The 144,179-nt window shown below is 39.6% G+C and overlaps 5 protein-coding genes across 7 annotated transcripts in view; 4 read left to right on the top strand and 1 right to left on the bottom strand.

The window, feature by feature from the left end:
* Window positions 1–59,316: 59,316 nt before the first annotated feature.
* On the bottom strand, window positions 59,317–61,339 carry sub1b (SUB1 regulator of transcription b). Of its 2 annotated transcripts, none has more exons than XM_057358317.1 (5): window positions 61,267–61,339; window positions 60,254–60,323; window positions 60,013–60,132; window positions 59,818–59,926; window positions 59,317–59,676 (listed from the first exon to the last, which is right to left on the bottom strand). In XM_057358317.1, exons 2-5 carry the CDS (start codon window positions 60,320–60,322, stop codon window positions 59,597–59,599), a joined length of 378 nt encoding a protein of 125 aa, XP_057214300.1. In that variant the 5' UTR covers window position 60,323; window positions 61,267–61,339; the 3' UTR covers window positions 59,317–59,596. The 2 variants fall into 2 exon arrangements, with proteins under 2 accessions (XP_057214300.1, XP_057214309.1); XM_057358326.1 differs by having other exon boundaries at window positions 60,254–60,326; window positions 61,267–61,324.
* A 378-nt stretch (window positions 61,340–61,717) lies between these two features.
* On the top strand, window positions 61,718–76,818 carry zfr (zinc finger RNA binding protein). Of its 2 annotated transcripts, XM_057358277.1 has the most exons (20): window positions 61,718–61,834; window positions 62,046–62,127; window positions 64,107–64,389; window positions 64,515–64,662; window positions 64,905–65,126; window positions 65,281–65,525; window positions 65,651–65,866; window positions 68,429–68,723; window positions 68,845–69,038; window positions 69,138–69,257; window positions 69,334–69,479; window positions 69,559–69,724; window positions 69,903–70,120; window positions 70,212–70,362; window positions 70,601–70,742; window positions 73,032–73,129; window positions 73,961–74,056; window positions 74,189–74,300; window positions 75,133–75,230; window positions 75,301–76,818. In XM_057358277.1, exons 1-20 carry the CDS (start codon window positions 61,798–61,800, stop codon window positions 75,481–75,483), a joined length of 3,252 nt encoding a protein of 1,083 aa, XP_057214260.1. In that variant the 5' UTR covers window positions 61,718–61,797; the 3' UTR covers window positions 75,484–76,818. The 2 variants fall into 2 exon arrangements, 1 of the variants encoding a protein (XP_057214260.1); XR_008964770.1 differs by lacking the exons at window positions 73,032–73,129; window positions 75,133–75,230; window positions 75,301–76,818 and having other exon boundaries at window positions 74,189–74,207.
* A 505-nt stretch (window positions 76,819–77,323) lies between these two features.
* On the top strand, window positions 77,324–90,953 carry mtmr12 (myotubularin related protein 12). Its single transcript, XM_057358295.1, has 16 exons — window positions 77,324–77,533; window positions 79,972–80,029; window positions 80,415–80,554; window positions 81,466–81,538; window positions 81,808–81,944; window positions 82,045–82,132; window positions 82,831–82,954; window positions 83,341–83,410; window positions 83,536–83,633; window positions 83,960–84,084; window positions 84,184–84,262; window positions 84,455–84,525; window positions 84,884–85,053; window positions 85,488–85,664; window positions 87,839–87,991; window positions 88,137–90,953. Exons 1-16 carry the CDS (start codon window positions 77,465–77,467, stop codon window positions 88,722–88,724), a joined length of 2,220 nt encoding a protein of 739 aa, XP_057214278.1. The 5' UTR covers window positions 77,324–77,464; the 3' UTR covers window positions 88,725–90,953.
* A 261-nt stretch (window positions 90,954–91,214) lies between these two features.
* golph3a (golgi phosphoprotein 3a) lies at window positions 91,215–119,555 on the top strand. The gene is made up of 4 exons (XM_057358306.1): window positions 91,215–91,635; window positions 103,746–103,877; window positions 114,254–114,368; window positions 117,310–119,555. Exons 1-4 carry the CDS (start codon window positions 91,420–91,422, stop codon window positions 117,732–117,734), a joined length of 888 nt encoding a protein of 295 aa, XP_057214289.1. The 5' UTR covers window positions 91,215–91,419; the 3' UTR covers window positions 117,735–119,555.
* Window positions 119,556–134,664: 15,109 nt separating this feature from the next.
* Window positions 134,665–144,179, top strand: part of pdzd2 (PDZ domain containing 2) — a 93,358-nt gene continuing 83,843 nt past the window's right edge. Inside the window, 2 exon segments of the mRNA XM_057358263.1 lie at window positions 134,665–134,731; window positions 136,128–137,005. Of these exon segments, the coding sequence (XP_057214246.1) occupies window positions 136,509–137,005 (497 nt within the window). The 5' untranslated portion in view covers window positions 134,665–134,731; window positions 136,128–136,508.

Raw genomic sequence — 144,179 nt, 5'->3', positions numbered from 1 at the left:
AGTGTCACATTCTGTCAGAATATTTAAACCCTAAAATGTAGTGTTTTATCCCAATAGGAAAATATAAGATACACTGTTACATGGGTATTCTCGCTGTATAACAGTAACCAACATCAACACGAAACGTGAGAAAATATCAAATGAAACTCAGTAGTTAACCAAGTGGGCCCACTTGGAGGCGGATTTAAGACATTAAGCATCCAATCACATAACATACAGCAAACTTTATTCTACACACCATGTTTTCAACATGTGTATATCTACCAATCCTTATGTAGGATGACGTAATGAACATTGGGCGTAGAAACCTAACAGTATTAAATGAAATTAAACATTACCGCTGAATTAGAGACTAATACACCATGCTTATACAGATGATAAACAAACCGCAAAACAATAGAAAAATATTTTTTTACCTGATTTCTCATAGGACTATAGTTCTATGGGGTAACACTTCTAGATGATCTCATGCCCCCATGAGATTACTTTAAACAGGGACGGTTAACCTGGGCTCCAAAGAAACATTTAACTGAGCACACAGGGAACACTTAGCTAATGGGTGACACCGCATGGTGTTGAATGAATTTTCCCTTAGCTTTACCCGGTCCTCAACATTTATTACCCTCCCTCTATGAACTAAAGTTAAGGGGTGGGTAGAAGGCTGACCCAGTCTATTGTAACTGAGCTTTGTCACGGGCCTTACTTCTCTTCTGGGGCGTACAGGGACATGTTCTACCTCATCTCTTGGATGCTTCTATGTACTGGTCTCTCCCCCTTCTAGATCCAGATCTACTGCTTCTGCTGGATTTGGTTCTTCCAGGGCTTCTTCAGCAATCAGTGGTACAGTCTCATTCACAGGAGTGCTGGGTGAGTCAATTACATCATACACAGCTTCCTCCTCCACAGCAGGCATAGACTGGTCACTGCACTCTGGTTGTGGCTGTTTCTCCACCCGGTCTGGGTAAAAGTAGCACAACTCCTCTTCACTCTCAGAGTCACTTCCAAGATGGCCATCCATCACTGCACATTTGTCCCTCCAAACCCTCTTCTCTGCTTTCTGTTCACAGATCGGGCCCCCGTCTCCGGTGGCACCAGTGCTTCTTTTGAATATTCAGGAACAGTCAGTCTCACATCAGGTCGGATTGGTAAGATATGGTCCCGATGCAGCGTTCTCACACTTCCCTTACCCTGTTCAGGTTTTAGGCGGTACACAGGTAAGTTCTTCAACTTCTCCACCACCAGGTAAGGAACAGAATTCCACTTGTCACCAAGTTTGTTTTTTTCCAGTCACAGAAAGATTTCTTATCAACACACGGTCTCCTACAGCCAAAGTCTGGTGTTTTACTCGTCTGTCAAACAACCGTTTGTTCCTCAGCTGACTTTTCTGGGCAGTTTCAGTTGCTAGGTGAAAGGCTCTCTGCAATTCTGATTTCATCCTTTCTATATACTGTCGATGTTTACTGGCTCCATTTCCATCTGGCGACGTTCGGAAGCACACATTCACTGGCAAATGAGCCTCCCATCCAAATAGAAGATAGTACGGTGAGTTCCCAGTTGGTTTGTTCTTAGTACAGTTGTATGCGTGTACGAAGCGATTAATGTGTTGACTCCATCTGCTTTTTTATGCAGGATTCAGCGTTCCAAGCATGGAAAGAAGCGTTAGGTTGAACCTTTCGGGTAGTGGGTCCCTTTGTGGATGGTACGGTGAGGTTCTGGATTTTCAGATACCAAGTGTAGCGAAGGCGTTTATAAAACATTCAAAGCATATGATTTTAGCAGACTACGCCACCCTATTAATAGGGAAATAGTTCAACCCCAAAAAAGGGCACACAGATTCACTAGCGTAATAAAGGGCATAAGACGTGAATATCAAAAATACAAAAATTTATTCAATCCAATAATAATAATAAATATAATAATGTTAAAAGTAGCCATATGGCATCACAGAAGTAAATATATCAAGCAGTCTCACAATGGCAATCTTACACACACAAAGGAGAACAAGGTATACCAGAGGCAGGTAATTTGGCAACTAAACCAAAAGCTCCTATATTACAATCGTAACACCAGGTGCACAAGGCTCGCTAGTACACACGCAAGCACACAGTGGAATCAATCGTCAATGCACAGCACTCAGTGACCGGTAACCCACCACCGCACGGCAAGACTAGCCAGCTGCCTGCCCTGGACCGAGACTCCTGTAACATAGGAAGGAAAATTACCAAAGTAAAGAATCTAAACAAACAAACAAACAAACAAACCAAAAAATAACAGAACAAATACTAAAACTTCCACAAAAAGACAAAAGGTAAAGTAATAAATACCACAACCACCCACTCATACACAGAGGGTCAAAGTAACTACTCTCTGGATGCTTAGTATGAGCAGGATAGTTAAACAAAAATCAAAGAAATCAAAAAAATCAAAAGCACAATTGACACATACTGGGAGGTAAGTAAATGGTACTGCACTTCCGTATTCACACGTGTCCAACGAAAGAAATTTAAGAAAATTAACAACTGCACAATAAACTAAAATAATAAATCTAAATAACAACTTATAACCCCCCCAAAAATCGTAACGACACACACCTACACACTCTAAGGGCAAATGCACATTAATAGCACAAGCGCCAGCAAAACAGTGTAGACGTAAACCATCCAGGTTAGGCAACGCAGCATAAGCCGGAAAAGACGCAATGCGGTGAAGCAGTGCAGATGATACGGCATGGACAAAGCAGCAGCAGCGGAAGGGTTTGCCCGCAGTAAAACTAAAAATCACCCAAGCCTCTCAAGTATCATGTACTCCTAAAAAAAAAGAAATGTTACACAACGAACCATTTAAAAATGTGTCAGAACGTGGGCTTTACATACCTTTATATTTAGGCTTGGTTGTATTCATATGTTGGGATGATCCACAGTTTAACATAATTCAAAGCACAGTATGTTTACTATGTAACTACTCCTCTCTTAATTATCTATCCGATGAGCTATGTTGTAATACTATAGCATGCATCGTACTATGTCCAGAACTAAGTTTAGTTATTAAATGCAAATTAACCATACTGTCAGAGCTATGCAAATAAGGCGTCATGAGAAACAAAGGAGCCCGATTATCGCTTTCATGGCATTGGTCCGCAGGCCACCTGGGGGCAGGGTGGGTATACATTTGAAAACACCATCACCGATACACTTAGGCAGAATAGAAAGAAAAAGGAAGAGAACACGGAGGACAATCCAACAGACACTCGGGCTTGCGGCTCCCCTCTGGGGAGGCCGTTTAGGCCCTGAGACCTCGGACACCTAAACTCAGCGTTTCAACAGGACTACATTTTGAAACCATTCAAGATTTCAATCCACGTGCATACGGATATTGGTCCAACACAGAGCTCGCAAGTATCCGATTCTATACAGTGAGGGAAATAAGTATTTGATCCCCTGCTGATTTTGTAAGTTTGCCTACTTACAAACAAATGAAGGGTCTATAATTTTTATGGTGGGTTTATTTTAACTGATAGACACAGAATATTTAAAAAAATCAGGGGAAAAAATGTTATATAAAGGTTATAAAATGATTTGCATTTCAGTCAGTGAAATAAGTATTTGATCCCCTACCAACTAGCAAGAATTCTGGCTCCACAGATTGGTTATGTGCCTATATGGACCGCAGATTAGTCCTGTCACTTTAAGAAAGTACTCCTAAATCAGCTTGTTATGTATATAAAAGATGCCTGCCAACAGAATCTGTATCTTCCAGTTCAACCTCTCCAACACCATGGTCCAGACCAAATAGGTTTTAAAGGATGTCAGCGACAAGATTGGAGACCTGCACAAACCTTGAATAGGCTACAGACAGAAGCTTGGTGAGAAGGAGACAACTGTTGGTGTGATTATTTGGAAATAGAAGATATACAAAATAACTATCAAATGCCCTTGTTCTGGAGCTCCCTGCAATATTTCCCCAATGGGGTAAAGATGATCATGAGAAATGTTAAAGATCAGCCCAGAACTACACGGAAGAAGCCTGTTAATGATTTCAAGACAGTTGGGAACACAGTTAGCAAGCAAAACATTGGTAACACATTGGTAACACGCTATGCCACAGTAGACTGAAATCCTGAAGCACCCGCAAGGTCCTCCTGCCCAAGAAGGCCCGCCTGGCTCGTCTTAAGTTTGACAATGAACATAAAAATGATTCAGAAAAGGCTTTGGCGAAAGTGCTGGCACTGCTGTGAGACCAAAATGGACTCCTGTGTTTGGAGGGAGAGAAATGCTGACTATGAGCCCAAGAACATCATGTCTACAGAGAAGCACAGTGTTGGAAACATTCTGCTTTAGGGCTTTTTCTCTGCTACAGGTATACAGGATGACTTCACCGCATTGAGGGGCTGAGGGACGGGCCCATGTACCGTAAAATCTTGGACGAGAACCTCCTCCCCTTAACTAGGTCACTGAAGATGGGTCATGGATGAGCCTTTAACATGACAAAGACGCAAAACATATTGCCAAGACAACCAAATAGTGGCTTAAGGAGAAGCACATTAAATGTCCTAGCCAGTCTCTAGACCCTAGTCCTATAGAACCTCTGTGAAGGAGGCTAAAACTCCAATTTGCTGAGCGACAGCCAAGAAACCTTAAAGATTGACAGAGGAGTGGACTAAATGTATCCGGACACATGTGCAAACCTGGTGACCAACTATCAGAAATGTCTGACCTCTGTGCTTGCCAACAAGGGTTTCTCCACAAAGTACAAAGTTATGTTTTGCTTGGGGATCAAATACTTATTTCACTGACTGAAATGCAAATCAATTTATAACCTTTATATAACATTTTTTTCCCCTGATTTTTTTTAATATTCTGTGTCTATCATTTTTTCCCCTGATTTTTTTAAATATTCTGTGTCTATCAGTTAAAATAAACCCACCATAAAAATTATAGACCCTTCATTTGTTTGTAAGTAGGCAAACTTACAAAATCAGCAGGGGATCAAATACTTATTTCTCAACTCGTAGCATAATAGAATAGCTGCGTTAAGTCTGTGCCTCTTTGTTAAAGATGATTTTTATTGGTGTTCAGAAATCGCTGCCATGCCCCCTCTCTCTCTCTCTCTCTCTCTCTCTCTTTCTCTCTCTCTCGCTCTCTCTCTCTCTTTCTCTCTTTCTCTCTCTCTCTCTCTCTCTTTCAAGATCTCCTCTTTCAGAATGTACGTGGCTGAGACCGTGCTCTCTCTCTCGCTCTCTCTCTCGCTCTCTCTCTGTCCTGTGTAGTCACATTAATCAGAGCACTGAGCTGTCAATCACTGTTGTAGGCACGTATAACTCCCTCACACACATGCATACATACAGTAAACACCAACACATATACAGTATGTGACCCTGGATCACAAAACCTTAAGTAGCACGGGAACATTTTAGTAAAAGACAAAAATACATTGTGTGGGTCAAAATTATCGATTTTTCTTTTATGCCAAAAATCATTAGGATATTAAGTAAAGATCATGTTCCATGAAGATATTTTGTAAATTTCCTACCTTAAATATATAAAAACTTTATTTTTGTGAGTGGATGGTCTGCCACAGTGCCCCTGATTAACAACTTCAAAGGCAATTTTCTCAATATTTTGATTTTTTGCACTCTCAGATTCCTGAGTTTTAAACGGTTGTATCTCAGCCAGATATCGTCCTATTCTAACAACTCATATATCTATAGAAAGTTTATTTATTCAGCTTTCAGATTATGTAAAAATCTAAATTTCAAAAAATGGACCCATAGGACTGGTTTTGTTGTCCAGGGTCACATATTCACTTGTGATGGGTTTTCTGTGCTCAACTCATATATTTGGTCCCTTAAACTGTTTAATTTATGCTGCCTTTGCTCTAAATCCTGTTTGGTAAAGTCACGTTACTTATGGCCATGAAATAACGTAAAGTGTATAATATCATTGATGCATTCGCTAGACAAATACATACAAATATTGTTATACTTTACATTACTTATCAGAGACTGTAAAATATGTATATTTAATAACGATTATTATACGTATTTTCCTTTGAGCTAAACTAATTACTTGACTGAAATTGATGTTTTAAATTAAACATTTCATGGATGTGATCTTGATAGATCTGGTGGAGAATCATATTTGGTGAGCTAAGCTCATCATTATTTTAACATGCAGTAAAAACCGCTACAAGGTAGTCATGGAACTCCAGTTGATGGACCGGATATTGTTGTTCTGAAACACTCAGCTTCCTGCTTGCATATTCTACTGCTCTTAGCCCATTGGGGTGTTCTTGATATAGGACAGTGGCGAGTCCATTCAGGCTGGCATCCATGCATAAGACATACGGCTTAGCAGGGTCTGCCAAAGCGAGCACAGGTGCATGGGTGAGGCAGTGAATGATTTTATGAAAAGCTGTGACACAGGCATCATTCCAGCGGGCTCCAAATGGATCAGACTCCTTGAAGTACAGAGGACCATCTGCATATTACTTGGTACATCCAGATGTCGGTGGGTAACCTTTGGTGAGTTCCTTTAGAGGCCGCACTATGGTGGAGTAATCCTTTACAAACCACGGATAAAATCCACAAAATACAAGGAAAGACCTCAGGGACTTTAAATTGGTTTACTGCTTCAATTTTGTCAGGATCTGGTGACACTTCCACGGCTGACACAATATTACCCACGTACCGTACTTGTGGTTGACAGACCTGGCATTTGTCAATCGACACTTTGAGTCCACACTCTTTCAAACAGTCCAGTACTTTCAACAGACTTTCCTCATGTTCTTCAAGTGTATGCCCGAACACGATGATGTCAGAATCAGAATCAGAATCAGAAGAGCTTTATTGCCAAGTGTGCTTGCACACACAAGGAATTTTCTTTGGTGTTGGAAGCTTCTAGTACAGACATTCAACACAATGACAATACAATATAATACGATTTACAGTCTAAAACATTCTAAATTGTGCATATATAAAATAAAGACTATTTTACAGAAAATGGGGGATAATAACATATAAGAGACATTGTACAGGGTAGTATATAGTAGAATAAACATATTAACAGATTGTATGTACACTTGTGCAAATGGATAATTTAGTAAGTAGAGGTAGTGTTATATACATGTATACATAAGATGTAGATATAATAAGGCACTATAGTGCACACTATAGGAGTAGTGGAAGTGGAATATTGCTCTTAAGGAGCAGTTATCTGTTTAGGAGGGAGATTGCCTGGGGGAAGAAGCTGCTTCTGTGTCTGGAAGTCCTGGTGTTTGGTGCTCTAAAGCGCCGGCCAGAGGGCAGCAGATCAAAGAGTTTGTGTGCTGGGTGTGTGGAGTCAATGATGATTTTTCTTGCCCTGTTTTTCACTCTGGAATCGTACAGGTCCTGAAGTGTGGGCAGAGGAGCACCAATAATTTTCTCAGCACTACGAACTGTCCGTTGTAGTCTTCGTAGGTCTGATTTGGTGGCCGAGCCATACCAAACAGTAATTGAAGTGCACAGAACAGATTCGATGACCACTGAGTAGAACTGGGTCAGTAGCTCCTGTGGTAGGTTGAACTTCCTCAATTGACGGAGGAAGTATAACCTCTGCTGGGCCTTCTTTACAATGGAGTCTATGTGGGACTCCCACTTCAGGTCCTGAGAGATGGTGGAGCCCAGGAACCTGAATGACTCCACAGTATCCACAGTGCTGTCCAGGATGGTGAGGGGAGGAAGTGATGGAGGGTTCCTTCTGAAATCCACTATCATCTCCACTGTCTTGAATGCATTCAGCTCTAGGTTGTTTTGACTACACCAGGCAGCCAGCTGAGCAACCTCCTTTCTGTAGGCAGATTCATCACCATCTTGAATAAGGCCAATGACTGTGGTGTCATCTGCAAACTTCAGGAGTTTGACAGAAGGGTCTGTAGAGGTGCATTCGTTTGTGTAGAGTGAATATAGCAGTGGAGAAAGAACACATCCTTGAGGAGCTCCGGTGCTGATGGTACATGTGCTGGATTTAAATTTTCCCAACCTCACTAGCTGCTGCCTGTTCGACAGGAAGTTAATAATCCACTGACAGGTAGAGGTTGGCACAGAGAGCTGGGTAAGCTTGGGCAGGAGGAGGTCTGGGATTATGGTGTTGAAGGCCGAGCTGAAGTCTACAAACAGGATCCTGACGTAAGTCCCTGGTCTGTCTAGGTGTTGTAGGATGTAATGCAGTCCCATGTTTACTGCATCGTCCACAGACCTGTTTGCTCGGTAAGCAAACTGGAGGGGATCAAGAAGTGGTCTGGTGATGTCCTTCAGGTGGGCCAGTACAAGTCTCTCAAATGACTTCATGACCACAGATGTTAAAGCAACAGGCCTGTAGTCATTAAGTCCAGATATTTTGGGTTTCTTCTGTACAGGGATGATGGTGGAGCGTTTGAAGCATGAAGGGACTTCACACTGCTCCAAAGATCTGTTAAAAATATTAGTGAAGATGGGCGACAGCTGCTCCGCACAGACTTTCAGGCAGGAGGGTGAGACATTGTCTGGGCCTGGTGCTTTTCTGATCTTTTGTTTGCCGTCGAGGTAAACGATGACTTGAAGGAGGTGAATCACCAATCGCCTTCTCCATTAGCTGCTGGAACGTGGCTGGAGCTCCTGTAATGCCTTGAGGCATGCGTTCGAACTGGAAGAAACCAAGTGGGCAGATAAAGGCTGTCTTCTCTTTATCTTCCTCTACCTCTATTTGGTAATATCCACTGCGAGGATCCAATACAGAAAACATCCTACTGCCTGCTAAACAGTCTAGCGCATCCTCAATCCTGGGTGTGGTGTATTGATCTGGGATAGTACATGCATTAAGGGTCCTATAGTCGATGCACATTCTGATTGCCCCACTTTTCTTCCATGCAATTACTATCGGGGATGCATACGGGCTCTTTGATTCTCTTATTATTCCAGCTGCCAACAGATAATTTATGTGTCGTCGTACATCCTCGATGTCTGCAGGCGCAAGGCGTCCGGAGCGTTCTCTGAATGGCTTCGTATCGTGGAGCCGAATGTGATGTTCCACCCCTTGCGCTAATCCCACATCCCATTCGTGTCTGGAAAAGACATCTCCCCTGACTGACAGGTTTTGTCTCAACCTCTTCTCCCAGGCCTCAGGAATTTCTGCTTCACCAAACTTAAACAGTTGGGGGTCTATCACGGTTGAATTATGACTTCCAGAAGTAGCAAGGACCGTGTCAGTAGGATACATGTTGGAGATTACTGTGCCAGTTGGGATAGCGATATCTTTGGAGGTTTCATTCTGCATCAGGACTTTGATGTTTTTTTCTTCAGTAGCAGAAGAGGGCAGTATCACTGGAGTTATCAGAAGTCCAGCAGACAACTTCTCCTCAACAGGTCTGTCCAACACAAAGAACTCTCTCTTCAGCAGCTTGTCAGTCTGTAGTTGGCAAAGGGTACATTCTTCTCCAGGCCCCATCCACTTTATGTTTCCTTCGGGTTTGTCAGAGAGAGTTTCCATATCTGGTACTTGAGGAATGCAGATTTCAGAGTGACAAGTCTGTATTCTCAAAGCATGGGCAACACTGGATCCATCAAACTAATTATTATGACAGGCAACTGTGAGTCCCACGATGAACAATAACTCTTCCACACCAATGACCAAAGCAGGAAACGTGACATCCACTACAATAAATCCCTTATACGGGTAGCTGGAAGAACTGAGACCCCATATGGATAGGCCAGTCAATGGATGAATGGGCACATCAGGCAGCTTCTTGGAATAGCAGTCTTCAAACACAATGGTTACTTGCGATCCGCTGTCTAACAGAGCTTGACATACGCAGTCATTAAGCTTAACGTCCTTTTGGGAGACCACTTGACTCATAGACCTCAGTTTGGCTCCTTTTTGAAAAGCATACTTGATCTGAATAATTTTTATGGTCACCAGATTCATCATACTTCTCACTCTTTGCCTTTCGTAGGGAACGAATCAGCTTCTGGATCACCTGATCAGCGTTTGATCTTCGTGGCTATATGGCCGTCTTCGCCACAGCGAAGGCTTGATGGCTTAAATCTAGAGGAGGCAGAAACAGGTTGAGACTGGAAGGATCTAGGCCTTTGCTCTTGAACTTGGAGTGACTGCTGAGTTTGACTGACACCCATAACGGCCAACTGTTGCTGCGGCTGTTGAACCTGTTTTCTCTGTGCTTGCACTTCCGAATCATCAGTTTTCTCACTCAGCTTTGATGATTTTTCTTTAGCTTTAAGCACCATGGATGATGTAGTCACTGATCTGGAATCACCACCACTTAGATGTGTCCTCAATTCCTGAATCTCAGACTTAAGCTCCTCTTCATGAAACTGTATGGCTTTGGCTTTTGCAGTCATCCTGTGTCAGGCTGCTTCATTTTCCTCAGCTTCACGTATCTCATTTAGCAGACTCAGGGAAGAGGGAGGACGATTTTTTCATTCTCTAAGTCCTAACTGTAGCAGCAGCATATCAGAATGTACAACGCCTCTTATCAGCTGTTCCACATACACTTTATCTACCAAGCTGGAGGACAATCCATCTTGTTCTACAACTTTGTTGAGAGCCTTTTCAATCCTCCTTAGGAATTCAGACAGAGCTTCCCCTGCATTTTGACGCATCAAACGAAACCTGAAGTACAGGTCCTTGCCAGACTCTGATGATCGTAATGAACATTGGGCGTAGAAACGTAACAGTATTAAATGAAATTAAACATTATCTTTGAATTAGAGACTAATACACCATGTTTATACAGATGATGAACAAACAAAAAAAGAAATGTTTTACCTGATTACTCATAGAACTGTAGTGCTATGGGGCTACATTACGTTTGATCTAACACTGAATACTAACTATGAACAGAACACTGCTACAATACTTGTTGTGGTGTTAAAAGTAAGCAATGTTAATGTGTGAAAAGTAATTTCTATCTAATGGAACATAGTGGGAACCGTGTGTGACAGTAACATTCTCAGCCATCAGATAAATGTTCCCCTGCTATAACTAGCAAAATCTCCATAAACTTCAAAATCTCCATATTCATTGGCCTAAACAAAAGGTCCAGTGGTTACTGCATTGGGTTTGTGGGGTGCGGGTTGTTGGATTAAGGCCGGCTTTCTCATTCAATACAGTAAAACCTTAGCTGACAGCAACTTCCTTTGTTGTCAGGATAAGTTCTCCTGCTTTGATGGAAAGTTTAGTGAACTCTGAGAACCTCTTTGTTGTGGTGTTAAAAGTCAGCAGCGTTAGTGTGAGACAAGTATGAAGTTTCTATCTAATGAAACACAGGGGAAACGGTATCTGACAGTAACATTCTCAGCCATTAGATAACGTTCCCCCCTGCAATAACTAGCTTAATATAGCCTTCAATGCCTCCACATTCAAACTGGCCCCCAACAAAAGGACCAATGGTCCAGTGGTTAGTGCGTTGGCTTTCTTTTTTCCTCATTCACTACAGGGGAGTCCTGTTTGACAGCAATATTCTTAGTTGTCAGAATAAGATCTACTTTGATGGAAAGTTTAGATTTAGATTCAACTTTATTGTCATTGCACATGTACAAGTACATGAGTAGTGAACACACGCACAGCAAGTGTGCGTACCCCCGGAGCAGTGGGCAGCTATCACTGCGGCGCCCGGGGAGCAAGTAGGGATAAGGTGCCTTGCTCAAGGGCACCTCAGTTGTTACCCGCCGGCCCTGGGAATCGAACCGGCAACCTTCTGGTCACGAGTCCGACTAATTGTTGCAGCGTTAGTGTGAGATAAAGTATTAACTTTCTATCTAATTGAGCACAGGGGGAACAGTATCTGACAGTAACATTCTCAGCCATCAGATAACGATCCCCTGCTATACTGTAGATATGCTAAAATTTCAAGGCCACACATATTAACCATGACATGTTACACATGACAGGATAATAATTCAAGGGAATAATATTGGGGCAGCATCTGTTTTGCCCAACTGCCAGGATTCTACCCCCTTCAAAATAATGCATGGATGCACATATAGTCAAAACAATTAGTTTGTTGCATGCACACAAGCAACTCTGTGCGTCTCATGAAGCAGTTACTCATAATGGCATAAACAGTTTAATATTTCACATGACAGGACAATATTTGAAGGGGGTAATATTGGGGCAGGATCTGTTTTGCCACACTGCCAGGAACTACGCCCTTCAAACTTAAGCATTTATGCACATATTGTCAAAAACAAGTAGTTTAATGCATGCACTCAAGCAACACTGTATATCACATGGAGCATTTCTTCATATTTATATACTGTAACTGAGAAATGGAGCATTTTTTCATATTTACATACTGTAACTGACAAATTTTAGTGATATCAGGCTAAAACTTAGAACCTACAGAATGTGAATGTAGTTACACAATGAATTTAATGCACAACACACAATGTCTTTCTCCTCAAGGAATGATTAGAACTTAGACCAGCTGGAAACATACTGTGCCTGGTATCCTTCTGGTTGAGCTCATCCTCCTGAAGGTGTTAAGAACATCTCTTTGCACGCAGGTCATGGTCATCTTCCAGTCTATCGGATATGTGCAAGGCTGTGCCAGGCACAACTCAAATATGCTTATTTGTTCCACCTGCTGCTCCATCTCACACATACTTATGGCTTCACTTTGTTTCCAAGTCAATGAGCACAGAGATCTACCTTCTGTTGAAACAGATGTCATGCATGACAAGCTTGGAGGGAAACATGTTCTGGTGCAGTAATCAGCCCAACAAACAAGCTGTATTGTCTGAAACACTGGACTAAAGAACTTGTATATTATTGGGGTTACAGTGACTCTTTATTTTGGAGTATATCAACCGTAGGCCTACATTATGAATTAGTCCCGTTTTCTCCACAACACTAAAGGTTCAATTTAAATATGGTGCAAGAAACATAGAACTGGCCCTGAGGGGCTCTTTTTATTGAAAATTCCAATAGGGTGGAAGGTGTGTGACTACAGGCGATGTGAGGTTAGGATCACAGTTGCGAAGGACTACCTGTTCTGAGGGTAGGGAGACATCAGACATCATCATTAATGTGTGTGAGAGAGGTTTCTATTGAATGGCTATTCCATTGGCAGCTCAACTTATCAGGTAAGAATGTGAGACAAAAGTGTGAGTTCATCCTACTGAGCCACAGAAGATATTTTTTGATCTTGTGTAATAAGTCCTAATGAGCACACGCACATTTGTTGCAAAACTTGACATTTGATGGCGTTACATTGGACATTGTTAGGACGTAATGAATATCTCTTAAGAAATACCTGGACCGGACCATATTCATATTTAATTGATTATTTTAACTGATATATGGTCTTTTTAGATAAAAAGTGAGTTGAAAAGCTATTTGCAGTATAGGCAGCAATAATTGATCTGACTTTGAGGTTCAATTAAACACAATCTATGCCAAATTTAACCATCTATATTTTATTATTATAAAATTACGTGTTGGACAGACACCAAAATATGATTTTCTTGAATTTGCTCAAATTTTAACCACGTTCTATTTGGATTTTATCGTTGTACTGGAATTAAACCATTCAAGTCTAATGTACATGTTTATGGAGGTGCGCTAATTTGGACCATGTTGGCCAGTCGGTTTCCATTCTCAGTTCAGCTAGATGGCTTGGCTAAAACACAGAATTACAGAAAAACCATAACAGGTGTATTTGTAGAGGCAAATATGCCTATCATCCTATTTCCACTGGGATATATGGCGCAGATTTTTCCAGCCTTCATCACGGTCTGCACGCAAAAGTCAAATCCCCTTATATCTAAACGGATCTTGAGAGCAGTAAAATGAGGGGTCAGACAACCAGCCTGATATGTGAGAGTTTGCCCAGTGGCTCTCAAGATTAGCCGCCCAGTAACTGGCACGTGGTCCCTTTTAGGCCGAATATGTCAGTTCGGATTTTAGTTTTTCCCTTTGACTGTGCTTTAATCTTTGGTTTAAAGCATACTGCAGCATTTTTAAAAGGACTGGTAGGAAATACCCTGATTTGCACTTTTAATATAAAATACTCCATGAAACGTGCCAGAAGATTCTTTTGAATTCAGCAACTTGAAATTTACACACTACAAAACTCCCCAGACTCTCCAAAAAATGTAAGTTCTTGTTTACTGTACAGTAGTAGAATGTAACACCTGATGTTATTGTCTCTACATTATCACGAGCTTCAATTTCACATCAGACTGCTTTTAAATGCCAAAAATGACCTTTTAATAGAAAGGAATGCAAAACGTCTTTTGACTGACAGAAATAGGCTCCACTTTCTGCCCTGAAGTTAAACTATGCCAACCTCAAATTCCCTTTTGATTGCAGACAGATGCCAGGCTCTCCGGCCTGGGAGCCATCCTGCTTTAACACGATCCGAACCAAAGGATCAAAGATAAAAGATAAAAGAGCCTCTTGGAAGTCCTCTGCACCATTGTAACAAACAATCCCCCAGGTGCCCCTTAAAACCATCATGCCCTATGCAGTCAATTACAACTTTTCTACAACATCTCTTTGATTTGACCGCTGAAATGTGTTTAAAGCAGCACAATCTGGCATTCAGCTATGATAACTGACAAACTTTTAGTATATCTTGAAGGCCACATCTTAGATTAATTAAAGAGAACATGATTAATTATCACCATGGTGTTTACCCCCAGCTGGGTCATTTATTGTGTGTTTCAAATCAGGTTCGGTGTGAGGAGGACACCCAAGCGGGGTGTGAGGTTTAAGCGCACATTTGACTGTTAGCATTTGTTGACTGTGTGTTTGCAATGGGAAACATGCTATTACAGTATCAGATATCATTACCACAGATTAACGTTAAAGACCATCTGGAGACTGTTTATTTTCAGTCATACAGAACAATGCACAGTCAAATCTGCAGCTCTAATATGCTCATTTGTTCATTGTAAGCACTACAATAATTGAGAAATCTGGCTGAGGTTATAATATGTCGAAGTCTGCTAAAACACTGCCAGGTTTCTCACTTGATCTCATTTATAAACGTTTTCCTCTTGACGTGCTAAGCCAAGCATGGATAAAACCTGAATTAACAATATTTCATCCAGTTAATCATTTAAGGCAAGAGCAGGGAAATTAGTAGTATAGAGGGATTAATTGTATGGATTAACAAAATATAATTGCTGCACTTAGAGTTGATCCGATATTCCAGACAGGGAAAAGAAGTTTCTCCTGCCAGCCATCTGAAAGTGACCGCAAACTGCGTAAGTAGACTCGCATATCCTCCGTCTATACCACATTGACCTCACAGTATCGGTTAAATATTTACACAAATTCTTTACAAAGGAACACCCCGAGGGAGACAGTATCACATATACACACTCGGAACAACGTATTAATAACCATTTAGTCAGAACAGCATGGTTTTTCTATTTGTATTTCATTGATTTATGCAGTCAAAAAGCTGTAATGTAGTTCTTGCGTGTGGATGCTTTATAAAGAATGAATGTGCACTAATGAATGAATGTGTGTCACTAAGACTGTTACTACTAAAATCACTATTTCCCATCAACTTAAATCACAAAACATTTTTAGAACATCATGTTGTGTCTTGGTTGTGATAAGGTTACAGTTTTATTAATATTAAAAAAACTCCTTAAATATTTAATTTAAACCAAATGGCAAAATACAACTAAATATTTTAATATACAACTAAATATTAATTTAACTTACAAATTAATCTTTCATTTAATTATCTTTTATTTCATTTTTATTGAGAGATAAGAGGTTTTTGAACGCTACACAATAAATATGCTCTATATTATCTGCATAGTAGTTTGTTACATATGAACATCTCGGTTACGACTTTAAACTCTGTTCCCTGATGGAGGGAACGAGACGTTGTGTCGAGACAGAATGGGGTTTGAACTTGAGAACCTATCATCTCTGATTGTACTTTAAAAGGCCAAAGGCCAGTCTCCGCCTGTGCATACGGGTATAAAAGGAAGATGGCGTGCCCATTCATTCACCTTTTGTGCTGAGGAACCTCAAAGGCATCTGCTCCCAAATAAGATGGACGGTGCGGGGGTGGAGTTTCCACTCTCTGTGTAACGTGACCTGCAGAGAGAGCGCATCGGCTGTCTGGTTGAGGTCACCCAGGATTTGAGTGGCCCGCAGGGAATTCACCAGCTGCTGACTCCAGAGGAGGAGGCGTATGGCGAGTTGCGACATCTGGCGAGTTGCGAGCTGCTCTGCTTGGATAGTACGGCTGCCGTGATGTACATCAACCGCCAGGGTGGCATTCGCTCACGGCAGCCGTACTATCCGAGCGGAGCAGCACGTGCTTGCCCTGAATGAGGGGAAGGAACCTCTTCAGAGCAAGCCAAGCGGCCAACAACTCTAGGCAATTGATATGCCACTGCAGGCGGGGGCCCGTCCAACAACCCGACACTGCATGCCCGTTGCACACAGCACCCCAGCCAAGCAGGGAGGCTTACATCGTTACCACGCCCAACCTGCCCAAGCGGAACCCCAGCTCAGAGAAAGGAGACATCTGTCCAAGGGGCTAGTGTGCGACGGCAGTGGGGCGTGATGGAAATATGCCTCGTGCCGGTGTGCCACGCTCTCCAAGGAACCCGACTCTGAAGCCAGTGCTGAAGTGGTCTCATATTCATCAACCCAAGCGGAACAACCACTGCCGAGGATGCCATGTGCCCCAGAGGCCTCTGAAAGAGTTTCATTGGGACCGCTGGTTGCCACCTGAAGAGTCTCAGGCAGTTCAGCACTGACTGGGCACGCTCATTGGTAAGGTGCGCTGTCATGGTGAGAGAGTCTAATTCCAAACCGAGATAAGAGATGCTCTGTGCAGGGGAGAGCTGTCTCTTGTCCCAGTTGACCCAGAGCCCCAGTCGGTCGAGGTGCCGGAGCACGAGGTCCCTGTGCGTATACAACAGATCTCGCCAGTGCACCAAGATGAGCCAGTTGTCGAGATAGTTGAGAATACGCATGCTCTGCTCCCTAAGGGGAGCGAGAGTAGCCTCTGCGATCTTGGTAAAGACACTGGGAGACAGGGCCAGACCAAAGGGCAGGACTTTGTACTGGTACGTTCGGCCCTCGAAAGCAAACCAAAGGAACGGTTGGTGACAAGGGAGAATTGAGACATGGAAGTATGCGTCCTTGAGGTCGACAGCCACGGGCTGGGGAGATGTAACCACGCCCCAAGACGCCGCGACAGAGGGACTAGGGGAACGATCTGCTTCATCGTCCCCATGGGGGGAGTTGCTGTGGCTGGCAGAAGGTACCAGGAGTCAAGCCGCGAGCGTTGTGGGGAAGGCGGTGCGGGGCCTTGTCCCGGGCTCGACCGGCTGAAGCCGGGAGCTCCAGGGAGTCTTCAGAGTCCTATGCCAACAAATCGGAAACCTCATCACGCACTTGCTTGCGTGGATCCGCAATGGGATGGTCGACTGCCGCCCATTGGAGATGGGTTCGTTGAGCATGGTGGGGCATGGACGGTCCGTGGGGCTGGCACCGGCGGATTAACATCCATGGGATTCTCCATATCACCATATCACACCCATATCCTCGCTTTCTCTTTATCAGAAATCAGTCAAATTGGCCAAATCTAGATATCTATCTGAGCTTATTGATAAAAACAGCCATAGGCCAAGAGTACTGTTTAACACTGTAAATGCTGTTGTGAATGCTCCTGTCAGCAACCACCTTTCTGAAACAGTAGATATGTGTGAAAACCTTTGCCTCTTCTTTGTAGATAAGATAAGGAGTATTAGACAGGACATCAGACCTTCTATTTATGACTCTGCTACTCCTCCAGCTCCCAATGCTATTTTTGACCCGTTTGACTCTATTTCTCTTTCATTTCTATTTGTGATTATAAATCATCTAAAGCCTTCAGGGTCCCTCTGTGATGTCATTCCTCCTCACTTTTTTAAAGAAGTTCTTGATGTGACCGGCCCTGCTCTTCTAGTTTTCATAAATAAGTGCCTTGTTTCAGGCACTGTGCCTGACAGTTTAAAGCATGCAATTGTTAAACCCCTTTTTAAAAAACCTAACCTAGATCCAACAATTTTATCAAATTTTAGGCCTATTTCTTATCTTTCATTCTTTTCAAAAATTTTAGAGAAAGTAGTCATGCAACAGCTGCAGCGTTTCCTGGTTGAAAATAAGATTTTTGATTCTTTTCAATCAGGCTTCAGGGAATTACACTCTACAGAGACAGCGCTTGTAAAAGTTTTAAATGATATTCTATTGGCTACCGACTTAGGTGACACTGTTGTGATGGTGCTGTTGGATCTAAGTGCTGCCTTCGATACAATTGACCATCAAATTTTGTTATCTCGGCTTGAGCAAGTTGTGGGGCTCAGAGGAAATGTTTTACATTGGTTTCAATCTTATTGTAAAGATAGATGTTTTTCGGTTAATATAGGGAAGTGTCATTCAGGTGGGGTCCCCCAGGGATCTATTTTGGCTCCCTTATTGTTCTCCCTTTATATTCTTCCCTTGGGCTCTATTTTTAAAAAGCATGGCCTTCCCTATCACTGTTACGCAGACGACACCCAACTTTATTTGCCTCTAAACCACAAAAATGATGTAAACTCTCTCTCTGCTTGTCTTCTGGAAGTTAAAGCTTGGATGTCAATAAATTTTTTACACCTAAATGAGAGCAAAACGGAGATTATTGTGTTCGGGCCCTTTGCTATCCCAAACATTGCTAAGCTAACCCCGGGTGTTTTATCTTCATCTGCAAAGTCATGTGTAAGAAACCTGGGTGTCTTATTTGACAGTGCACTTAAATTTGACGGGCAAATAAATTCTGTTATAAGGTCTAGCTATTATCAATTAAGAGTACTGGCCAAAGTGAAATCTTTTCTTTCTTTTAAACACTTCGAAACTGCAATTCATGCTTTTATATCCTCCAGACTGGACTATTGTAATTCCCTGTATCTTGGTTTAAACAAATCTCTGTTATCCAGGCTTCAAATGGTCCAAAATGCAGCTGCAAGACTTTTAACCGGTGGTCGAAAACATGAACATATAACCCCTGTGTTAATTGATTTTAAAGTGCTGTTGCTAGTTTTTAAATGCTTGAATGGTCTTGCCCCCTTATCTTGCTGACCTGCTTTGTGAACATCATCCGGGACTTAGTCTTAGATCTGCAAATCAAAGACTACTAACTGTCCCAAAGTCAAAATTAAAATCTATGGGTGATCGGGCTTTTGCGCACCTAAACTCTGGAACAGTCTTCCCACTCATATCAGAACAGCACAAACAATTCATATTTTTAAATCAAAGTTAAAAACACATCTTTTTACTTTAATTTATGCTATGTGATGTTTTTTCTTATATGTTGTTTTTGTCTCTTGTTGTTTTACATATTGTCAAATTGTATTGTACAGCACATTGGTCAACCGGAGGTTGTTTTTAATTAGTGCTTTATAAATAAAAATCTGAATCTGAATCTGAATCTGAATCTATCCGCTGGGCAGCCGCCGCGGCACGGGAAGCAGACTAAGTCGTCTATTCGAAAGTGTTAAATATAGCCGCAAATACAAGTACAATGACTAGTTATAACTAGAGATGCACCGAAATGAAAATTCTTGGCCGAAGCCGAATATGATGTGAAACACTTGGCCGAAGGCCGAATAATACCGAACACCGAACATGGTTTTTTGCATTTCTTCTATTTATTAAGTTATTTTTTTCACTATTGCACAAACTGAATAGTCAAAATGTGCTTTTTATAATTTGTCTTGCTTTTCAATAAAATACAATACAATTTAATATAAAATTGAGCAAAACAAAGTAAATTCAAACAAAAATTTGAGCCCTCTCCCTTCATGAATAGCCTATATTAATTAGGCCTATAACTGACTGCTAAAAGAATGTAATGTAAGTTTCTCTGTACCCCTACAACAAAACAGTTCATTAAAAACTGTCATTCCACATTAGGCCTATAAACTAAAAATACGAATAAACTAAAACTGTTGGATTATTATAGGCTACATTGCAAAATGATTTGAGAAAAAAAAACATCCAATGGAAGCAATTCTGCCTGATGCTGACTGACAACCATTTCAGTTCACGTCTCTCCTCCAAACTCCGCCCACAAAAGCTGACTGTTCTCTCAGAAGGTGCACTCGTGGTCAGGATGCACAGAACAAACTTTGATAAGTTGTTTAGTACATGGAACTGTGTGCACGTGACCACTGAATGGCTACTGTCAGACAGCCCGCTTCCGTCTGAAGTAAAGTTACCGACCGGTAAAGACGCTTTCAAAAAGACCGAAATTTACTTCCGTGCGGCAAGTCCCGTGCTGTGTCTTTCTCTGACACTTTAAAATGCTCCACACACACACACACGCACACACACACACTGCCAAAATGTTTGCGGCAGTAATAAAGCGCACGCGTTTCTCTATCTCTCTCTCTCTCTCTCTCTCTCTCTCTCTCTCTGCGCTGGTTGCTGCTTGATCGTATCACGAGTCATGTTTGGTCAAATTTATTTGGCCATTTCACACATTCGGCCGAACACCGAACTTGCGTTTTTTGCTATTTTCGGCCGAACATTTTCGGTGGATCCCTAGTTATAACCTTAGTAAATCACTCCTACAAATGCATATGTAGTAAGGTCAATCACAGTCTCTCGCTATAAGGTCGTTAGAACGCGTTCTAGCTTTGGTTATCCTAGAAACCTTTATAAATAAACACTACACTAACTGACGAGGGACGGATGACGTGAGTTCCACTGTTTTAATCCCATTGGTAGTCTCTCCCAAAAGTCGCCAATCATTTGCATTAAGTTGGACAATTCCAAAGATATTAATATTAACAAGATGCTCCACTGCTGTTACAATGAATGGAAAAGAATGCAACGTTCAATATAACCTCTCTAGCAAAGGATGTCCAGCCTTCCAGTAAAACGATCCAATCATCAATCAGTAAAGACTGACGATTCTCTGGGGCGGGGCTCTTGTGAGGCGCTTGCCAGCCTGTGCGCAGGTGCAGAAGATGAGGCGACATCGAAAAAGGTGAATTTTAGCTCAATTTAAGCTTCAAAGCAAATCAAAGTTATGATACAGTTCATGACATGGTTTATTATTGATTTAATATGCTGTTTGATTGTGATTTTAAAAATATCTGAACTCAAGTTCAAGTTCACATTCAAGTACATGGGACTGTGGACTTGCTATGATGTAAGTAGCTGCCAAGAGGCGTTGTAAACATGGCCGCCAAGTGGCACAACGTCCGTAAACGGACTTTGACAATTCTCAACTTTCCCTGCTTTCCAACTGGGATATATCGCTCTCCAAAGGGCCCTTCGGAGTGACAACAATCATGGCCGCCATACTGAAGGGTCGTTCCAAACCGAAGTGCTCATAACTGGCCACTTCAAAAGGCCCTTCAGAATGAAGGATTTCGAAGGGTACAACTGATGGTCACTTCGGGCTCCCATGATTCTTTGCACAGATTCTTTGCATGGTGACGCCGCCTCTTTATGGGCGCGGGATGATGACGCAGAAGGGCACTTCAAGAAACAGTTGTTTGGTTTCCTACACCCTTTAACCCTTCAAAGCTCTCACTCCGGAGGGTAAACCATTCAAAGGGCTTAGGGCATAGGGATGAGCCCTTTGAAATGGAACGCATGGACAGTTGCATCGGTAGACACGGCCACTTCCTGTCACCAACGATCACTGTCGCTCCTGTTGCCAGAAATAGCCGAAATGAATGAGATCGCGTCACTCCACCGCTGCTAGTCGCTGGCGGTTTGAGCGGGACATGAATCGTTGAACTACGCTATCAACGACAGAATTTACGAACATAGATGGGCAACGATGCTTTTGGGAAAATCAGCATCTTTTGTGCATGTGTCATTATTATTTAGATTCATTTGTTAAAGCTTTCACTTTTCTGTAATAGCATTGAACTTCAGTTCTGTTTATTATGGCAGATATTCTACCATATAAAAATCTGACCACTAGCTGGGTCTTATCGCTGTGATCCACTCTAAATAGAACATTTAGTGCTGTCAGTTTGTGAACTGATTCTATTTATCACATCTAATTAACTCTTGAAATGCAGTTAAACATCCTTCATAATAGACCTTCAAGACATATTACAATCTGCTGTGTTCCGCCCGCTTTGTAACAAATCAAGATGACATATTGACTTCTGATGAGTTATTATGAAATTGTGAAGCTACAGAAGCATCAAATGAAAGAAGTGCAACAAAAGACAAATAGTCTTTGAGCTGAGACAAATGCAAATATTATATCAGATTTACATTACATTACATTTACATTTACTCATATGGTATGCTTTTATCTAGTTTGACTGTTTATCAATCAAAAGCAAATATTAACGTACATTATTAACTACAATAAGAATATACTGTAAATAATCAGTCTAATGAGGTATAGTATCCAAAATTCAGTTTTCACCATTTATTTTATAAACACAATAAACATATTTTCTAGCAGAAAAAATCCAGATCTGAAACGTTGTTGATGGCATTCCACAAAATACAGGCATTTTATTATGGACCTACACAGTGCCATTATTTTCTTCCATGACCTTCCCTGATCTCTCAAGCAAGGCTGTGATGGGAAGGCCTAAACAAAGGTAATTCCTTTACAAGCAGTTCCTGCTGCTCCAGTGTCTTTGTGACGGGAAACTCTGTATTTTTATGCTGAAATAGAAGAGTCTGTATACATTGAATCTCTTTGAAAAGAGTGGTCAGTGATGTGGTCAGACATATTTGCTTCCACATTTGTGACATTTGTACAGATGTGAAAACAAAAGCAAAGGGAAAAAATACAGTATTCCGGCATTTGTCATGACATAATAAATCCCAGAATTTACTCCACCACACCTTTAATGAAAGTTCCATACTGTATACATGAACCTAAAAACAGACAATGAAGAGTCCAAGATCACCTGCATGATTAAATAAATTTGTTCAGTAAATGAAAAAAGAGAATTTACAATGTAAATATAAATGCTTTAATCCAAATTGTTTCAACACCTAACCCTAAAATAATAACCAAGTTTCTTTGCACAGTGAGTTGTACAACCCAATCTCACAGGAATTCGTAAATATTGTACGAAGTGGCTAATTTGTGAAAATCCATATGATCTTTTGATTTTTGGCAAAAAAAAAGAAAATTTGAAAATTGACCCATACAATATATTTTTGGCTATTACCACAAATATACCCGTTCTACTTATGACTGGTTTTGTGACCCAGTGTCATGACACGGGGTGAGACATGGACAGAGGACCCAGGTGCAGACAGCAGGTAAGGGGTTAACAAGACTTTAATAAATAATTAACAAAACAAAAACCCACATGGGGTTAAAACAAGAACAAAGATATAAACATGACAGATAAACAGGAACACGGAGCAGACCAGACTAGACTAGACTAGACTAGACTGAGATAACCATTGACATTAAATACAAATAACTGCACTGCACTGCACTGCACTGCACTGCACTGCACTGCACTGCACTGCACTGCACTAAAAACACAAACTCACCACATGAACCGAATGACAGACACACCGAACCAGCATAGGACAAAGAACAAAGGGGCATTAAATAAGGGATCAAATCAAGAGGGGACAGGTGTGGGGCATGAACTAATAACGAGCACTAACGAGGAAACAAGAGGGCAGGAACAATGAGGAGACCAGAGAGAGTATGGCAAGCCAAAAGGGCCAAAATGCCTCTCTACACATGAAACGAGAGGTTCTGCCATGGCTCTGCCACAAGATCAAGAAAAGCAAGACAAGATGGGGCAGAACCATGACACCCAGGGTCATATTTGCTTGTAGTGTACAAGTTAAAATGCTAGTAAACAGTTTTGAAATTTTAAAGGTGTCATACTCATATCTTACATGTCTTAAATAGCACTGCAGTGAAACCAAGCATATGTATTTTTTGTATAATGTAATTTTAAACAAAGTCTGCCTGTTCAAGTTCAACAGCATGTGTCTCTTTGAATCATTGGAAATTCTGTGACTTTGTTGTAACTCGAAAAAAGAGCTGAACAGAGAAATTTCCCACATGATGTTCTCACATTCATAATGTCAACACATGCACAGGGCTGTTCATTTCCTTGCACTTAGGCGCAAAGTGCAGGGATGAGGAAACGGAAAAAATATCTCTATTCAGTGGTCTTATCTCAATTGCTTCCTCAAAACAGGTCAGAGGACCAATCAGTGTAGAGCTGGCCAGTCAGGTTGTTGCTATCTAAATAGGAAGTGCTGTAACATGCCAAGGCACTAAGGACTTGCTACCCTGAGACAGCAGACTTTCAGGCCCACATTTCCTCTATATTCCTGTTTAACAAGCCAACAATCCATCACTTGTATTTGGCTCTCTTCCTTTCGCAAGTTTATGACAGGTCTCTGTGTTTACACACTGCAGAGTCATTTATCAGGGAAATTTCAATCCGAGCAGAAGGTAAACATGAATTGTTTATGTGATGGTATCATATAAGTATGTGTTGGATCTGGTAAGAAAATATAATGTAGAAATACATAAACATTGTTATGTCGGATGGTTGTCTGATTAGTTCTATTAAAAAAGATATAAAAGTAAATTGATTTATCTGCCTAAATGTGAATTATGATATTAGGCCATGCAAAAAAAATCTAACACATTACTAGTCAATTGAGATGTGTGGTTTAGTAAAGAATGCAGCAGTCATTTAGCCACGCGACACTGTGAAGGACATAAGCAGGCTTCTTGTATGCCGCAGGTTGGACTAAGGCCAGATTAGCAGTGCTTATGTTTAATTTACAACCTCTACCAACTTTTAACACAGACAGCCAGACGGCAAGCACCTGAACTCACCTCCAGAATTAATGCGTCTCTGAGAGCTCTCCAACCTTTAGAGCCATAAGCACTTCCAGGAAAAGGTGCTGAAACCCTCTTTCACCTCTTTTACTTGCTTACAGAAAGTGTCACAGGCCTCTAAATCTTCCCATTTACATGTTATAAACCAAAAACATAGATAAAAAACTCAAATGGTGACAGATTTATGAAATATGGGTAGGCTACAGGTGTGAAATATTTCTTGACAGTTTCTAGAATCAAAATATCTGGGATGTTTCTGTTCCTGATTTATGGCACCATTAATGCACTCTTTAATTAAAAAGCATAAACAGGACTAAAGCTGTAAGTTTAAATGTTGAGAGAATGGAAGTATTAAAAAAACATGTAACTTTTGTTCATCTAGAGAAAAATAAATATATATGAATAGCAAAAGATTTTTTTTTGTAATTTCTAATCACCTTTTCTGAGCAGCAGTATTTGTTTAATACGAAAAGTTAAAACCAAAACGTGTCATATCTGCACTACACCAAAACGTGTCTTATAAGCAAGGTGCTTAGGCTGCTTCAAAGAAAACGTCCCATTGCTTTGGATTTAAGTGTTTACTAATTGGACCATAGCCAGATATGTGGGTGTATGATTATGAAAAACTCTTAAAGTGTTTCTAAAAGTGCTTGCATATATCATTTAATAGGTAAACTTTACCTTTATCCTCCTCTATCCATTAAAAAAAGCTTCACAAATAATTGCAGTGCATGGAAAGCATGGAAATAAACAATAAAGGCATCACCAAAGCTGTCATGCTTCTTTGTGCCACACACTGAGTCCACATACGATTATGCACATAACTGTTTATATACACACAGGCTATGTCGTCCTCCTCGCCACACTAATTTATATCTTTCTCATAAATATGGAGCTTTTAGCTGGTGCCCCAATATAATGAAAATCATCCAGAGAAAGAGAGAGCATGTGCAGGGCTGAAAATGCCATCTCCTTCATATCCATGAGAGGGGGATAAATCTTATGTTCTTTTAGCTCTAAGTGGCTTTTTTGCTGCATGAATAAATATGACACATTGAGTAGTAAAGCACATAATTTAACAACACTGTGTCAGCCCCTTGAAAAGCTGACAGATTACATCGCTGAAAAATCGACAATGGCAGCATTTGAGGCTCTTGAGCAGCAGAATTATGGTCTCAGCACTCAGCGACAAAGAAATGCAGCATCTTTGACATAAACACATTCAAGCAGCTGTAAAATGTTATGTGGTTGCGCATTAGTGGTGTCGAAACAATTACCAGGTCCAGTTCCATCTGCCTGAAGCCTGTAGCCTGTGTGAATTACTCAGATAGATGCCAAATGACTTCTGACAGTCTATTTGATTCTCTTCATTGTCTGGAGAGAGAGTAGTCGGTTATATTTGAAATAACAACAAATAATACAAAACAAATAATAAATAACAACATAATGCTGCAAACTTTCTGTTTTTACCCAGATGAAAAAACAACTAGTAGGATTTACTTTTTTGTAAAGTTTTTTCCACACCGTTTTTAAGTACAATTTACTTTAAAAAAAAAACGGTGTGCAAAAACTTGCACAAATAATTAAAAAAATTAAGTAAATCCTACTAGTTGTTTTTACAGCAGTGCTAGTGAACTGGTAGCCCGCGGGCCAAATGCGGCCTTCCAATCATCTTTACCTGGCCCGCCTTAACATTTCAAATAAGTGGAGAGACTTTAAGAATAGTGTGCTTTAAGAAACGCACGTCCTGAGACGCCACATCTTTGAAATGCAAAACGCTGCTACATTCACTTAATGAAACTTAATGTTATTTACAACGTTATATCGGTAATCCACAGGCACCTACGCGATAGGTCGCGTTCCAAAACGCATCTTGTGCCCTTGAAAGTAACTGCAGGAAGGATACACCACGTGAACTGTTGTCTCAGATACTACAAAAGTTTTGTCTACAAAACTATGTTGTTTTCATTACTGCATTCATTATGTATGATTAAACAGCTATATTTATGAAAAACAGCTGTTCATCTCTTTCCAGAACTTGCACTTCAAACGATCTGCCCTTCTAAGTGCGTGGGGCACATGAATGCAATTGATTTCCCCCGAAGATGTGATAATAGCGTTCAGTTTCTTGCACAGACCAGTTGATTAACTTTATAAAACTCCAGTTTAACGTCACAAGGGGCAGGGATTACATTTGTGCTGAATGTATTTGTCACAGAAACACCAGGCTCTCTCAACACTCCCACACCCCGCTCACGCTCTCCAGTGTTCTAATCACCCGCACCTGCAATCAATCATCACCCTCATCAGCCTCACTACTAAAGATCCACTATCTCTTTCACTCATTGTCTGGTCTCAAATTGAAATGGACTCAAATGCTTATACCGACCTGTGTGACTTACCTGCATTCCGGAGTGGATTCTCAAGCATTCCAAGTTTTCTGAGTTCTCTATAGAGTTCCAAGTTCTCCACGGCTTCCAAGTTCTCCACGCCTTCCAAGTATTCCAAGTTCTCCACGCCTTCCAAGTATTCCAAGTTCTCCACGCCTTCCAAGTATTCCAAGTTCTCCACGCCTTCCAAGTTCTCCACACCTTCCAAGTATTCCAAGTTCTCCACGTCTTCACCATAATGCACTTCCTCACCTGCACTCCACCGGATACACCAGCCCGCCGTCCACAATCTCTTGTAACACGCACTGTTAAACTTTGCTGTAATTTCGCAGCAGGTTTTCCTAGTAATTTACTGTAGATTTAATATACAATTTTGTTTTAAGCATAAATTTACCCGGTTTATATATTTTTCTTTCATATAACTAGACTAAATATCTTGGGTCACTTTTCTTGTTATGTAAATCTATCATAATTTAATAAGTTTTAAATATTTTTACAGAAAATGAGAGAATAATGCTTAGGAAGAATGCCATTTTTTGCTTTGTTGCTGTGCTATTGCCAGTCTCTTCTTGCTCATTTTGAATCTCAAAAGTCAAAGTGTTTTAATTTTGATGAAAGTAATTGAATCAGTACTAATTGGAAAGTACATTAAGTAGTAATTAAATCTAAGGTAAGTTACTGGCAAACCTGCTGCAAAAACAACAAAGTTTTACAGTGCAAGGACAGTATTATACAGTATCTCTTCATCCGAAGGGAACCTGTTGTTCTCATGTGTGTTTAACAAACATTGTTGACTTACCTCTCACCATCTTAGTGGTTCTGTTACAGTATTCACGTTTTTTACTTTTATTAATTTGACTTTTATTAATTCAACCAAATATCTTCATAAATATCATCTTGAAAAAAACAATGCCACCCAAATCTTGGAGGTACTGGGTGACTCGACTAAATTAACAGCAATTTCATTTTTGGGTAAACTATCGCATTAAGGAATATAAAGTACAGTTAAAAAGACCATATCCCTGTTAATTAAATATCATGAAAAAACACAAATACTGGATGCAATATTTGTGTGTGTGTTTTAATATATGACCTAAAAGTAACGGCAACAAAAACAGTATAAAAGGAAAAAAATGCAATAAATAATAGAAATACAAAACAGAAGAAATGATGATATGGTAAAAAAAACTGACCCGCATCCTATTTATACTTATGGAATCTGGCCCTCAAAGAAAAGTAGTTGAAGACCCCTGGTGTACAGTATTACATCTGTGAAATTTTGTAGTAATAAAAGGGCACACTTATTGAAAAATCTGTAATCATTTATTTATCCTCTTGTCATATCAAACCTGTATGACTCTCTTTCTTCTGCAAAACACAAAAGAAGATATTTTAAAGAGTGTTGGCACCCATTGACTTCTCAATGGTTTTGTGTCCACAATAGAGATCAATGGGTGGCAACATTTTTTGGTTACCAAGATTCTTCAAAATATCAACATATATAAAATAATATACTGTATGCGTTCTGCGGACAAAAAGACAGTCATACAGGTTTAAAATGACAAGAGGTTGAGTAGATGACAGAATTTTCATTTCTGGGTGACCTAACTCTTTTAAAATACAAAACAAAGTAACCATTCATAAATAAAATTGCATTATAAATTTGAAAGAATCATTTACATATTTTAAAATGATAACTGAACATAATATTTCAGTTTCTAAGTTCAGGGGTAGCGTTATTGAAAGCAAAGTTGGTAGTTTTCCTATCAAGGATACTGGGTAGTATGCTAAAATACTTAGCGCTCCCCTTTTTGACCGGTTACTTGGACGACAAGAATGTCAATTACCTGTGAACTAACATGAAGACCCCAGTAAGGGTTTAAAGCTGTAAACATTGTGTTCATTTGCACTTCTTACTTCCAGTAAAGTTGACCTATAAGAATGTGCTGCCATCACAAATCAAACAGCTCTCTTCCTGCCCCTGTTTAATTAGTCTTGTCTGAAACCTGCACTAAACTTGTTTCCAGGCAGCATTTCACTATAGTATGTCCCCTGTCACATAAAACCAGAAAGTGAATTGTGTTTTTGAAGTACAGGGTCTCAATAAGGGATATGCCACATTTCCTCTCAATGAAAAGCCATCTTTTCATTTGTGTTTTATTGGCCAAGTGAGAAAAGAAGTGCTCATAAAGTAGTTCTTGCTGAATATCTAGTCAATATTTAACTAAAACTCTCAAGAGGAGCATTTCTATACCATGTGTCTGTCTATCAGAATCATTTCCATTAATTTGGACATGCGTAATGCAGCTTTTGAAACATGTGCCTCTGTTTCGTAAACTTTCTTTCCATAAAACCAGTGACTCAGTGCTTGCCTATGGAACATCTATTGAACGTCATAAAGAGCTCTATTGTCTTGAATGAAGGAAAATGCCTTCGAAGGGGCGGAAGTGGGTGACAATGCTTGTTTGTATAAGGGCCGGTTTACAAACACAATCTATATAAGACAACCTGTGCCGTGCTGGACTACAGGTGGACCAGAGAAGAATCAGACTTGGATTATCTCAGGCGAGGACCAGTTCCAGATGTGCACGGTTTGCATTTATAAATGGCCTGCAGACGAAGGCTCTTTATTAAACCGATTAGCTCAACGTGTGATAAATTTGTTTCCGCAATGATTAGCTAGAAACGATCTGTGTTTACAGCAACATGGGTCGTGGTAGTGCAGACTATAATGTTTCTGTTGACAATACACTCCATTTGAGGGATGTGGTAGACAGTTGTGTTGAGTTAGTCGGGTTCCAGCGTAGAGCTGTGTAGTTACCGCATAGGCCCACATGTACTTGCTTGAATGTGATTCAGAACATCACATATTCCTATTAAACCGTTGATAGTGCCTGATGCAAAATCACATCATTGTTTCTCACTTTATTCTGAATATTCCCTAGGGAGCTAGGAAAGTACATATAAGCAGGATGCAAATAATTGCCCAATTTTCCTAATTTTTTTTAAATTAAATGATCAAATAGTCAGAATTTTTCATTCCTTATTAAGATTTTTTATAGATTGTGAAATATAAAAAACTAATCAAAACAATAGTGTGATGATGAGATTGTGACCAAATAAAACATAAAACAATTTATTTTAGTGTCTTTAAAGTAGATATTTGCCCTGAATTTAGTTTTGTAGCCATTTTCTTTAGTTCTCACAGTGAAATGCTTTTTTAACAGTATTGAAGTAGTGTTCATATATGCAGGTCTCTTGTTGGCTGTCTTTCCTCATTATTTAGTCTAAATCATCCATTTCAAAAACGTTTTATTAAATGAAATGATAGTTTTCTAATGAAAGAAGTTACATTTTCACCATAAAATTTTTGTATACAAACATTTCTGAATTATTGGTCTATGTTCAGATGTGTCTGGTAAATTGACCAGTCTAGCTGTTTAAATTGCAGAAAGGCTTAGTTTGGACATGTAACTGGATTTCTCACAGGTATTGTGTTTTCATTAGCATTTTCTCTGCATTGAGTGACAATACAGAGAACGTCTTGGTTACAGATGTAACGTCTCGGTTACGTTTGTAACCTCGGTTCCCTGATGGAGGGAACGAGACGTTGTGTCGAACCGACAGATGGGGTTAGTCCCTGAGAACCAATCACTTCCGACTACTTAGAAAAGGCCAATGAAAATTGGCGAATGAAATTTGCATGCCGGACTCCGCCCCCGGAAATCCGGGTATAAAAGGGAGCCTGAGACCTCTCACGACTGCTGCAGAGAACAGCACGTGTTGTGACAAGGAGGACACAACGTCTCGATCCCTCCATCAGGGAACTGAGGTTACAAACGTAACCGAGACGTTCCCTTTCTGTCGGTCTCTCGACGTTGTGTCAAACCGACAGATGGGGTTCCAATGGAAAACGCCATAACACTGTGCCCTGTCACAATCTCAACGAAGCGACGGTGACTGGCCTGGGCGTGTCAGCCGTGAGCGCTACCGCAAAATTGTAACCTACCTGTGGGTAGGTAGGGGGTCCCAGAGCTTTCTTGAAAGGTGGGAAGGCCCCTACCTTCGGCCTCACAGGCGGCGGCCTTGTTTCTCTAACAGCGAGAAGCCGCCCGGAACCGTAAGGCCACTGGGTAAGCGCTACTTCCTCAAGCGGGGGATGCGCTACAGAGACCACTTCCTATCGGAGGGAGGAGTTTAGTGGAGATACCAACATGGTCTCACCGATGGGGGACAACTCATGGGAAGAATGTGCGGACTTCCCCTGGGAAAGCAGGTCCTTCGTCAGGGGAATCGGCCAGGGGGGAGCTGTCGTCAAGAGCATTAGCTCCGAGAACCAAGTCCGGTTGGGCCAGTATGGCGCAACTAGTACACTTGATGCTCCTCTTCCCTGACCTTGCAGAGAGATGTCTCGAAGAGGACCAGGGCTGCTGGGAAGCAGACGGTGCACGGGATCTCGGCGGCCAGAGGGCGGTCGAGTCGCGGCTTGGGAGGATATACTTGATATCCTCTGTCTGCTCCTTTACTGTCGAGAACTGCAGCTCGACAGTATCACCAAACAGCCCCCCTTGCGAGATGTGTGCATTGAGAAAGGGGACTTTCTTGGCGTTATTCATCTGTGCAAGGTTCAGCCAGAGGTGTCTCTCCTGGACCACAAGTGTGGACATCGCCCAACCCAGGGCCCACGCGATCACCTTGGTCGCCTGTAGAGCGAGGTCTGTGACGGTGCGGAGTTCCTGCATAAGCGCTGGGTCGGTCTTACCCTCGTGGAGCTCTCTCTGTGCATTGCCCTGAGGGACCTGCAGGATGGCCATAGCGTGGAGAGAGGGGACAGCTTGGTCCGCAGCAGAGTAAGCTCTCGACACCTCAGATGCCGAAAAGCCTACGTGCTTTGGACGGCAGTCTAGGTCGAGCCCCTGGGCGTATCCTCTAGCATCGCCCCACCATCGAGGGAAGAAAGGGCGATGGAACTAGTTGACATGTACGCGCCGAAGGGGAGCGTTCCAGGTTGTACTAGGTTCCTCATGCACTTCCGGGGGAACACGGCACTGGGGGCAAGTGCGGCTTGGAGCTGCTCTCAAGCCCGAGGTACCGTGTATCCAGTCGCGAGCGTTGGGAGAGGCAGTGCGGTGCACTGCAACCCAATGCCGGCGGCCCGGGAAAGCATGGCTGACATTTCGACATCCGCTTCTTCCTGAGCTCGACCCCCCGAGGGAGGGAGCTTCAAGGAATCGTCGGAGTCTGATGCCAGTAAGTCACCCTCCGATGCTGCAACAGACGTCTCATCATCACGTACCGTGTCTGATATGTGGTTGAGGAACAAGACGGTGGGTCTGTCTCATGGGGAACGGTCAGACGAGCGAGACGAGGTGCGAACGGTCCGCGAGCCAGTGGCTGGCAGATTAGCGCTCACAGTAATCCTCAAATCACCCTCGCTGCTCGCCGTAGCGGGCGGCAGGGCCGTAGTCCTGCCGTCACGGAACGGGAAGCAGACGAGGTGGTGGCTGTGTCCTGTGGGAACACAGCCACCCGTGACGCAACGTCTGTATCGTCAACCGCCCGCAGTGCGGGCAGGACATATCCACAACATCTGCCCCAGCGTACTGGAAGCAGACATCGTGTCCGTCCCCCTCCTCGATGAGTGTGTTGCACCCACGAGAACAGCTGGATATGCCACGCTGGAGAAATTTGCTCTTTTAGAGAAAAAACTCGAACACTTCTGGAACCGCCGAGACGCCCAGGGGAAGTCGCCACAGGAAGGGACAGTCCGCTGCACCACGTCGTAGAACCGGCAGTCTTGTAGTTGCTACTTGTAGCGAAGTCTGTTGATCATGAGTGAAGGCTCCGAAGAACAAAAGGTGAATGAATGAGGCGTGCTGTCACCGCCAGCTAGGGAACGATGAGGCGAGCGAGACGGGGTGCGAGCGGTCCGCGAGCACTTGGATGATGGATTAGCGCTCGCAGAAACCCCCATATCACCCTCGCCACTCGCCTTGGCGAACGGAATGGCCTTAGCCATCCTCGTCACAGCCCGGGAAGCCTGCGAGGTGGTGGCTGGTTCTCAGGAGAAGACAGCCACCCGTGACCGCAACGTCTCTATGACCATCTGCCTGCAGTGCGGGCAAGATCAGTTCACGAAGGCTGCCTCAGCGTGTTGGACCCCCAAACACCTGACACAGACATTGTGCTTGTCCCCTTCCTCGATGAGGACACCGCACCCAGGAGAACAGCGGGACATCCCACGCTGGAGAAATTAGATCTTTTAGAACGCAGACGGTGAGTCACCGTCTGCAACTCGAACACCTCTGGAACCGCCGAGACGCCCAGGGGAAGTCACTGCAGGAAGGGACAGTCCGGTCGCTAGATCTGCGTACCCTGAACATGCACCTACTCAATCTGCCGTTCAGGATGCTTACGCAGAAGCGCATCCTGGCATCTGTCAGATGTCAAGATGGATTCATGGCAATCGACCTGAAGGACGCTTACTCTAATGTCTCTTCTCCCTCGTCATCGCCCGTTCCTACGGTTCGCTTCGAGGGTCAGGCATATTAGTACAGAGTCCTCCCCTTCGGTCTGTCCCTGTCCCCACGGTCTTTACGAAGATCGTGGAAGCCGCCCTCACTCCCCTCAGGGAGAGAGGTGTGCGGGTACTAAACTATCTCGATGACTGGCTCATTTGACACACTCGTGAGATCTGTTATGTACACACAGGGACCTAGTGCTCCGGCACCTAGATCGATTGGGACCACAGGTCAACTGAAAGGGAGCAAGCTCTCCTCTGTGCAGAGCATACTCTTTTTTGGTATGGAACTCAACTCTGTCTCCATTACAGCGCGATTGCGCTCAGTCAGTGTTGTACTGCCTGGAATTTTTCAAGCAGTCAGCGGGAGGAGGCTCCTGGGTACATGGCATCAGGTTGATGCACATGAGACCGCTCCAACACTGGCTACAGAGTTGAGTTCCCTGGAGAGCGTGGCACACCGGCAGCAGGCGGATGGTGATTACGATTTTCTGCCGATGCACCCTAACCCCTTGGTCTTCAATGACCTTTTATATGGACGGGGGTCCCTCTCGGGCAGGCGAGACGCGTCAGGGTCGACAGACGCCTCCCTGCAGGGTTGGGGTGCCGTGTGCAACGGGCACGCAGTGTCAGGGCGATGGACGGGCCCCCGCCTGCGCAGGCATTCAATTGCCTAGAGTTGTTGGATGTGCTACCCGCACTGAAGGGGTTACAACCTCTTGTGCAGAACGAGCACGTGCTGGTCCGGTCGGACTGCACAACTGCCGTAGCGTTTTTTACCGCCAGGGTGGCGTTCGCTTATGGCAGCTAACACGACTCGCCCGACGCCTCCTCCTGTGGAGTCCGCAGGGCCACACATATCCCAGGTGACCTGAACCAGACAGCCGATGTGCTCTCTCGTCAGTTAACGCCTCGCGGAGAGTGGCGACTCCACCCCCGCGTAGCCAGCTCATTGGGGACAGTCAGGGCGGGCTCAGGTAGACCCCTTCGCCTCCCTGGACACCACCCATTGCCGCTAAGGTACTCCCTGCCTCGGCACGGAGGCTCTAGCGCACAGCTGGCCGTGGGACAAGCGGAAGTACGTCTTCCCCCAGTGAGCCTCACTGCACAGACCCTGTGCAAGGTCAGGGAAGAGGAGCATCAAGTGTACTAGTTGCGCCATACTGGCCCAACCGGACTTGGTTCTCGGAGCTAATGCTCTTGACGACAGCTCCCCCCTGGCCGATTCCCCTGACGAAGGACCTGCTTTCCCAGGGGAAGGGCACGTTATGGCATCACGGGCTAGACCTCTGGAACCTCCATGTCTGGCCCCTGGACGGAGCGAGGAGATCCTGAGTGGCCTAACCCCTGCGGCGGTTTAGACCACTACTCAGGCTAGGGCCCTGGCCACTAGGTGACGATACGCCTAGTGGTGCCTCTTCTCATCCTGGTGCTCTTCTCGAGAGAAGACCCGCGGAGTTGCTTGATCAAGTGGTTGCGGTCCTTCCAGAGACTCGAGAATAATCTCTCCCCTTCCACACTGAACGTGTATGTAGCCGCTGTTGCCGCTCATCACGACCCAGTTGCTGGTAGTCTCTAGGACAGCACAACCTGATCATTTGGTTCCTAGGGGCGCGGGAAGGACATCACCCGCGTTCCGTACCCTCTTACGACCTTGATGCGGTCCTGGAGCCCCTCGGAGATGCCGCTCTTTCTCACTTCACGATGAAGACGGCTCTCGGGAGGACGCTCAAGAGGGTAGCGGACCTACAAGCATTCTCCGTGTCCACAGATTGCCTAGAACTCGGGCCCGGTTATTCTCACGCTATCCTGAGACCCCGGCCCGGCTACGTGCCCAAAGTTCCCACCACTCCCCCGAGACACCAGGTGGTGAACTTACAGGCGCTCCCCACCGGGGAGGAAGACCCAACCTCATCCGTGTTGTGTCCAGTACGCGCATTGCGCCTCTGCTTGGACCGCACGCAGAGCCACAGTAGCTCTGAGCAGCTCTTTGTCTGTTTTGGAGATCAGCAGGGAGGGCTGTCTCAAACAGAGATTGACGCACTGGATCATGGGCGTCGTCGATGGCGTACCTGTCCTAAGATCGCCTACGCCCACTGGGTGAGAGCTCTCTCCACACGGAGTACAGCCTCCTCGTGGGCACTGGCTCGAGGCGCCTCTCTGGCAGACATCTGCAGAGCTGCGGGTTGGGCTACACCCATCACCTTCGCGAGGTCCTACAGCCTCCGCGTAAAACCAGTCAGCTCGAGTCTTGCGGGCATCAGGCAAGACCGGCGACCGGTAGGGTGTACGCCTGTGACAGTACCTTCCCCCCCTTTCTCCTAAGGGGGTCAGCGTACTAACTAGCCTCCCTTCTTCCCCCACTGGGTGAAGAACAGGCACTCCATCCATCACTAGTAAGCACCTCCTGTGGGCGGGCTGGGCAGAGCAGCCCTGCCCCTTAGGCCGGGTATCACCTGAGTTATTCGCAACATAGCTCTAACCGGACCTAGTGCTACCAGACGTTGCAACCCCCCAGCAGGGCGGTTCCGTCTGATGTATCCTCATGCTGGTTCCCACCTTGGTAACCCATGACCTCCTTAGGTGGACCTCCACCTCGCGGTTAACTCCTTCAGTCCGCACTTTCTTCCCATGAGTTCTCCCCCATCGGTGAGACCATGTTGGTATCTCCACTAGTCTCCTCCCTGTGGTAGGAAGTGGTCTCTGTAGCGCATCCCCCGCTTGAGGAAGTAGCGCTTACCCAGTGGCCTTACGGTTCCGGGCGGCTTCTCGCTGTTAGAGAAACAAGGCCGCCGCCTGTGAGGCCGAAGGTAGGGGCCTTCCCACCTTTCAAGAAAGCTCTGGGACCCCCTACCTACCCACTGGTAGGTTACAATTTCGCGGTAGCGTCACGGCTGACACGCCCAGGCCAGTCACCGTCGCTTCGTTGAGATTGTGACAGGGCACAGTGTTATGGCGTTTTCCATTGGAACCCCATCTGTCGGTTCGACACAACGTCGAGAGACCGACAGAAAGGGAACGTCTCGGTTACGTTTGTAACCTCGGTTCCCTGATGGAGGGAACGAGACGTTGTGTCCTCTTGCCACAACACGTGCTGTCCTCTGCAGCAGTCGTGAGAGGTCTCAGGCTCCTCAGAACTAAGGTGAATGAATGAGGCACGCCGTCTCCCTTTTATACCCGGATATCCGGGGGCGGAGTCCGGCATGCAAATTTCATTCGCCAATTTTCATTGGCCTTTTCTAGAGAAGTCGGAAGCGTTCTCGGTCTAATGAGTGACTTTGTTCAGCTCAAGGGCCCACGGGTTTTTTTGTTCTTATACACTCTTAAAAAAAGGTACTTCATAAAAAAAAAGATGTTCCATAAACAACATCCGAAGAACCTTTCTTTTTACAAATGTTTTTTTGTGGTGATAAAGCTTCTTCAGGTTATAAGAAAGTATGAAAGAGATGGTTCTTAAAAGAACCTTTGACAGAAGGGTTCTTTGTGGAACCAAAAATGGTTCTTCTATGACATCGCTGTAAAGAACCTTTTAAGCACCATTATTATAAGAGTGTAGCCAGTTTTCTGTACAATTGTGTTGGGCTATTATTGGGGTTTAATAAATCACTAATGTATAAACAAAATTAAATGTGATTCATTTCTTCAGTCAAGTATATTTTCCTGTGTTAGCAGGTGGTTCTTTGCCTGTTTAAACCACAATTTCTTTGCCAAAAGTCTGGCTACATTCAATTGTTTGCATATGAACTCCATGTCAATGTAGTTTAAATATAGATTAAAACATGTTTGCCATTTATATTTGCATTTTTATTTTAAATGTTTAGGTTCAAAATATGTGACGGCCATCTATCCAGGTTGTATCTTGCCCGCAGGGTAACAAGAGTGTTGAGAATGGGTGGATTCGCATGAAAAAAAACATCTTTTTATTAAAACTGTTGTGGAACAGTATTTTTAACTTGCATAAACAATGTAACTGTAATATTTCAGTTTGGTTGACCACAACAAATTATGTTGATGTTCTCGCCAGAAACACATGAAATGCATAAAAGCTTATCTGCTTCAAAGTTGGATGGTCACTCAACAGAAGCCACAAATATTACAAAGCGTAATATTTTGATTACCTTAATCAAAACTCAGATAGGGGACACATACTTTCTTTCAACATACGGAAAGCATTCAATGTATTTAACAGCATATATAGAGGGTTGGGTAGTCAGTTACACCCCATAATCATTTGCCAACATGGCATTTGAATGAGATCAAGTAACAATCAGTGTTGCGTAAGTTACTCTGAAAAAGTAATTAATTACTAGTTACTAATTACACATTCAATAGTGTAATTAGATTACTGTACAAATTACTCTCTCCAAAAAGTATTTCATTACTAATTACATTCTATATCCTATCAACCTTGATTGGTTAAGTGATCCAAGGATAGACACGAAACGACTCTAAGTAATTCATATAAATAATATAAAACTACATAAAGTACTCTTATTAACTGACTAAAGTATTACAAATGTGAGAAAGATGCATTAATGCATGCATTTCAAAGTAAGACTTTGAATTTTAATGTCAATTCCACTATTGTATGCATTACACAGTATTTAGTTCAATTACATCCAAAGAGACTGTGATTAAATTGCAATCCCTTACTTTACTTTTTAAAGAGAAAAGTAATTAAATTAGAGTAACTAATTACTTAGTAACTAGATACACCCAACACTGGTAACAATACAGGTGCTGAATGGATTTGGCTGGTCAGAGCGCATCTAGCGAGCGCCAGCGGTTTGTGAGATCATCAGGGAAATAAAGCAAACAGAACAATGAAGGCCCATTTGATGGCAGTACCTGTTTTGAGGGGCACATCTGACTTTTATTAAAAGCACTTTGAGAGGAAATAATAACAATAATCATAATCAGAGCAAGATGTTCACTGCCCTGCGTTGCGTCACTCACACTAAAAGTTAAGTGAGACAATCTGCTCGCTGCGAGAGTCATGCTATTCGCAGCCTTTCCTCAATCACACTGATACTCAGATCTGATACAAAGATAGCTATGTTATTAAAGGCTAAGAACTGCTGTGAGTGTCTATATCAACCACAATGAATGATTATAGTTTTTTACTTTCCTTCTGAAATAAAAAAATATTTTATAACAAAGGTTAAGGGTTCTCATCGACATTGTTATGTAGCTTTGTTAAACTTAACAGGGAATCATTTAATACAGGCAGTGAAGCTGTTGCATCTGAAGCTTTGGCATGAGTTTAGAGACCAACTGTGCGCAAGTGATCACAAGGAAAACTTTATTGGATACAACATCCTCTTCAGAAAGAGGTCTATTAAACTGAAATACTACTACTAGGATTAAAAACACATTCGTATGAAATTTGATTCAACACATGATTTTGCCTAAATTTTCCAATTAAATATAAACATTTACCTACAATTGTTAAGCTTTTGTTAACAACCTTTTGTGATTTTATGTTGATTTCATATAATATAAATAATTGTATTTTTTATATCTTACCCATATATTATTTTGTTTAAAAACGTAATTTTAGATATGACTCAAGCTTCTCATTTGACCTTTTCCAATATTCAGGGTTAAAAGCAAAACCGCTCCATTCTTTGGGCTGTTTTAATAGTGGTACATGCTTTCAGTCACTCAACATGTTCAGACTCTTCTGTGGGGTCTGCTGGTACTCCACTGGGGCTTAGAGCCTTGAGTTTGACATAGAGAGCAAGAGAAAGAGCTTATCGGACACATTCCCAGCATCCCACTGCAGCAGACACTGTCCATGGCTTCAGTGTGTTTATTTCCTTGAGAAAGTTTGGTCATATTGCAAATCACGGAAGCCTGTAATGGCCATTTCTGTTTGTTTGTCACCTTTGTTTGAATCTGACTTTCCTAGAACAGAATCGTCTCATTTGTGTAGATGTTCTAGATGTGTAGATAGCGCCTACGGCAGGAATTTCATTTGAAAAGTCTGTTCATTAGTAATAATGATAACAACAGTTTGAGTAATATGAGTAATATCGGGCTGTAAAGTTGCATAATCTTACAAAACAACAAGTGTCACTCCAAAATGTATAAGCAGTGAAAAATAACAGGATGCCCCAATCCTGCCCCAATATCCCCCCCCAAAATTGGGGGTTTCTTGAGAGAATATTGTACTTTTGCAGTTAAGGATAAAAATAATGTTGCCAACAGTGTTGGGTGTAACTAGTTACTACACTCTAAAAAACGTTGGGTTATTTTTGTAACCCAATAGTAGGGTTAGAGATATTGGGTCGTTTTGTTGGGTCATTTCTGTAACAACCCAGCCAGCTGGGTTAAAATTGAGCTGCGTGAGCGGTTATTTTAAATTTCAACGGTCGGCCGGCGCCACTGCTGACAGACGAGAGGTAAGTTAATATTAATAATACTTTAATTAAATAAAAAGTGCGTGCATGTGTGTGCATATATATACATGTTTGTATGCCGTTTTTTTCATAGCAAAACAAACGTAACGTTACATCTCTGTAGACAGTTTTTATAATCTGCATGACTGTCGACGCCAACACTTGCTTTTATAACCATCCTATTTCAAACGTAGTAAAAATAATTGTTTGGGACGCCCCCTCGATTTGTTTTTCTTTGTACGAAACTTTTAGGTAAGTCATAAACGTTTGTGGAAATCATATTTTAGATATTTGGCGGCGCATTCGGGATTTAGGACGCAGCGGAAGCGTCAGGACTCCAACCGCTGCAGCGCCACTCAGTCAAAGGCACCGGAATTCAAATGACGAGTGTGTTCATTGTATTTCGTTACATTTATTACCGTTATCATATGTTCAAAGCAAATAGCATAAAATACATTATTTTGGCGTTCATTAAACACGAGGGGGTCTTGCCTCAGTGGCATTTTCGTTTACTAGACTTGCAGCAGTGGCCTTCATTGACAAGCTTTCAATATATTGATCTATCTTTTAGAGATTATATGCGAAGGAAATCTTCAGAAGTGGGAGCCTGAAGCCTTAACTGACAAATTTGCAGGTAAGAGATTATTGTCTGAAACTTACTGTTAGTACAGTCGTGTGAAAAAGGACCAACAATGTTTCATTTTTTATATTTAAACAAATACGTAATGAAACGTGTATATAATAATAAATTAATATAATCTATCATATGACTAGGGATGCACCGAAACGAAAATTCTTGGCCGAAGCCGAAGATGATGTGAAACACTTGGCGAAGGCCGAATAATACCGAACATGGTTTTTTGCATTTCTTCTATTTATTAAGCCATTTTTTTTCACTATTGCACAAACTGAATAGTCAAAATGTGCTTTTTATCATTTGTCTTGCTTTTCAATAAAATACAATTGTCACGAATCTCAGGGGGAAAGAACCCAAGCGCAGGCAGCAGTGGTGGTGAATGGGTTAACACAGATTTTATTTTAAAATAAACAAAACAAAAACCCACGAGGGGGTGTAGAACAAGAACAAGAAAATAATATGTAAACACAGAACGAAGACTAACTAAACACTACACTGCGTTCCAAATTATTATGCAAATTGGATTTAAGTGTCGTAAACATTTAATTTTATATTGTTCAATTAAACTTATGGATGGTATTGTGTCTCAGTGCTCTTTGGATCACTGAAATCAATCTCAGACACCTGTGATAAGTAGTTTGCCAGGTGAGCCCAATTAAAGGAAAACTACTTAAGAAGGACGTTCCACATTATTAAGCAGGCCACAGGTTTCAAGCAATATGGGAAAGAAAAAGGATCTGTCTGCTGCCGAAAAGCGTCAAATAGTGCAATGTCTTGGACAAGGTATGAAAACATTAGATATTTCACGAAAACTTAAGCAAGATCATCGTACTGTGAAGACATTTGTGGCTGATTCAGAGCACAGAAGGGTTCGTGCAGATAAAGGCAGAATGAGGAAGGTTTCTTCCAGACAAATTCATCGGATTAAGAGAGCAGCTGCAAAAATGCCATTGCAAAGCAGCAAACAGGTATTTGAAGCTGCTGGTGCCTCGGGAGTCCCGAAAACCTCAAGGTGTAGGATCCTCCAGATGCTTGCAGTTGTGCATAAACCTACTATTCGGCCACCCCTAACCAATGCTCACAAGCAGAAACGGTTGCAGTGGGCCCACACATACATGAAGACTAATTTTCAAACAGTCTTGTTTACTGATGAGTGCCGTGCAACCCTGGATGGTCCAGATGGATGGAGTAGTGGATGGTTGGTGGATGGCCACCATGTCCCAACAAGGCTGCGACGTCAGCAAGGAGGTGGCGGAGTCATGTTTTGGGCTGGAATCATGGGGAGACAGCTGGTGGGCCCCTTTAGGGTCCCTGAAGGTGTGAAAATGAACTCTGCAAGGTATGTAGAGTTTCTGACTGAGCACTTTCTTCCATGGTACAAAAAGAAGAACCATGCCTTCCGTAGCAAAATCATCTTCATGCATGACAATGCACCATCTCATGCTGCAAAGAATACCTCTGTGTCATTGGCTGCTATGGGCATAAAAGGAGAGAAACTCATGGTGTGGCCACCATCCTCCCCTGACCTCAACCCTATTGAGAACCTTTGGAGCATCCTCAAGCGAAAGATCTATGATGGTGGGAGGCAGTTAGCATCAAAACAGCAGCTCTGGGAGGCTATTCTGACATCCTGCAAAGAAATTCAATCAGAAACTATCCAAAAACTCACAAGTTCAATGGATGCAAGAATTGTGAAGGTGATATCAAAGAAGGGGTCCTATGTTAACATGTAACTTGCCCTGTTAGGATGTTTTTGATTGAAATAGCTTTTGATTTCAGTAAATATGACCTCCTAATGCTGCAAATTCAACAAATGACCATTTTCAGTTTTTTACAACCTATGAAATGTTTTCAAACTCTGTTGTGCATAATAATTTGGAACAGTGCATTTTGAGTTTTTCATTTTTTAAATAAATACTGTTGTCAGTGGGAGGTTTGTTCAATAAAATTCCAAATGTACCCTAACTGTTGATTACTTGAAAATTATACTGACTGTCATTTGCATCGACAAATTAGGAAAACCAGAGAAAGATATCATTTGCATAATAATTTGGAACGCAGTGTAGAGTGCCCTCCACTATTATTGGCACACATTGGTAAATATGAGCAAAGAAGGATGTAAAAATAAATCTGCATTGTTTCTCGATTTGATCTTTGATTTAAAAAAATCTACAAAATTCCAACATTTCATTCAAGTAAAACAATTTGAAGTGGGGGGAATACAATGACCGAAGCACAGGACAATGACACATGAGGGTATTATATAGGGAGACAGACAAAGGATAATTAGCAAGGGGCAGGTGTGGGTAATGAAACACTCAGGGAAAGTTAACGAGGAAACGAGATGGCGGGAACAGAGACGCGACCGGAGAGAGAGTATGAAGGCCGAAAGTGTCAACAATCTCTCTCTCCACATAAAACTAAGGCTTGCCATGACTCTGCCAAACAGAGAAATGAGACGAGGCGAGTCATGACAACAACAACTTAATATAATAAATTGAGCAAAACAAAGTAATTCATTAAAAAAAATGAGCCCTTCCTTCATGAATAGCCTATATTAATTAGGCTATAACTGACTGCTAAAAGAATGTAATGTAAGTTACTCTGTACCCCTACAACAAAACATTCTTTAAAAATGTCATTCCACATTAGGCCTATAAGATAAAAATACGAATAAACTAAAACTGTTGGATTATTATAGGCTACATTGAAAAATGATTTGAGAAAAAAAAACATCCAATGCAAGCAATTCTGACTGATGCTGACTGACAACCATTTCAGTTCACGTCTCTCCTCCAAACTCCGCCCACAAAAGCTGACTGTTCTCTCAGAAGGTGCACTCGTGGATGCACAGAACATACTTTGACAAGTTGTTTAGTACAGGGAACTGTGTGCACGCGACCACTGTATGATGTCAAAGGATGTCGCGAGAGGGGGGCTACTGTCAGACAGCCGCTTCGTCTGAAGTAAAGTTACCGACCGGTAAAGACGCTTTCATTCGGACATTTACTTCCGTGCGGCAAGTCCCGTGCTGTGTCTTTCTCTGACACTTTAAAATGCTCCACACACACGCACGCACGCACACACACACACACACACACACACACACACACACACACACACACACACACATACACGCACACACACACACACACACACACACACACACACACACACACACACACACACACACACACACACACACACACAAACACACACACACACGCATTGCCAAAATGTTTGCGGCAGTAATAAAGCGCACGCGTGTCTCTGTCTCTCTCTGTCTCTCTCTCTCTGCGCTGGTTGCTGCTTGATCGCATCACGAGTCATGTTCGGTAAAATTTATTCGGCCATTTCACATATTCGGCCGAACACCGAACTTGCGTTTTTTGCTATTTTCGGCCGAACATTTTCGGTGGCCGAACATTCGGTGCATCCCTACATATGACACATGACATGAACACTGTGTAATAATTTTTACAATTAAAGTCAATAGGAAAAGTGTGACCCCTACAGGTCATCAGGCTAAAATGTAAAGAATGTGTGGTATCAACATTTTAACACATATCAACAGCTTGTATTTTTTCCACATTACTGTACATAATTTTTGACAATACCGTTTTAATTATAAATAATTATTGTAATAATAAAAATAATAATAATGTGTATGTGTGTATATTTACAAAAGAGAATATCTGTTTATAGGTTGGAACAAACATCATTCATCAGTAGCAATGGAAGACTTTCCTGTTCTGTACAGGAAAGTACATTAATAAAACCAATCTTATTGTATTGGAAATAAAGAATTATAAAGGTATTTCTATGTTGTGCATTATTTGTTTACCCTGCAATAGAATAATAATAAATAGGATAAATTATATATAAAATTATAATTACAAAAATAATAAACAACAAATATAACAATAATAAGAAAACAATAAATAAGATGTTGGCAAAAATAACCCAACCAATTAGTTATTTCATAACCCAACTGATTGGGTAAAACTTGCAACCCAATATATTGGGTTAAAATAACCCAACAAGGGGTCGGTGCTATAGTAACCCATCTATGGGTTATATGTTGGGTTATTTTTAACCCAACTGTTTTAGTGAGTAATTAGTTACTGTAATCTAATTACTTTTCCCTTAAAAAAAGTAAAGGATTATTTTTCTCTAATTTAATTACAGTTACATCTGATGTAATTGAGCTAAATACTGTGTAATACTGTATATTCATTAGTGGAATTCAATAGTCTAACTTTAAAATGTATGCTTTAATGTATCCTTCTCACATTTGTATACTTTGGTCAGTTAATAAGAATAATTTATGTAGTTATTTATTTGAATGAATTAAATAAGCCGTTTCATGTCTATCCTCGAATCAATTCTAATCAAGGTTGATGTAGGATATAGAAAGTACATTTACATTTATTCATTTGGCAGACACTTTTATCCAAAGTGACTTACAAGTAGGAGAGCATATAAACATTTTGTCAACACGCTAAACAGTACTTTTAGTTTACAAGGCCATGCTACTAGGAGGATTAAAGCTGGAGTAAGCAAAGGAGAGAATGAACAACAAGGTTTTTTTTGACAGACAGACAGACATAGTTATTGGTTAGTCAAATATATGCGGAACAGGTATGTTTTGAGCTGTTTTTTGAAACTTGTGAAAGATGCTGCAGTTCGGATGGAGACTGGTAGTTCATTCCACCAAAGGGGAACCAAATGAGTAAAGGTTTTTGCAAGCGATTTGGTGCCTCGCTGTGATGGAACAACCTGGCATCGCTCATTTTCAGACCGAAGATGACAGGAAGAGATGTAGATCTGGAGCACTGAGTTAAGGTAGATGGGCGAATTTGCCGTTATCATTCTGAAGGCCAGTGTCAGAGATTTAAACTTGATGCGGGCGGCAACTGGCAGCCAGTGAAGTGAAATCAGGAGGGGTGTTACATGGGTTCTTTTAGGCTGATTGAAAACTAGACGTGCAGCTGCATTCTGGATCATTTGCAAGGGCTTGACTGCATTGGTTGGAAGGCCGGCCAGTAGAGAATTGCAGTAGTCTTGTCTTGATATGACCAGAGCTTGGACAAGTAGATGAAAGGCATGCTCCGACAGGAACTGCCTGATTTTCCTGATGTTGTAGAGCACATACCTGCAAGTTCGAGAGGTTGCTGTGATGTGGGAGGTGAATTTCAGCTGGTCGTTGAACATCACCCCCAGGTTCCTCGTAGACTTGGTGGATGTTATAGGTGAGGATCCGAGCTGAATAGGTGGTGTTCAATTGAGTAATAATTAATAAGTAATTAAATACTTTTGGGGAGAGTAATTTGTACACTAATCTAATTACACTATTGAATATGTAAGTAAATAGTAATAATTACTTTTTCAGAGTAACTTACCCAACTGTCACGGTTGCTGTCACGACCGGGGGGGTGGGGGGCGGGAAAAGAAACACGGCCGGGAAACAATACAGGAAACGAGAGGGGCGAGGCCAATGACAAGACACGAGAAGGCACATGGAATATCAAAAGATAAACACCCCATGGGTGTCACTATCCTGCCCCAAGACTAGAAAATCATGAACAAGAAGGCAGGACCATGACACCCAACACTGGTTGCCAAGACTTTTGACGTCAATAAATCACACTGTGTTCCATCTTCAGGTAATTATTAGTTCACTAGTTCAACAGTTCATTATTGAGAAATAGTTATGTTGTCTAGGTCAGGGGTCTTTAACTATTTTAGGCCAAGGACCCTTTGGTGGTTAGAGATGAAGCAGGGACCCATTGTTAAATATTGTATACAAAAGAGTGCTGCATACAATATGATTGCATTTACAAATTTTATTACAGAATGGCTGATTCTACAACCCCAGACCTGCTAAAAAGACTCCTGGTCCAAGTGAAAAGCAGTCAAATTTTCCCCCTTTAACAATAATTGCAGGTTTATTTTGAATATTGTACATTTTATTTTCTATTTATAAATTAACATATTTTATTTTTGTTTAGTTGTTGTAATTATTATTTTATCAGAAGAACTAAAGCAGGGAAAAACTTTTTGTGGTGTTTTTTTTACTGAGAGCTAGTCAACTATTCAACTCAAATAAAACTGCAAAATCAATATCTCAGACAAAATCTCAGAATATCTCCTTTTGCCACTCAGAGAAAGGAGCCTGCTACAGATCTGAAGATTTCTTTACACACCGTCTTTTCTGCAATAAAAGACACGTCTTTCTCTTTCTGCCTTTGCAGAGTACAAGGATGTAATAGTGCAAAGAAAGAAGCAAAGAGAGTGATAGTGGGGGTTTACATCGTTCACCTCTGAAGATCTAATTTAGTTTTGTCTCCTTTTCAGAGACTTTGTTGGACACACATTGGTGTGCACATACACAGACACTCACCGCAATGTAAAAGTCTGGGAAATGTCAACAAACACTGGTCTACTCAATAGTTACTGGAAAGGCCACCAGTACAGAGACATGTCCAAGCATTTGATTCAAGGCGCCATGTGTCATACTTTCAATACCCATCATTTAAAACACAGGAACTTTACACAATAACATGCAAACAGTCACATTTCTGATGTAGCTGTTAAAAGAGTTTGTTCTTGTTGAAATTCTTACATGGGCCCAGCTGTGCTATTTGTTAAAATAGGTTTGCAAGTTTTATTCATATTGAAGAGTGTTACGAGATGAAATAATGGCGAGCTGAATGCGCAGATGTGTTCTGTTTGAAGTGAACGATGAGAACTCAGAAGGTCATGACGGCAAACAGCACCATTTGCTCGCTCTCATTTAATAGCTCGAATACTTTGGCAATGTAAGATCAAATGACATTGCATGTGAAACAAGAATTTGATTTGTATTTGCTTGGTTAACTCCAATGACGATCTACTTAAAAATGTTTCAGCCAAAGCTGGTAGGATCATTTTCACATATGGGTCAAACAAACAATGGGTTGCCATGATATCTTGACATCTTCGCTTAAAGCCAAAGAGTTCTGATGACATTTAACATCATTTGGATGAGTCATCCATTTTCACACCCAGTCGCTGTGTCACGAAAAGGAAATTGGAAAACAAGAGTGTTCAATAATGTTCATGAAATAATTCATTTTCAAAATCACATTTACACATGTTTTCATATGTTTTGTCATGTACTAACTAAGCAGATGTTCTGTTATGGAACACGCTATATGGAGCCTGTTGTTTATGACACTCACACTCAAATTATTTATTTATGAGTATTAGATTGAACCATAACTCAGGGGTTCTCAACCTTTTGACATCAAGGCCCCCCATTGTATTCAACAGAATTCAAAGGGCCCCCTCCCACTCACAAAAAAATCATAATTTCTACCCAATAAAGCATTTTAGAGCTTAACATTAAATGGAAAATCATTATTCATCATAAAAATGGCTAAATCTTGAATTTTGTCTCATTTTAAATTATTAGTCATTCTGAGCCCCCCTGGAAGTCAGCCGGGGCTTCCTTGTGGGCCCTGGCCCCCCTGTTGAGAACCATTGCTTTAACTAGTTGCAGTTCAGGGTGACAAATAACAAATGAAGCATGTATTTTTATTTGTTTTAAGCCCCTTTTTCAGCCCTCATCATTTGAATTTATTCAGTGTAGACTGAGTTGTCTGGAGTTGCATTCTCTGGTTCATTTGCACTTTTGAAAAAGCATGGCAAATCAGAGATGACACATCTGTCACCCGTATTGTTCTAGAGCTGTTTACACTCTGACAAATCAGTGTTGCATTTAAAAACATTTTTACAACGTCTCTTTTCACTCAATTGAAATAGCTATTTACCTTATCATCTCTAATGTAATTTCTCATCTAATCGGACAGTATTGTTGGTCATACTTTTAGTTATAAAAATATTTATTTCCAAATAAACTGCATAGGCCTTCTCAGCAAAATAAAAGTTAATATGAACAATACATTTACAAGCATTGAAACAACATTTATTCATAACGAAATGGTTAATGTACATTTGTTAACTATACAAATTTATTTGTAACAAATAAAAGTATAGATAATGGAGACTAATGAATAACTTTATGTACCGTGAATCTTTAAAGAAAGGATGGTGAGCTCATTACACTCATTAAAAAGTTAAAAACTATATTTATCCAGGTGCTCATTATTGCTTTGAAACTATAGAGACTAAATGAATGTGACAGTCTCAAAAGAGTTTTCCATCTCAGTGAGACGTGCAAGGAAAGAACAGTCTCATTTTTTAAGGCTGTGATGAATAGAGTCAGAGGCACCTGTTCCGATTGGATTCGCTGCTACTTTTAGCCAGTGTTAGATCATCTAAATGTCTTATGCTCCATTATGTGGAAAAATTCACACCTTTATCTCAGATCAAGATCAAGTGCACGACACAGCTAAAAGATCCAGTATTAAAGAAACTGGGTACATTTTTCTACTTTAAACATCATGCTGGTTCCAAAGTGATTTTCAGAGTCACAGACAATTTTACACGACATCTTAGCCCTGTGTCAGCCACCATAGTGCTTTTAAAGGGATGGGTGGAGTGAGCTGTTGGTTACACTTCGCAAACTCACCACCAGATGCCGCTAAATTTCATACACTGGACCTTTAACTATTAACTATTAACTTAACTTTGGTTTTCATCCAAAGGAGCACATGTTATAGTATTTTCAATCCTCTCCAACTTAAAAATTTTCAGTTAGAGTTTAGAACATTCACAAACTCCTATTGAAGTGATCCATTTATGAAACCTCAGCTGAGTCCACTGAAAGATGTTACTAGTGACTAGAAATAAATGAATTAGGCTTGTTTAACAGTGAAATACACCTGATGTTATATATCCTGCCTAAGGGTCTGATGGTCATAGTGCATGACTTAACCATTAGGTCATTCTTAACCATTAGGTATGATGCTCCCTGCCAGACCAAAACTACATACTGTATGTAAGACCTTCTATAAACTTCCCCTTACTTTGAAAAACATGACATTTGAAATACCTTCCAAAGCACAATATTTTAAAGAACATTCTACACCTTTGAATAAATAGTTTAGGAAAAATGTTGTCATCATGTATTCCACCTCGTGTATTTTAAAACCAATATGACTTTCTTTCTCCAGTGGAACACAAAAGGAGGTAATTATAGCAGAATGTCTTAGCTATTCTTTCCATACAATGACAAGCAATTGTGTATGCATAAGTGCATGAGTCATACAGATTACTTTAATAATCTGTTTTTGGGGCTTTTTGGCGTAGAGTGGCTTTGATTGTATGGAAAATATCAGCATGAACATTCTTTTGTATTTTAGGAAGAATGAAAGTCACACTGGTTTGGAATGACATGAGTTTGAGTAAATCATGAGAGATTATTCTTTGATTTTTCTTCTTTGATTTAATCCAAATCAGTTTTTCAAACTAGGAGTTGGACTTGGTATTAATTTCTACAGTGGTTTATTATGAAAACACAAATAACAGTGGCTGAAATTTTTTGACACCAAAATTCCAGTTTCCAAGACGATTTGTAACATTTTTCATTTCTCGACAAAGTGAGTGAAGTTAAATGCCTTGCAAATCATCAAATATTATCAAGCAACACACCAGAGGTACAACTCCGTGTCATCAAAATATGCGAATACGTACTCGGCAACATTTCACCAACCCTCCCCGATGTGACTGGAATGCAAATATCCAAAGACAGGTACCGGGGGAGAGCATGAGCGATGTTTTAAAGAGTTGAGTTTCGTGTTTTGAAAATATTTAACACATACAGAGTGCATTCTTGGACGTGCCCCCTGACAGCGCTGGATGTTTGGCCTTGTTGTACAGCAGACACCCCCTGTTGTTTTGTACCTCTTCCTCTCAGAGCAATCTACAGTATGGGGTAACACATTTGGCAACATTCCTGTTTCCTTTTATAAGAGGCCATGGCAGTGAACACATATGCATGTAAAAACAAACTCTCAGGGACAGGTTAATAAGACCCACAGTCCTCAGGGTCTAGAAGAGGCACCGTGCCCTGGGAGTCAAGTGAACCCGTAGTCCGCAGGCCAATCTGTATTACAACATTCAATTACGGCTCATACCAGCAGGCAATGAGATTTTGGAATAAAACCGAAGATTATGAAACCTAGAAAGTGTAGGAGATAAGCAATGTTTTGAATTTAGATGGATTAGACTCCATAAAATTTCATTTATACGGGACGTACAAAACACATTGTGATTTTTACAAAGCATGTTGTTTCCCTTCAGCATTCGTAACTTTCACCGTAGGTTCAAGTCCGAATAGGGCCGAACCGGGAGCACAGAGAAATGCTTCAGAACTGTTCTACTAGTCCACTTGTGTGCAAATAAATAGAAGAATGTGACATCGTAAAAGTAATGAATTTCGGAACAAAATAATAATGACCCAAGTCCATTACTTCAAATTGCGTTGCAGACATTCCACTAAACTTCCTTTCACCTCCAAAGAGCAGACGCAGCTCCATTCCCATGAGAACACATTAAAAACACTCCAAGTGGTTAGGGGTTCATTTAAATCCAAAATATTCCATTTATTAAGCCTTTTAAAGGACGTGGAAATGTGAAGTGTAGAATAATGTTAGAAATGGGGCTTGTGACTTCGTCTAGTGATACTTGCCTCTGGCCAATGAATAACTTAACGGCCCAGCGTGAGAGGTTGACTGCCTACATTTCTTCTGACTGAATTGGTCAGCTATTACAATTAAAAAATTAGGCCATCTCACAGGACGCTCCGGCGCACTTTTTCTCACGTTCAACGTCTCACGTCCGCTGCTTCATTCATTTGTGTTCATTATACAAGCCGATTTTGATTCTGGAGCAATAATGCAATGGGAGAGGAAACCGGCCGCTGTTCCACATTTCTAATGATGCATTTGAGAATACACCCATCCAAAAGAAAGGATTCAGAGTTAAGATTCTCAAATATAATGAGGGAGTCGGATCCAAGCGAGCCTTGCTCTGGAATGCCTGCGGTCTGAGCAGCAGATACAGGGCTAAAGCATAGAGACAAGCAGATCTCTGTTTAAACATCCTCCAAATGGAACGCTACGATGTCCCACGGACGAAGAGAAACACTGCGTGTGCGGTAGACGTCTTTACGTCAGAGATTCTCCGGCTCTTTTTTTCGCCTTTTTCTGCAAATCTTTGTTTATTTGAACGGCGTATTACAGCTTTCCATTGTCTGGTTCTGTCTACATTCTGTCCCTTTGAGAAATTGTACAAAGATGGCAGCGTCGGCAGACAGGATGGTGTGAGGTCTCAGATTGTTACTGACATTAAATCTGCTGTTAGTTCAGCCAAAAATAAAAATTCTATCATTTACTCACATCATTCTTCACTGGGAACCAAACATAGGCAGTACCCATTCACTTCTATTGTATGGACACAAGACCAATGCAAGTCAGTGGGTATCACTGTTGTTCTTTAAAATGTGTTCTGCAGAATAAAGAAACTCATACAGGTTTGAAATGACAAGAGTGATGACAGAATTTTCATTTTTGGTTGGGTTATCCCTTTAACTGGTGCACATACATAATCAATAAGGATGTCTCATGTCTTAAGTAATTCTGAAGTAAGTCTTTTCTCAGTCAAATGTGTAATGAGACAATACAGCAGGGAGCACAAAATGTAATAAGGACGTTTTTTGTGTCCTTCATGCGTTTAGTCGGAAAAAGAGGGGGAACAGGATTCGAGCGGAAAACCCTCATCTCCGAAATGATTCAACATTCAACCTCAAACAGCACAAACTTTTTCCCATTAATCACTAGGAATTCTTACTTTAATGCTACGCGAATTGTATTTTCCACCATTAATGCAAACTAAGTGGGAGATGTGTGATATCATTCTCCAATGTCTTCACAGTTTGTTTATTAATAATTCAATCTGCACATTTATTCCAAGGATTTACCCTCGATAAGAAAATCTGCTGAGGATACACCCAGGCAAATAACAAGATGATTTGCAACAGAGACCGTGTTGTATACACTAGATAAATGAGACATGACTGCTGACATATTTTTCCCCCTTTGGCAAGACATTTCTCCGCCTGTAAGCGAGATAGGAGGAACGAGTTTGCACATTTGGACCGCTGCGTCAAAATTACAACCATGGCTATCTTAATTGTGTCTATGGGGAATCAAAGGAATTAAAGTATGGTTCAAGTTATTTGGAAGGCATAATGGAGTTTATTGCATAATGCTTCGCCACACAGCCATTTGTCGAAGCACACAAGGGGAGCACACCGGCACCCGCGCAGAATCCTCCCAGGTTGCCGGGATGTAACTGGCTGTCCTGCTGTGTGGCATGTTAGGCCAAAGGTAAGGGTAAGGATAATCTGTGTCAATAATGGAAAAATTCCAGTACCCTTAAGCGTACTTAAACACTCCCGACTGCCCAAGCATTTCGTCTGCGGGTGAAACAAAAAGGCAGGCAAACAAGTCTCCTCATGAACAATCGGTGTTGGTTCAGGCCAGGCAGATTTATGAGGCATCGTGGACAGTCGAGCAGGTCGAGGGCACCGCTGGCTAACCTCAGGGACGTTCTGCTCAGCGGGGTCTCGCAGCCAACGCGAGGGGATCAACAGGCCCCAGCTGAGAAGGGAGCACTCAATAAGCCCACTGCATTCCTTAGCGTTCTCCAACCAACATGAGCAGCTGTGGGCAGCGACGTCTGCATCTAAGCTCTGTACTAACAGTGAAACCCAATATAAAAGAGCAGCAAGGGTGATTAAGGCCTTCAGCATGTGTTCCACTCTGATCAGAGCCTGAACAGAATACTGCCAACAGCACTTATTGTGACCGTTCTTGCTAAAGCGCTGTTGGACGCTTTGATCAATGCTAGGACACAATAAAAACTCACTGACACTGAAACCCTGACACAGTCAGGTTTTTTGAATTTTACAGTCAACAATACCACACTAAAATCTTATCCTTCTAGAACAGACATTTTATGTTTTTCTGATGGATTTGCCATTCAAAACTGTGTGTAATAACCGATAGTAAGTACTTTCAGACCCTTTGATGCATGAGCAATTCATGCAGAGGAAACATTTATCTTTACTGTTCAAAGCAACATCAAGAATATTCATTCCTCCTTCAAATTGCATTTTTTTTGCTCTTATCTGGTTAATTCAAACTGGTTATATAAGAACTTTGTAAATAAAGAGACTTCATACCACTGAAAACCCCTAAAAATGTAGATTAATTTGATAGTATAATTATTTAAATGAGACTCTGATGTTAAGTGTTTGGGTATTATTGTGCATAATTCTGATCATTTTGTTGATTGTTGTATTTGCACATTGCACTTTGGGCTCTGTTGTACATCCCACTTAGGGCTCTGTTGTACACCCCACTTATAAGAAGTATTCATAGGAATGATATTTCCATAGATGTGTTAATAATCAGACCAATGATTGAGTGTTACAACTGAATATATGAAGATGATTTAATGATTTAATGATATAATCAGTATACTTAAGCATTGATTGAGTGTTGTTTGAACTATAAGTATATTTTTAATCATTTTAACCAAGTATAGAACAGATTTCAGCAATACAAAAATCAGTGATGTCTTTGAGATCTGTTTGAGGCCTGACCTAGATAAAGTTCAGAAGGTCGAACATGTTGTTCACTTTGTGGCCTGAAAACTGGTACCAACAGGAAACCTTATTTTTAAAAAACCAAGTGAAAGCCGACATTCCACCATTAGATACAAACCTTGTTGCCTAGAAAATAATAGTGGCAGACAAGAATGACTGGATAATAAAAAATAAAAGATAAAGGGAATTTACCTGATTGGTTTAGGAAAGCACCTCCTTTCCTAAGTTTCACTATAACTGTAGGCTGGAAAACACTTGGTTTTCAGATGACTTGGGACATCTCACTTTGTTTGGCCTGATCAAATAAAGTTAACTCCTTGACACCTGAACCTTCTTTGTCTGAGAGATTTTTTTGAACTTCAAGATCGACTTTTACCACATCAGTATTAGGTCAGCTTTAATGGTATGTAGTTCACCCAAAAATAAAAAAATTCTTTCATAATTGATTTGCCTTCATGTCATTCAAAACCTGTATATAAATCTTTCTTCTGGGGACCACAAAATATGATATTTTGAGTGTAGGCTATGTGACCGTGGACAACAAAACTAGTCTTATGGGTCAATTTTTCAAAATTGAGATTTATACATCATCTGACAGCTGATTAAATAAGCTTTCCATTTATGTATGATTTGTTAGGATCTGATTATATTTGTTTAAAAATAATATGATATATTTATTAAAAATTTAAAATAAAAATTGCCTTTAAAGTTAGTCCAAATTAGTCCTAAGCATAGCATATTACTCACAAAGTTTTTATATATTTACGGTAGAAAATGTACAAAATATCTTCATGGAACATGATCTTTACTTAATATCCTAATGATTTCTGGCATAAAAGAAAAATCGATAATTTTGACCCATACAATGTTTCACCCATACAAATCCTGTGCTACTTATGACTGGTTTTATGGTCCAAGGTCACACATGGTCTGTTTTTAAAGGTGTACTTGTGGCTATACAATGGAAGTTAATTGGGCCAGTGTTGTTTATTTATCAACATTCTTCAAAATATCTTCTACTGTGTTCTGTAAAATAAATAAAGTCATACAGGATAGAAATGGCTGAGTAAAAAAATAAAATTTTGGATGAATTATCCTTTTTAACAGCTCACACTTTTAAAACAGGTCTTTTAGAACTGACAGTTATTTATCAGGACTAAAGTTAGTAACTCAGTTTCATCATTCACATGCACAGGTATGAGGATCTTCTGGCTTATTTTAAGTCAGATATGAACAATTCAGACACTTGTTAAATGCAGACTTACTCTAAACAAATCCTTCAATCAGTGAGTTGTTGACTCGAGAGCCGTCATAGGATTATACAGTATGATTTTCTAAACTGAAATTCAATAAGCTCATTGAAAATAATCAGCTCTTTCATGAATGACTTTGCTATCATGTCTTGGAGCAGGCATTCTTCAGACTAAATATATGGGGATATAGTGAAAAATATAATGCAATGTTTTAAACAATATATTTCCATACTGTATATTGAAACCAAGTGCTTCTGTTTTTCATCATATGAAAAATGACAATTCCTTAATGCATTATTCAATGTATTGTAATATTGTAATACATTAACAATGTATTATTCCATATTGTATTAAATATATATGAATTGATGTAATATATTGGCAGTCAATATAGGAAAACATCTTTTCTTTTCATAAGGGTATTCCGTTTGTTTTATGAAATGTAGTGGAGTAAAAAAAAATCTAAATAAAAAATACTGTAATAAAGTACAGACGATGTACATAAACATTGTTACTATCCACCACTTGGGGGGAAAGAATTTAAAGTGGAGAAAATTTTTATTTAAACTATGTTCAAACAGAATCCTTATGTCCTGTCTCTGGATGTCTGTTTTTCATTGACGACACTGAGCAAACCAGTGTTTCATCCCCATACTTCATTGCTTTAAGCCACCTTTAAGTGCTTGTTTTGATCTATCGTCACTTACTGTATGTGGCAACTTCACCCAGATGACCTCACATGTAAGCAGCACGGATGCATGCCAAAGACAACGGCAGCCATTAACTGACACTCACTGGACATTCCACAAAACCAGTCAGGATACAAACTTCCCCGACACACTCCCTACTTTAAATTGTCTTAAGACAATACACAGAATGACGTCCACAGAATAACAGCACATTTTGGCTGAAATGTATCACACCAAGAACATTTCACCCCGGGTGAAGCGGATTTGGATAATTCAAGTCGTAGTCTAGTGGACTTGTTTTTCTTCTGACGTGTTTAAGATGAATGATTTTATGCTTGCCGACGGGTCAAGAGGGGGAATTCTGGCCTGTAAACCTCTTAATATCATTTGTCCATTGTAAAGATAATTCAAGTGTAGACGAATTGGCAATATACAGCCATAGTTCACAGCCAAATCAGGTCTCGGCCAATACCATCCCTGTCACGGACAGGAAACTCAAGGCGCCCTGTAATCAATATGCGTTTCACATCTCAATGGAAGAGCGAATTCCTTCCACGAAACAGTATCCGTTATATTAGCCACTACGGAGTAAAACAACAGAGGCAGAGACATTCATCAAAACCGGGCTGAAAGGTTTCCTCACGTCTTGTTCTCTCCTGTAAAATCCACGCCGGTTTGATATAAGCCCAGAGATGAGCGGCACACCCCTGCACGTTCCTTTGTCCAGATGAAAACACAACCTGAAACTGAAGTGCTGAAATATGCAAAGCAATACTCAAGGTTCCAATGACACAAGAACTAGTCCAAAAACCACAGACACTACAGCATGTTCAATCACCAGACGTACAGCAGACCCCTCAAATGGAAGCAGATGTTGGACTTTGAGGCATCAGTGACCTAAAGTGCTCCACTGGTCCTCTAGTTAACTACAGCAACACACCCAACTCTGCTTTCTTTACAGGATGTTCTTCATATCCTTCAATCCATCATAAAACCTTCAAAGTAACATGCATGAAGAAACGCCACACTTTTTTCCTCCTTTCTCTATTCCAGACTCAGGTTGCATGGGTAGGCCTACTTCCAGAACTCAATTCCCGATTCCTGTTAAGTGGGCAGATGGTTGAAATCTTGCATTATGTGTGCGTGTCTGAGAATGTCATTTTAATAAAACGATTGCAGATCAAAGCACAGCTAGTGTTGGAATTAATCAACTGAATGTTTCTTAATGTAGATCATTGGGTTAAATGCGTTCATATGACATACCTATCACAGAAAATGGACATTCTTCAGCATTAACTGTGTTTGATGCAATGCCAACAAATTCCTTTCCTATCAACAACTAACATGTGATGGAAAGAAATTCACATCAGTGAACCTCAAACACTGTGTGTTCAGAATTGCCGTGTTATTGTTGGGATTCTAAGCTGAAGAAAAGATTTAGAAATGGTGAATAAAGCAATAGACAGTCATTTTAACCTTTGTGTTATTGTCAAGACAGGTTGGTGGCTGTTTGTATAAAGCAATCTGCTAACAGTACGACTATCTGGAGAAAATACAAAAACGGCTTGTAAAGAGCACTGGTGCCACCTAGTGGTGCTGTCAGCTGTTTTTCTCTAACACAGTTCACCTTCAAAATGAAAATTCTCTCATTATTTACTAATTTCAAACCCGTATGCCTTTCTTTCTTCTGTAGAACAGATATTTCGAATAATGTTGGTAACAGAAAACTGTTGGTCCCCATTGACTTGCATTGGTTTTGTGTCCATTCAATAAAAGTCAATGGGGACCAACTGTTTTTTGTTACCAACGTTTTTCAAAATATCTTCTTTCGTGTTTTGCAAAAGAAAATCACACAGGATTAACACAACAACAGGGTGAGTAAATGATGACAGAATTTTCATTTTGAAGGTGAACTAATCTCAATATATTTTTCAGTTACTAATATGTATCGTCTCCTGGAAAGTAATGCACACAGTTAACGAACGTTGCTGTGTAAAGACTATCAAGATATCTAAACATGGACACCATGTCAACCTTTATAGTCAATGTAGTCTAGCCAGTGCCACCACTTAAAAGGTTTTTTTTATCAGCGGTCTTTAACATATCAGCAATGGTTTTTGATGCTAACGTTCATGCATATCAGATGCTCAGAAAATCTAGCTTTAGAGCTTTTACATGAGTGCACATGCAGTTGGTCACAAAAGGAAAGGCGGAGGTGATGTCAGAATCATGAAAATAATACCTCTCTGGAAATGAAACCCCGTGGTTACAAAAGATCTCCATAGTAACCACAAGTGCTACCAGTGAAACAGAGGAATGTAATATCCTTTCTAAGGCACAGCTTGATGTGAACCTTAGGAAGTAAATTATACAGATGAGACACTCATTGCGTACATGCTTTCATTGCATTGGCAACTAGTTGCATTTTCAAATACAAACAGGTGATTCTTGGATATAAAGGATAACTTAATTTGATTCTTTGCATTGACCATACGGAGCACTGCCCATTAAAACAAATGTGTTCGCACTGCAGTTACCTATTGCAGAAACTGTCTGAATAATGTTTGCTTTGCACGCAAAGACGTGCTGGCAATACAGTGACTACCATGTTTGAGACTGTGATTTAATTTTGGCAAATGCAATTAATGCAAGGTGGTTCTCCTGGACAGTCAACTAAAAGGACTGTTTTTTTTTACTCTGGAGTCTGGTCCATGTCGTTTGAGTACCGATCATGACAATTCCAGCTCCTACACAAAGGCAAGTAAATTATACACAAGCAATCAAGACCCAACAAAAAACAAGCATCATGAAGTGCAAAACGCATTTGTTTTAGATAATATATTTCCGTTTAGTGTCAGAATCGAATTTTAATGTATAAAGCTTCAGTACGGTTTATAGCTAGTAGTAGGTACATATGTATTTAAGTCATACACAAAGATACACACACTGAAGATTCTAAACCAAAAAAAGCCTTTTATTAACATAGGCAGAGTATGATGACAATGCAGCTATAGTATTAAAATATCACCCATTCAAGAGTTATTATGCACACACGTCTACAACAAACAATACACAGTTGGAAGTTGACAACAACAACAACAACATATGAACAAAAAATATTTAACATCAAACATTTTAAGTTGAAAAGGGGGTCACAGTTTGCTAAAGTCCCCGTGCACCAAAAAGTGTAATTCTGAAAAGAATTGACCAATTATTCAATGTACAGAGAGATTTTAGTATTTTCTAACTGCATCATCAATGTCTGACATTTGTTCCTTTAACTGGTTCCACTGCTCGGGATTTAATGAAATACCTGCAGGTAATAGAACGAAAACAGACCATGACAAAACAATGAAAAGACACATAAAAACATCTTATCTTAACATAATGTTTTTGTCTGACAAAAAAAAAAGTCGGAATAACAGAACAAACCTGAAAATCAGTTTAGAATTACCTTTTTTGCCAGGCTTCATTTCACCAGCTTGGTCCATCCAGTATTCGCGAATGTCAATCAAAACTTTTCCTTTGAAATCCCTGACACTGACGTATCTCATCTTCCCAATCTGTCACATATTAAAACCTGTATAAGCTCGCAACCATGTATACTAAAAAAAAATTATTAGAACAAAGCATTTATTGAAAACTCAACCTGGAACATGTTATCATCACTGTTTCTGTCACTCTTAGCAGAGGCGCTTGGCCTGGAAGTCTCTCCGCTTTTCTGTTTTTTTGCAGGCTTCTCAGGAGCACTTGCCTTCTTTCTTTTGGCCTTCGATAAAAAGATGACACGTTAGCCAGTGTGTGGCCACTGCACAGAATCCTGTTTAACTGTAAGCTGTAATCATTATATTGCATTAGAAGTATGTGATCTGAAATTAGTGTATTCATACCTTTGTTTCTGTGTCACTCTCTGAATCACTACCAGAAGTAGAAGACAGTACTTCTTTTGTTTTAGGCATGCTGCTGAAAACAAACAGGAATCATTTCATAAAAATATGATTTAACACCGCCCCCACACGGCCAGTAATAGAAGTTAATAATAGTTAATCTTGAGAGAAATCGACAGAAAACGAGACATTTATTACACACCTTAAAAGAATAAGCATGTACTTTGATTTAATGTGATTTCATAGTAAGTAATCTTTACAAAATGCCAACAACCTGTAGCATCCAAAATCTTTTCTGATGCTGACATTATACCTAATGATTAAGATTTTGAATCGGTTTTTACTTGACATTAGTAGTCAGGAAATATAATATCATATATTCTGGTCCACTAGCAGTCAACACTACTTTTTTAGTGAACATAGTCGTTGACAACTGAATTGTCTAAATCTAATTAACCTTTATTTCCACAAATTTAGTCTATAAAATGTACTCTATAATCTAGAATACTACTTGCTGCACACATGTCAGTTTTATCAGACTACCTGCACAATCACGACTTTAATCGTTGTTCAGTTACGTGAATTTTGCATTGATTCTAAAGGGTCGACACGAGAGCCACTGGCACATTCTGATCGCAGAACACGAGAGGATGTCAGTTGGGTCGAAATGATATCGATCACAAGTGAGAAACAGCCTTGTGGCTTCCTCGATCAATAATGACTTCGCTTTAGCGATTTACCCCCTCACCTGGGAATAAACGATATCAAATGGTCTTAATTGGCTTTGATCAAACAACACTAACTCTTGTCAACACCGGCTGTTCAGGAGGCCGTCCGTCCGTCCGTCCATACGTCCCACAACTAACGTGGAAAGCAAGGCCCCGTTACACAGTCCCGTTTACATAGTTATTGTATGGCTGATCTTTTATAAAACGTCGTGCCTGTTTGTTGATTTAACAACGCATTTAAAACTGAACGTTTGCTATTCGCTTTAAGGAGAAATGAATATGACTTACGTTAAATGTAGCGCAGACTGCTTTCGATCACACTCAGCGGCGGGAAGTGAAAAACTGAGAACCAACCATATGGCTAACAACGCTCACAAGGCATTGTGGGAAATGTAGTTCACTGGTGAATGAGAGTGTTTGTCGCGTCAAAGAAATAAAATATATAACTACAGATTGTAAATATATAAATGTAATTATTTACAAAACCTTAACGTGAAATTTATTAAAACGATAGAAACTGAAATGGATTTACCCATTACGCATTATTGTTTCGCAGTTTGTTTCTGAGTATACGTGTCGTCTTCTTTCACTTGAGAATTAAAGTCATACACTAAACGATGTGTTTGATTTGAGCATATGCCTGTTTTGTTGTTACTAGGCATTTGGTTTGACTTGGCCGTTTTACAAGAAAACTACACTTACCATCACTCCTAATATACAATACCCGTGCGCATGCGCATCAAAAGCTATATCCTGGTACGACCTTCTCACATAAAAGGCAGGGTTACGAGTTAGAGTTTGTATGCGAATAGGACCCCAATGATTCCCATATGTCCAGTAGTGTCCTTCACCTATGGTGAGTAAATTGTTATTTTAAAAGCATTTTGAAGCGTCAGACACGATTTGAAGCAGAAACGATATGATTGGGATGGATGTGCGGAGATATCGCTAGGGCTTTATTCACAGCAGTCTCCAGCGTGTTTTGTGTCTCCGCATGATACGGGACTTTTCATCATGGTTGCCATTGCTTACAACCGCTTACCCTCCGTGAATCTGTTCTTTTGTAGTGCCCAGCCGGCTAGGTGAAGATGCCAAAATGGCCACCGGCAACTATTTTGGATTTACCCACGGTGCTGCGGCGCAGTACAGGTAAAGGCCTTCATGTTTATGGGGATGGTGGTGGTTCAGTAATGGTGGGTTTTGGCCCTGCTGTCTTTGTTGCGGGATCAGGGTGGGGGTAGGGTAGGAAGCGGATAGGCTTTGCATTAAACCTTTGGTAAACGAGTTTGAGATAAAATAGTGTATTACATATTGTAGTGTAGAATACATATTCTATGTATTTATTTATATTTGATGTGTTACGTTAACGTTACAGTATTTATAAAAATATATTCCCTGATCATACTTTCCTGTGCTAGTGAGGTAAGGGCTCATCTTCGATGAAAAAAATGTAACTTGGTACTTTTGTTACGTTATCAAAAAATACGTTTATTATTCAAATAATTATAATTTTTATTATTAACATCCGACAGGGTTAACAAAAGCAGGTGCACCAGCTCGTTAGCATATTTCTGCCTCATCTAAGTTAGAGACACGAGTCCTGATTCATTTCGTTGTTTTCGCTTTACTCGGCGACTTATTCTTTGACATTAACGCTGTTGTGAATCTATTTTAGTGTTTGAATTGAGTGTAAAATTAGCCTAAGAAGCAGAAGTATGGTGAACAGCTCGAGCAGACTGCAGCTGTCATTTGCGCCATTGCAGCTCTGCGCATTTAGAGTAACGGCCGTATTTTCCGATGGAAGACTAAATGAATGAATTTACGCATTGTTTAGGGAAAGTCTATCAGTATCAACACGTTTTCGATGTCTTAAAATCACTAACTAGAATCACTGTCAGAGTAATTGTTATAATTGTGTGTAGGCCTATGTGTTTGAGTAGGCCGATGTCTTCACGGACGCATCAAGGTCTTCAGTGCTGATCCTCTATCTAAAATAAATTTATCGGGCTTAATCACTTTTGCAATATTGAGACGAATTTGCTTCCATTTTAAATAATACAGTTATGGTTTTCCTTCTGACAGGAAATGAATAGTAATATTTGTGAGCAATTTTTCATTGGCCATGTTTTCGCTGTTAGTGGCAGCTTATATTGCATCAACTGTAATGTAAGACATGATTGATCTTCCTATTTTCATAGAGGAAACTTATTTTTCGTTACTTTCAACTAGTGAAACGGGCTTTGCAGGCCATCGAAGTTGGATCAGGAACTTTCTGTAAATAAAAGATTGAATAAATAAATATATACCTTAAAGACGGGGTGGGATTTAGTGTTTTAGGGCAATCTTCTCAATAAAAGGTTTCATGAATGCATCTTCAATATAACCTGCCCTAGCGTGAGATTGATTTTAACTCAACTGTCTTAAAATGTTATTGCAAATCATTGGCCTTCAATGTAATCTCTATAGAATTTACTTTTTGCCGACTTGTTCTTTTTATGTCTGTGGTGTGACGGCCTCTAAAAGCTTTGACTGCATGTCGTCTGCACATATAATTCTAAAAAGAATATTGTGCTTTTAAAATAGTTTTGCATGCAACACCATGTCAAATTCCTAAATGTATTTTATGTCAGCTACGTGTTGGCAACGTTCCTGTTTTTGTTCAAATGCATTAAACGCAAGGTAAATTATGTCTCGGTTTTATGACATCAGTATTTGTGTTTACATGCATGCATGTTTACATGTGTGGTAGGCAGCCTGAGACAGACATTTGATAACTTAAACAGTGCTTGATAACGACTATTTGTCTAACAATCTTTGCATACTATATATTTAACCAATTGTGGGAAGACTGAATTTTTTTCTGCTTTGTCCAATAATTACATTATTACCTAGTTTGTCCTGTAATGATGAACGTCAAAATGTTTCTTTTCACACCCATACACACTCTCTACATTGTTAGATTTTTAGGTTTCTGCTCAAGAACTTTAAGTTAAACAGCCTTCTCTTAATTCTTTAATAGGCTTAGGGATTCGCCTCTTTCTGCTAAATCCCTGGAATAACCTGTTTTCTTAAGTGCATATAAACATGGCTGTTGTCATTGCCTTAGCCTTTCGTTCTATTCGTTGCAGTCAGCAGCCGGCCCCTGGGGTAGCATACACCCACCCCACTACAGTGGCCAGCTATACTGTGCACCAAGCACCAGTGGCGGCACACACGGTGGCAGCAGGCTATGCCCCTACTGCTGCCACGGTTGCCATCGCCAGGCCAGCACCAGTCTCCGTAGCAGCTGCAGCCAATGCTGCTGCTTACGGGGGATACCAACCGGCCCATGCCGCCACGGATTACGGGTATGCCCAGAGACAGCCAGAGGTACCCCCACCACCACCTCCTGTCACTTCACAAAACTACCAGGTAAGCCTATTTTAAGACATACTAAGACCTTTATTTGAATTTTGCCAGTTGTGATTGTATTGAGTTGAATAGTTCAAGCCAACTGTCATGCTCTCGCATTTCAAGCTTTCTGTTTACTGTTGCAGGACACGTATTCATACGTGCGGTCCACAGCTCCGGCTGTAGCGTATGACAGTAAACAATACTACCAGCAGTCTGCAGCTACACCGGCTGTGGCCGCTGCTGCAGCAGCCCAGCCGCAACCCACTGTTGCTGAATCCTACTATCAGACTGGTATGCTTGACACATCTTTTCTGCAATGAACCTAATATCAAAGAGCAAATGCATTAAATGGGTTATTGTTAATATATGTAATATAACACATATTTCATACAACATATTGTATCATTTGAAAAGCCACAGATTTTTGTAAAACCAGTTTCATTTCTCAAGTAATCAAATAGATGTGGGGAAAAAGTTTAAAGTTATCTAGTGTAAAATGTCTCAAAGCAGTAAAATCACACTCCTCTTTGTAGCACCTAAAACTGGATACAGTCAAGGCGCCACTCCATACGCCCAGACCCAGCAAACCCAGCGTCAGGTTACAGCCATAAAGCCAGCCACTCCCAGTCCAGCCACCTCAACCTTCTCCATTTACCCAGTGTCCTCTGCTGTACAGCCCGCCGCAGCTGCTGCCTCTGTAGTCCCATCTTACTCTCAGAGTCCAACATACAGCACCAATGCAGTCACATACTCTGGTAAGAATATCATAGTTCTGTGATTGAAAACTAAATGGCATTTATTATCATGGTTCTTCATTTTATACATTTTATCATTATGATGTAATTACTAATCACTCGCTGTTAATACTTTTGTGCACTTTAGCTAATAATGGCTCCACTTTGCATGCAGGAACATCATACTCTGGATATGAAGCTGCTGTGTATTCAGCCGCGTCCTCCTACTACCACCAGCAGCAGCAGCAACAGCAGCAGAAACAAGCAGCTGTTGCCGCAGCAGCCACTGCCGCGTGGACCGGCAGCACTTTTACCAAGAAAACCCCCTTCCAGAATAAAACTCTCAAACCTAAACAGCCCCCTAAACCACCTCAGATACACTACTGTGATGTCTGCAAGATCAGCTGTGCCGGACCCCAGGTATCTTTCTCTGCACAACGCTGCACCTTTTATCTCAATTGGTGGTTTGCTAAAAATTAAAACGACAGGTGAATATTATTTTGGGCATCTACATGGATTACATTTAGATGCGTGTGTTTTTTCAGACCTATAAGGAGCACTTGGAGGGCCAGAAGCACAAGAAGAAGGAAGCTGCTCTGAAGGTAGCCCAGACCAGTAGCAGTAGCAGCAGCAGCAGCAGCTCTGGAGGTGGAAACTGCGCCCGCGGCACCCAGAATCAGCTACGCTGTGAGCTCTGTGACGTCTCCTGTACCGGGGCCGATGCCTACGCTGCACACATCAGAGGAGCCAAACACCAGAAGGTATGTGACTCACTCTGATCTCCGCAAATAAGAATCTGCTTTCAGTCTGTTATTGGCAGCTCTATTTTTGAATGTGTATAGTTTGGAGGAGAGTGTTATAAATGTGAGCTCTTGCTGTTTTTTGTGTAGGATGTTTAAAGGAGTCATATGACACGGCTAAGACGAATATTATCGTTTGTTTTAGATGTAATGCAATGTGTATGCATGATTTAAGGTTCAGAACCCCTGTATTTTCCACATACCGTGCATGTTTGTATCTCCTCTTTGCCCCGCCTCTCTGATATGTGCAGATTTTTATCAAAGCTCATTGCTCTGAAAAGCGAGGTGTGCTATGATTGGCCAGTTAACGAGTGCATAGTGATTGGTCGAATACTGCAAGCGTGTGATGGAAATGTAACGCCTCTTACCATATTTGGAACATCAGGTTCCAAAGCAATTGTACTGACTTGTGTATACATTTGGGCGGTCTTAGTCAAATCATACCACGAACTGACGTAGATTTGTGGGGGTGTGGTTACACATGGCTTTTCAGGCAGGTCTGGGTGAGCATTCGCTTTTAGATGGAATGCATCTATTGTTCCGACACTTTAATTTTACATTTCTAATACATGCATGGGCAACTTATAACACACCAAAGACACAGAAAAACACGTGTTCGTGCCATATGACCCCTTTAAAGACATTGAGCAATTTTGCACATTGAGGCAACATTTCTTTTATTTATTTGAGTAAATGCTGTGATTTTGGTCATCCATTAACATTAAAGGCGAAGTTTTTGATTTACAGCGGCCACTAGCGTTGTATTATAGATATGCAACGAATCGCTCAGTCCAAACACGACGGTGGCCACCATAGTACACAAAGATGTCGTTCTCATGTTGACGCAGGGAAGAGATCATGCGGGCATTAGAAAGACTGTAGAAAGAGCGATGTCTTATTTATTACATAAAATAAAAGGTCTGTGGATTATAAGTATAAAAAGGATAAAAGTCAGGCAGGAGCTAGAACCTGCGCTAATATTATAAAGACTTTCCAGCAGAGATGTGTTGGGACCCGCGGTACTAAGGCTTTTAGCAGAGATACTCGTAGATATCTATGGAGATACTTTCCAGCAGAGAGACGTTGGAGAGAAAGATTTAAAGTCTTAAAATCACCCATGAGGACGATGCTTGATTCAGACAAGTATGTGAGTAACATACTAACATACAAAGATATGTTGTTGTTGTAATATTAGCTGTGTGACGGAGAAGTTTTGAGCATCATTGTTTATCTGGAACCGCACTTAATATTGTACTCGTCCAGATACTAGAGAGCGAGAGCGCGTTGGCGCAAAAATGTAGAGAGAGTAGGGCTGTGCAAAAATATCGATACATGTAACTATTGCAATAATTTTTTTTAAATCATGTCATATACATACGGCCGAAAGTGAGTGGAAGCGAGCATGGCGAAAAATATAAGATCGCTTGGAGCTCTCAGAGCTGATGTGTAGGTGTGCTTTGGTTTTCAAAATAAGTCATGGAGTAATGAGTTATATAAAATAATGCTGTTTGTAGGCTTCACAAGTCATGACACAAGTCACTTGGCTACTTCAGTGCATTAGACAGAAAGTTTATTAAGTAACAATGACATTTATTGTGCTTTCACGGATGTGACACCAGCACATTTACAGCACGGATGAAGCAGGGGTTTTATACTGCCCATGTTCATTGTTTTAACTGTAATGCACCACAACAGCCAAGTGACTTGCGTGAGCCACCTTATTCCCCTGTGCTACCCACTTGAGGGGTGCAATCCACAGTTTGAGAACCCAAACCTCTGATCTAAAGGTCCATGCATCACACATTATGGCCACTCTGCAGAGGTAAGGGATGTTTTTACACTTATCCTCACAGAAAACCCCCGGTGGTGCACAGCATGTTGTATTTCTAGCTCTACTTTTTACATTTTCTATTTAAAGTATTGCAATATATCGCAAATGTGTATCGTATCGAAATACTTAGCAATATATTGTATCGTGACCCATCTATCGTGATCTGTATCGTATCGGGAGGCACTTGCCAATACACAGCCCTAAGAGAGAGTGCGTTTTACTCTTACTCAATGATGAATGAACTTGCACTTAATCCGTGGGTCACATGCGGTCCGAACCGTAGAGTACGAGCCGCGATCCGTTTCACCACTGTACTGCAGGGGAGAGGGAGAGGGAGAGGGAGAGGAAATGCGTGTTGTAGAGTTGTTTGTCCGTTTAGGGCTGCTGTACAAAACATGGTGGCGAATTCAATGTATGTAGGGCCGCTCTGTATGTAGATATAAACGGCTTATTCTAAGGTATTAGAAACATAACAGTTCATTACGTGAGGTCTTTATACACCTCTGAAGAAATAGTTTTGTATATTATATTGCATTTCTTTCAATAGATCCTCCTAAAAATGCTGCATTGTTTCTTTAATGCAAAGTTATAGGTACACGTTTTCACTTTGCACAGGATGCTATAGAAATAGGTTGCTGAAACCTTAATTTATCTTAATACGCCCTAATTATGTTTACATTTTATTTCTACAGGTTGTGAAATTGCACACCAAACTAGGAAAGCCGATCCCATCCTCCGAGCCCAGTGTTGTCAGCCAAGGCTCTAGCTCCAGCACAGCAGCTCCCAGTAAGACTGCCAGCTCCCTCATCAACAGCTCCACAAGCAGCACAACATCTAACTTATCCACTTCCTCCTCAATTTCCAATGCGACTTACTTAAAATCCGTCGGCATGGTAACTTCAGCTTCGCAGGGCAAGAACCCAATATCCAGCAGCGTCACGGTTAACTCTGTCAAGAAGGTCAACACCCCCAAGATCAACTTTGTTGGTAGGTCTTCCTTCTCTGTTTCATGTTGCGCTGAACTGCAGTGCATTTGTGGTTTAACCTAATTGTTGAACACTAAAAGGGTTTACTGAACATTATGCTGTTTTGATACTGATCAAAACAGGTGGAAACAAGTTACAGACCACGGCTGCAAAAACTGACGAATCGAAGGTTGATGCAACTAAACCAGCACATTCCATTGTGCCTGCGCCAACACTGGACATGAAGAATGACACTTCTGAATGTCTGTCACCTCAGTCAGCACTTGCGGCCCTGCAGAGTGACGTTCAGCCTGTTGGACACGACTATGTTGAAGAGGTACCAAAAATCCCTTATAGACAACAGCAAAACAAAAGTCATTCTTAAACCATAGCTGTTGTTGCCAATATACATATAATACAAATGTATTTTTTACAGGTAAGGAATGATGAAGGAAAGGTTATCCGGTTCCACTGCAAACTGTGCGAATGCAGTTTCAACGATCCAAATGCAAAAGAAATGCATTTGAAGGGAAGGAGACATCGACTGCAATATAAGGTTAGTGGGTGATGTTCAATTTAACATTTTGTTTCAAGTTCCATCATGATGCTGATTGTAGTTTCGACCATTCTAGAAAAAGGTGAACCCAGATCTCCAGGTGGAAGTCAAACCCAGCATCAGAGCCCGGAAGATCCAAGAGGAAAAGATGAGGAAGCAAATGCAGAAGGAAGAATACTGGAGAAGACGTGAAGAAGAGGAGCGCTGGAGGATGGAGATGAGGTGTGATGGTTTTTATTTTGGCTCTAATACAGCAATATGTATGTATTTGCTTTTTGTGCTCTAAACATTGTCGTCTTAGGCACTACGAGGAAGATATGTACTGGAGGCGTGTGGAGGAGGAGCAGCATCATTGGGAGGACAGGCGCAGAATGCCTGACGGAGGTTATCCACAGGGTCCACCTGGACCTCCGGGTCTTCTGGGTATGAGGCCTGGGATGCCCATTCTTCAGCCACAAGGACCAATGGTGGGTTCTGAGGATTTTTCAGAGGATAATGTGGTTACTAAATGTCAAATCTTTTCTTGTGGAGGCTGATATGCTGTTATTATGAAAAGCGATAAATGTTTATTTCTCAAATGTGTTTATTGCCATTTACGTTTGTTAGAACTGTTTTTTTTTTTTAAACATCAAATTTTTATTTCAGCCTCCACGTCGCCCTGATTCCTCAGACGATCGTTATGTGATGACCAAACATGCAGCTATTTACCCCTCGGAGGATGAGCTTCAGGCCATCCAGAAGATCGTGTCAATCACGGAGCGAGCACTTAAGCTAGTCTCTGACATAATCACAGACCAAGATGCAGGTGCAAAGGACAAAGAGGAAGACAAAGACAAAGAGAAGAAAGAGCCTCCCAAAGACAGGTGGGAGACGCAAGTTTAAATTTATCTATCTCTACACACTTGAAGGCGGAGGAAAATGGCAAAGCTATATATTATCTGTTCTGCGTTTTAGGTTGCTGAAAGGTGTGATGAGAGTAGGCGTTCTTGCCAAGGGCTTGCTTCTGCGAGGAGACAAAAATGTCAACTTGGTCCTCCTTTGTTCGGAGAAGCCTACTACAAATCTGCTCACCCGCATTGTGGAACATCTCCCCAAACAGCTCACGGTACCAGCTTATGCCAATGATGTTATCTCCTTTTCTTTACAAACAGTAAACGTTTTGGACAATCTTACATATGTAGTCTTCTCACAACATTTTGTATTTTACATGCCATAATGGATTATAGCTATTGTTTTTTTTTATTCCATTACTGTACGTATTTAAATGAAAAGGCTTATCCACTTCCAAAAAGATGATCTTGAATTCATATGACGTGTTTTCTGCTAACACATGTGTTTGTCAGACGGTAACACCAGAGAAATATGAGGTAAAAGGTTCCATCCAAGAGGCTGCCATTATCCTCACCTCCTGTGCTGAACCCAAGATGCAGGTCACCATCACCCTCACCTCACCCGTCATCCGAGAGGAGAATGCCCGGGATGGAGGTTGGAAAAGACGTTGCTCACATTAACCGACTACCTATCAAATTAATATTACATGCTGATTTGACACCCTTAAGAGCCCATCTGTTGGCACTGTGGAGACGGCAGTAGATACAAATACAAGCGTAGTTATTTTTTGCACCTTTTGTACAACTTTCAGTCTCGTTTTCTCAAATCAAATGCTCCAAAGTAAGCCTGGTATGTGCTTGAGCTTGGTCATCCATAAGTGTAGTCAAGATTACACAAAATTATTGCAAAATGAGTTTGTGCGCATGAGTTTATTTAAAAGTATGACTGAATAGGATTTGAAGCCAAGTGGTTTCAAGTTAATATTGTGCGATTCGTAAAAGAGCCGAGTTCAACACTACCAGGTTTTTTTGCGACCCAACCAAGATGCCAGCAGTGGTGCTCGGGGTCTTCTCTTTGTAACACTTCTCCAGTGCTCTTGAAGTTCTCCCCAAAACAAGCATGATAAGTGTTTGCATTGTGTAAGTCTAGTTAGTTCTGGGTAAGATGGTTTTTGTTTCCTGTGTTCAAGGGGATTGTTTCATGCACAAAATAAATTCAATTGTATTCCTTCCTAGGGGGTCGAGGGGTCTGTCAGAAATTCCTGTATTACAAGTTCCAATAGAAATGGTTGACGTCTGAGCTGTTTAGGTGTAGTTGGAATACCCGTCATGTCCCCACAGGAAACAAATCTTATTTTTGTCTAGTGGTGAGAAAGTTCACCATTCTGAGGTCCCCATGCTAAAATGAAAGTGCTCCCCTGAGAGAAGCAGTCTGCTGCACTTTGCTCTAATTCTAAATTTTGCTAATTCATCAGTTTTGGTTTGATCTGAAGAAAAAAGCACAACCACCAACAGACCACATTTAGCCCCAAGTAATGGAATGATTGCATCAATAACCCTAGTTTTTTTTCTAATGACAAGTTTTAGTTGGTAAGAAGCCGCTGAAATGGTGAAATCTTACTACATGCTCTGTCTCACCATTCCCGCTTGGCTCCTTAGGGGAGTATCGGTAAGCTTTTGGTAGAAAGGCTTTGTTAGAGGAATCTTTGGTTGGACCTGGGTTACACCGTCTTCAGTATACATTAAGATACAGGGTTCTCTAAACCCAATCGTGACAGGTATGCATGCAGTGATGTCCTAATCCTCTCGCTGGGAGCTTCATATTTTCTTGCCAGCACGCATTGCTGCCTTCATGTATACAAAGCTTTTCAAGTCCAGCCCAAAGCCTCCTTGCATTGTTCAGCAATTTGTCTCCCATCTGAGGCTACGTCTACCAGCTTCGGAAGGATTTTTGACCAAGGTCCCCTCTCCTAAATACCTTCCAACACTTTGCCACACCTACCATTGCCATGCAACTGTAGTGGATCACTACAAAAACTCATCAGCTGAAAACATTGCACATCTCCCTCGATATACATCATTTTCATGAATACACAAGCAATACCATGGCAGTCCATCATTATCTTTCCAATGTTCTTGGATCAGTACTGTCACTTTATTCATTAAGGGTTTGATTTTTTTTGTTTGTTTTTAATTCCTAAACTTTGTAGTCGCTGGAATCCACAATTTGTTTTTGCCCATAGCTCAAGAGAACAACTGTTCTTAAATGCAAAGTCAGCTGGTAATGCAGGAATTTCATTTTAAGACTTAAGCACAAGGTGGTAGTGTCTCTTTTTTTTTTTCCTATTAAACATCAGAGGAGTTTAAGAAGACAGTCCGTAATTGACAAAATGGCGACTTTTGAATTCTCGAAAGGTTTTAAAATGTGCAATAATGAGGAATTACAAAAAGATGACCATTGTAAGTCTTTGTCATTCTGCCACATGCAGAAATTACGGATTGTGATGGTAGAAGTTGATCTTTTAAGCTGTTCTGCTGGCTTGTAGCATTTAATAATATATTCTGTTGTATTCCCAGCAATTTCAAATGGTGGATAGCAGCGCATTAGCGTATAAAAATGTCAGGCACACTTCCAGTTTTTTTTTTGTCCAATATCCTGAAAAGGTCCTTAAGATTCATCTGTCCCTGCCCTTTTCCTCGGCTCTCAACCACACCACAGAATACATTGAAGTGCACCAATGGCAAGCATAGCTGATCCATAATGTTGTTGAAAAGATCTGAACGATTCTGCACATGGGGTGAAATGAAAGTGTCTTAAGTTTATACATTTGAGAAATGAGCAAGGGACCAGTTTGGTATGTGTGGCAATGTGTTCTTGACAATCTCGCTGACCTGGTCAAACACCCATTCCTCTCCATCATTTGACAATTCGATCCATTTTTAGATGTAACCTCGAGTATGGTGAAAGACCCAGCGGACGTCTTGGACAGGCAAAAATGCCTTGACGCTCTGGCTGCCCTACGCCACGCTAAGTGGTTCCAGGTTCGGAACATCATTTTACTTTCTTCTCGTAGCCTTATGAGATGTATTCATTTTCATTTGTTCATTTAAGTTGTTTAGACTTTTCTTTTCAAATTGTAAACCTCAAGTTGATTTTTATGAGGGGAAAAAAGTGATACAAGGATGCCGTTAAAAAAATTGATGATTATGATATTGTTCTATTTTCTTTGTTGCACATTAGCAGATCTGATCCTACAATAGCATCCTTGCATACATGTTATTTATATTATAAATATGGGATTAAAGAGTAAGCATGTAAAATGATTCCATAAGGCTGCAGAATACCTTTGCATAAAGTGTCATCGATAAGAGCTTTCATGTTGAGCGTTTGTTTTTTGTGATTTATTTTTTTATTTTTTTGTCTAGTTCTGTTAATGATTTTTTTACTTGGGATTAGGGATTGAGAGGAAAGGAACATCTGATTAGTTTCCCGTGTTGTTGCGAACACATGGGCAAAGTAAAGCAGATTTCCTTGACTGCATCAGTTCCTATGCAGCTACTTGCAAACTGATCTTTTGTAAAATGAAAGTATATGTTTGTGAAGTATCTGACAACTGAGGTCAGGGTTTACAAGATTACCAGGAAGTCATTCCGAGTGAATCTTGCAAACTTTGAACTCTTTTACTAATGCAGAGGTAAAATACTGCTAGAAATGGCAGCTTATGAAAGGTAATTGGCCCGGCTGTTTGTCAACCAATTAAAAGCTTCCATTCCGAACGGTAGTGTTGCACCTCTCACTGTACCCCGTCATGTTGTATGACTTTTTGTAAGTGTTCTTGTGCATTAACTAATCTTGACTTCACTGCACTGAAGGCTAGAGCCAATGGACTCCAGTCATGTGTGATTGTCATTCGAATACTGCGTGACCTTTGTCAGCGGGTATCCACATGGTCTGCCTTTCCAAGCTGGGTGAGTGCAAGAAAGCAGTACCTTGTCTCTGAGAACCTTTTTCTTCTGATGATTTCTTTGTTTCCAAGTTCCTTTTCTGTGCACAAATGATTGTTCTAAATTCTGTAATTTTTTTCTGTATTTACTCTTAAGGCTATGGAGCTGCTGGTGGAGAAGGCCATCAGCAGTGCTGCTGGACCAATGAGCCCTGGAGATGCTCTTCGACGAGTCTTTGAATGTATTTCTTCAGGCATCCTTCAGCCTGGTAAGATCGAGCACTCGTTCAACGTCTATTTTTTTATGCATTTTCCATATAATCGATGTAGAAAATCACCAACTCTGAAAATCATTGCTGCAAGTTGGTGTGAACAAGATTTAGGTTTATGTAGTACACCTAACTACAACTTACCAAAGTTCAATTAACAATTATAGTTAAATGTTTTTTTAAATGTATAAACATTGACCCATTTATGTTGTGGCTTATTATTATATTATAAAAAATGTACACACTAATACAAGGGTTTTGTAAATTGAAATACATGACCTAAAACAACAAATTTAAAACTGTTTTCTAAACAAAGTTGTTTGCTGGTTGTCTATGCATAACATGCACACAACCTAAAGCAATGGCCCTGAAGGCAGGTTAAGTGACAGCACAACATAGGAAGTAGGAACGTCAACATTTTGGTCACGTTGTTACAATGTGGTTAAAAGGTTGGCTATGTTATGACAGCATTGTGTGTTTGCTGGGTATTCCCAGCGAACACGTATGCTGATCAGTGTGACACTAGATTGTACTTTGGATTTCTTTTATGCTTTTGGCAGACAATTAAACTGATAGTTCACCCAAAAATTTAAATTCTGTGATCCCCTCAGATTCCAAGCCTGTATAAATTTCTTTGTTCTTATGAAGATATTTGGAAGAATGTTAGTACCCAAACAGATCTCATCCCCCATTTACTGCTATAGTAAGGAAAATATACACTATTGGAGTCCATGGGGATGAGATCTGTTTGGTGAACTTTGCCTTTAATGTAAATGTAATCTGAACAAATGGAGGTGTTACTGTGGCTTATGATCCTTTGCTTGTGATGCAGGTGCTCCAGGATTGATAGACCCCTGTGAGAAGAATCCAACAGACACACTGGCTGCACTGGATGATCAGCAGAGAGAGGATATCACGTTAAGCGCTCAGGTAAGTACGCACTCAAGAGTACACTGATATTTGAGTCCTAACAGTGACTGACCGGCTACTTTCCCTGCAGTTTGCTTTGAGACTGCTGGCGTTCCGTCAGATTCACAAAGTTCTAGGCATGGACCCCTTGCCCCAGATGAACCCGCGCTTCAACGTACGAAATAACCGCAAGAGACGCCGCGACAACAGTGACAGTACCGATGGATTCGAAGCAGAAGGGAAGAAAGACAAAAAGGATTACGAGGGGTTCTAAAGCACACGGCAGTATGATTAGTCCCATCTCTGTACCCATTTCAAATCCTGTGCATTCCAGGAATACAAGTTGTTTATTCTGTTGACCTCTGTGCATGCCAGTTGTTACTCCCTAGAAATATTTTTGGATGGTAAAGCCCCCAACGATGGCTGCTTAGAATATGCTAGTTTTCATTTGGCTTAACACACTGTCAAATCATATAGTCCCCACCCTGTTGTTTAAAACAGTCGATTGTCTCTGCTTAATTAGCCCAAAAAGATTTTAAGGTCTGTGATAAACCAGAGATGTTAGGTTTGACGTTCATGCTCCGTTCAGCATGTTGGATGTAATATGTAATAATCTCTAGGAGTGGAATTTTAGCTTAACATAAACTAGGCATTTCTAAAAGCAAGTCAACAGAGTGGACAAAGTACTGTTAGTGTGGAACAGATTCAAAGTCTATCTTATATTTTCAGTGCAAATATTGTTACTTTAACAACAGCTTCGTTAGCTTTGCAATAAATCATTTAGGTGTTTTCGTTATTATTTTGGCTAAAGACATTCCTTTTACAACCAGAAATGTGATGATTGTGAGGATGTTGACTGGGCGTGGATCCTAACATTTTGAAGACTGGGTTGACTGTTTACCATTTGTTAATCACATCATTGGCTAATTAAGTAACATGTCTAAAACCGTGTTCCTTCTAGATGCTTAATGCAAGTGATGTAAAGCTGAAACTGTCCTAATGTAAATTGTATGTGTGCTCTATTCACAGGCCTCTGTGGTGTACCTATGTCACATTTCTGAGAAGCCACCGATTGTTAAAATCAGACCTGGGCCAGATACCAAATAGCAATCTAATCATTAACTGATATTTGAGCTAAGATATCATTTTAATATAGAAATCGTAAACACTGAAGTACTCTAGAGTTAAAGCCTTTTTTCCCATTTGGACCCAGGCCTGTTTGTGGTGTTAACCCTGTACTTATAGTGTATCTCTAAATGTACATATGATCATAACTGTATGATTTCTAATCTATGATCATGAATCAGCCTGTATCTCATCTCGCAATAGATATTCTAAAAGAGATGCCTGTATGGTTTTAAAGCACAGGAATGTTTTTTTTTATGTTTTCGGTTTTTATTCATTTTGTTTTATTGGTTATGAATAGTTGCTTGGCTCTTATTTTGGTTTATGAAGTTTGTGATGTATCTATTGAAGAAGGCTGGAGAGAAAGACGTCTTTGTGTTGTAACTGCAGATTGATGTACACTTACCCATTGATGCTTGTCATTCACTGTCAAGGGACTACTGCATTACAATGCTTAACTAATAAATACAACTCTTGGAAGATTTTACTGATTCAACGGTTCGTTTTATCTATAATGTGCAATCATTTTGAGTCAAGAAATGCTGAAGATTTTGGTTTGGTCGATATTATGGCCTATGAAGATGCAGGTTAAAGGTCTCAAGTTTTCAGTCTGCATAGTTAAGAAAAAAGACAAATAAGATAATAGGTCAAAAGTGAATTTTAGATCAGTATTTCGATCGCACAGCTTTCATTGTGCACGAGTCAGCTACCGTAATTCAACCTTTAGTTAGTGTTAAGTGCTCCATAACAAACGACACAAAGGCATTCGTTGTATGACCATTCTGGCGACTGCTTATTGGCTTAAAATCGAGGAAGTGAATGTGATTGACAGCAGAGTAAACCAATAAACACTAAGCGACTTAAGCCCACAAAGTCAGAAAATGGACTGCTTGTTCACGAAGAACCAATGACGTAGAATGGGCGCGGTTTGCTGTCAGAGCTAATTTCTCTTCAACCAAAGGAAATCTAGCTTGTGAAAGAAGAGGTGGAGGCTGGTTAAGCGAGAGAGAGAGAGAGAGAGAGAGAGAGAGAGAGAGAGAGAGAGAGAGAGAGGACCAAAGTTGTGACCAAAGAGCTCTCCCGGATTTCCACCTGACTGCTCGGGAAGCGGGATACTGGGTACAGGCAAAATGTTGAGTTTGGGGAGCGGAGGAGCGAAATCTACTAAGCCGTCATTTGTGTCCTATGTTACGCCTGAGGTAAGCGAGACATATATACCGTGTAACACGTTTGTTGTTTTCAAAACAGTTGGGAGACAGATTGGTAAATCAAACAAGAGTTGAAACAGTAGACAGTCATGCACGGGGCGGGGTTATGTCTCACGCTGAAGTTGACATTGTTTAAGTTTAGGCAAACAAGGAAATTCATTTTGCGTGTTTTACGTTCACACGTGAAAATAAACTAATTGAACTAAACATTATACGCCAACGATAAAATCACTGCTGGGCTTACTAGTGAAATGCATATTTTCAGAAAGAATTGACATCAAAAAGTAGACACAGTCAGTGTGCTGACAGTTTTTATATATTTCTTAAATTAATTCACGAACGTTTTTATGATAGTTGTTGCATTACAGACAATGATTATACGGTATCTTCGCGTGCCGCTGTCATGTGATGTGTGCTAAGTTCATTCTTGGTTGTCTGTGTCTAAATGTGCGCGCGCGTGTGAGAGAGCATCCCATTAGATGTCATGGGATGTGTCTCTCGACCCTTTGTTGGATAGTGTAGATAATGAGTTGTGTATCTTATTTGTTCGTTGATAAAAGCCTGATGGAAAATAATTGTGCTCCACTTAGAATAGTAGAATAATAATAGAATTAGTACTGTATTACATTTTGTCTAATGCAAAAGCACATTAGCAGGTGAATAAAGTGAATTAAAACATATTGTATTATGTTACAATATGTAACATTTTTTACAAACATTGCAATTAGCATGAAAGATTCCATTATTCCAGTCTGTATGAGGAAGAAGTGGTCTAATGTGTGGAGTTCTGCTGTTTCCTGTTCTGAAGATCGGATCTCATAGGCATTCCTTAAGGTCTTTGCACATACAGTCCGAAATTTTCGTATGCGTTTTTTCGTATTTGGCGCTCGTTTGTACGGAGTCTCTGGATTGTGTCAAAACGCCTCTCAAAATGCTTGCTACTTATGCGAAAAACGCAGAAAATCGAACCCAGTCCGATTCCTTTTATGACGGACGAATATATCGGAGGCAGTGTGTAAATGTGATTGACACAACGTGAGGTCGTATTTATTTTTTAACTTGCGGAAATTTCGGACGCAAATTTCGGACTCCATGTGCAATGGACTTTCAGTCTTACTGTTGCTGGCTAAATATTATTACACGGCTTGTTGGAATGCTTGATTCTGATTGGCCAGTCACGACATTTGCAGGTTCGTTATTCCCAGATAACAACCTCTCAAAACTAATAACACACGGTAACCCGGATGCAGCAAATCATTTTGACAGTTTTTTTTTTGGACAAATTAAATATAAATATGTCTTTTAATAACATATATGACATTATATTTACAAGTGATTAAACCAAATTGCCTGTTTGTGACATTTGAACGTCGTTCGTTACTTACCTTAAAGGGGTCATATGACACGGTTAAGACGAATATTATCGTTTGTTTTAGATGTGATGCAATGTGTATACAGGATTTAAGGTTCAAAAGCGCTGTATTTTCCACACACTGCATGTTTATATCTACTCTTTGCCCCGCCTCTCTGAAACGGCAGATTTTTTATAAAGCTCATCACTCTGAAAAGCGAGGTGTGCTATGATTGGCCAGTTAACCAGTGCGTAGTGATTGGTCGATAATGTAACGCCTCTTACCATAATTGGAACATCAGGTTCCAAAGCAATTGTACTGACAGGTACGCCCACCTTATTTGCGTGTACATTTGGGCGGTCTTAGTCAACTCATACCACGATCTGATGTGGATTTGTGGGGGTGTGGTTACACGAGGCGTTTCAAACAGGTCTGGGTGAGCATTCGCTTTTAGATGGAATGCATCTTTTGTTCCCACACTTTCATTTGTGCAATTTTACGTGTCTAATACATGCATGGGCAACTTATAACACACCAAAGACACAGAAAAACACGTATTCGTGCCATATGACCCCTTTAAAACCGAAAGTAAACAGCTTTTTCTCACGGAAGGTCTGCATTCTGTAAAAATGAGCTAATAGCATATTTCAAATTCACATTTCATGTCTTATTTTGAATGAAACAGGCAAATGAACAAGTTAGGAGCAACAAACTATGTCACCAAGCTGCTAAAGAAACAGTCAAGAGTGAACATGCAATAATTACATCTTTATCTTTCTGATGGAGGTGATTACATCGATCCAGGAAGGCATGGCAACCAGCCACCCACTCTTTCTACACAAATTATAAATAATTGTTTTCTCGTATGGCAAGTAGCCATGTAATAAGCGGGATAATGTACAAGCAGCCGGCTGTTATCACGAAATAAGCCCTGTTTTTCATACCTGTTTGCAGCAACAGTTAGCAAATGTCTTTTCAATTCATGAAATGTGACGTGATATGTTTGACATTAGATAATAAATAATTCATAACATGTGCAGTTTTATAGCATAGTTTTGTTACCTTCATTTTCTTAAGGAAATAAAATTGGAGAAAGAGCCACCAAAAAAAGAGAAACATCCTGATTTGCTACCAGGTAAGACATTCCTTGCATAATGTTTTGCTACGCATTCATTTTCTTGTATAACCTGAACGTCAGTCAGTTGGTGTTACTGTCTGCATGCATGCATTGTTGCTGAATGCATTGTTTACTTCAGGTTATTCTTCATTGTTGTCATTAAGTCTAAAGTATGGTTTGGCTGTTTAAAACCACCATGGGTGTAGTTTTATGTTTAGACAATTGATCTTTAGATCACACTGTGGATTAGAGAGATCACATTTAGTGTAATTGCAGCCTGTGGTTTATCAGATCCTAAAACACTTCACCATAGTTAACTGACCACATTTCTTTATGCACACAACAACTTAAACCACAAACTTTTTATTTGATTTGTGTATGCATATTTTTAATTCTGTTGCAGGAGAAGTGGTGTTCTGCAGTGCCAACCCCATCCTCAAATACACTCAAGATGACCTCTCCCAGCGTGGCATCTTCGGCACGTTGTTCTGCACCAATTTTCGTGTCACGTTCATTAGCGATGAGATGTCGCAGGAGGAGACCGTAAGTCCATGTGACTGGGTTCATAACACACATCGGGGTGGTTTCTCGTACAGAGCCTGTATGACTTTCTTTCTTCCGCAGAACACAAAATATATATTTGAAGAATGTTGTTAAACGGCACCCATTGACTTGCATTGGTTTTGTGTCCGTCCATACAACAGAAGCGAATGGGTGCCGGCGCTGTTCGGTTACCTACTTTCTTGAAAATATCTTCTTTTGTTCTGCAGAGGAAATAAAGTCATACAGGTTTGAAACGACAAAACGGTGGGTAAATGATTACAGAATTTTCAATTTTGGGTGAACTGTCCCTTTAACTAAACAAAAATGTATCATGTAGCTGTTGCCACAGTGCATGCTTAATGTCATTGCATGAGGAACGGTTCTGCCCAAGTGCTCTCACTTTAGCTGCCATTTCAGGAACTTGTGTGTTTGACTCATTTGCAGTGAAATTCTGGTGAGAAAGTGGTGACTTAGAGCAGGTTCATATGGGGAAAACATACATACAGTGCTGGGTACTCTGTGTTTGTTTTAGTCATGGAGACGTCATTGAGCTTTTATCAGCATCTTAAAAGGATGCAAAACTGTTTGGCAGCTGAAGGTTATACCCTTAATGTTGGTTGATATTTTGAGGTTCAGTATGCTGCTTTTAGACTTATATTTCACAGTTGATTTCACACAAAAATATTGTGTGAAAGTTTAATACAGCACACTGAGAAAGGCAACAGCAAGTGGCTGGCCTGTGTTAAAATACGATACTGATACACAGCATTGGTTGCTATCTGTAATGAATGTCGAAATTGTTATAAATGAGTGGTGTCTACATTACATAAACATTAAGTGCGACAGGAGTCTTATATTGTCTGTTACATCCACTCAGTGCTGTTGTATCACCTGGTGCCTCTTTGTTCCAGGCCAGGAACTTCAAGAACAAACTCTATGGTGAAAATGACATTCCATTAACGTGTGTGGATCACATCTATGGTGGTAATAATTTTTCTTTGTTGTTATTAATGGATAGGTGAGATGATGAGAAACCATTAACGATTAGGGATGTAACAATATCAAAAATCTCACTGTAAGATAATACCTCGGTATAAAGCCCGCGGTGCGGTATTTGTTGCATTATTTAACATGGCAAATTGCTATTGCGATAGCACGATATCGATAATATTGTTACATCCCTATTAACGATATATTGGAAGTGTTTTTTAGTGCGATTGTTTATTTCTGTGAAATTGTTTATTTCTGTGAAGTGTACGATGAAAAGAGGAAGTTGATAACAGGAGGCCTCGTGAAGAACAAATACCCGTCTAAAATGATCTTTCACTGTAAAGATCTGCGAGTGTTTCAGTTCTGTTTAACATACACCAATGAGGAAGACGCCAAAAAGGTAATGTGTTTGGCGTGAGAAACTAAGGTAATGTATGTGTACAGCACAGTAATGAAGGTAACACTACGTCTTCTTCTTTTGTGTTTCTTTGTTTTGTTAGATCTTTCAAGGTATTGCACATCATTGTTTGGAGGAGAAATCTCTGAAGTGTCTCTTTGCTTTTTCCTATGAGGGAACAACAAGCCCAGGTACTCATTTCAACTGTCCATGATCTATTAGATTTCTACTTTTAATTTTTTACAAGATTATTAAATATAGATGATTTTATGAGGTGATATTTTTCTTGTTTGCTTAAAGTCATCATTTTACGTCTGAAATGCATGCCTACATACTGTAGCTCAACTGGTAGATAATTGCATTAGCATTGCAAAAGGAATTTTCAAGGAACGCACATACTGAAATGTATAGCTTAAATGCACTGTAAGTTGCTTAGAATAAAAGCATCTTCCAAATGCATAAATGTAAAAGTAATGTATGCATATTCCAACAGTGGTCCTATAGCACTGACTGCAGAAATCATAGTCTATTATGCTGAAAGCAACTGAAATGCAACCACAAATATTTCATATTATATTTTTGAAATATTATCTTAATCGAATGTAATTTCTTATTCATGTAATTTTCCGCAGAACATGACATGCACCTGTTTAATATGTCAAGACTTCAGAAAAGGGCAGATTTAAGACTTGACTGATTTTAGACTACACCGGACGTGACACGACAATAGAACCCATTATAATTTTAAAATTTGTCCACACTGGATGCGGTTTAGACACAGGTTCCATGTCACATCCAGCCATACTATACTATAGTATATCATAGTCCACCTGAACAAAGACTGTGGAACAACAACAGATGTCATTTGTACTAACTGGTGGTTTTGCAGACATGCAGAGGAAACAGGACACAATTGTGTTCGACTCACCAGAGGACTGGACCGTGGAGATGAAACGGACCAAAACGAAATGTAGATTGGTCACTGAAAATGAGAACTTTGACCTCTCTCAGAAGTAAGTTCTGCTGCTGTTATCGGAAAGTTTTGCCACCATTTAAACCATTTAAGATGCATTGAAGTCAATGTCCTTGTTTCTTAACACGTTTTAATCTCTAATTCGTCTGCTACTGTTTGTAGGACTGTACTGTTTGTAGGATTTAAGTCATTGAAAGTTAACATAAATGGTTTTATGCAACTACTTTTATATGAAGGATAGTACAATACCGCCGCTGCTTGTACGGCAAGTCTGTTATCAATCAAACAAAATGATTGTTAAAAATATTTTCATAAATCACATCTTTAGCCAAAATGGTCTTTGTTATGTCAATACAGACATACAACATTGTTGATTTGTGTGAAATAAATGTATCCAATAAAATGGAATGTTCTCATGGTCCACAGGTTACCAAAGTACTTCGTCATTCCATCAGCTATAGATGATTTGTCCAGCCACCAAGGAAAGGGATTACCAGTGAGTTTTATTTTATATTATTCCGGTAGATTATTATTTCCAAGATTATGCTTTGTAAATTCTTTGTTTTACTGGTTTTTGCTTTGCTTTACTAAGTCTAAGGATTATTTTCACATTTTTTTAAGATCTGGTGCTGGTCTCATCACAGTGGTTGTTCCCTGTTCAAAGCATCTTTCCTGCCTGTGGCACAGGAAGATGGGGATTTCCAAAAGCACTTGGATACGTAAATAAGTGCACTGTTTTTTGACCCACATTCGGAAATAAACCACACTGGTGCAGTATCCTCTTATTTCAGTGTAGTGAAAGAAATCTCTCTAGTCACAAACTGTGTGTGGGAGTTCATGGGCACAATCGAGGGCACAGCTTTTTATTAGAGAATAGCGTGCTAGTTTGTTATCTTGTAATGGTTATACATCTGTGTTTCCCCCTTTCTATTTAAATGAAAGAATAAAAAACATGGCGTCCATAGCAAAAATGTTGATTTAGCTTATCTTCTGTCAACAGTAGTTTTACATTCAAGAATTTCTCTGTTACTTTTTTCTGTTGCAGAATGATAAATGCAGTAGCACATAATTATCTGTATTCTGTAAAAACAGAAGATCTCACAGAATCACTTCCTACTGTACAGGACATCCAACAGTCATATAACAAGTTCAAACAGTTCTTTCTTATAGGTGAGTCACAGAATAAACTTTCACAAGAAGGTCGATATTCCTATAAAAACTAAATGAAGGGATAGATTGTACTTGAAATCACTTTTATTGTTTTTGTAGATAATTCAACAGACTTTTGGTTGTCAGATGTGAAGTGGTTCTCTTCCATTGAAAGCTCTGGTTGGCTAGACATCATCAGGTCAGTTTTCATCCGTAAAGACTCTTTACATGGTTTCTACAGTCATAAGTAGAACCACAGTGATCGTATCCAGTGAATCGGTTCGGCTGAATAATCGCACTGATTGGAAATCTTATGAAAATTGTGAAAATGTGAGAACTCGGTTTTCTAGTATCTAGGTTCCTGAAAATATTCTGTTAATGTTCTTAACAGACAATGTCTTCAGAAAGCAGTAGAGGTGGTTGAATGTCTTGAGAAAGACAACACAAATGTTCTCATAACAGGTAGGTCTAGCAAGTGTCTCTCAACCAACTTGACAAGTTTTTCTGATGTTAAATGTATATAAAAATATGAAATCTATGTACTAAATGTTTTCATATAAATATTTTAATGAGCAAAATCAGATGTACACATACATAAAACATTTGTAGATGGACCTACTGAAGAGTATAAACACTGGCATATTCAAAACATTTTGCTTGAGAGGGCTAACACTCTCAATATAGGAACGGGGACCAAATGGGAAATCTGTTTAAAAACACTATTTTGCATTTAGTGTTGTAGTGTAATGCAGACATTACACACCCTACATTTAAACAATAAATACTTTTTAAAACTCTATTTTCTCTTGGTTGATTTCAGAGGAAGAGGGCACAGATCTTTGCTGTCTGGTTTCCAGTCTGGCTCAGATAATGCTGGACCCTTATTACAGAACACTCACGGGTTTCCAGAGCCTGGTGCAGAAAGAGTGGGTGGCTGGTTGCCATGCCTTCCTGGATCGATGTAATCACCTCCATCAGAAAGATAAAGATGTAATTATTGCATGTTCACTCTTGACTGTTTCTTCAGCAGCTTGGTGACATTCTTAGGCAAATGAACAGTTAGGAGCAACAAAACTGTTTCATTCACAATAAAGCAAGCTGCATACTTGCTTTTTATCTTAAATTGTAGTTTTATGTTATCCACTTTCATAGTTAACTTTTTATTATTTTAAATAGGCGTACTCTACTCTTTTAGACTTCTTATTAGCAACTGCACTATGACTGTACAGGCTGCATTTCAATGCAGGTCCATTTTGTTACTCTGAAATTCATTTTATAATAGTAAGTTATTCAGTTTCATTTGGCTTGAAACATTGCATCTTAGGTCATCATCAGTCTTATTGAACTTATTGATGAATCATGCATTTTAAGCACAAATTTATGCATACCTACTTTTTAATTTCACTCTTGTTTATATTGCCTAGTGTCAGTCTCCGGTCTTCCTCCTGTTTCTCGAGTGTGTGTGGCAGCTTGTTCAGCAGCACATCCCGGCCTTCCAGTTCTCTGAGACTTACCTGACTGTGCTGTCCGACAGTGTTCATGTGCCTGTGTTCAGCACTTTCCTCTTCAACTCTGGATATCACAGGGAAAGTTTTATGAAGGTACAACTTTTTTCTCAAAGTTAATTCCAGGGTTGTTATGTCTCGTTCACAGTTAAGCAAGGACTCTTCTGCATTCAGGCCCTTGCAATGTGTAGACAACATAAAAAGCCCTCACGTCAGGATAAATCGTGTTGCACTTCAGACAGTTTTTCGTGCGACTCCTGCTAATGATGAAATTGTAAGACATACTGTAGCAGATAATAAACAGCAAGGTTATTATGGTTTACTAAAACTATTAAATAGGGATGCATGATGAATTATCGGCCATATCGGTATCGATAAATGGTCATTTTTAATGTTATCGTTATCGGCCGTTAATAAAATTTAGGCCGATATATTATAGCCGATAAATCATAAATTTCCTCTGTTTAAAGTGATAGTTCAGTAACCAAACCGATCTCATCCTCCATTTACTGCCATAGTAGGGAAAATAAATACTATGGGAGTCAATGGGAGATGGTTACTGACATTCTTCCAAATATCTTTCTTTGTGTTTAGCAGAACAAAGACATTTATACAGGAGGCTTAGCATATTGTTTGGAACAAACTTAGAATATTGTTTGGTACAATCTGAGGGTGAGTAAATGATGACAGAATTTTCATTTTTGGGTGAACTATCCCTTTAAACTTCTTCAGTCTCACGCTGCTCACAGTTAAAACCCAGTACAGCACTGTCTTTCTGTCGTGATCATTCACTTACTGCTATTAGCAAAACATTTTTGATGTAGGTACAGTATGTAGATACAGTATTTATGAATGTGTAAATTATAAGAACAAAAGCATATTGTTTGAATCAGACTGCGGTCTGAATGTTTTCTGTCTTGAGACCTGTTAGACTTGTGGCTATTAAGGACATTTTTCTGGGTTGCTCTGGAAGAAAATATATAATTTGTTTGTTAAATAAAAATATACCAGAAAAGTTTGAAGGTTAAAGAATCCTTAACTAGTATAAAGGCTTGGTATATGATTATCAGGGGGAAAAAATAGAACTAATGGTTACCTTGTTTTCTGCAGTGAATGTTTTCAAATAAAAGCAGTTGTCCAATTTTTGACTTTTGTTTCAGTCTTGGGGAATTTTATATCAATATTTAGATACTGTATATCGGTTATTGGCTTCCAATGTTAAAGATTTATCGGTGCATCCCTACTATTAAAACATTTCTGTTAATTGAAATCAAATCAAATATAGTAAATAATAAATCAAGAGTTTATTTGCAATAACAGATAACTCGGTTTTTAAACATTTTCAAAAAATTTTACGTCATCATGTTTTTATTGTGTTAGTTAGCTGTATTTGTTTGAGTTATTGCTACTTAAACAAAGCAACCCAACTGCATGTTGATTGCTATAAATTGGAATGTTCAATAAAAAATGTAAAAGAACATTTTTAAAATAACAAAAATTCAAATTTAAACATACTTAGATTACATAGACTGTATATACAGTATACTGTATATATCTGTTTTGCACATGAACTAGCTAAATGAAAATGAAAAATGTTGCTTTAGCAAAAAACTGAAATAAGTTTAAGTTGAGACACTGAAATAAAACTTGAATAGCAGTAAAATACCAAAAGCACATAACAAACAGTGTTAAAAATCATGTGAACTAAAAAATATTAAAGCTAGTTCAAAATATTAATAAACCTTAAAACAAAACTATAATAAATGTGGACGGAAGTATAATTTGGGCTTAAAGAGATCATCTAAAAGATCATCAGGTCATCTAAAAATGATTTTCTTTCATCGTTGACCGCCTACACCCTCATGTGTGTACGAAACCCCCCAAAATATATTTTGAAGAATGTTTACATTGAGGTTCAAAACATCCTTTTCAAAATACTTGCTTTTGTGCTTCACAGAAGAAAGCATTACATACAGGTTCGGAATGACATGAGGATGAGTAGATTTTCATTTTAGGGTAGAAACCTGAGTTTCTCTGTGTGTGTCTGTGCACATGGGACATTGCCTAACTGTTTAACATATAACATTACATTTTGGCATTTGACCAATATGAGAGGCCTCTATAAAAAACAGTCGCTGTATAAAAGAAAACAGTCAGCCCACTGTAATGTAATCGTTATTCTACATGTGCTCAGAAGTTGGTGGCCGTTGCCTGCCTTGCGCAGTCGGACACGCCTCCCTCTAACTGCCTCTGCTTGATTGTCTTGGCAGGTTGAGTCGCCTCTTGCACAAAGCGGCCCATTGAGCTGCCCTTCAGTGTGGGACTGGTCTCTACAGTTTGACAGCAAGGCCCAGAATTTCTTCCTTAACCCCCTGTACTCCGAGAAAGTGAAACAAACTTTGCGCAAACCTCACAAGCACAAGGTAAGAGGATGAAATTGTCCCAAACAAATTAATAATATACTTTTGTATGAGTTAATTGAACTTTGTTTGTCTGATCTGCATTGAACATTAAGAGTCGCTTTATTATTGTTTTTGCTGATCGTTTTTTTTTTACTTACAATTATAGCACCAAAGACAGTTATCCTTACCCAGCACAGCCTTCAAAACCCCAACCAAGAAAGGCTTCTTTAAAGACGAGACCGATAGTCTTAAAAAGATGTTACGAGTTAAACGCATCAGTCGCTGGATGGGGTCTCCTGACTCCCCCGTTGCAGCCACCCGGGAGTTCTACGAGTCCTGGCAGCGGCGTCCTCTGGACTATCACGGCCTCCTGCTCCCCTGTCTGGATGGACCGGCTATCCGCCTCTGGATGCAGCGCTACCTTCGCTGGATACCCGAGGTGCACATCATGGGCGGTGGATCCGTGGCCATCACAACCAAACTTATGGAACTTCTAGCTCAGGTGCAGGATTTGAAGCGTGTGCTGGAGCAGAGAGACTCATCGCAATCTGCTAAACTCAATAATCGCACGCACCTTCAGCACAGGCCGCTGTTGTTCGGCTCGGCAGGGCATATTTCATCTTTTCCCTTCGCTTACAGCCGCAATCGATCCTTCAAGCCCATCATTCCTACAGGTCTACTGCAAAGCATTGTGCTAACTGACAGCCTTGCCAGTCAGGGTGATGAAGTCAGCGAGTTTGTGAGTTTGGTTTAACAGGGAACATGCTTTTACATCATATATTAAACAATGTTGTTATGATTATTTGGTAAATTTAGGATAAAAGTGGCCTTTTCGGATCCATATGGTGCTTAAAGTGCCTTTGATGCTAAGCGGATCTTTTTCCAAACCAAATGTGCCGTACTGTATTCAAAGCATTACATGAGCCTTACATGATGTAAGCTTACTTTTACTTTCTTTCATGTTTCTCCATCTATATCTCAATGGAACATCACCTAGCATTTTCCTTTGTAGCCCATCAAAAACAGGAACAGGATATAGCCCTCAACTTCCAGCTTTTCCACTGTTTTTGAAAAAAAAAAAAGCCTTTTCGACAACCTTTTTGCATAGCGACGTGTTACTTTATAAATTACCAAGTAATATTTATCATAACACATTTTAGTGAAGTTGGTCCTTGTTTCTTTTAAGATATATGTATGACTAGCAGACTCTGGCTGCTACGTACAATTTACGTCGGTCAACTTAAATACTCTGACTCATATTGTGCAGGTCAATGGCTCAGCAGCTTGTACATTTTCCATCCAGGCAATTGCAATGCTGAAAGCTTTAAAGTAACTTAACTTCAGCATTTCAATGTGCTCTGTCAGTAAGAGATCTGAAAGCATGCAAAAAAGCCACCTACAGGTATATAATTATCACTGCATTCGCCTTCTGGTTAGAAATGAATACAAATAGGACTTGAACTACTGTGGTCCAATGTGATATAGTGTGTGTATTCTTAACCGTCCAAGTTGTTTCTTTTCGTACTGCCTAGTGGTTATTTGCAGTCCCATGCTTAAAGAAACAGGAAGTGTAGAACAATACATGAGATCAGAAGTGTCTCGAAGACTTGAGGTCTATTGTATTATGTGCACTTCGTGGCTGTTTTTTGGCTACATAAAAATGTTATCAAAGTATTATCAAAGAAATAAGAAGACATTTACTTACACAGCAGGTTGACCAATGAAAATTCTATAATTTGAATTTATATTCATTTTAAAATACATGTGGTAACTATATAGAAATGTCATAGTAGATTGTAAGCATTTCATGTCATACTGTATATTTGTGTCTGCAGAACTACTGTCACAAACAAACAACAGGCACTTCAGTCATGAATACTGTTGTTTACTGCCTGGTATTTTTCAGCATCTGATTGTAATGTATGTAAACTAATGCATGCTTCTTAGGGATAGTTCACCCAAGAATGAAAATTCTATCATCATTTACTCGCCCTCTTGTCATTTCAAAGCTGTATGACTTTCGTTCTTACACTGAACACAAAAGAAGATATTTTGAAGAATGTTGGTAAGCGAACAACGGCAGTAACCATTCACCTCCACTGGTTTTGTGTCCATACAATAGAAGTGAATGGGTACTGCTGTTTGAAATATCTTCTTCTGTGTTCAGCGGAAGAAAGTCACACAGGTTTGAAATGACAAGAGGGTGACTAAATATAATGACAGAATTTTCATTTTGGGGAAACTATTACTTTAAAGCACTCATCAATTTTGTCTTGTTTACACCTCTTCATCCCTGTTTTGCACTACTGCTCTTTGCTAGTCCGTCACTGTTACTTGAACAGTCAGCTGTTTAATCTTCAGCTTGATTCTGTTCCATTCAGCTGTTTCTTGTGCCCGACAGGTACAAACTAGCTGGATAATAAGGTTAACTGTATAATTGCTTTGTATAATTTATAATGTTGTCAGAGTTTAGTGCTAAAAACATAGAATATGTATGCAAGCTTTGCCTTTTTCGGCAGCACTGACTTGCAATGTCCACGTGAGAATAACATTGAATGTTTCTTTTTGCACTTGAAATATGTAACTTCTTTTTCCTCTCAAAATAGTATTCCTTGAATACAATAAAGGACTCTTTCAGTAAAGGACTTGCAATCATGATCAATTTTAGTTTGAAATATAGACCACTTCGGAAGACGTAAGCATCGCTGGTCCAAAAGAACTTCTTTTTTCACACGACACAAACATTTGAAGAAAATACAACCACTAGAACATTTATAAACAGATCAAAACGTTAAACAAATAAGATTTTATTATATGGGCTATATAAGATTAATAAACAATCATTTTAAATATATAATAACTGAAACCGGAAGTGCTTCTGGGCCAGTGTTTACATCTTGCAAAGTGGTCTATATTGTTGTATATAACGTTTACATGTATGAAAAAAATTGCTCATGCAAATGACGCATTAAAATGTAAACAAATTTATGATGACTAATTATTGATGTAGCCTACTATGAATTTACAAAATCCAAGAAATGTTTACTTTAGTAACGGAATGTAGCCAGCAGGACTGTGCAAAAATAAGTCCATTTGTATTCTAATGTTTTTTTTTTGTATAATATATTCGTGGCACCAAATGTCACAAAGCCTACTTATTAAAATGTCTAGGTATGCAGGTAATAGGTTTGGAGTCGTTAACCTGAGTGTTGAGATGCCACATCCACTCGCTGCTCTCGTCACGGCAGGTCGCCATATTAAAACCGAGAGGAACCGCGTATACAAGTCGGTCCGCCTCTAGGATCGCAAAGGGCCCTTTCTCCTAAAAACAGATCTAGATTGAACTCCCTTTACCCCTAAAACCATCTATGCATCGGGCTGAGTAAGACATTTTGATCTCAGACAGGAGTTGTCTGGGAGGGAGGATTTGTTTCAGTGTGTTTTGAGAGATGAGTACTCTGGCCCAGCGGAGCTCTGGCCTGGTGCAGAGACGCACCGAGGCTTCTCGCAGCGCCGCAGCCGCAGATCGAGAGCGCGGATCCGGCGACGAGGACTACGAGCCCCGCCGGGGAGACGAGCCGGACGACGATGACAGCGGCGACTCGAAGGAAACCAGACTGACCTTAATGGAGGAAGTGCTGCTGTTGGGGCTAAAAGACCGCGAGGTTGTTATTTTTGCTTTCATGTAAGAGATATCTGATGTCAGTTGTCGATAATTAACGTTAGCCAGCTAATCGCTTGATCGTTAAATTTCACATTTTCTATAGAGACAAAGCTGAAGACAATCTTCTTTTATCTATAGTTTTAAACTTGGTTGTTGTTTTTAGTTGAAATCGCACCATGTTATTGCTCTGATGAAAGCTAGCGGTTTGCTTTGAGCTAGTTTCAGAGTTCAGAAACCTACCAAACTAACATAACAATTTGACATTGCTTTAAAAATGCCTTAACTAAGTGTACCATATGGTCACCCGTGTGACATTTTATGACGTTATCATGCCGTCGTCAAGCTTGACTGTGACGAACACGACAGCTTTTGAGACCCCTGTCCTTGTACTCATAACGACCCAAGTTACATCCACGCAAGCTTGACTAAGAACCATGTCAATCCAGACACCATTGATAAAAATGTGCGAGAAATGTTATGGGACCAATCCAATGTTGATCTTTCTGTTTTGTCTAATTCAGCTCCGCCAGGTTAATGTACTGCAGTGTTTAATTTCAACCCTAAGCAAATACACCTGAACCTGCTTATCAAGATCTTAAAAGATTACTTGAAAATTGCAGGTAGTTTGTGTTGGGTTAAGGTTGGAAGTTGCTATTTGGGAACAGGATTGGACACCACTGCTCTAAAGCATTAAGACTGGGGTTATTCATAGGTATTTATTGTCTATCCAAGGTGTTGATGTAGAATAAAAAAAAAGTTTTGGGGTAACTAGTGTGACAGCAGGAGTAAGTAAACAGGCAGATATTGCTCAACCAAAACGAGCCAGGATGGTTTAGCAATGACCGCTGTAACTGTATTGATTGACCTTTACTTCGAGTTTATAATGGCCTGTCAACTGTAGGCATCGTGGTCTGGTGTCTGTAAAGTGTCTCATTAATGAATAACTCCTCTTTTCATTTATAAAATTATAATTTTTCATTAAAATTAATTTTAAAGTGTCAGGTCACAGTCCCTGAGACTATATTTGTCAGTACAATTGTATGTATGTAGAAGGTCTGTGAGGGATTTTAATTGGCTGTATACCAAATATGTTCTTGTCACTGCATTAATGCAGACTTGAATCGAGAGGGTGTATTCACACGGTTTGTTCACACAGCAGTCCTTTTTTGCATTGCTGTCTTTTTCCATCATGGATAAAATCTCTTCCATATTATATTATGTACAGCCCAACACACAGGTTACTGAAGGTTAAATGTTCCTTTTGTTTGCTTATCTGTATGAGGGTCAATGATCGTGTGACGCTCATTTTTTTGTGTCCCTGTGAATTAGGGTGGTTTCACATTTAGTTCGATTGCCTGGTCCTAGTCTCGCGTAGCCAGACCTTATCGCCGCTTTCTTTGGCAAGGCCCGCCCAAGAGGCCATATGACTGACAGGTAAAGCAGCCAATCACGTTTCAGACCGGTGTAAATTAACGAACGTGTCAAAAGTTAACTGCAACCATATGATTATAAGTTTATGCCGTGAATCTCACATACTTTTAAGAATTAAGCGTTTAGTCGATCGTGATGAATTCTTATAGCAACTGTTGTAAACCCGACAGCTTACTTCTTAGATCAGACAGCTTTGTGTTGTTTCCAGGCGGACCGTTAAAGAACGCGACACACGTCTCCGGAAAATCCTGTGATATTCAACCAATCAGATGACGACTTCGAACGTGCTGAAGTGTTTCCAGAAAAGTGTGCCTTATGTATCAGACGTTCAGCCAACGGGCCGTGGGCGTTACGTCTGAGGCTGAGACTAGCCTGGTCCGAACCCTAGTTTGATTGCTCCCCCCTCCCCCTGCCCCCGCTGGACTGAGTTCATATTATTTTGGGTGGTTACAAAAATGGCATCGATTTGTGTTATAAAGATAATGACGCTTATGTAAGCGAAAGGACCCACAGCTAAGAAGTAAACACAGTACAGTAAAGCAACGTTAATGCGTTAGCTGTAATGTTAAGGTGACCGACTTATGAAACATTACAGCATACAAACGAAATCTATCCACATCCTTTATCATGAATCCAATAATAAAAGCTTTCTGTGGCTCAGTGGTTAGGGCATGGCACTAGCAATGACAAGGTCATGTGTTCGATCCCAGGGGATTGCACATAGTCAGAAACAAAATGTGTAATGCAATGCAATGAGCGTATGCCAAATGCATAAGTGTAAATGTAAATGTAAATGTAAGTGAACTGGACCCACAACTAAACTGAAAAAATATGGTAACTGTTATATGCGTTAGCCGCAATGCTAACATTACTGACTTATGAAACATTACAGCTCATAAACGAAATCTATGCACATCCTTTATCATGACTCCAAGAAATAAAAAACGACAGACACTCTACATTAAATGACACATTTTTTGACAATATTGGGCTCACACCTGGGCCTAGTTGCGTAAACTTAGCCACAAAGTTCAGACAAGGCGTCTTAACTACTAGTCTCACTGACTAGCAATTAGTTAGGACTAATCATTCTTTATCAATTTCAATTAGCCCAATCTACCTTTCTATGTAACTGATTTAAAGAAGGTATGACCAGTCTTGAAGAAAAAAAATTGATGACTAACTTCTTAGACTAGTCTAAACAGTTTATGCAACCGGCACCTGATTATCAGATTTTCAGTAGGACAGTAATAGCAGCTGTTAGTGTACACCACATAACACACAAAATTAGCGATTTTTCAACATTCAATAGAAGATATAACTTACATGTCTTATTAATCACACTTGCAGGTTGTGATTCAGAGATGTTTATTGGGCGAAATAAAGTCGTGCTGACCCAACTTTCCTGGACAAGCGTTTAGCAAATCCCACATTAAACTCGCCACGGTTGGAGAAACAGTCAGTAAAATGACAAGTAAAAAACTAAAGGTTTTATTACACTGCTGTGCAATTGTGGGGAAAATATTTGCATCCTCTGGTTATTTACATCATCATCCTTTGGATTTGGAAGTAAAAACAACTACATGCTTGATTTTGCAGCACAGAACACAGCGTCTCCTCTACAAGATGTAAACACACAAACTATCAGAAGTGTTTGTGGGCAGGTCAGAGTGTTCGTGTTTTGTGGGCAGGCAGTGATTATGCAAATGTGACGTCTGAAAATGAGCTTTGAAAAAATATCGACTCGTTCTGGCCATTCAGAGTCGACACTTTATTTTGAGATGCAAGATCGTTGTTTATCATGGACTTTTATGATTTTATGAACTTTGCAGATCGTTAACATTGAAGGAAAGCTAAGTTACACACTGCAATGAAAATGATTTTAGGAAATCCAAGTAACTGGCTCTGTTATTACATTTAAAAGGGTTACATTTTTAAAATAAATTAGCAAATTACTTGCATATATTCTCTTTGTTGAGGATCTGAAATTCTAGTTTTATTTCATTTTGAGGGAATAATTGGGGAATGATTGGGCATTTCATGCTTGCATTACACATCACGTTTGAGGGCAGAGCTAGCTAACAGTAAATGGCAACGCTGTTAAATGCAATTGATCTGACAGCAAGATAGCAGTTAGGACTATGTTAGTAGATGTTCCACCAACCCAAGCCCCCCCCCCCCCCCCCCCCCCCCCCTTGTAAAGACAGGGACAACCGGACTACGTACCGCAGGGTAGAGGCAGAGGACGAGGAAACGCACTTTGTAGAGCTGTTTGTCCATTTAGGGCTACTCTACAAAGCATGGTGGTGCAACATGGTGAATTCAATGTATGTAGGCCCGCTCTGTAGGTAGATATAAATAGCTTATTCTAAGGTAATACAAACACAATGGTTCATTAGGTATGGTCTTTATACACCTCTGAAGAAATAGTTTTGTATATTATATTGCATTTCTGTCAATAGATCCTCCTAAAAATCCCACATTGCTACTTTAATGCATATTTCTATTCCATTAATTTAACATTTCAAGCAATATATAATATAATATCATATAATGTAATATATACATACGTGATTTAATAATGTAACAGAATGAAGTGGGTGTCATTTGACCCCATATTTGAAAATAAATTCAGTGCTAAAAGAAAGGATAAAATTTCTGATATTTTATCATTAGTATGACACAAAAGCTTGTACACACCGGGACGATAATCGCACGCACTTATCGCCAGCGTTTTTTGGCGTTCGTACCCAAACGATTTTCACTGGCGATGAGCCGAGTGAACGTGCAAATTCACTCCCTGACATAGATGACGCTTAAAAGGGTCATATGGCGGAAGTACGTGTTTTTCTGTGTCTTTGGTGTGTTATAAGTTGCCCATGCATGTATTAGACACGTAAAATTGCACAAATGAAAGTGTGAGAACAAAAGATGCATTCTATCTAAAAGCGAATGCTCAACCAGACTTGCCTGAAACGCCTCGTGTAACCACACCCCGGCGAATCTACGTAACTTCGTAACATGATTTGACTAAGACCGCCCAAATCTACACGTAGTTAAGGTGGGCGTAATTGTAAATCTCATTGTATCGCCTGTCAGTACAATTGCTTTGGAACCTGATGTTCCGAATATGGTAAGAGGCGTTACATTTCCGTGAAATGCTTGCAGTATTTGACCAATCACTACGCACTGGTGAACTGGCCAATCATAGCACATCTCGCTTTTCAGAGCGATGAGCTTTGTAAAAAATCAGTGCATTTCAGAGAGGCGGGGCAAAGAGGAGATACAAACATGAACGGTATGTGGAAAATACAACGTTTTTTAAACTTTAAATGGTGTATAAACATTGCATTACATCTAAAACAAACAATAATATTCATTTTAGCCATGCTATATGACTCCGTTAATGAAAAACAGAAACACCCCAGTACATAAGGTGGCGCTGCGCAACTTCTGACACTCGCTTGTCACACAGAAGAAAAATTCATCTTGCTTCCTCTTTGTCAATGGCTGTGTCCGAAATCGTCCACTATACACTCATTCACTATTCCCTACATTAGTTCACTTATATAGTCCACTTTAAGGAGCAGGTGAAAACGAGTGAGTAAATTCGGACACCCTGTGCACTCGAAATGCTGTGGGCGCCATCTGCCGAGACGCGGGAATTCATTCAGCGCGAGCGTTACGATAGATGGCTAACCGTGAGTGTACATCGGTTGTACACTAGTTATTATGATACATCATGGGATTGAATGAGTGCACTCAATAATGTCCACTATTAATTCGGACACCACTAAAAATGGATGTCCCCTCAAATAGTGCACTATATTAGGGTATAGGGGGCTATTTCGTACACAGCCAATGTGTGCTCGGCAAGACTGTTTTGTGCTTGAGCGCCACCAAGTCATGTATTACTGTAACTTAAGCAGCTCCAGGCACGTGAACAAACGTGCCAATCTCATTGGTCGACCAGTTTTTAATGCGGCGTGTCAAACAAAAGAAACAGGCCCAAGGCGTTTTTTTAAGTGATGCTTTTACGCCTGCTGTTTTGGCGCCCTTTTAATCACGAGGCGTTAAACATGATAAACGCGCTAGGGATGGGCACGAGTAACGTTACTCGAACGCGACAGCGACGATCGATGGTGAAAACGATGATTGTTTGGCTCTATAAATACATTTTTTAATTATTTTCTTTCCTTCTGATTGGTTATGCTGGCATTTCGGGTTGTGCCCAGATACTTGATTGTTCCATTGCGAGAGTTTGCGGTCCAGAGTCAAGTCTGGAGCACAGAAGGGCGTATAAAGCGCACAGCGATGCTTGGTTTCACTTTGATAAACCTGACGAAAATACAGTCAAGTGCAAAATGTGCAGCGCCAAGCAGCATACAAAACATACAAATCTACTACAAGTTTGATCCGTTATCATCTTACACTCTGTCTAACGTTACACCACACGCGAGCGGCGCGATGCAACATGGCGAAAGCAAAAAGAAACTGGACGTTTGTTGCGTCTCTTTGCGCTGCATCCAGAGGGCCAGGCCCGGATTAAGAATTCAGGGGCCCATACACACGTGCGCACAATAAAGTTTTTAAAGGGTACAACGTGTAGGAAACACCTCTATTTTATACAGGATTACATTGCCAAGTTACAAACTATGATCACAACCTGAAGGACAATATCAACACTTGTACACATCCTCCATCAGGATTAGATTAGATTCAACTTTATTGTCATTGCACATGTACAAGTACAAGGCAACGAAATGTGACCTCTGCATTTAACCCATCCAGAGAGTAGTGAACACACGCACAGCAAGTGGTGAACACATGTACCCCCGGAGCAGTGGGCAGCTATCACTGCAGCGCCCGGGGAGCAAGTAGGGGTAAGGTGCCTTGCTCAAGGGCACCTCAGTTGTTACCCTGGGAATCGAACCGGCAACCTTCTGGTCATGAGTCCGACTCTCTAACCATTAGCATACGCATACGTCATCGAGTTTCTCACATTTCAGTAAAAAAATCATAAAATTAACATTTAACATCGCTTAAGACATATAATCATTGTAGTTCATTGTAGTCATTATTACCTTGAAATATAACAGCTGCCTTTATAAAATAAAACCTGAAATAATAAACCTTGATGACGAATGCGGTCGACAAATGCGGAGAAATGGCTAATATGGTCACCCTACTATAAAAGTAATTTGTCCATTTGTTAAACTTTAAATTTGTGTAACAAGCACCTCGCAACTCACGTTCTTATGTAAGCGTGTAATGTGTTAAACGGCATTAACGTATATTAAATATATTAAAGGTATACTTCTTTAGCCTATATGTTACGAGTCTGTGTAAGTAAACATTTTGCAATGTATGTAAAAGCACTCTGGATTTTCTAATAACGAAGGCTAAAAATCGGTAAAGTAAGGCAGTTAGAACTGATCAACATTATATCAATATAAAATTCATTATTGGCGAAGAAACACCACCAAATACATGTAAAAAACTCTTACCTTTTGAGATTTTAAAGACAACCGTGAGGGTATTCTAATTTAGCCTATAGATTATATTTACAACAATAAAGCCATTCTCATTTACATATTTTCGGTTTCTATTGTCAGTTCTGACTTTTAACGCAACATCTTCTAACAAATCACCATAAAAAGCTGCGATTTTGGCTATATTCTTTCACACAGTCTCTGTCTAGGTAACCATGTGCATATTTACAGACGAAATGTGTTCATGTTTATATATTCAAACAGACGATAACAGTGACAGGTTGTTGGAAACGCTGTTTTCTACTCATTTCATTCAGGAGTCACCTGTCGAATGTGCTGCTCACTAAGACGATCCCTGCGTGGGGAAAGAGAGACCTTGCGCTTGCGGGACAGAACTGGCGAAATTTTTCCACTGAATGAAAGCTAAGGTTATCGGAAAGTTGCTAGATTTGTCGCTTTGTGCTTCTGAACAAAAGCTGCTAAAGGGCTCGTAAACGTTACCAAATCAAGAGACAGACTTGCGTACGTTAGAAACACTGTTTTGTGTGCGCACTTGCCTGTGTGTGGGCCAGAGAGGCACACGGCAGAATGAATGTAGCGAAAACATTGTTATGTGAAATTTTCTCCCCCTTGTTTGGGCCCCAAGCGCGTATGGGCCCCTGGGCCTGTGCCCATAATGCCCATTGGATAATCCGGCCCTGCAGAGGGCACAGAATTTCTGTTTATAATGGGTTAGTGTTGTATTCGCGCCGCTCGCGGGGCAGGGCGAGCATTTTCAATCCATTCCCATGGAAGCTGAGCTCGCGGAGCAAAGCGAGCATTCCTCTTCTCCGCGAGCGCCATGTGAACATGCGCTGACGTTCATAAGAATGGATTAAAAACGCTCAACCTGCTCCACACCAGTATATTTGGACACAAAATGTCATGAGCATAAGAGACTTTACCGTCAGACACTGACAGACAGAAATGTGACAGGGCTGATATTTCTTTTAAATGTTTACTTTATTTTCAAAAACATTGATAGTGAATTTTTAATAATCTAACAGTGTCGATTTAATTATTTACTCAATCTTATAGTTTTATTAACATAAATTTTTGTATCAGTATTGTAATTAAAATCTTTTCATTGTCACCATGGTATAGAGGTCTGCACGGGCTTTAAACGAAATCCCGAACCCGGCCCGTACCCGAGATTGTTTAACCCGACCATTACAGTTACATTTTAAGCCCGAACCCGAAGTGCGTTTAACAGCAAGCTTTGTTGAAATGTGCTGCATTTTATGATTGCTTGCGATGATAATTAAACAAATAGCTACATGTAGGCAAACACAGATTCATTAAGGCATGGCGGCCCCCTCAGTGAACACACAAGAAAAAATAAGAAATAGCACAGACTTACCAATAACGAAACTTTGTTGTGAGTGAACAGGTGTAAAAGTCAAAAATCATTTTGAACCCTCTGGAACTGTTGGTTTAAGCGCCATCCTCCTCTGATTAAAAGTTAGCCCAGCTGCACTGAAGTTCCTCTCGCTGCAGCTGCTAACGTTACTTGCAGGGATGCTGAGGACACTACGGGCCGGTCTTGACAGTAATGACAAGATCATAATTCTTCCAGAGTGCAGCTTTCCCTGCATCATTTGGAACTGTAATACATTTTCCATCGCTAATATTTTGCTTTATCGCACTCATCTTACCGTCACCTGCTGTGTTGTGATAACGAGGACAAGAGCGGGAGCACGTGCGCAGAACAGTTTATGCGAAAAGTGTGTTTCTCATGTTTTTTTGTGGTCACAATGCAGCAAACACGCAATCACACGCCACGGCACGCAAACTTGTTTGTATATAGCCTATATATTTTTTTATATTCATTAAACATTAACCCGACCCGAAGCCCGTGAGTTTTTTGGGCCCCGTCGGGCTCGGGACGGGTTGCAGACCTCTACCATGGTATGGGGGACACGCCCCGCCCCCTCTAATGCCCTGCCCCCAATTAATTGAGTACTCGTTTTTCAAACCTGTCCAGTACTCGAAATGAAATATGATCAAAAATGCCCATCCCTAAAACGCACGCGATTATCGTCCCAGTTTGGAACAGCCTTAAGACCATTAATGATGATGTTGATATACGATAAAATGAAGAATTGTTTGTGTTCAATTGAAGAACATCTGGGATGGCATGAGAGCATAGCTGCGGGAAGTGGGGGTGCTGCGGGAAGTGGGGGTTTTCTGTCGAGTGAAAGTGAAACAGTTTCAAAAATAAATAAAGGCAGAGACAATTTGCACTAGGTCCGCCCACCAATATGTGATTGGAATAGAGAAAATGTAATCGAGCGTTCCCACTAGTGTTGTCACGGTACCAAAATTTCAGTAGTCGGTACCAATACCAGTAAAATTCCACGGTTCTCGGTACCAATTTCGGTACCAAAGCAAAACACCAGTACATGCTAATTGAAACACAATTTTATTAATAAAGCTCATTATTAATATAAATGTATAGAAAGCAATGCCATTTTGTATACATGAAGTATACAAGTTAATTGTTTCCGAAACGGTTGTGTGCTCACTGGGGTCTCTCATGCTGATGAACATCCTCCTCAGTCTGCTGCTGTATAAGACAAATAGAATAAACTTCAGTAAGTCATCTGACTGAACAAACATGCATATGCAATATTAAAACAAACCTCCGTTTTTATACTGCATTTACACAAGATTACTTACATTAAGGTAACTGTATATTAAAATAATAAATGCAACAGATATATTTTTCATTAGTTTAAATGTGGCTTTTTAAACCTAATAGAGTTATCTATCCAAGACATACACATTGCTAGTCATACAGTTAGTATGATAGTTTTCTAGCACATAGATTGCAGATAGGCCTATATAAAATAGGTACTGTAAACCCCATCCTGTCCTCCCATTTATTTTACCCCATTACAGTTATAAAAGCATTAAATGGTTAATAAGGACACTTGACTGGATTAGCATTGGCGCTAACAAATTAACACGAAAACAGGGATGTTTATTTTAACGTAACCTTTAATTTAACATATGATACAACATTCATAATGCAAACGCGAACAGAATTTGAAACTTACCGCTTGAACTTGTTAACTTAAATCCAGATGTTTCCTCCTTTCACAACAAAACTCTGTTCGTTTTCTTCGTGATATGACTTTAATCTGAAGTATTTCTGTGTGCATCTCTTGTGGATCGGAGCCGCGCTTATCCGCTCATCACGTCTTGTTGCGTCTATGAAAAGTTTCCGACTGACAACCTGTCAGACAGAGCATCAGTACCCGGTTGACCCGGTACGTCGGTGGTACCGGGTCTTATGAAAATGAGGTACCGACAACTTTTTTATTTTTAGGTACCGACTTGGACCGGAAGTACCGGTACTTTTGACAACACTAGTTCCCACCAAACATGACTTTCGCGAATAAATCGCGCTATTCGTGCGTAGTTGGACGCTTGAACATTTTGAGTTTACTCGCTTCATTCGTGCGTGAAATTCACTTCACAACAGACGCGAATTCGCATCATGGGAGGGGCTTCTACCAGGCGGCTCCAGTCTTAGGCTGTCCTAGGGACCCCACCTGTTTAGGGGCCACTTACATGTGTTTTATTGAAGTAAATACATTGTAATTGGTAATCTTCATCAATAATGCTGAATGTTATTGTTTTTTGTGTGTATATTGTAGAACGCACATATGACAACCAGTCGTGTGACACGCTAGAACCATTGAGATTCGACGTTATCTTACCACACTGATCTGTATGTTGCCATGGATACTTGATGTATCCGTTCGTTAACACGGTCAAAATATTCATCGTGTTCTCTCACAAACATATTGTTTTGCTTCACAAGACATTTATTAACCCTCTGGGGTCATCTGAATTACTTTAATGATGGATGCACATACTTTTTGGAAAGTTATACTCCTGTATAAGAAGGTAATGGCATTTTTGTAGGAAATAATCCATCTCACCATCTGTGAGAACTTTCTTTATTTGACCAAAAGAAAAAGGTTACAGTGACCTGATCTGTCAGCCAGGAAACAATCATATAATCACATACAATAAACGTGTCTCTTTATGAGTGTGTGGACACCTTGGACAAGTTTTTTATCTATTCCAGCTAAAACAAATCCTAATGCTTTCAGCTTAAAGTCTGGAGAAGATTTTTCTGTTACACGATGTCATGTTTTTGACATGCCAGAATGTAAATTGGCTTCTCTAAACTGTTGCAACAATGAACACAATTCATGAATATGCAGATCTCCCGGCCTCCTTTCAATTGCGTGAGCTCTGACCATTGATTATAGGTACATAGATGCCCTAATGTTAACAGTTTATTTATTCCAACATTTTTGGTGGTCCTCACAAAATAGTGGTTATGCATGTGCAAATTATTAAAGGTTATTAGAAGTTGTTTACTCTTTGCAAAAAGGTTTATTCAAAATGCACTTGGCTCAAAATGACAGGATGCTTTGATGTTTTACATTTCGGAAAGGATTAGAGTCCCACAGTACACTTTCTTTTTGCCTATTGTTTATGTGATTGTTACATTTTTATAAGATGGAAATGTTGGTGTGTTTGTCTTTTGGGCAAAATCGTTGACTGTATTTGATAGTTTACAATTTCAATCTCTTCATCAAACCTATGGGTCTATTTATTCAATTAAAAAGCACATTTTGACAACACATGACAAAGCTGCTACAGATAATTAAATAAACACAGATAATGAAATGTTTTGCTTCGAGTGCTCTTAGGCTTTTGCATGTGCTTATCTTCATGTGCAGAGCGTTTACTGCGTTGCCAGCACATTAAAAGAGGCCAGTTGTTTCACAATGGAGGTCTCTGCGCCGGGAGTCTGGACCTTTACAAAGCACGCCTTGTTACTGATGGAGAGATCTTTCCACTGCTGCTAAACATGACACTGCAAATGAGCTCTATAACTGTCCCTCAGGGTTGGGCAAAATTCTTTATTGAACTGGTTTTCATTTGAGGCATGAGCTTGAATTTGTACTGAATTGACCTCACAAATGTCTAACTGGAATTGGAATGACAGTCAGACGAATTACTGAAATGCAATTTAAAGAAATTCACACAGCAGTTGTCCAGCAACACGTGTGCAAAAATCTAATAAAGGAAAGGGAATACTGACTTGCTCTGTTTTTATGTCAAGGGCTACACCTCGTTCTGGAATGACTGCATTTCATCAGGCCTGCGGGGCTGTATGCTCATTGAGCTGGCTCTACGTGGAAGGTTACAGCTGGAGGCCTGTGGTATGAGAAGAAAAAGCCTGCTGGCCAGGAAGGTGAGATGTTTTTAACATTCTGGTGTTGAAAATAAAATATGATATTCTGTATTTGTCAGTAGTGTTTACACTGTACTACAGACAGGGTCAAACTGATTTTCTAAAACCTATAATTCTGAATGCTGTTGGTGAACTTCTTTCTAGTTGTGACTTGTTTGGGTCGTGCTTGGTTAGCATTGGTGATTTTTCGTTTGTATTTGACCCTACATCAAGATGATATTAGCAATTTCTGCAAAACTGTGAATATCATCTTTGGATCTTTATGTCATTAAAGATGGGGTAACACACGCAGTTTCTGAAAATCTCATATTAATCTTGAGTACCTATACAGTAGTATAGCAGACGTCGTATCTTCGAAGAGCATTTAGTTTGATCAAATTTACAAAAGAGAGATACAGCTGTACGATTATTTCCGGAAAAAGACGAGCTGCTGAAGCCAGGCAGGGGTGAAGGAACTACAGCACGAGCACAGAATACATTATCCCTTTGTGTTGTTTACGTTATGCACGTACACGCCGATTGCCAACAAAACACACACATATGACTTAGTTTGACTCACCATGTGCAGTTCATGTCCGGCATCTTTTAGCGTTGGGACCGCGCCATCTATCAGTTTCAAACGATCTCAAAATCCAGCGTTAAATCCACCGTTTATATATCATTCATCACCGAAATGCAGTGAACAAACAAACACATTGAAACTTTCATTAGCCGAGTGAAGCGGCATTGATGGGAGTGCTCCAGTGTTTCCCATAGGATTTTGACAGACTTTTGGCCCTGGTGACGTCAAGAACTAATTGGCATATTTGTGACGTCATCACGTCGTGTTGGTGTTAGCACTTGATATCTGTTTATCTTCTACTCTCTGATCTGTCACATTATACTGTATTTTACAACTGAATGCCACCAGCAGTCACTTAACTGCTGCTAAATCCTGATTTATAAACGCAACATCATCGGACAAAATCACAATACAGTACATCTACATTAAAGAGCGGCTATATGCTGTTTGCACTTTCTCGACAATGTGTTGCTGTATTATGAACGCTTCGTTGATTTTAAATGCAAGTGACAGTTAAATAAACTACACGGAGCAAACTACACGCTTGGATGAGAGGCCGAGGGCTCGCACACACATGGAGCTCATCGGAAGAGAGTGCATGCGAACATTTCTCACACGCTAGAGCGTGGGCGTGGTCTTTCGCTCGGTGGATGACGTGTGAGCGTGCTTTTTTGGGAGAATGGCCAATAAAAGGAATAGGATCCTTGTTACAAAACAGGGGTCCAGACTTGTAAAAAACTTTTCGAAACAAGTTGGAGAGCTGGGGGAGTGTATCGAGCTCAGAAATACTACGTCATACGTCCAACTTGTTTTTGAACAAGTTGACCATGTTAAGCATGAGAAGCCAGCACATTTACCATTGTATAGAAGTCCGAATGCATGAAATAGCATGTTACCCCATCTTTAAATATGGAGTGTGTAAGAGAAAATTCATTACCACATTTTTCACTGTAAGCTCAGGATGTAAAAACAAGGTGAGCTGAAGATGTCAGTCTTAAAGGGACAGTTCACCTAAAAATGAAAATTCTGTCATCATTTACCCACCCTCGAGTTCCAAATCTTTATTCATTTCTTTGTTCTGATGAACACAGCGAAAGATATTTGCAAGCGTGTCAGTAACCAAACTGATTGACTGCCATAATAGGGAAAATAAATACTATGGTAGTCAATGGGGATGAGATCTGTTTGGTTACTGACATTCTTCCAAATATCTTCCTTTGTCAGGGGTGCAAACTTGTCACCTTTCGGCGAAATTCGCCGTTTTCACCTTGAAATAGGTCATTCACGTGAATCGTGTAGATCTGTAAAAAAATCGTGGGGGGGGTCTTCGTCGTCGTATCTGCGAGTCATCTGTCTCATGTCACCTGCAGCGTTTTTTTCCCCTGTTGGCAAAGTGATGGACCCGCCCTACTCTGCCTCTGATTGGCTCACCTTAATGTTCTTTCCCTCATCATCCAACCAGTCTCACTCCTGAAGCCTCACTTTCAGACGCTGCAGGCAACTGTCCATATTTCCAAAGGCAAGTAAAACCAGTGTTGCCAATTTGGCGACTTTGTCACTAGATTTAGTGACTTTTCTCAGACCCCTTTAGCGACTTATTTTTCAAAAAGCGACTAGCGACAAATCTAGCTACTTTGTGAATGAGCCTTGGCGACTTAGCGAAACATTCTGCTTCACGTCTATTGCGCCGCGAGAGCGAGTTTTTGCCTTCCCAGCGCAGCACCGCCTCTGTTCAGTGAGCGGCAGGGAGAAGCAGCACATTCAGTTCAGACCGCACTGACGCGTGAATGAGAGAGGCATGTACAAACAGGGTTTCTAATCACTAATTGACCTTGTTTGAGCATTTATGATTTAAAACGCGATGACTGTATGGACACATGAACACAAACGGACTTTAGCTGTTCAACGAAAGTGACTGCTAGTTTTAAGTGGTTGAGTTCACTCACTATTACATAGTTTTTTGATGTCTGCCAACAGAAACAGAAAAATAAGTCATTAAGAGCCTATTTATTGTGCATTTGGGTGTATTGTTTTAATACAATACTGTATACAACCGCTCAGAGAGTAGAGATATGAAGCAGACCTGAAGCGCTTAGCTTGTCAGATACTACGTGATGACGTCACTGATATGCAAACTAGCGCGTGATGTCATCTGGCGAAATTTAGCGAATTTTCGGGTAGGCTTTAGCTACTTTCCATTGAAAAGAGTTGGCAACACTGCGTAAAACATGAAGGAACAAGCTAACGGTAAGCAACTTGTAAATGTTGGTTAGATTAGCCTGTTTGTAGCCAGCTAAATTAAGTTCGCTGGAGAGCTGGACGGAATGCATTTGTATCTGCTGTAAATTATGGTGTTCCATTTTAAATGGTGATTACCGCGTGAGGCTGGGTGTATTTTTTATTTTTTTTATTTTTTTGGCACGAGGCTGCTTTTGTGATAGCTATGAAGATTGTAAGTTACGTTATCGCTACAGTAGTTCGCTAACGTTACCCTTTGCAAAAATGCTTCTCAGTCTCGACCTTAACATTTGTCTCACATATCAGTAAGCTATTACTCTGACATGAAGTCGATTTGAGAACTGTTTGACATACAAGTAAAGCATGTAATGTACAGTAATATTAGTATCACTCAGCTCAAGTGTCAGCCTGTAACAGCTTGTTTCATGACAGAGAAACACCTCACGTTTAGCCCGTCAGCCGCTTCAAAAATTTGAGTGCTGAAATGAAGATTTACAGTGGTTTATTTGCCCTGACTAAGTTCATGTAACATCTTAACAACAATCCTTGTTGATTTTAGACCGTAGTTGTCGCTCAAACGTTTTTTAATCATATAAAGGTGTTTATCCTTGAATGGTGCACTGCAAAAAAAATGCTTTCCTACTTAGAGTTTTTGTCTTGTTTTCTAGTCCAAATATCTGAAGATTCTTAAATCAAGAAGCATTTTCTAGCCAAGTAAAAATTATTGTCTTGTTTTCAGGAAAAAAAATCACAATTAAGTGAGTTTTACCTTAAAACAAGCAAAATAATCTGCCAATGGGGTAAGCAAAATAATCTTAAACAAGATTTTGATGTTTGGTGTATTTTTTTCTGAAAAAAAAAAAGATTTGATTTAAGAATTATTAAAAAGCAGGTTTCAAGGTTTTTGTAAGTGTCCTAATGTTGTATTAGAGTCCCCAACAACATGTTCAAATGCATCAAAGGTAAAAAAACGGTGCTATTTTCTTAAAATAAGCATTTAGTATCTATCCATTTCTCAAAGATCCCTAAACAATTCCTCCGAAGCTGTTCAAATGTTCTGCTTCTCTAAGCTCCTCCCTACCGTGAGTCCAGTGTGCTCCGATTGGCCAACTGGCCCAATCAGTTGTGATTGGACTTTCTTCATACACTGCGTGTCAGAAACGAAACGCCCATTACCACAGTTCTTATCTCAGGAAGGTTTTTGTAAACAAAGACGCTGTGTGTAAAAATGGCATCAGTATTACCATATCGCATGTACACCATCTATCTTCATAAACCATTCAGACTATTGTTTTCTGTTGATCTTTTTTCGTCATAGCTGTGGGAGAGCAACAACGGCTCTATCCAAAAGTTGATCATTACTTTGATTATACAGAGAGGAGTAACTGAGCAAGTTAGCGAGAGCTTCCAAAGATAATGCACACACCTTTACATAATAAAATGATATAGTGCTGCAGTCCGTTTTTAAAATAATGACAAGCAAACCGTTTTGTTTGAAGGGGATCGTGACCACAGCTAAACTTTGCACACTTGACAAAACCATAATGTGAGACGCGTTAGCAAAGTGCTACCGTGACTAAATGATAAAGGGATACAGTTTGTACAATACTACGGCATGTAGAACGACAATAGTCTACAATAACTGCCACATTATTAGGTAAGAGTTGGATTATTAAAACTGTAACACTGTTAACTTATACGTTGTTTACCTGGAAACCTACAGCTGTACTAAATATACAACATGGATTAGCACAATTACTTTAACGTATATTGTAAGCACTCAATTTAACATGTACACATAACGTATTTATCATACTTACAGCTTGTGGTTCTGAGACGCTTGTTAGTCCAAATAAAGTTGGTATTGACTTATCTTTAAGGGTCTAGCGGCTGGCAAATCCCGCGTTGAACTCGCCAAAATTTGAGAAGCAGTCGTCGGTAAAATGACGAGCACATTACACAAGGTTGGAATTGTACTGCAGTGGTATCGTGGGAAAAAAATGTAACCACTGATCCTTCACATCGTCATCCTTTGGCAGCAAAAACAAAGTACATTTGCGTTCACAGCACAAAACACAGCGTCCCCTCGACATGTTGTATACGCAACACTACCTGAAGTGCTAGTGGGCAGGTCAGAGTGTTCCTGTTTCGCGGGAAGGCGGGGATTGTGCTGATGCGTTACACTGTGACGTATCGATGTTACACTCAAAAGATTCGAAAGCCTAACGATTTGTTTGGGCGGTTCGGAGTCGACTCCTTACTTTGGAAGCCAATATCTTAATTTATCATGGACTTTTTGGAATAACTACTTTGCAGATCGTCAAAATTGAAGGAAAGCTACGTTACACACTGAAATGCCGGTAATTTTATGAGATTCATGAAACCTGCTCTTTAAATATTTGGACTGGAAATAAGACCAAAATGTAAGAAAAGCATTTTTTGCAGCATGTTACATTTTCTCCCTATAAACTAGTTTGACTTGCCTTTGCGTGTGAAATGTGCTATGTGAATTAACTTGCCTTTACCTACGTTGGCATTTAACTAGCGGGGCTCGGGGCGGGGTTTAGTTTGTCACCTTTTTCACCCCTGACGAGTTTGCACCCCTGTTTGTGTTTAGCAAAACAAAAAAATGTATACAGGTTTGGAATAGGCTTGTTGCGATAGTCTGTGTCACCGGTGATACACGGTGTCCATACCGATTACATCACTTGTCCACCTGTCCATCTAACATAAATGTTTTTTTATTTTCATTTCTTATTTATTTTTTGCTTGATGTGTGCTGTGATTATTCGTTTTGTAAGGTCTGTGTTTAATATAAGCAAATGTCATTGTACTTTTTTATAGTTTTGTGTGTTTTATTAAGAAAGATATTGAACCCACCATTAATTCAAGCAAATGCCATTCCCGAATTGCCGCTATTTTAAAACTGAAAATAAAATGCATCATGCGCAGGGGTGCATCTTCGACCACCCCACAGCAAACCCCCCCAAACCCGGTGTCACTGGTACAACCGATATAAAGACAAAATTCTAACATATAATGCATATCTTAAAAGGGTAGTTCACTTAAAAATGAAAATTTTGTCATTTATTCACCCTCGTGTTGTTCAAAAAAAATGTTTGACTCTTTTGTTGAACACCAATGAACACACAATGAAAGTCAATAGGGCTTCAGTGTTGTTTGGTTGACAAACGTTCTTCAAAATATTCTGTTTTGGGTTCAGCAGCAGAAAGTAAGTCATACAGGTTTGGAATGACGTGAGGATGAGTAAATGATGAATTCTAATTCTGGGGCGAACTATTCCTTTAAGAAATAGATGTATTCCTTGTAGGGCTGGACGATATATCGATTTTTAAGATATATCGATATATTTTTTCAATGCGATGCGGGATTAGACCATATCGTTAATATCGATATGGGGTGTGTTCAACTTGAAGCGGCTCTGTGGTGTCTGACATGCGCCCGTGCCCATGCGCAGAGTGAGCAGAGCACTCTCGCTCTGCGCGCGAACCAGACGGACCCCGCACGCCCGCTCTACAAGTTTGCTTATGACAAGGAGGAAGCCGCAGTGCCAGTCCACACAGCAGAAGATGATCTGGGCCCGTATTCATGAAAAATCTTTGCGCAAAGAATTGCTCCTAGTGACAAAATTCTAAGAAAATTCGTAGAAATGTGGGCGTTTCCCTTTAAAATTATAGAAAATATCCTAGTAAAGAAAAAATGAATTCATAAAGCGTCTTAACCCTTAGAAGAGCTCTTAAGGTCAAAAATTTTAGGAGTAGCGAGGAGGACTTTTAAGAGACTTTAGAGACAGCAGAGAAAATGGACGAAACACGGAAAGTGAGAAGAAATGTGTTGCAATGCATGACCATTTCCATATTACTTTCAAGGTTGATCAGATTTTTTATTTTTAGTGTATTTTGTGCATGTGTCTGTGTGTTCAACTTTTGATTATCTTGGTTTTGGTTTTCTTGTATAGCTGCTTTGATGCAATGCAAATTGTAAAAGCGCTATAAAATAAAATGACATTGAATTGAATGACAGTGAGTTAATAAGACACAACACATTAGATCGTGCAGGGTTCATGTTTGTGACCGATCCTATTAGAGACACGCTAACATCTCCAAGACAGCGCAGAAATGTCATAGCGCCAAAAATATTAGAAATCACTACATTAACATATTTAGCAACTGGAGAAATGCAGCTATGCAGCAGAGATGATTTGGTTCTGTCACAATCTTCTATAGTGATCACACAAACAAATTCAGCACTTACAGAAACTTATTGTGTCATTGTTCATTTTCTATCAAATAAGTTGATATTAACAGCATGGTAAATAAAAAATAAAGATAAAGTGTGCGTGCGTGCGTGCGCGCAAAACGAAACGGCACAAAACGAAAACGTGATTGGCTGCTTTACTGTCACTCATGTGGCCTCTTGGACGAGCCAAAGAAAGCGGTGAAAAGGTCTGGCTACGCGAGACTACGTTGGAAGCTTCTTTTACCCGCAGCGTGCCTTACGAAAAAAAAGTTATTATAATTTTTGTTTACAATTTACGTGTTTTAAACAAGTGGTGTGCAGCTGTATGTTTTCAAATAGGGAAAAAAACCCTGTCATTGAATTTCTTTTCACAAGCCATTTTAATCAAGGTGATTGTGACATCTCACATGAGGCTTTGACTTGCTAGTAAACATTTATTCCACTTTGTAGAAAATATCGATATACATATCGGATATCGCCTTTCATCAAAAACATACAGAGATATGAATGTTGGTCAATATCGCCCAGCCCTAATTCCTTGCACAAAAAGCAAACCACAACGAGTAAATAATGAGATACTGTTTCAATTAGGGCTGTGCAAAAATATCGAAAACATGTAACTATCGTAATGTTTTTTTTTTCGATAGTGTATCGATAGTGATGCCTCTACTATCGATATTTTTTTTTTAAATCATGTCATATACAGTGGCTTGCAAAAGTATTCATCCCCCTTCATTTTATTCACATTTTGTTATGGTGCTGCGTTATCTTAAACTACTTTAAATGATTATTTTTACATTAATCTACACTCCATGCACAATAATGACAAAACAAAAAAACTGATTTTTGACAGCTTTGCAAATTTATTAAAAATAAAAAACAAAAATAAGTACATTGCATAAGTATTCACACCCTTAACTTAGAAAATGGTTAAAGCGCCTTTACAGACTCAAATCTTTTTGGGTATGATGTGAAAAGCTTTACACATCTGCATTTGGCAATTTTCTGTCATTCTTCTCCTCAGATCCTCCCAAACTCTGTCAGGTTGGATTGAGATCATCAGTAGACAAACATTTTCAGGTTTCTACAGAGAATGTTCAGTTGGGTTCAAGCCCAAGCACTAGCTGGGCCACTCAAGGACATAGACAGAGTTGTCCATAAGCCACTCTTGCATTGTTTTAGCTGTGTGCTTAAGATCATTGTCATGTTGGAGAATGAACCTTCTGCCCTGTCCGAGGTTCTGAATGTCCTGGGCTAGGTTTTCATGATCATTATCTCCGTATTTTGTGCCTTTGAGCTTTTCTTCTGACAAATTCCCCAGTCCCTGTAGCTGAAAAACACCCCACATCATGATGCTGTTTCCAACACACTGTTGAGATGGTATTGTCTGGAGAAAACCAGGCACTGCTCAACACCTGTACATGATGCATGAAACTGAGATTCATCAGGCCAGAGAATCTTGTTTCTGACAGTTTGAAAGATTCGTTGAAGTACGTTTTTGCATATTTCAAGTTTCCATGTGTCTTCACTGAGCAAAGGTTTGAGTCTGGCCATAAAGCCCAGATTGGTGGAGTGTTGCAGTGATGTTTGTCCTTCTGTAAGTTTCTCCCATCTCCATATATGATCATGGAGCTCATCCAGAGTTATCATCAGCTTCTTGGTCACCGCTCTAACTTAGACCCTTCCTCATCGATGGCTCAGTTTGGACAGGAGGTCAGCTCAAGTAAGAGATCTGGTGGTTCTAAACCTCTTTCACTGAGGATAAATGGAGGCTACATGCTTCTGTGAACCTTCAATACAGCAGATTTTTTTCAGAAGTCTTCCCCAGATCTGTGTCTTAATACAATCCTGTCTCAAAGCTCTACTGGCAGTTCTTTTGACCTCATGTCTTGGTTTTTACTTTGATTTGCATTTTCAGCTGTTGCACCCTTTATAGAGAGGTATATTTGCTTGTATATATATATATATATATATACAAGCAAAACTAATGCTTCTGAGCTAAATTTCAAGTGTCCCAGAAAAGGGTATGAATACTTATAAAATGAATAAAATGTTTTTTATTTTTAATAAATTTGCAAAGCTGTCAAAAATCAGTTTTTTGTTTTGGCATTATTGTGCATGGAGTGTAGATTAATGTAAAAAAAAAATCATTTAAAGTAGTTTAAGATAAGGCAGCAGCATAACAAAATGTGAATAAAATGAAGGGGGATGAATACTTTTGCAAGCCACTGTACATACGGCCAAAAGTAAGGAAGCGAGCATGGCGAAAAATATAAGAACGCTACAAGCTCTCAGAGCTGATGTGTAGGTGTGCTTTGGTTTTCAAAATAAGTCATGGAGTAATGAGTTATATCAAATAATGCTGTTTGTAGTCTTCACAAGTCATGACACAAGTCACTTGGCTACTGCAGTGCATTAGACAAAAAGTTTATTAAGAAAAGTAACAATGACATTTATTGTGCTTTCACGGATGTGACACCAGCACATTTACAGCACGGATGAACCAGGGGTTTTATACTGCTCATGTTCAGTGTTTTAACTGTAATGCACCACAACAGCCAAGTGACTTGCGTGAGCCACCTTATTCCCCTGTGCTGCCCACTTGAGGGGCGCAATCCACAGTTTGAGAACCCAAACCTCTGATCTAAATGTCCATGCATCACACATCATGGTCACTCTGCTGAGGTAAGGGATGTTTTTACACTTATCCTCACAGAAAACCCCCGGTGGTGCACAGCATGTTGTATTTCTAGCTCTACTTTTTACATTTTCTATTTAAAGTATTGCAATATATCGCAAATGTGTGTCGTATCGAAATACTTAAAAATATATTGTATCGTGACCCATCTATCGTGATATGTATCATATCGGGAGGCACTTGCCAATACACAGCCCTAGTTTCAATGTCATAAATGTATGTGTGATTAATTGTTTGTGAAGTCTTTTTTGCAAGCCTTTTTTGATACATTTCCTAATGGAAGGCTCACCTGAAAATAAAAATTGTCATCTACTTTCGGTATTTTTAATGTACTTGCCAAATTTTGCACTCTGTTGTTGGTACACTTTAACATGTGCAGGACAGTTTCTGCCACTAGAGGGTGCCCTTTGATTATAGATTTGTGTCAAGAGGCCTTTTTGTGGTTCTTATTGGCTGTTGTAAGTGAGAACGTTTTATTAAACTTTTTTAAACTGGACTTTGATGTTAACTGGGCTTTTATGAGCTATCTGAGTATATATGAGTATCTGCTGCTTTTGTGCAGTAGGTTTTGTAATGTTTATTAGATTGAGTGACATTTCTTCCCCATCCTTTTGCCAGGTTATATGCAAATCAGACGCTCCAACTGGGGATGTGCTGTTAGATGAGGCTCTGAAACACATAAAAGACACTCAGCCGCCTGAGACTGTGCAGAGCTGGGTTGAGTTACTCAGTGGTGAGTTCTGCACAAATCATTTCAGTTCCTCAATCTTGTAGTCTGAATACCTTAATACTACTCTGTCTTTAGAACAAACTCACTACTTTATTCTCTGTCTAATTTTCATTTTTGCCTAAAATATTGACGTATTATAAACACTTTAAGCGTAATGATTCTTAGATTAGATTAAAATGAGCATTTAATGCACTCAACATTAGTTGCCAAATATTCTCGTGCACATGGGAAAAATAAAGAATCTTAAGATGGATCCAGACCTGATTTCTGGTACATATTGCAGCTATGAGCTCAGTTGAAAGATGAACTCGTAATGGAAAACTAAAGGGTCAGAGGGTGAGATCAAAGAGTCTAAGAGTAGGAGCTGTCATTCTCATGGAGAAAGAGTATAAAAATCTGCTCAGAATTAGATCAGAGCCTTGAATTACTGCAGGTTTATGACTAGCAAATGCTCTGCCACAGCCTGCTTTCATCCTGAGATGTCTGTGCTTCTCCTCTATTTGAACACTGTCTTGAGGATCAAACTCTGTGGGAAATGCCAGTAGACTAGAGACTACAACATGGTTTCAGCATGAAAATTTTGATATTGATATTGACAATGATATTAATGGATAAAATGCTTTAATCTGCTGAAAACCCATTAAAACTATTAAAATGTAATTAGTACAATTTATCAAAAAAATTGAAGCATAGATTTCAGAAGAAGAAGTCATGTAGAGATCATTTGTTTACTTTGGTAATGTTCATAGTCTGTTTTGACATAAGATAACTCATAACACCTACAGTATCTAACCATTAAAGCAACACTTTGTAGTTTTTCAGCCTTAAAATAATGTCTCTAAAACTATTTCAGTGGGAGAACAACTCTTAACTGGATGAATTCTACTCTCGCCATATACAGGTGCTGGTCATGTAATTAGAATATCATCAAAAAGTTGATTTATTTCACTAATTCCATTCAAAAAGTGAAACTTGTATATTATATTCATTCATTACACACAGACTGATATATTTCAAATGTTTATTTCTTTTAATTTGATGATTATAACTGACAACTAATGAAAATCCCAAATTCAGTATCTCAGAAAATTAGAATATTACTTAAGACCAATACAAAGAAAGGATTTTTAGAAATCTTGGCCAACTGAAAAGTATGAACATGAAAAGTATGAGCATGTACGGCACTCAATACTTAGTTGGGGCTCCTTTTGCCTGAATTACTGCAGCAATGCGGCGTGGCATGGAGTGGATCAGTCTGTGGCACTGCTCAGGTGTTATGAGAGCCCAGGTTGCTCTGATAGTGGCCTTCAGCTCTTCTGCATTGTTGGGTCTGGCATATCGCATCTTCCTCTTCACAATACCCCATAGATTTTCTATGGGGTTAAGGTCAGGCGAGTTTGCTGGACAATTAAGAACAGGGATACCATGGTCCTTAAACCAGGTACTGGTAGCTTTGGCACTGTGTGCAGGTGCCAAGTCCTGTTGGAAAATGAAATCTGCATCTCCATAAAGTTGGTCAGCAGCAGGAAGCATCAGAAGCGTCTCGCCTGGGCTAAAGACAAAAAGGACTGGACTGCTGCTGAGTGGTCCAAAGTTATGTTCTCTGATGAAAGTAAATTTTGCATTTCCTTTGGAAATCAGGGTCCCAGAGTCTGGAGGAAGAGAGGAGAGGCACAGAATCCACGTTGCTTGAGGTCCAGTGTAAAGTTTCCACAGTCAGTGATGGTTTGGGGTGCCATGTCATCTGCTGGTGTTGGTCCACTGTGTTTTCTGAGGTCCAAGGTCAACGCAGCCGCAGACCAGGAAGTTTTAGAGCACGTCATGCTTCCTGCTGCTGACCAACTTTATGGAGATGCAGATTTCATTTTCCAACAGGACTTGGCACCTGCACACAGTGCCAAAGCTACCAGTACCTGGTTTAAGGACCACGGTATCCCTGTTCTTAATTGTCCAGCAAACTCGCCTGACCTTAACCCCATAGAAAATGTATGGGGTATTGTGAAGAGGAAGATGCGATATGCCAGACCCAACAATGCAGAAGAGCTGAAGGCCACTATCAGAGCAACCTGGGCTCTCATAACACCTGAGCAGTGCCACAGACTGATCGACTCCATGCCACGCCGCATTGCTGCAGTAATTCAGGCAAAAGGAGCCCCAACTAAGTATTGAGTGCTGTACATGCTCATACTTTTCATCTTCATACTTTTCAGTTGGCCAAGATTTCTAAAAATCCTTTCTTTGTATTGGTCTTAAGTAATATTCTAATTTTCTGAGATACTGAATTTGGGATTTTCATTAGTTGTCAGTTATAATCATCCAATTAAAAGAAATAAACATTTGAAATATATCAGTCTGTGTGTAATGAATGAATATAATATACAAGTTTCACTTTTTGAATGGAATTAGTGAAATAAATCAACTTTTTGATGATATTCTAATTATATGACCAGCACCTGTATATCGAAGATTGAAATCATGGTGAAATTAATGGTTGAAATTAAACTTTGATGCTTGTAATTTCATAGATGTAAAGGTTTAAGAAATGCCTCATGTAAATATCGTCAAGACATTGTGCAAGCAGGAGAAGTCCTTATTTTTTATATCTTAAACTGCTCTTGAGAGTCAAGTTCCACAAATATACAGGCCTTATGGGAGCTGTACCTCTTACACCCGACATTTTTACAGCTGCTGTGCTCATTTTTCAGTCAGTTGTTATTATTTTGTTGTATCTTTCTTAGTATTTTATGTTTTAGCAATAGCTTGTTGTCAAAAGAGATTATATAATAGCTTAAGAATGGATGGAGAGGAAACATTTAAAAAGAAACTGATCAGACTAAGGCTTACTCAGGGGTTACACGTCACGGTACAACAGTTTAATTTCTACCCTTGTCAAAAAATAATTATGATTATAAGCAGATATAAAGCAGTCTTTTTTTGTTTGCAGGGGAGACATGGAACCCACTAAAGCTTCATTATCAGCTGCGTAATGTCCGAGAGCGCCTGGCCAAGAACCTCGTGGAGAAGGGTGTCCTCACCACCGAGAAACAGAACTTTCTTCTCTTTGACATGACCACACACCCACTTACCAACAATAATATTAAACAGCGCCTTATTAAGAAGGTGCAAGAGGCTGTGTTGGACAAGTGGGTGAACGACCCTCACCGAATGGACAAGCGCGTTCTGGCCCTTATTTTCCTCGCCCATTCCTCTGACGTGCTAGAGAACGCGTTCGCACCGCTACTGGACGACCAGTACGATCTGGCCATGAAGAGAGTACGACAGCTGCTGGACCTTGAACCTGAGGGTGAAAGCTTGAAGACCAACACCAACGAGCTGCTGTGGGCTGTGGTGGCTGCCTTTACCAAATAAAGCCGGTTCAGTTCTGGTAAACGTGTAGCGTGAATATATGAACGATTGGACTGGTGAAAGCAGGTTGGAGAAATGGTGAGAACCCTAGTGTGTCAAACTGGACATTCCTTTTCTTGTAGATACTGTATCTCATGTTCTCTTCTTTCTGCAAGATTTATCGTTGAGTTTCTCTCTCTTTTTTTGAAAACACACAGGTTCTTTTCATTGTTTGTTCAGTTGAATGCAATCAGGTACAAACTCACCATAGACTGTTGAAAGGTGAAACTGATGCATCACTGGGCAAAATGTTTTTGCTATTTTCTTGCCTTGACATCGGGTTGGGTACCTAACGGATTTTACAATCAGATTTATTTTGCACTAATTTCTGTTTAGTCTTCAGTTTCATGTATAGTTAATTGGACTTCATTGTAATATGTGACAAAGCTGTGTCCACTTCCATTAAAGCAGTACCTGCATATGGTACAACTTACCAGATTTACTAAAAAATAAAGTACACTCAGTGTATCAAATATTTTAATTCAATCGTTTGTCTTGTCGTATTGATAATGCAGCTTGAAAAGAAACCAAAAAGGTCTAGATCCTATTCTGATGATAAAATGTGCAGTACATATAGGTGGCAAGTGACACAACTAAAACAAAGAAAGCAGCCTAGAGCGAGTTCAAACCGCATTGAGATCCAAACGCAGAGAAGAAACTGTAGACTATTGGGAAACCTGGATGGGATGGGACTTGACTGTTTACAAGCAAGGGGATTAGGTCGTTTATGTTTGAAGGTTAGAAAGGTATTCAAACGAAGAGCTTTTGCCGACCTGAATTCCATTTCTTCAAAATCATATAGATAACAGCACGTACGGATTCTGTCTTTCTGCCCTAAAAACTTTCTCTCTCTACCTCTCAGACATCACTCATTTATTCTCATGAGTTCTAAAACTATAACTTTTTCTTGTGTTATTAAGAGATTTAACTTAATGTACTTTAATGTGCCTGAGATTGGGTACAGAATGGGTTGCTCTCAAGGTGCAATATGTACTGCAGCTCTTCGTTATGTGGATGTCAATGAGGCTCGATACAGAAAGCATTGTCTCCATACCCTTTGTACAAAATGACAGATATGAAATAAATCCACATATATTTGATTTTTGCTTTTTGAAAATCTGTATGGCAGACGTTGTCATTTTTATTGATGATTTTATTTTCATCGATGAAATTTTTAATGTTTAAAGATATAATGACATTATATATGTTCTCCCAACTCTCAACAAACCTTGGACTGAAAGATCATAGCCTTTATAAATGTGATTTTTATATGTAACAGCAAATTCCATCATTTTCTTGGCTCAGTATATTTTTGATAGCATTTTATTATTATTAGAAACAGAAAGGTAGCTTATTTGGCATTAGATATGCAGGATGGACTTGCTGTTACTTCAAGTTTAATATGTGTGGAGTTTCTTGTACTTCTTACCACATGAGCAAACTCTTGTGTCATCATTTTGCCTGGCATGTAAAGCATGTCTTAATTTCAGTTTTACACTATGAAATCTTCTGTTCATTATCATATTCCAATGTATGTTTGTTTTTTATTCATTTTTATAGCAATAATTTAAGTAGACATGCTTATGTTTTGCTCTTTGTTTAATGATGGTAAATGCTTGCTTCAGTCGTTTATTGTATGTAACAATGGCTTGGGAAATCAATGTTTCAGGTGTCAGAAATGAAATAAAAGAAAATTCAAATCAAATGTGTAGCTTTAGAAATCACTATAAAGGGACCCCAATGTATATACTTTCTTACTACCATGAAATAAACTATGGTCTTGAAAGTCCCTCAGATCATCTGTTATTTATTTGATCAATAATGCATGAGATTCATTTTGTCGATATGGGTTTTTGCATAATTCACACTGAAACCCCTATAGGATCAAAAAGTTGTTTTTTATGCTACAGTTTTATGTAATTTCAAGTCCATCAAGGTTCTGGTATTTACAAACTTTTGGTACTTTTATTGCTTAAACCAGTCTTTCATTTGTACCTTCTCCCGTAGCAGCTGATGCTCGTTTACAAACACTATATAGGCTAGTGTAGTCTCTAATCTATTCTTATGCCTGGCCTGATGTGCTGTCTGGTGTCTGCAGGCATCTGCCCATCCAGCCAGCTGTTGTGCAAGATTGAATCACGTCTGCCTAGAGCCTATACACAATAACATCACAGCGTTAAAATTTCAGCTGAGCACAGCTCCCAACACTGAAAAATGCTCAGCCAAAGGATCGAATGTGAGCGTAACATCTTTCTTTCGTATGGTTGAAAAATGTTGTTCTGGCATTGTTAGATGTGACTCGGAGTTATGTAAAATTATTTGAAAAAAAAAAGTATTTGAAGTGCAAATTCGGTCGGGGCAATGTTGAGGATTACATGCGTGATGAATGGGGTGTGAATAAATAGACTTATTCAGTGAATAAACCTAATTTTCTGTAAAACAAAATACACTCCTCCCTATTTACAGAGATTATAATTAGTTTTTTTTACATTAAATCATGAAAATGGTATGATGTGATTTACACAGACTTTCAAAACTGAACGTTCATTGGTCATCTTTGTACACATAGATCAAGCATCAAATGTCAATGTTCTAAAAGCTTAATGGAGATGATAACTAAAAATGTGGAATGAAAAGGCCTGTTTTAAACTTTCGTTGGAACACAGTGAAGTAAACTGCAAAGAAATTACAAATGTAGACAACCCAGACATTGCTATTTATAGACTGTTACCAAACTAAGCAACAGGACATGAAGTGCGGTTGTCGCGATTAAGAGGTCAGTTGCAACACTGACAAAAGTCGGAGATTCCGTGAAATAAGTAATAAATCTTATCTGCACTTCAGTGGTTTCTTTGGTGAAGTGACTAGAAAAGGAAGCATGTGTGGAGTTGAGTTTGCTAGAATCCAGGTGACATCTCCTGGAACATTTTTGAAGAAAGTGGAATAGGAAAGCTTGTTGAAATCAAAGCCAAACTGATTTTCCAGCATGATAAAGATGAAAAGCACACAAGATTGAGCAATCCATGTACTCAGATGGGTGAATGCTTTCTGTTCTGTTCAATTTATTGTTAGTCAAAAAGGTTCAAATTTGGAAATGTAACAAAAAATATTTAGGGAGTGGAAAGGCTGTGTATCTATTTTTAGCATACACACTTCAGCATGAATATCTATTACTTTTCAACATTTTACTTGATTTATAATTTATCTGTCAAATTCCAGAACTGCTCCCTTACTTGACAGGGTGAGTCATTGGCTGTCCAGCCGTCTACGAGTGCAACATTGTCTTCAAAGTTAATTTTGCTTCTCCTGAAATAATAAATGACCTAAAGGCACATATGCGCCTCCAAAATGAAAACCACCTGGGACTAGGAATGCCTATGCCTCATTGCTTCTATAGACTCTTGCGCTTGAAAAGTAAAATGTTGGCAAAAAAACGTATTAAATCCCTAAGATATCTGTGGAAAATATCAAAAGTGAGTGAGGAAAAGTGTACGCATAATCAGTTAAATAAGTGACATCACGTACAGGATGGTGAAATCAAGGGAAGCTACAGTAAAGCGTCCAAATCAACAAAGACTTCAAAAGTCCTTTTGAAGACTTATGTTGCTAAAATAGAAATCCTTACAATTACAATCATGTTTGTGCACAGTTATGTTTGAGAGGAAATGAAAAGTGCAGGATGCTACAGGCGGTTCTTGTTTCGAGACATTTTTCTTGTATCTTTTGATACAAACGCTTGCAGCATTTAATCACAGCTATGAAACAAGTATTAACAACACATACATGACACAGCTCATCACAAAGTACTTTGTTTTTAAATGTTCAGGATCTTGGCATGGTCATAACATTTGAACGGGAATTAGATAGCTAAAGGCAGGACCAGTCTGGTCCAAAAGCAGTATAGGAGTCAAGCTTAGGCTTTTATCATCTGATTTAAAATGCCCAGACAAACTTCAGGTGGGGATTTGAGAAGATAATGGTTCATAGTTAAACTCAAGAGAGATGAAATAGGCCTATATGAGAATTAAAAACAACTTTTATTATTGTTCTGAAAACAAATAAGAGAAAAATATTTTTTTAAAGATCAATGTACACAAAACTATTTAACAACTGCGTTGTGTTTATAGTCTGTGATTACAGTACCTAATTAAACAGAAGTATATTAAACGGCAGCACTGAGACTCCTCCCACTGGTTACGTCATTCTTCGCGGCGAATAGCGTGCATGTGTGAAACCTACCCATAGATTTTGCTGTAACCTTTGTGATAGAGTTGTCAAACTTGACCAGAAGAGAAGCTGTTTTGCCGTAATTTTCGTTTTTTCCTTTGTTGTGATGTTTTTTCAAGATAAACAACTGAATTGCTGACTGGTGGTCAGACCTGTGGTTCGCAACGGATTTTATTCATATGGATTAAAACTTCTTCAAGTGTTGTTGAAAATAGAGTGCGCTTAGTCACAATTCTCGGTAAGTTTTCGTTTGTTATGGTTTCAATTGAACTAATCTGGGCGAACTTCTCCGCATGGAAAAGGCTTTTGTGAAGTAAATGTATGCAACAAGACATAAATGTCGACTAACAGAGATTTTCACCGGTTAAATGTTTATTTATTACCAAAGAAGCGCAAATTCACATTCCACGAAACTATTATAACGACTTTTTCTTTACCGTTACCTTAGTAATAATTCATTAAAGCATGTGAAACGGTACCAAGTTGTGGGTCTAGATGTTTAAATTGTATTTGTGTTATTGCCCTTTTTGTTAATTGCGTTTCTGCCTCCATTCTAAATTCTTATCATACACAATTAAGCTGAGATTATAACCACACCAACCCCCCTAAAACGCGAACTAATATACACATGGCAGTACACTGTGAAAACTTTGATGTCGTCGTGTACTTCACGTGTTTTCATTCATTTATTTTAAGTGTGAATGTTATGTCTGACGTTTGTACAGTGTTTTTTTTACGCATTGCTGAGCGCGGTCATGTGTGCGCGCTACCGTTTGATCTTATATGTTCAGCCGTCGGAAGTATTCACTTGTGTGAGTAATTCCCCTCCCTTTGTTTGTTTCTGTTTCTGCTGAGGTGAGGTGAGAGAATGACACGCTGTTGTCGGTGGCAGTAAGCGTTCAGACCTCCCGTTACCATTCGACCATTGTTTCTATTCCACTGGGACAAGAATAAATACCCAGTGATCTAATGTAAACAATGTCCTCTGTTAAAAATGGTTGCAGTGTGTCGCAGTGTTTTATTGTAATGGAGTTTCATTGCAGTATAGAACCATTTATGGTAAGAAACAACCTTAATTACAGGTAAACAGGACGAACTTGTAACACATAGTCATATGCTTCATATTGGACCATTGCACTCACTGGCCAAATGATTCTCTTGTAAGCCTACTGTTTTGTTAGCTTATTGTCAACACATTTTCATATGCACTGTCATAGACTATTCCATTTTAAAACTCAAGTGAAAAAGGTCGGAGTGTCAGCTGTCTCTAAATTATCTGAATTTCTAAGCCATTTATTCTTTCATTTGACCTTTTTCAAATGTTTGTCGTCTTTGTTTATTATTTGTATATTCTGTAAATTTACAAATTCGCATGACAATATTTATTTTGTACTAACGGCACCTCAAAGGATCATAAATACGAAGACTTTAAGAACATAGTTTGAATGTCAACAATGTACTAACTAGAATGATTAGTTAAAATTCAACTGAAGTATTTTTAAAGGTCCAGTGTATCAATTTTAGCGGCATCTAGTGGTGAGGTTGTGAATTGCAAACAATGGCTCACCCCACCCCTCTCTTTCAAAGCACTATGGTGGCTGACACAGGACTAAGATGTCGTCACGTTTTCACTTCTTTGCCGAAGAAGATGTATTTTTACGAAACGCATTCTGTAGAGCAGTTTGTCCGTTTAGGGTTACTGTAGAAACAAAATGGCGAATTCCCTGTAAGGGGACCCGCGGTGTATGTAGATAGAAATAGCTCATTGTAAGGTAATAAAAACACACAACTTCATTATGTAAGGTCTTCATACACCTCTAACACAGTTATGTATATTATATTGCATATTTGTCAATAGATCTTCCTAAAAATTACACATTGATTGGACGGACCTTTAAATGGGTTACTTTGTCCTTAAATGTCATCACTCTTGCCTTCATGTCATTCTTCTCAATTACTTTATTTTTTCCCATGGAAACCAGGAGATTTTTTTAGAATGTTGACGCTACTCTTTTTTTTCTATGCAATAAAAGTTAATAGTGATGAAGGCTTTCAGTCTGTAACATTTATCCTAACATCTCCTTTTCTGTTCCACAAAAGATAGAAAGTAAATTTAGGGTAGGGTTTTCGTTTACGGATGAACTATTTCTATAAGGCTGCAGACTGTTTACACAGTTTATTCTTATACTGCTTCACACTGCTTTAAACATTGTGACACACATTAATGCTCACTAGCAACCCAGCAGAGCATTTATGTGGAAAAAGTGAACAGCAGTGTCCTCGGTACAAAAAAGAGACAGTGATAGTGCGTCTCTTTAAGAATGGTAAGACTGGAAGCAGGGGCGTGTCATTGGGTTGTGGTACAGTTGTTGTTTTTGGGCTTAGCTGGACAGGATCAGGCACACTGCCCTGAAGGCACTGCATGGCTCATCCAGAGGGAGACCACAGGACTTAACCAAGCCGCCCCCTCAGATCAGATTCTCATCTGGGTAATTACATCTGTACATCTCATGCTGAACTGTTACACTAAGGTTAAGGAAGGACAGCTAGTTAGAAAAGATAACTGGATGTTATGTAGAATATCTTAACATTTGCGTATTATCAGTCTGGTTATGCAAAAATGTTAGCAGGTTCAAGTTCATAAATGGAGCCCAAGGAGATCAATGTATTTTCATACATTTACATACAAGTTTTAATATTTTTCTTTCTGTTGTTTTGCAGTTGATCATGGTGGTCAGATGCAAAATATAAATAATACATGTCAGGTGTGTACAAGAACACCCAGGGATGAGTGTGTATGTTTTTTGCTGTATGTTTAACCCCTATGGTAGCAGTTTTTCTGCATGTTCCTAGTGTGGATTTCTACTAACCTGTATCTCAGCCTTGCAACCAAAACCAAAGCTATTTTCTAGTGTACTTATTTAATATTGTGAAGTCATTGAAAAACTATTGCAAAGTGCATATCGTTCCTTCTCCCTTTTGTCTTACAAGGGAATTATTTATCTTATACCATGGTCTTTTTGAATACTCGATTCTGATTGGCTGGAAGGTGTGCATTAAAACCCTTTATCGCACAGGTAGCTCCAGTAAGTTTGTTTACATTTGAAATTTAACAGACAAAATCACTGTAATTTTCACCTGTTTGATCTAAAATTTCACTGTAAACATCAATAAAAGATTTAACTTGGCGAATGACCATGGTATAAACTGGATAATCCACATTACCACAGGTGTGGTAAAGGGTTGCTTTTTTCAGTTGAGGACTATTGCAAAAATGAATATTTTTTTGTCTGTTTCTGATCTTGAGATAGTGATTCATGCTTTTATCTCCTCCCGTTTGGACTACTGTAATGCACTTTATTTGGGAGTGAGCCAATCTCTTATTTCAAAAATGCAATTGGTCGAAAGTGCAGCTGCGAGGCTCCTCACTAGTACAAAGAAAGGGGAGCATATTACATATTACTTAGTTTTGGAAAAGCTGCATTGGCTTCCGGTTAAATATCGGATTCAGTATAAGGTGTTGCTGTACGTTTTTAAAGCTGTCCATGATATGGCCCCAAAATATATTACGGACTTGATTCATATGAACTCTGGTAGACCTCAAAGATCATTTAACTGCTTACTACTTTCAGTTCCGAAAACTCGCCTGAAAACTACGGGGGATCGTGCATTTCCGGTCGCTGGCCCAAGATTATGGGATACCCTTCCACCTGACATCAGATCTGCACCACTAGAAAAGAACCGCAATACCCTTCTGTTAAAAACGATACCAATTTCTCATTTATTTGGTACCGGTACTTTAACGACGCGCGCATTTCAGAGAAAACACATCCTGAAATGCGTCCATTTGCGGCAGCCGTATGTGTGCGCGCGCATGTGCTCTCAGCGCTCTCTTCAGTCAGTGCACGCGTACAACTTTCTTTCCTAATATTTGCGCTGCAGATTTCGGGGTGACGACGAGATGAAAGTTATGGCGGCAAACATAGGTGCCTTTTCCGTCTGTTCACGACTTGTCATTGAAGCAGATGCGCAAAAGGGCATTATAGCCGAGTTAAAGACGAAGTCAGTCTGTGCAAAATCTGCGGACCAAAAGGGCGACCGTGATCAGTTTGGCAAAGCATTTCACCAACAAACAAACCGACCCGTTTAAAGAACTTTAAAATTGACAGGTAGCGTGTGTGGATGATAACAATAGCCTGAATAATGCTTTATGATTTATTTTGTGACAGGCCAACATTATTGATAACGCTTCACAACTAGGTTCCATTTCTAAACATTAGTTAGCTAACATGAACTAATAATGGGTACTAATACTTCTACAGCATTTATTCATCTTAATGGTTCATTTCAACGGATTTAATAAATATTTAAATATTTAATAAATATTTCAATCAATTTAAAATATTAACAGTTGTATTTGTTAGCATTTATCAATGAACTAATATGAATAAACAACTAGATTTGTATTAAGTTACATAAACAAATTAATAAATGCTGTAAAAAGAGATTTATTGTTAGTTCATGTCAGAATGCATTATGTAATGTTTTTAATGCATTTTTATGTATTGAAGTGAATGAATTGAACCATGCTTTAAGGTTTTAGCAAGTATTTATGTAGATTAATTTAAGTTTAAACAGTTTATTTTCTCGTTTCACCTTAGTAGACAGCAGCAAACACTGAGACAGGTACATGTTTAGGACTGTATCATAGATTGACACCTGACACTCATATGTAGGTCTGTGTGGTGACATGTTATTTTTAAATAAGGAGGAGGACATGCTCAAAAAGCATGGCAGGAACACAGTGTAAGTTGTAAGAGTAAAAAATAAAATAACCGAATTTTAAGTTATTTATGTTTCATCATTTTTTATTTAATTACTTCCTGTATGTTCTTTTTGCATGGTATCAATTTAGTATTGGTATCGAAATACTTTTAGGTATTGTATCGAAGTCAAACATTTGGTATCGTGACAACACTAGTTCATGCACACTAGCATTTTCACAAGCTGTTCATCCACACATCCTGCACATTGTTGAAATGTTGTGGCAATGTCGAAGAAAGACAATATTTTTAAACAGATGAACGATGATGTGGAGTTATTGCTGCGGGTAACTATATAGTTATAAAGTATAAAGTCGCAAAAACAACTGCAAGTAAACGGTTCATTTGAAAAAATGCATTCTGTACAAACCGACATCAATCTTTAATAACGCTGTCAAAGAGAGAACTGCAACACGATGAACAAAACGTTTTGATTTTTTCAAACGTATTCGTCAACGTGAAAACTGCGTTTGCAAATATATCCACTTTTTCCAATGCATCTCAGTGTGGACTGAAGGTCAAAACAAAGAGAAAAAGATACATTTTAAAACGTTGTCTAGACTTGATTCAGCTTAACTGAAAAAACATAATTTTTATAAATCTTGTAAATGAAGATGTCGGTGCATACTGTTCATTCAAAAATGACACAGACAACAAACACACACACTACAAAGATTAAAAGTATAATTCCATTATAAAAAGGTTTACGTAACACTTTAAAAAAATATTCAGATGCATTGGCCTGAATTGTCCCAAAATAAGCAGATTTTGAGCTTCCATTGAAAATGCATCCTTTCATCCAATGCTGTATTTTAGTTTTTATTGGCATCATTGTAAATTACATTGAGAACAACTATTCATCTGTGGATGGATGGCCATCACTATATTGGTCTTTATGGCAAGTATAGTACTTGATGAATTGTACCCTGTGTAGGGTTGCATTTACATATGAGAGCCCTCAGTAAGTGCGTGTCATTGTCCTCAATGAGAGCGTAGAATGAATGAATGAATGAATCTGAATGAGTGGGTCTCACTCCTACAGTGGCTCACCTCTGACATCTGCATAGACTACACTGCTCCTTTGCCCACCCCCCACAGGCTTCTCACACATTCGCCTGGGAAATGCCCCCTTCTATTTTAACTTCTTTTACTGTTTGACTCTTTTCACCCATAAGATTCCTTGTTCCCGCATTCTCGGATAGTAAAGTTAATCCCTTATACTGGAAACATTGCTCCAGGTTATATTTTTCACTATTAAAGTGTTTCACAACGGCAGGATTTGTTTGTGCTGTTGCTTTACGTCAGGCCTCCACATGTCAGAAACTGTTTAACTGTGTTTGGAGTTTGCTTAAAGAACCGTTCCCCGGGGATTACCTCACCAAACCCCGCAGACCACATGTTCAGCTAGAGCACAATGTGTTATGGTTTTTATACAATATGGTTTCTTTTTGTAGCAACTGAAAGTCATACTTAAGTCCATACAACGTTTTCTGTTTACTTGCCAGAGCAAAAAGGATACTATGATTCTGAAGTCAGACTCATTCCTGACCTTGAACAGCTCAGAATTTCTGTAACCTTATGCAGACCCACCTGAATGACTGCCAGAAAACAGTTTGAAAACACCTGTCAAGTCTTTTTTATGAAAAATCCAAAGATGTTTGTGTTCGTGAGGCTCAATGGCTATTCTGGGCTGCAAGCCACGGAGTGCTTGTTGACTTGTGCGATGTAAAGAACACACAGCGTTTTGTAATTGAGGATCGGGCAGGTTTTCTCCACGTGTCTGCTGACAGACCTGAATGAGCTGGCAGGTGTGGGGAAGGTTCCAGACTCCTCGGCTCCAGAAACAGTTTCCTCGTGTTCAACTTTTGGCCAACATTTAACTAAAACACATTTAACTAAATACATGCTTTCAAAATTTTTTAGAGAAATTTACATTCAGGTGCAACAATCTGTTCATGCAATAAGCATTAATGTGGCATACAATTGTGCGTTTAAACTTTGCTTGTTCCAGTGGATGAAAAGGTTCATTCAGTTTTGTCTCTGATTCTGTCAATATAACAGTATGACATGTGCCCCATTGAGACACTGAGCCATTCTTGATATTATAAACATACTCTTTTTATATCCCGTTTAAAAAGGAAACAATTGAAATAACTGGTTATTTGCTCACTTTTTCATTCTTTTGATGCACATTTTCATTAGTCAAGTCAGGTTCATTGCAAATTCTTTGCGCTTCCTTTTGGTTGTGAACTTTGTTTTTACAATCTCTTCAATCTGTTGATAACAGCTGGAAGTCCACTGTCTGTTTCTTTATTAATTCAAACACAGAGTGGTCATGAGCTGTGAGGCATTTGGAATAAACTACAATGGGGCTTTAGTAGCCACATGTCTCCAAAAGGAAGAATTGGCCAATAGGTACAGGTTTAAAAAAGTTGTAAACGGGTCAATGACGTGATGCTCATTTTTTTGTGTCCCTGTGATTTAATTACATTTTAAAAGGGTTAAATTTCAAAATAAATTAGCAAATTACTTGCATACATTAACTTTTCTGAGGACTAAAGGCCAATTTATGGTTCTGCGTAGGACCTACGCCGTAACCTACGGCATAGCCTACGCAGAGCCGCGTACCCTGTGCGTACCCTACGGTGTAGCCTGACGCGCACCTCTCCAAAAATGTAACAACGCGTCAACTCAACGCGGACCCTACGCGGACCGCAAGCGCTGTGATTGGTCGGTTTGGCAGCATCGTACTTCCTTCTACGCATTTCTGGCGTCTTCTTACGGCAAGTTCAGAGTCCACAAAAGAACAACATGGCGAGCATCGACATCGACCAAGTACTGAGCGTCTGATTGAAGAGGTTCGGAAATACACGCATCTGTATGACTCCTCTTCGGCGGACTATAAAGACTGTCAGATGGCGGCGAATTCTTGGAGAGAGATTTCCTCTAACGTCGGTTTGGAAGAGTGTCAGCAAAAGACATGAAGAACTTCGCACTTTATAAACACTGTGCACGATCTTTTGCACTTTATTGGCTTTATAGTTTTATTTTTTGTTTGACCTTTTATTGTTACTAGTTTTTTGAAAGTTTTATATTTGTGTTAATATTGCATTGTATACTCATCTATACATAGTTTGCACTTTTACATATTCTGTTCTTTGACTCTTTTGCAAATAAAGAACAAAATTGTGACACTTCCAGATCTTGGTTGCATTTCAATTCAGTTCAGATCAATTTTATTTATATAGCGCTTTTCACAATGTGCATTGTTCCAAAGCAGCTTTACAGGAGCAAATAAGAAAAACACAGAAAGGTAAAACACAGCACAGTGCATGGTGTTTATAGACCAAGCAAGATCATTATAATAAATAATATCTAATAAATAAATGAATAAATAAATAAATGCAGTCTCCCGGTGAGCAAGCCAACACTGCACTGCTCTGCTGTGGCGATTTCGTTTCATTTTTAACTAAACAATTAATAGGGTGAGTTGTCCATGACAAAATATGATATTCTATCAGGGTAACATTTCAATACACAGTTTTGACATCTATGTATGTGCTCTGCGGAGTACACCCCTTTGAAAAGTATACTTTTTTTCAACAATATCTAAATGAACACACATAAAAATCCAAAATGTGGACAAGACTAAGTTTAATATAACATCTGTTTAACTTCTAACATGAAAGTAAGGTTAATAATATAACGGATTACACATTTTTCTGTTTCGATCAGCTCCAACTCCATTAAGATGCGATCAGCCTCCATTGTCGTTTGCATACACTAGCATACACACAAAACATCGGCGAAGAAGAGCAAACCCGTGAAAACACAAAGAGCCAACTAGCGTTTCGGCGGTGTAATTGCAGTACGACGCATACTCTCAACGCAGAACCATAAATGTTCACGACGGCGTCGTCTACGTACGTAGGCTACGCCGTAGGTTACGGCATAGGTCCTACGCAGAAGTAAAAATTGCGCTTTAGACTGAAATCATTTTGAGTGAATAATTGGGGAGTGATTGCAGAAATGTGGTGTAACTGTAAAAAGGTGAAATTCTCACCAAACATCATATGGCATAATCTTACATTAGTCCTATTTAATAGTAAATAAAAGTAAATGGAACACCATTGTTCTAAATATTATAATTAATTTGGGGAATCATGTGAGTCAAGTCAAATTCATGAAATGTCAAGGTGGTGTAACCACCATTCAAAGAGCAATTTTGTTAATTTTGTGCAAGAAGACGTGACAGGAAATGAAATCACAGAGAAGAACCCCTGGTGACACTAACTGCTGCATGCGAAGGTTAGAAACTCTTTTTAAATGCGAGATAATTTGACATTTATAGAGTGTGGTCACTGTTTTCAAGTGTTCGGTGTTATATTTTTTGAGAAAGTGCTTTATCCACAACTTCAGAATTAAAGCTCTGAAAGTCCAAGATAAATAATGATAAAGAAGATACTTTTGTTGCTCAACATTACTTGAAATATTTAGCTTTAATGCATTTCTATTCCATTCATTTGAAAGTTTAAGCTATATATAATATCATATAATATATACATGCACGATTTGATAATGTTGCGGAATGAAATTGGTGTTTACATTTGAACATAAATTCAGTGCTTAAAGAAATGATTACATTTCTGATATGTGATCTTTAATAGAATATAAGACTACGGGTCCTCTTGTGGACGGGCATTGGAGACTGGCACAGAAGTCCGAAAATTGTTGAATAAAGTTGTTGTTTTTGTTTTATCTACTTTCTCATGCCACCAGTTAAATACCTTGCCTAAAACACTCAAGCTCCTGTTACTAGTTTTAAATGATCTATACTTTGCAAAGAAATGTGCTGCTGTTAACACATCTGGAAATATTTAATAGCTGTTCAGTTTTGCCCCTGAAACGTGTCAACCAATTCGAATAAAGAATTCAACAATGATGGATTTTAAATATCATAAAAGAAGAAATAACATTGCTTGTCACCACTAGCTCATATTTAACAGTTTCCCATGTGAGAAAATATATAGTCATAAAATCATGCCTTGAGCTTGAACCGTTTCCACCTTCTTTCCACCTGCAGCTCTCCCCCTACATTTCAGACAATCCTGAGGTTACCCCTTCACCCACTATCCAGGATTAGAGTCCTGCACCCTGAGAGGATTGTCTTTAGTGTCCATCTGCATTCACAATATTAAAAATAGGAGGGTTTCCTCTGGACCCAACATGCATTGAACAGTGATGTCATGACCCTTCCAATGATAAAAACCGTCTCAATTAAGTATGGATAAAACAAGTGTTTTGTTTTATAATACCTTGACAACAACAACATATTAAAAAAATCAAAACCATCTGCGTTTACACGGATCCAGGAAAACAGGTAAAAACGCTGTATTATGCATGCCAGGCCAGTGGATGGCGATGTCACTTTGTAAAGTAGTAAGACTACGTGCATATTCCTGCGCACATATGCATATCCAGTTTTCAAACAGTTTGTGTTTTCAGTCCCCTAAAACACATTGTCGCGTAAACTAACACCACAAAAGCATAAAACAATTATTGTGCAAATAGTCTGTAAATGGGTTCTGATGCCAATAGTCGCTTACCCAGTTTATTTTTATATTTTTGTCTTTGTTGGACTAGGGTAATATCACACCATCTACATTGTATCCTGTACTCCTGCCTGGTGCCTCATTAACTAACAAAACACGCTCTCTTTAGCATTGCAAGTAGGCTGATTTCACTTATGAATAGATTGTTAAGCAGGCTATTTATTTGGGCAACTCCGATATTTTCGTCAATGACCATACCCATTACTTAAGTCATAAAAATCCCATTTGTCAGATCAAAGACGAAATGAAATCCATAATCGATGGGTATAGATTATAAAGCACGGATGAGTTGCGCTGAGGGCAGATCTCATGCTGGAGGGAGTATGTTTATGGCTGCCAGAACTCTATGATTAGTGGGAGAACGGGCCTCTTTAGAAAACTCAAAGTAAATTCGTGTTTCCACAGCTGGCATCCAACTTTATTATTTGTCAGTCAGTGTTCTCCGACCGCAGCATTTATTTTTCGAAACGTGCTTCTTTTTTAGGAATCACTTCACAGCGTGAGCTTGGCTGATTAGTATGTTAAGTATGCGTACTGTATGTGAAAACCAAGTAATGTGATCCTAATGGAAATAACAAAGAAACTTTCAGACCACCCTTACAGAGAGACAGATGCACTGGGAATGACTGTTTCTGGAGTTCATCACTGGATCTGTGTTTTTCCTCTTTGAAAATGTCTTATTTCGTTTTATTCTGAATGTATTTACAGAGCTCTGAGTTTAGGCAGTCCAGCTTCCATGATGTCATTGTTTGGGCTGTGCTGAAGAAGTGCATTGTTCTAGTATAAAACCGAAGAAAAAAAATACTGTGTAATTAATCCAAAAGATTCAAGTACAAACATTAATGGTCATGATTTCACCATACAAGGCTTATTCTTTAATCTTTTCTTTATTAGGCTGCATGGCAGAATGCAATGTCTGATTTTAATGATACTAAGGCTTGGTTGTTGTAAATTCACAAGGCTTTCAATTCATACCATGTGGAATCCACAGTTTTAACAGCAAAGAAAGTTTGTTTAAAGACTTTTTTGACATGTGTTCCTTGTCACACTATCGAATGGATTGCTTGTGTCTCTGCAGTGGACAAAGCCTACAACATGTCCATGTAATGAGTATCATAGAAAAATGTCCTCTTTAGCTTTAATCCCCTTTTTAAGGGTTTCAATATGGGGTATTTCAATGGAAAACAACAGCTTTCTTTATCATGAGGTTGTTCATGGGATGTTATCATTGGCAGAAGAATTCCTCAGCTCCGTTGGCTTGAGGATGTTTGCAAACACTTTATTGTCATTGGGTGTAAAGGAAGTAGATTAAGCTTAAACACACAGCCAGCCGTGCATTGCCATTACTTCTAAGCATTGTGCTTTTCTAAAAGAAAAAAAACACACTTTTGTGCCAGACTGAATAAACGTTGATTATCATCACTGTCAGGCAGAAATCTTGTATCTCCAAAATCTGATACTTGATTCTTATTTTATATATAATAAAACACTGTTGTCAAAATTGACATGCCCTTTTTCATACTTCATCATTGGTTTAATATATGCAAAACCCACAGACAAATATGAAGGATGATCGATATTATTGATTTATGAAAAATAAAAAAAGACAAAATATTGAGAAATGAGGACTGCCAGACTGCGACAATGTGAAACCTACATTTTTATTTTTTAAAAATGATCAAAGAAATACTTTCGTTTATGGAAGGTTGGGAAGTTTATCAATAATAAAACCATACTTTTTAATGTCACTTTATGATAATGAGTTAAAAAAACGACACATTCAAAGCAAGGTTTTCAGACATTTATTATTTATTTAGAAATGTCCAAATTTGGTTAGCTGGTTTGCCTAAACGTTTGATCTGTTGCAGATAAGAAGACGTTAAGCTTATTCTTTCACTGTTAAAAAAGAAATATGTTTCAGCCCAGATATACTTTATTTCCTTATTTATTTGGCCTTTTGTTTACTGTGCTCTCAATGTTTTATTGATCCGCATTTGCTTTGTTAAAGGAATCATACTTGTACCAGCATCAATAATCATGAATGGCATGATGGTAGAAAAATAAACACTTGAACTGGCCATTCAGTGACTATCCAAAGAGAAAATGGGAGGTCATTGTGTTTGCAAGTGGCATGAGGGAGGGGTGAGACTAATCCTATTACATGTGGGTGTGTTGGGTGAGGGTGAGTCTGGGGTCTGTAGACCTTCTGTGTCAACTGGAACAACACGCTGCAGTGTGCAGCTCAGCGTTTATGCACTTAAACGCAGTAAAGAAAGAACGAAGCCTGAAATAAGAAAAGGTAGGAGATTGATAAACATTTTAATGGTGATAGTGTGTCACATACCTGTTGAAAAATAAAGCTTGAATGTATAGATGTTTTTATATGCAATGCAATTTTGTTTTTGTTACTCTTGACACAGTTGACTATTGCATGCTTAGTGCTAACATTCTTTTCTATTAATCGTAAGTGACTTATTGGGGTTAAACTTTTGAAATGGGTGATGACTTCTGTCCTCCATTTGTCTCCAGTTTTAGCAGAAAATTTCATTTAGATTCCCCTCTACAAAATAGTGGATTAAATATTCATCCATGGCATTTCTTCATCATTTAAGTATTCTTTTCTCCACAAAAGAATCACCAACATTTTATCCGGAGACTTCTTGACTTGACACGCAATGACCTATTTGTCATTTTACTCTCATCATCTGATCCAGATAACACTTCAGTTGACAGTTGGTTATGAATCCCCCTCTAGTCTCCATTGCTGTGCCGATGTAATCTTCTGAAAGTGTAATCTATTTTTTCCTCGTAATGGACATCGATATAAAATGTATGTATTATGAAATGTAGATGCTTTTTAAATGCACCCATATTGTCTCATATATAAAGGAAAGTTGATCATATGCCATTTTCATATAGCAGCTCGTGTGATGCGCACAGAGGCCAAAATCTTGTTATTTTGAGAAAAAACCCAGACTAGCAATTTTACTGTGGTCTTTGCCTTCAGTGTATGCTTAAATATATCAGAAATGTGGTTTGCATGAGTTCTAGCTACACCAAAACAGCATGGTTGTTTTTAATATTATTGTCAGGTTACACGTTCCACGTGTTTAAGGTATATGATATGAGAATTAAAGTGATAGTTCACCCAAAAACGAAAATTCTGTCATCATTTATTCATCTTCATGCAATTTCAGACCTGTATGACTTTCTGTCTTCTGCAGGACACAAAAGAAGATATTCTGAAGAATGTTGGAAACTGAACAGCGCCGGCACCCATTCACAAAACCAATGCAAGTGAATGGGTGCCAGTTAACAACATTCTTCAAAATATCTTATTTTGTGTTATGCGAAAGAAAGTCCGATTTGAAATGACAAAAGTAAATGATTGCTTTCCCTTTCTGTAAAAATATCTATATAAACAGTCAAATAACATATCTGTGATAGACTATTATTAGGTTATTATTGGAGCCTTTTCCACTTCATGAATTCTGTCAGTCGAACAAATCGGCTGGTATAAGAAGCTTTCTTTATTCCCATGTTTATGCCAGTTTCTCTTCCTGTTGTTACTTTGGTTGAGAACTAAATGAGCCGTAACTACGCGGATTTAACACACAGTTACAAATGTGCCTGTAAAGCAAGCTCATGCTGACTTACTTTGTAATGGCATTTCTATTTATTTTCTTTCTGATTAGGTGAACGTCTGTGGCGCAGGACAGAACTCAACTCCCAGCGATCCACTATTTTCCACTTGAATGGTATTGGAAATCAGATTTGGCATGCACCAAGAGGAGCAGCTAATGGCACACGTTCTCTTGTTACCGGTCAAAGTATAAACGTGTCCTACTTCCTCCCATTTTCTTTCGTTTCTACGGATGACATCATGGACCTCCAAGGTCTAAGTGTGCCACTGATGGACTCCAGCACTCTGGATATAATGTCTCTAACACACTCTGTCATTTAGAGGTGATTTTAATGTGTCTGTTTGAATCCACCGCTAGAAGTCCCGGTTTTCGGGGTAAACCTTGACTCAACATGCAGGGGAGGCCCGGGCAGGCCCATCACCAGGAGCTAGGATGCCTATCACCCAAGAAAATGCCCTTAGCCATCTCTCGCTGCTAAAGAACTGGCTTGGGGCTCAAGAGAAAGATCAGAACGAAACGGATGAGACTCCGAAGAGCGCAGACAATGGGTTTCTGTGCCAGGCTGCCATCCGCAAGCTTGTGGATTACATCCAGCTAAACTTTGCTGAAGTTGAAAGCCCGCTATTCAGAGAAGAAATAGATTTTGAGGTGAAGGCGGTCTGCCTGCACAAGCGTGATGGAGATGGGTTAGAGTTTGGGGTCAGCTTTGGAAATATTCCCATTTTTGGAGACCCTGAAGGGAGGAAGAAAGGGGTCCGGAGGAGGCGGAGGAAGGGCGACAAGGGTCCTGTATTGGATGTTGGGTGTATTTGGGTGACTGAAGTGAAAAAGAACAGCCCAGCAGCCCGTTGTGGATATATTAAACTGCGAGATGAACTGTTGTCACTTAACGGTCAGCTGATGGTCGGAGTGGATGTCACTGGAGCCAGGTAAGACATCTGGATTTGTTTTGTATCTCAATACTTAAAGATCACAGTTCATTTTAAATTACATTTGCTATCATAAATAGTTCTCCCATTAATGTATACGAATACATGAAATCCTCTTGTTTGTATAGCTCTTCATCTGACTGGGTTGCAGCTGTTTGTTTAGGTACCAGGGTGAGTCACAGCTGGCCAGAGAGAACAGGATCTCCTGTGTGCATCTGTTTGTTAAAGCTGCTTCACAGCTAGTGCTCCCCTGTGTCTATATACAGCATCCCTGCGTGCGTCCTAGGACTGGCTGCTTTACCCCTGAGCTCGGGACTTGGACCGGGTCCAAAGAATTTTTCCTTGTTGAGAGCTCTGTGAGATGACGGTTTGTGTCAGTGTAGTGGACGGCCTTGTGTCTCTACGTTTGGGCTCCATCTGGACTGACACTCAGCTTTCAATCAGGCTGCCAAATGTCTGTGTCTAACAGAAAGGCTGCCATGCTGGAGTGCCATGCTTTTATTGCTTACTTGGCAAACGTGTTTTTGGAAAAGTACTTTTGCTCTTGACGTCTATGGAAGAAAATGTAAAGCATTTTTCTAAAGCCACTAGATTGTATTAGTTGGTGTTTTATTAAAGGGATAGTTCACCCCGAAATAAAATTTCTGTTATTATTTACTCACCTTTGAGTTCCAAATCTGTATAAATTTCTTAGTTCTGATGAAAACAGAGAAAGCTAAATGTAACCAAACATTTCTTGAACCCCATTGACTACCATAGTAGGAAAAATGTCTTTATCATTTTTTTGTTCTGTTGAACACAAAAGAAGATATTTGAAGAATGTAGGACAGCAAGCAGTTCTGGGGCACTTTTGACTGCCATTGTAATTTTTCCTACTATGGTAGTCAATGGGGTCCAAGAACCGTTTGGTTACAAGCATTCGACCAAGTATCTTTCTCTGTGTTCAACCAAACAAATAAATTTATACAGATTTGGAACAACTAGAGAGTGAGTAATTCATGATGGAATTTTCATTTTTGGGTGAACCATCCCTTTAAAATATGACTTCATCAAATCATCAAAAACCTATAGAGTTCCACAGCTCCACCAAATCATAATGAACTAGAAAAAAGACCACTTGCTGTGAATTTTGCGGTTTGTATGCGTTCAATCTGTCCGTGTAACTCTATAATTAGACAATGCGTTGTGTAAAAATGATAGGAAGCTTCACAGCATTCACACAGAATCTGCTTTGGGACAACTGTCTCCCGTACAGATGGACGGCAGGATACAGAAAGGGAGGAGGTTCCTGGGAGTGGCACGTGGTATAACAAATAACCCAATGCTGGGTTACTATTGCACCGACCCATTATTGGGTTATTTTAACCCAATATATTGGGTTACAAGTTTAACCCAACTGTTGGGTTATGAAATAACTAATTTGTTGGGTTATTTTTGCCAACATGAAAAAGATTTCCTTCACATATAATCTATCTAAAAGAAAGATAAATATATTGAAAGCTAAACGAAACTGTTACTGCAAGCCCCCTCGGGTTTTGTGGTTAATGAACGCCCCCCCAAAAATGAATTTGCTGTTATTTGCTTTTAAAATATGATAAAAGTAATAAATGTAACGAAATAAAATTAACACACTCGACATTTGAATTCTGGTGCTTTTGACTGAGTGACGCTGCAGCGGCTGGGAGCCCTGACACTTCCGCGTGTGCTGCCAAATATTTAAAATATGATTTCCACAAAAGTTTATGACTTACCTAAAAGTTTTGGACAAAGAAAAGCAAAGCGAGGGGGCATCCCTAACAATTATTTTTATCTACATTTGAAATAGGTTGGTTATAAAAAGCAAGTGTTGGCGTTGACAGTCATGCAGATTATAAAAACAGTCGACAGAGATGTACGTTTGTGTTGCTATGAAAAAACACTGCATACAAACATGTATATATATACACACGCACATTTAATAAGTATTATTAATATTAACTTACCTCTCGTACGTCAGCAGTGGCGCCGGTCGACCATTGGAGTAAAAAAAGAAACCGCTCACACAGCTCAATTTTAAAGGGATCATATGGAGCGAATACGTGTTTTTCTGTTTTTGGTGTGTTATAAGTTGCCCATGCATGCATTAGACACGTAAAGTTGCAAAAATTAAAGTGTCGGAACAAAAGATGCATTCTATCTAAAAGCGAGTGCTTACCCAGACCTGCCTGAAACGCCTCGTGTAACCACACCCCCACAAATCTACGTCAGTTCTTGGTATGATTTGACTAAGACCGCCCAAATGTATACGCGTAAGGTGGACGTACCTGACAGTACAATTGCTTTCGAACCTGATGTTCCAATTATGGTAAGAGGCGTTACATTTCTGTCATACGCTTGCGGTATTCGACCAATCACTGCGCACTGGTTAACTGGCCAATCATAGCACACCTCGCTTTTCAGAGTGATGAGCTTTGTAAAAAATCTGTGCGTTTCAGAGAGGCGGGGCAAAGAGGAGATACAAACATGCACGGTATGTGGAAAATACACAGTTATTTGTAGTATTAGTAAGGTGCGTTATTGAACCTTCGTGTATACATACACATTGCATAACATCTAAAACAAATGACAATATTCGTTTTATATGACCCCTTTAACCCAACTGGCTGGGTTGTTACAGAAATGACCCAATAAACTTCAGAAATAACCCAACAAAAAATGACATATCTCTAACCCAACTATTGGGTTACAAATATAACCCAACGTTTTTTAGAGTGTATAATTCAGATTTTGGGAGCTCAGTCTATTTCTTGGTATAAACTGCTTATGTGAGACTATTAAAGCAACCTAAAGCCTGTTTGAGTGTATCTGTCCAGTATAATTTGATCTGAATGTAACTTTACTGATGTTTACTGATGAAGAACTGTGAGGAAGGAAGCTGTTCTGCTATAGTAGCGTTGGACTGGATTACTTAAGTCCTACTTTTTGCCAGTATCCACTCAGTGTCTTTAAAGCTTAAAGGCAGGGTCTTTAAAACTCTATGCTTGCAAAAGCAACCGACTGAAGTTTAAAGCTGGTGAGCAAATTGGTGAGATTAGTGTCTGTTTAAAACTGCCATTTGATTTTTAAAAGTGCTTTCATAGCATCTTCTGACAAGGGAACATTCAAGAAGACATTTTAGAGCAAAGCAGTTATTATATAAAATGTGTAATATGGGATTGTGTTCCCTGCAAAAAGAACATTACATGGGTAGTCACCAGCGTTGTTTTGGTATTCAGGTTTTTTGGTGTCTTTAAGCAACAAGACTTGTTTGGAGACCAGCAATGAACCACATAGTTTGTATAATCAATATATGCTTTTTAAAGGGATCCTTCACCCAAAAATTTACATTTTGTCATCATTTACTCACCTTTGAGTTGTTCCAATTCTGTATCAATTTCAGATAAAGATATTTGAAAGAATGCTTATAACCAAACTGTTCTTGGACCCCATTGACTACCATAGTAGGAAAAATTATTTTTTTGTTCTGTTGATCAGAATAAAAATATAATGTAGGACTTTTGACTACCAATGTAATTTTTCCTACTATGGTAGTCATTGGGTCCAAGAACTGTTAATTCTTTCAAATATCTTTCTCTGTGTTCAACCAAACAAAGTGGAACAAATAAGTAATTCATGACAGAATTTTATGTGAACTATTCCTTTAAGTGTGACACCGTGTCTACTACGGATGCACCGAATGTTCGGCCACCGAAAATGTTAGGCCGAAAATAGCAAAAAACGCAAGTTTGGTGTTTGGCCGAATATGTGAAATGGCCGAATAAATTTTATCGAACATGACTCGTGATACGATCAAGCAGCAACCAGCGCAGAGAGAGAGAGAGACGCGTGCGCTTTATTACTGCCACAAACATTTTGGCAGTGTGTGTGCGCGCGCGCGTGTGTGTGGAGCATTTTAAAGTGTCAGAGAAAGACACAGCACGGGACTTGCCGCACGGAAGTAAATTTCTGAATGAAAGCGTCTTTACCGGTCGGTAACTTTACTTCAGACGGAAGCGGGCTGTCTGACAGTAGCCCTGCCGCTCGCGACATCCTTTGACATCATACAGTGGTCGCGTGCACACAGTTCCCTGTACTAAACAACTTGTCAAAGTATGTTCTGTGCATCCCGGACACGAGTGCACCTTCTCAGAGAACAGTCAGCTTTTGTGGGCGGAGTTTGGAGGAGAGACGTGAACTGAAATGGTTGTCAGTCAGCATCAGTCAGAATTGCTTGTATTGGATGTTTTTTTTTCTCAAATCATTTTGCAGTGTAGCCTATAATAATCCAACAGTTTTAGTTTATTCGTATTTTTAGCTTATAGGCCTAATGTGGAATGACAGTTTTTAATGAAGTGTTTTGTTGTAGAGGTACAGAGTAACTTACATTACATTCTTTTAGCAGTCAGTTATAGGCCTAATTAATATAGGCTATTCATGAAGGGAGAGGGCTCAATTTTTTGTTTGAATTTACTTTGTTTTGCTCAATTTTATATTAAGTTGTATTGTATTTTATTTTAAGCAAGACAAATTATAAAAAGCACATTTTGACTATTCAGTTTGTGCAAAAAACCATGTTCGGTGTTCGGTATTATTCGGCCTTCGGCCAAGTGTTTCACATCATGTTTGGCTTCGGCCAAGAATTTTCATTTCGGTGCATCCCTAGTGTCTACACCGGATGCGGCGCGACAAGAGACAATAGAACGCATTAGAACCCATTAGAATTTTAAATCTTGGCCACACCGTACGTGGCGCGACAATCCCATTAGAACAAGCCGTGTGTCTCATCGCGTCCGGTGTAGAGCGCTTTATCAGTTTTATAAAAGTTCTTAAATATCTGATATAAATAAACAGTGCCGATCTTTTGACAGAAGTATCCGATCTTTGCAAAAGTCACCTCATCTTCTCCATTATTGTCTTATTCACGCTTCTCAAATTAAATTTTTTGTTTAATTTCATTGAAGTTTATGGCCTCTTTGGTCTGTATTAATGTGGAGGACACTTTGAGAACAGTTGATATCTGCTGTGAGTGTGCTGGGAAGAGAGCTGTGAGATGAATGTTTGATGCTGTTCAAAAAGCAATGGACTAAAGCCTTCAAACACAAAAAAGAGACACATCATGGATTTTTTTATCATTTTCATCAAGTGCTTTTCATGTTAATGATTTCAGTGCAAAACCTCTGGGCCGAGTGGAGCTCGCCACAAAAAAACCTCCCCGGTTTAATGTGTCGTCTTGTAATTTTGGTCCCTCAGTATTTTTTTTTCTTTTAACAGCCTGGCCCAGCATCTGTCTGTGGTGAGCATGGAAAATAACTCAGTGGCTCTGCTCCAAACAGCCAATGCAAAGTGTTCTCCACATGGTTAATGAAAGATGATTAAAGACTAGATTAAGAAGTGCAAACTTCAAAAAATCAACATGGATTTAGTGAAACAAGGAAAATAAATCTGAAAGAACCAACTGGCATTTCTCTACTATTTACACAAATTATTATTTTTTAAAGTTTCCAGAGATTTTAAGACACAAATATTTGGAAATTGAGGCGTAAAGGCATAAAAAAAGAACTTTTTTTCCCCATCCAACTGTTTTTCCAACAGTCTGTGTCTAAGTGATTTATTGTATTTCATCATCCATCGGTCAGCTCAAAACTACAATGAAGTATTACAATATAAAAGTTATGAGCAATTCTTGTAATGTACTTTAGCGTACAAAGTCATTTTCCTTCCTGCCAGTGTTAAAGATCAAAGTCTTGCGCTTTCAGTTTTAAATTTGGATTTTTCATTATTTTTTTACTTTGCTTTGAACTGATTTACTCGTCCCACCAAGAGCCTTACATTTGCGAGCCAGCTCTCTGTGGTTAGTTAACTTGCCACTTGATGAATGAGAGAGAGTCTGCCATCTTTCCTTGGTATTAACTATGTCTGAGTTTGCACTTTTTCTCATGAGCGAGAGGACGTCGGCTCTTTAGTCTTATACACTATTGGTGTGATGTTCCCACTGTAATGGATAGAAGCGTCTCGAACTAGGGAACGTGGTCATAGAAAAACATTCAAGACTTTATTTGTAATCATGAGCTGAAATGTTTTGGTGTCTTTTGTGTTTTTAAGGTGGTGAGAGTGTAAATCAAACTTGTGGTGGAGCATTTTAAATGACATGGATAAGAAAGTAATCATTTGGATGAATCAAATGACTGTTGTTTAAAAATGCAGCATAACTAATAGGGATGCACCGATACCAGTATAGGCCCGATACCAAGCTCATGTACTTGTACTTGTAATTACACACCGATACCAAAGACCGATACCTCACGTGACATACATAGAGCTCTATGATTTCTGCAATGCGGAAAACGCAGACGGAATTCAGGCATTTCCTAACAAGAAATTAGCGCTGAACAGCTAACGAAATATTCAGATACTGTTTAAATATGTATTCTGCTTGTTTTGCGTTACCGTGTGTGGAAGAGTGGTGCGGTTGCGTGTACTGAACGCATTGTGCTTGTGGAGCTTTCAGCGCCAGCGTTTCACTGCACGAGGACACGAACACATAACAAACACCATTTGCGGCGATTCGTCAAAATAAAAGTCCGGTTAACGTAAACAAACGCTCTTTGCGGCGTTCCGTCAAAATAAAAGTCCGGCTGACTTGAACAAGTTATAATACACTCACATTTTTCCACACCACCCCCCTTAATTTTTTTATAATCCGATCACAGAGTATATTGTTTACTTTAGTAAACTGAAGTAAATGTGCTAGTAAAATTGTGCTACTTATCATAAAAAATAGAACTTAATTAAAAAATAGTACTTAAATTTAAGTAGACCTAAAAACATAAGAAAATGTACCAGTAAGATACTGGTTTATTTGAATTATTGTACATTATACAGGCATCGGTTATAGGTATCGGTGAGTACCAGAAAAAAATATCGGTACTCGTACTCGGTCTTTAAAAAATGGTATCGGTGCATCCTTAATAACTAAATATTTCATCTATGATTTCATCAGGATATTCTAAATTGGTTAAACAGCATAGTTTTTCTAATAGATTATTCTTGTCTACACATTCTTGTTATATGCAGACTGGTCATGACTTTTTTACCCCTAATACTTTTATCTTTATTCTGAATTTAGGATTTTAATTGTAAAACTACTTTTAAGACA

The sequence above is a fragment of the Triplophysa rosa genome, linkage group LG2, assembly GCF_024868665.1.
Source record: "Triplophysa rosa linkage group LG2, Trosa_1v2, whole genome shotgun sequence".
Classification (NCBI taxonomy): Eukaryota; Metazoa; Chordata; class Actinopteri; order Cypriniformes; family Nemacheilidae; genus Triplophysa; species Triplophysa rosa.
Note: the sequence above shows the minus strand (reverse complement) of the source record. Positions and strands in the feature narration are given on the sequence as shown.

Coding starts and splice junctions, on each gene's coding strand:
- sub1b (XM_057358317.1), bottom strand. CDS start 60,322: ATGCCTAAAACAAAAGAAGTACTGTCTTCTACTTCTGGTAGTGATTCA. Junction 60,133..60,253: donor AGAGTGACACAGAAACAAAG/GTATGAATACAC, acceptor TTTTTATCGAAG/GCCAAAAGAAAGAAGGCAAG. Junction 59,927..60,012: donor GTGATGATAACATGTTCCAG/GTTGAGTTTTCA, acceptor AATATGTGACAG/ATTGGGAAGATGAGATACGT.
- zfr (XM_057358277.1), top strand. CDS start 61,798: ATGATTCCCATATGTCCAGTAGTGTCCTTCACCTATG. Junction 69,480..69,558: donor CGCTGGAGGATGGAGATGAG/GTGTGATGGTTT, acceptor TTGTCGTCTTAG/GCACTACGAGGAAGATATGT. Junction 70,121..70,211: donor AAAGAGCCTCCCAAAGACAG/GTGGGAGACGCA, acceptor TCTGCGTTTTAG/GTTGCTGAAAGGTGTGATGA.
- mtmr12 (XM_057358295.1), top strand. CDS start 77,465: ATGTTGAGTTTGGGGAGCGGAGGAGCGAAATCTACTAAGCCGTCATTT. Junction 77,534..79,971: donor TGTCCTATGTTACGCCTGAG/GTAAGCGAGACA, acceptor CATTTTCTTAAG/GAAATAAAATTGGAGAAAGA. Junction 81,539..81,807: donor TGTGGATCACATCTATGGTG/GTAATAATTTTT, acceptor ATTTCTGTGAAG/TGTACGATGAAAAGAGGAAG.
- golph3a (XM_057358306.1), top strand. CDS start 91,420: ATGAGTACTCTGGCCCAGCGGAGCTCTGGCCTGGTGCAGAGACGCACC. Junction 91,636..103,745: donor TGGGGCTAAAAGACCGCGAG/GTTGTTATTTTT, acceptor TTTTATGTCAAG/GGCTACACCTCGTTCTGGAA. Junction 103,878..114,253: donor AAAGCCTGCTGGCCAGGAAG/GTGAGATGTTTT, acceptor TCCTTTTGCCAG/GTTATATGCAAATCAGACGC.